Genomic DNA, 144,179 nt, shown 5'->3' on the forward strand with positions numbered 1-144,179 from the left:
TCATATTTCTTGAGAAGTACTTACTGGATGAATCTTTCCTGAATTTCATCTATGTGTTTCTATTGGCACCTCATTGCCCTAGTCTGATTGTGCGAATAATCCGAAAAATAAAATTTCCGACAGGCTTCTGCCATTTTTGATTTGGCAGTTAAAGATTATCATCGCTATTTCCTCAGAGGAATTTACAAAGTTTTTTATGATAATACAAAAAAGAAGGGAAAAGATCCAAGTTTTATAGAAATCACAAAGACCAAGCAATGGTGGACACAAAGATCCCTCTTTGATCTCTTGTTTGTAATTCCAGACTTACTGGAATCAGTATGACAGTAACTATCTGCAATGATTCTAAATCAGGAATCAGGCAAAGTACTTTAGGTATTATAATTTTTCTTTTCTCTATTTCTTTAATACGGAAATCTTCTACGTCTTTCTGTTTTTGTCATGTTGTACGCCGAGTCGCTCTAACTAAGGCTACTCCACTGCATTGGTTGATTGGTAGGAACAAATTGTTAATGGAGGCACATATATAAGTTTGTCAGCAATATTATTATTGTCATTTACTTAACCAAACGCTACAAAGTTTGGAAATCTTAGCTTTAAAAATTCTCTAAGGAAATTTGCTTATGACATTGGTAGCTGCGAGAAAATTCGGTCCCATAGAAAACATTGTACTGGTAGTAAAGTGGGTATCGTTATTATCGGAGGTAAACATAAAATAACTTTGTGTAAGTTGGACAAATATGCTGTATACATTTCTTGATAATTTGGACCAAGTGGCGTTATGTCATAGGTAATCATCATTACAGCTAACAAGTAAATAGCTGGTATATATTATGATCATTTCATGGACTAATGCACATCGCAAAGTGTGGAATTAGTAAATGCGCCAATTTGATTTACAATATGCCCTGGGTCGTTCATACTGGCAGATGATGAAGTCGTCAAGATAAGCTGATAAAACAAGAGAAAAGACGTATAATTTCCTTACCACACCAAGCGAAAATTGAAAATATAACGATGGCGCCTAGTTGGGATGATGACTATAAAGAAATGATATGATAATGATTTTCTGATAAGCGGTTATTTGCCTGTCTTGGCGGAGTTGCACGGCCCGTCTCCGACAATCATATTACATTATACCGGGGTCCCACAATCTTCCATGGCTTACCTGCAAAAAACACCACTTCTATACGTAACGAGCAATCTCAGGGGAGTAATTACAGACTAGACATGCTAATAGAAGTCATCGTCAAAATGTCCTACCCCGTATCGTGAACAATTTACTGCCAAAGCGATTAGCGCCCTTCCTCACTAGGTGTCGCTCGGTAATTACGTCACTTCCAGATTAGGGGATAACGAGGCAATTTACACTGAAACAACAGGAGAAGAACGAGTTATAGAATATAACGATTATTGTTTTTTTTATATAACATGTATTTATTTGTCGCAGGAGGAGATCAACATATCCTACGGTAATAGAATTAAAACAGCAGGTAGAGCTCAAGGTATACATACTCACTAAATTACTTACCTTCTACATTTTACATTCTAATCGTTTCGTCTGGTTTTAAACACATTTTAAACTTTAAAATCCCATTCTATTTGTGTCAAGTGTTCTGTTATGTATTCAAAGTGCACAATATATTTGAAATTTAAGACAACGCGCGTTCTTTCCATGGTTTCCATGGTAAGTGCCTCCTTGTATAGTTCTGGATGCCCCTGTTGTCACCTGCTCCTAAATCTATACATGCAACTACAAACTTTAATCAAAATAACGATTCTGTCAAATTTTCATTTGCTTCCATGTACTTTTAAAACCTCGGTATATTATCCGTCTTTACAAACGTGTATAATTTCTACGTGATGCGTGGACTTCACTTCACCAACAAATCACGTGTTACTCGGGTACAATAAATAATCATCACCTACATGTCCTTGTGAATATATCTATTTTCGTGTGTCCAGCGTCTTCTTTTGAAAATCCTAATTATACACGATATTAATGCTGTTTGCTGTGAACAAAGATATATACAGCGATGTGATAGCTGTAAACTTCAAGGAAGTCAAGCTAGTTTTAACAACAACCAGGGAGTTGTGACTGTGTTGTAGACGTTGGGTTAGGAGTCGGTAAATTTCCACCAACAACCAGGGAGTTGTGACTGTGTTGTAGATGTAGACGTTGGGTTAGGAGTCGGTAAATTTCCACCAACAACCAGGGAGTTGTGACTGTGTTGTAGATGTAGACGTTGGGTTAGGAGTAGGTAAATTTCCATCAACAATCAGGGAGTTGTGACTGTATTGTAGATGTAGACGTTGGGTTAGGAGTAGGTAAATTTCCATCAACAACCAGGGAGTTGTGACTGTGTTGTAGATGTAGACGTTGGGTTAGGAGTCGGTAAATTTCCATCAACAATCAGGGAGTTGTGACTGTGTTGTAGATGTAGACGTTGGGTTAGGAGTCGGTAAATTTCCATCAACAACCAGGGCGTTGTGACTGTGTTGTAGATGTAGACGTTGGGTTAGGAGTCGGTAAATTTCCATCAACAACCAGGGAGTTGTGACTGTGTTGTAGATGTAGACGTTGGGTTAGGAGTCGGTAAATTTCCATCAACAACCAGGGAGTTGTGACTGTGTTGTAGATGTAGACGTTGGGTTAGGAGTCGGTAAATTTCCATCAACAACCAGGGAGTTGTGACTGTGTTGTAGATGTAGACGTTGTGTTAGGAGTCGGTAATTTTCCATCAACAACCAGGGAGTTGTGACTGTGTTGTAGATGTAGACGTTGGGTTAGGAGTCGGTAAATTTCCATCAACAATCAGGGAGTTGTGACTGTGTTGTAGATGTAGACGTTGGGTTAGGAGTCGGTAAATTTCCATCAACAACCAGGGAGTTGTGACTGTGTTGTAGATGTAGACGTTGGGTTAGGAGTAGGTAAATTTCCATCAACAACCAGGGAGTTGTGACTGTGTTGTAGATGTAGACGTTGGGTTAGGAGTAGGTAAATGTCCACCAACAACCAGGGAGTTGCGACTGTGTTGTAGACGTTGGGTTAGGAGTCGGTAAATTTCCATCAACAACCAGGGAGTTGTGACTGTGTTGTAGATGTAGACGTTGGGTTAGGAGTAGGTAAATTTCCACCAACAACCAGGGAGTTGTGACTGTGTTGTAGATGTAGACGTTGGGTTAGGAGTCGGTAAATTTCCATCAACAATCAGGGAGTTGTGACTGTATTGTAGATGTAGACGTTGGGTTAGGAGTAGGTAAATTTCCATCAACAACGGAGTTGTGACAGGGAGTTGTGACTGTGTTGTAGATGTAGACGTTGGGTTAGGAGTCGGTAAATTTCCATCAACAACCAGGGAGTTGTGACTGTGTTGTAGATGTAGACGTTGGGTTAGGAGTCGGTAAATTTCCATCAACAACCAGGGAGTTGTGACTGTGTTGTAGATGTAGACGTTGGGTTAGGAGTCGGTAAATTTCCATCAACAACCAGGGAGTTGTGACTGTGTTGTAGATGTAGACGTTGGGTTAGGAGTCGGTAAATTTCCATCAACAACCAGGGCGTTGTGACTGTGTTGTAGATGTAGACGTTGGGTTAGGAGTCGGTAAATTTCCATCAACAACCAGGGAGTTGTGACTGTGTTGTAGATGTAGACGTTGGGTTAGGAGTCGGTAAATTTCCATCAACAACCAGGGAGTTGTGACTGTGTTGTAGATGTAGACGTTGGGTTAGGAGTAGGTAAATTTCCACCAACAACCAGGGAGTTGTGACTGTGTTGTAGACGTTGGGTTAGGAGTAGGTAAATTTCCATCAACAATCAGGGAGTTGTGACTGTGTTGTAGATGTAGACGTTGGGTTAGGGAGTTGTGACTGTGTAAATTTCCATCAACAACCAGGGAGTTGTGACTGTGTTGTAGATGTAGACGTTGGGTTAGGAGTCGGTAAATTTCCATCAACAACCAGGGAGTTGTGACTGTGTTGTAGATGTAGACGTTGGGTTAGGAGTCGGTAAATTTCCATCAACAACCAGGGAGTTGTGACTGTGTTGTAGATGTAGACGTTGGGTTAGGAGTCGGTAAATTTCCATCAACAACCAGGGAGTTGTGACTGTGTTGTAGATGTAGACGTTGGGTTAGGAGTCGGTAAATTTCCATCAACAACCAGGGAGTTGTGACTGTGTTGTAGATGTAGACGTTGGGTTAGGAGTCGGTAAATTTCCATCAACAACCAGGGAGTTGTGACTGTGTTGTAGATGTAGACGTTGGGTTAGGAGTAGGTAAATTTCCATCAACAATCAGGGAGTTGTGACTGTGTTGTAGATGTAGACGTTGGGTTAGGAGTCGGTAAATTTCCATCAACAACCAGGGAGTTGTGACTGTGTTGTAGATGTAGACGTTGGGTTAGGAGTAGGTAAATTTCCATCAACAACCAGGGAGTTGTGACTGTGTTGTAGATGTAGACGTTGGGTTAGGATTAGGTAAATTACCACCAACAACCAGGGAGTTGCGACTGTGTTGTAGACGTTGGGTTAGGAGTCGGTAAATTTCCATCAACAACCAGGGAGTTGTGACTGTGTTGTAGATGTAGACGTTGGGTTAGGAGTCGGTAAATTTCCACCAACAACCAGGGAGTTGTGACTGTGTTGTAGATGTAGACGTTGGGTTAGGAGTAGGTAAATTTCCATCAACAATCAGGGAGTTGTGACTGTGTTGTAGATGTAGACGTTGGGTTAGGAGTAGGTAAATTTCCATCAACAACCAGGGAGTTGTGACTGTGTTGTAGATGTAGACGTTGGGTTAGGAGTCGGTAAATTTCCATCAACAATCAGGGAGTTGTGACTGTGTTGTAGATGTAGACGTTGGGTTAGGAGTCGGTAAATTTCCATCAACAACCAGGGCGTTGTGACTGTGTTGTAGATGTAGACGTTGGGTTAGGAGTAGGTAAATTTCCATCAACAACCAGGGAGTTGTGACTGTGTTGTAGATGTAGACGTTGGGTTAGGAGTAGGTAAATTTCCATCAACAACCAGGGAGTTGTGACTGTATTGTAGATGTAGACGTTGGGTTAGGAGTAGGTAAATTTCCACCAACAACCAGGGAGTTGTGACTGTGTTGTAGATGTAGACGTTGGGTTAGGAGTCGGTAAATTTCCATCAACAACCAGGGAGTTGTGACTGTGTTGTAGACGTTGGGTTAGGAGTCGGTAAATTTCCATCAACAATCAGGGAGTTGCGACTGTGTTGTAGACGTTGGGTTAGGAGTCGGTAAATTTCCATCAACAACCAGGGAGTTGTGACTGTGTTGTAGATGTAGACGTTGGGTTAGGAGTAGGTAAATTTCCACCAACAACCAGGGAGTTGTGACTGTGTTGTAGATGTAGACGTTGGGTTAGGAGTAGGTAAATTTCCATCAACAACCAGGGAGTTGTGACTGTGTTGTAGATGTAGACGTTGGGTTAGGAGTAGGTAAATTTCCATCAACAACCAGGGAGTTGTGACTGTGTTGTAGATGTAGACGTTGGGTTAGGAGTAGGTAAATTTCCATCAACAACCAGGGAGTTGTGACTGTGTTGTAGATGTAGACGTTGTGTTAGGAGTAGGTAAATTTCCATCAACAACCAGGGAGTTGTGGCTGTGTTGTAGATGTAGACGTTGGGTTAGGAGTAGGTAAATTTCCATCAACAATCAGGGAGTTGTGACTGTGTTGTAGATGTAGACGTTGGGTTAGGAGTCGGTAAATTTCCATCAACAACCAGGGAGTTGTGACTGTGTTGCAGATGTAGCCATTGTGTTAGGAGTAGGTAAATTTCCATCAACCACCAGGGAGTTGTGACTGTGTTGTAGATGTAGACGTTGGGTTAGGAGTAGGTAAATTTCCATCAACAACCAGGGAGTTGTGACTGTGTTGTAGATGTAGACGTTGTGTTAGGAGTAGGTAAATGTCCACCAACAACCAGGGAGTTGCGACTGTGTTGTAGATGTAGACGTTGTGTTAGGAGTAGGTAAATGTCCACCAACAACCAGGGAGTTGCGACTGTGTTGTAGATGTAGACGTTGTGTTAGCAGTAGATAACTTTCCATCAACAATCAGGGAGTTGTGACTGTGTTGTAGATGTAGACGTTGGGTTAGGAGTAGGTAAATTTCCATCAACAACCAGGGAGTTGTGACTGTGTTGCAGATGTAGCCGTTGTGTTAGCAGTAGGTAAATTTCCACCAACAATCAGGGAGTTGTGACTGTGTTGTAGATGTAGACGTTGTGCTAGGAGTAGGTAAATGTCCACCAACAACCAGGGAGTTTTGACTGTGTTGTAGATGTAGATGTTATGTTAGGAGTAGGTAAATTTCCATCAAGACTAGATTAAAGTTACATACCATTTTACTTGGAATACTGAATACAAGGGTTAAGAGTATATTGTGATGTCACAACTTTATGACGTAACATGCATTGTAGAGTCAATGATAAAGAGATATTCAGTGATGACAGAGGTCAGTATCAGAAACTTCTCGCCAATGTTTTGTCAATCGATCTAGGTTTATAAGGTATCTTTCCATTTCATATGAAACTGACGAAGGTTTTTTTATTATTATTGATGTTTAAAACAAAAATCCCAGATTCGTAAGCATCTCATTAAGGAGAATTAAATACTGTATGTACAGTATGGAGACTGTTATTCCAACTGCCTATACACGTTACATAAACAGGTATACAGTATTTACATACAATGTAATTGTGTATATACCAACCCTAGTCTAAACATGTATACAAGGCCATCTTAAGTTACTTTTCAGCATTTACTGTTAATGTATTTCCTGTAAACATATCAGTTTAAAGTTATCCAACTTTCATTTTAGATTACATGGTCCGTCCACAGATGTCACTGGAGGGTCTGTCTCACTCAAGTCACGTTTTCATCATGTTTAGTCAAATTGTTCAAACACGTACTTAAACACTCCACCACTTGTTGAATTGGCCAGCAAAGGGTGCCTACGCAGTTAACGACATATTATCGTCATTTGTTGGAATATAAATAAGATAAAAAGATTACAGATTATTCTTTACATTGGTACAATGGAACTTGAAAGACAAAACATATAAAGAGGTATGGCGCGTAACAGCTTGATTCGACAGAATTATACCAACAATTCAAAAACTATTCTCTAGTTCGACAAATTTAATAACTTAATTTCAATGAATTATACCTTACTGAGATCTACCAGAAAAACATTTTGTACGCAGATTGTCAAAGTTCTGCACTCAAAGTTCTAAATTTTAGGCAGTTTAACCTTATCCACTTTGATTAGCTAAAACTTAAAAAATTAAACCTTAGTAAAGTGTTTTAGATCAACGAAGACAATGGACTGGGATAGGTGCTCAACGTCATTCCTCTCATATTTTCGCTTCATAGTGTTGATGAAAACCAAAGCCAATGCTTTCATTTATCGATCCTTTAGTGAATCAGTTTCGAGCGAGAATACACGGTATTGTTTCACTGTGAGTGCGATGTTTGTTTACGTCTATATAAATAAGTATGGTTTAACAACAGACATGTCAGACGTCTAGTTACACGATATATTTGTTTGTTTGAAGTAAATCAAAACACTGATTTAGTTTAATTTACTCTTTGAGAGATGTTGCTGTTGAAGACATTGTTATCTCATTAGTACTACATACTGTTTCCGGTACAATTACTGTTTCCGGTAAATTACTGTTTGCGGTACAATTACTGTTTCCGGTAAAATTATTGTTCCTGTACAATTATTGTTTCCGGTACAATTACTGTTTCCGGTACAATTACTATTTTTGGTACAGATCTGGTTTTTCAATTGGAATTGCCTCGATCTGAATGCCTTAGGTAAGGTTAATTTTAATGATTTAGGAAAATCCTGTTTCAAGGTTAAATGAAAACATAAATGTAAAGGTAAGTACACCAATCGGAAAAGCCATCTTTGGTTTTGCATTGACTTGTAAATATCTGAACATAATCGGTACTAATTTTAAGTCCGGAAGGAAATCTTATTTAAAAACTTCCCGATCGACCAAGTCGGTCATCTGGTCATTGTTTTTATCATAACCCCATGAAAAAAATCAATATCTTGTGATCACATTCGCATCAATCTTTGATGGAAAGAAACACTAAAGGAAAAGACCTTCTCTCCCTTGTTACACTGAGTCAAGCTAAAAAGAGTCTTGGTTTGCTCTTCAGCTCACGCTCACTTCAGCGATATCCGGACTTCGTAAATTAAACTAACTGAGTCATGCAGTAACAAAGTACACCGCCAATAAACCAGTGATCTACCTTATCCAACACTATTATTAGTATGATATAGTATCAACAGAGAAAACTAGTCCGTCAAATCATATCTATACAGAAATCTTCCTCTTTCGTGTATAACGACTTCATCAAATAGGTCGGGGTTCTATTCTTGTATCGCGTAATTCAACTGACCTACACCACGTTTTCTGAAGATATTCTGTTTTCCTTCAAGATCAATTAGGCTCTCCGTGCATGTCAATTAAGGGTCTAAACGTTGTCAAATCAAACCGATGTTTTAACACAAGTTTGATGTTTTGACAGTAGTTTGATGTTTTGACAGAAGTTGGATGTTTGATGTTTTGACAGAAGTTTGATGTTTTGACAGTGGTTTGATGCTTTGACAGAAATTTGGTGTTTTGACAGAAGTTTGATGTTTGATGTTTTGACAGTAGTTTGATTTTTTGACAGAAGTTTGGTGTTTTGACAGAAGTTTGATGTTTGATATTTTGACGGTAGTTTGATGTTTTGACAGTAGTTTGATGTTTTGACAGTAGTTTGATGTTTTGACAGTAGTTTAATGTTATGACAGTAGTTTGATGTTTTGACAGTAGTTTAATGTTATGACAGTAGTTTGATGTTTTGACAGTAGTTTGATGTTTTGACAGAAGTTTGATGTTTTGACAGTAGTTTGATGTTTTGACAGTAGTTTGATGTTTTGACAGAAATTTGATGTTTTGACAGTAGTTTGATGTTATGACAGTAGTTTGATGTTTTGACAGACGTTTGATGTTTGATGTTTTGACAGAAGTTTGATGTTTGATATTTTGACAGTAGTTTGTTGTTTTGAGAGTAGTTTGATGTTTTGACAGAAGTTTGATGTTTTGACAGTAGTTTGATGTTTTGACAGTAGTTTGATGTTTTGACAGAAGTTTTATGTTTGATTTTTTGACAGAAATTTGATTTATAATGAAAACATGAATGTTTAGGTAGGTTTATTACAATTTAAGATAATATCATTATCAGTCAAACGTATGCAATCCATAAATCGAACAACGTAACATCGATCATTCGCATGCACGCAGTAGTTCGTGTCAAATTTGGAGAGTTTGTAAATACTAGGAAGATAGTAGAGTCTCGGCGCCGAGCCTGGCTACAACATACGGACAACACTCTTCACTTTTAAGTAGTCTCAATGAGGTTTATATTCTTAAACAAAATCTTCATTTATGGCAGTATTCAACGGTTATCGTAGGAGAAAAACTTCCGTGGCGGAAGGTCTTCCGTTCAGATCAATACGCCAATGGCGAATCACCATCTGCCTACTACAACAAGTATAATGTATGTATATATGGAAGCCCAATCACGTCACAGGGATGCGACACTGTCATTGAAAGATTGACAACGCTAAATATATCGCTAGATTTCCCGGTCATGTCGCCGGCTAGGCCATTTAAACAAGCGGCGATGTGAGTGTGGACGTCTAAGAGAAAAACCACCTTGTCTAACAAGTAAAGCTATGGCACGAGACTTTCGCTAGTGAAACTGATAAGCTATAATAATAGATTAACAAAGAAATACTAACAAATACTAGATGTATATTATATGCTCGATACTATTGTTCAATATCGTAAATGTTGCCGACAATTTTTTGTGACTTTTTACAAACGTTATCGCATATGTCTGGGATAAAGTTTTGCGATAGAACGGCAACAAGTAACTGTACATGCTATTGATGTATACACCAAGTAAACAACGTCTTAATGTCGACTTGTATCGCTACATACAACAAACTGTATCATATTGACGATTTTATTGGCATGTAACCAAGGGAGATAACTCCTGTAATATTGTATTGTTGTATACCTTACATGGATTGACATGCACATATGTTATAAGTGAAATAAAGTATGACAGTATATATACACATGAACCATTCGCCTTTTCACAAATTGGTCTTGAAGAATGGATGCCTTGACGATACGATACCGATGTGAGCGCAGACGAAGGACATTTGATGATGTGATACCGATATGAGAGCGGATGATAGATATTTGACGATACTGTACCGATGTGAGCGCGGATGATAGACATTGCCGATACTGTACCGATGTGAGCACGGATGATAGACATTTGACGATACGATAACGATGTGAGCACGGATGATAGACATTTGACGATACTGTACCGATGTGAGCGCGGATGATAGATATTTGACGATACTGTACCGATGTGAGCGCGGATGATAGACATTTGACGATACTGTACCGATGTGAGATAGACATTTGACGATACTGTACCGATGTGAGCACGGATGATAGACATTTGACGATACTGTACCGATGTGAGTGCGGATGATAGACATTTGACGATACTGTACCGATGTGAGATAGACATTTGACGATACTGTACCGATGTGAGTGCGGATGATAGACATTTGACGATACTGTACCGATGTGAGCGCGGATGATAGACATTTGACGATACTGTACCGATGTGAGTGCGGATGATAGACATTTGACGATACTGTACCGATGTGAGCACGGATGGTAGATATTTGACGATACTGTACCGATGTGAGTGCGGATGATAGACATTTGACGATACTGTACCGATGTGAGCGCGGATGATAGACATTTGACGATACTGTACCGATGTGAGCACGGATGTCAGACATTTGACGATACTGTACCGATGTGAGCGCGGATAATAGACATTTGACGATACTGTACCGATGTGAGCGCGGATGATAGACATTTGACGATACTGTACCGATGTGAGCGCGGATGATAGCATTTGACGATACTGTGATGTGAGTGCGGATGATAGACATTTGACGATACTGTACCGATGTGAGTGCGGATGATGACGATACTGTACCGATGTGAGCGCGGATGATAGACATTTGACGATACTGTACCGATGTGAGTGCGGATGATAGACATTTGACGATACTGTACCGATGTGAGCGCGGATGATAGACATTTGACGATACTGTACCGATGTGAGCGCGGATGATAGACATTTGACGATACTGTACCGATGTGAGCGCTGATGATAGATATTTGACGATACTATACCTATGTGAGCACGGATGGTACATATTTGACGATACTGTACCGATGTGAGCACGGATGGTACATATTTGACGATACTGTACCGATGTGAGCACGGATGATAGATATTTGACGATACTGTACCGATTGTGAGCACGGATGATAGATATTTGACGATACTATACCTATGTGAGCGCGGATGTCAGACATTTGACGATAAGATACTGATACGCGAGTAGTTGATAGATATTTTACACGGACGATGTACAATTCGCCAATAGGATACCAATGAAAGCAAGGACAAAATGCCAAATTTTTGATAAAAAAGTGAATTACAAGGTGTAATATTTCATCTTAAACATCTGTCCGAATTTTTGTTAAATTCAAGGAAACACTCGGTAATTGTTCACGTATACATAAAGTTCATGTCGCGAATGTACAGTTGTCATTGATTCGTTAGGCACGATTTGACGCGACTTTATACCTCATAACAATTGAAGTCGGAGAATTTCTCCCCATGTTTAGAAAGTTGATAATTATTAAATATAACTGACGCAGTTTTGAATGTCTCTAGCACGTTTCCGTACTATGTAGATATCATTTCCTTTCAAGTGTAGTAGTGGACGATTTAAGACCACGATGGCCCCCGTCTGTCTGAGAAGAGGTAGATTTGGTTATTGCCCTAGACTTAACTGTCGATGTGTATATGTTTGTTGGAGTCCTATAGCACAGACGCTTAATTCAATAAAATTATCTCATGACGTCATCTGTGACAAGTACTTCGCCTTTCCAATGTAATATATGACCGTATATACCACGTGTGTCAAACTAAAATCACCAGATGATTGAGAGAAGTAATGTTGGTGTACACAACCTGTCAAATAGAATTTGTCAAATCATACACAGACACTGTTTCGTATCTTAACTGTTGAAACAACTCGTCTATGTTTATACTTGAGCATTCGTGATCCTTTTACATAAAAAACAAACAAAACAAACAAACAATCAGACATAACAAGAACGACATCATACTTCGACAAGTCCGTCAATGTTTTAAATAACACAGTAAAATCAACTATGTATACTATACATTGACCATAATTAACACAAAAATCTGAGCAGCTTATAACAGAATAAGAGGAAACACACCAATCATAGTCATCATTAGTTACTGTAAATCACTTGGATTTCTCGAGGTCTTTATTTCGCGGACTTATCGCTTCTGAAATATTCGCAAGTACATGATTTCGCGAACGCTGATCTAGAAATGACACTAAAATTGAGAATGATGAACAATGAAATACATGGACTCTGCGAGACTCATTCATCGGTCACCGAAACCTAATGGATGTCATCCACAGTTATTTTCGTATAAATAATTGCAAGTCGTGATCGAGTCTCTTTGCGTGTTAACGCGAAAATAAATGACACGCGAAACCATATATTATTTATGTCTTACTGCGTACACCTTCCAGCCAATCAAAGGACAGGTAATAGAAAATGCCTGAAAATACTTACCTTTTCACATGACCTAATTTTACTGAAACAGATGTCATTCTTTACAAACAGACAGACAGACAGACATTCTTTATTTCCTCCTTGCAGAGATTTCATATCTTGTCAAAACATTTTACAAAATAAGTCGTATTTTATATGTAAATACATTTGAAAGTATATATACAATGTTTTTGATATTCTTATGATTACTTTTTACATGTACAATTCATAATTTTATAATTTTCATAATTTGGACACAATTTATATCAAGTCAATTAGTCCTCTCCATAAGTAATACATAAGTAACATTTCACATATAAATCACATGCAAATAACAAAATGTTTTACAGATTTTTTTTGTATAACATATATTCAGTGATTTAACTTAAACAGGTGAGTGTTCTAATAGAGTTTTGTATATCAAAGCCGCTAAACGACAAGTAACTCGGTAGAGAGTTTTCAATATACAAAGCACTACTAGGAAAGTTTCAATGTTTCTAAAGTCATCAGTCACTTATATTTTTGCCATGTAAAGAGATGTGCATACTCGGCAGTACTGAAGCACATTCCTGTTAGCGTTTTGTTCTTTTCCTTATGAAACTACGAGAGATTGGGAGCTCCTTTATCAAGTTAAAACTTTTTGAAAGTATTATTCAAGTAATCAATCAAATAAACATCACAAGATATTTAACTAAAGAATGAGAAATCGATCAGGCATGAAAATCACGCCTAGGTAGAAATTTGATATACAGGTATAATGACGAACATAGTGCCCACTGTATCACTGACACACGAAACAATATCCCGCGCCAGAATCAAGTGTAATATGCCAATGTATCACTTGTGATGTTTATTATGGAGTCGATAATTTGACGTAATCAGGATCCGAACCGTGTTTTTTTTTTTTTTTTTCATTTTTGTTTTCACCCTTTTTCTTTTTGTGGTGTTGAGCAAAAAATAAACATAAATAAAACACGACATAAAATAGTAAATAAAAGTGAGAAAGTAAAGGATAAAAAATAAATGGCGTGGAATAAGTCAAAACTAAACCTACGATTTTTCTTCACCGGAAACAGAACTCTTCAGAGGGTTTGAAAAAATGCCTACATTTGCTAAATAATTCCAACATATGTGATGTTTCGATTTATAACCTATTACAATCGGTGAAACCTGACACGGTTTGACCTTGGTGTAATGTTTCTGCCCATCATACGCCTAATTGTCTGTTTAAAACACAGACAGGTGACGTCCCTAGAAACCTGCAACACAGTTGTTATCGTATATTTTCATTTTTCTACAAAACACACCTATCTACTTCCTCCCCCGAGATATCAAACGAACCCAGTCCCAGACGATCGAGAACATAACTGGAGGTCGAAGTTATCAGGGGCACGGGGGATGGCTTGTATCAAAGTTGCTATAACGAATCTGTAAAAACGAATGCCGAACGGTCGAGAATACAGAGAATAATAATCTTCTGAAACAGCACATAGTGGACATATTTTTGTTCTTTTATCTGTTCACGACTTATCTTAACTCAAGCACTGTTATGTTAATTAATAAGAATTGAAAAACAGTCATACCACCTTTAGATAACTTATGGTGTGTAGAAAGTCAAAGTGTTTGAAAATATACCCCACCAAAAACCAACAATATGTAAAGTTGATCAGTATCGGACAACTGATATGTTGGAAAACGGACTTCCGATCTAACGAAAGTTTAAAACTAAAAGGTAAAATGTCATACACAATATTTCTTCAAATATAAACGTGAAAATGAACCATTACGGTCATTGCTAAAGCAAGACAGGTCCTCTACCGGACCTCACAAGTAATAACACTGTATTATTTATAAACAAAGTGCTGTTTCGACAATAACATTTCATCACCAATGTGTTCGAATGTGTTATGGACATTTGTAAGTTTGTGAGGGAGATTTGATCAAAATCCTGTTATGAATGAACCGTTTGAGGGCTGGTAGCGATTTTCAAGGAATGGTGACCTTGACCTTGATACAACAACCCTGAAACTTGAACTTGTGCACGATATTTAAGTGTTCTAAAACTTGGTGTAAATCTATCAACGCATGAATACTGAGTGACCCTGACTTTGACCCTATGCTTTGAAACCCAAACTTGACAAAAATATTTTATGCTTAATAAGTTTGTGAATTCTGATGATAATCCCTCGAGGAGTAAACCCGGTAACTGCTGACGATGATTTTCTAAATATAGTAAAAACGATCTCGACCCTGACTCAACAACCCATAAACTCGAACTTTCCATGATATATGAATACTAATAAGTGTAAGAGTGTACAAAATTGAGAAAAATAGATTTCAAAGAATGTGGATCAAATCAAGTTCGATTTTCCTGTTGATCTAACTCCCGGTATAAAACGCGGGAATACGGATCGTTACGACACGGAATAAAAATTATGCTTATGTGCAGAACTCTATGGCCAAGACAGTTATTCGAAGCCATAGAGCTCTGTATTAAAGTGTTACTTGCACCTCGTAGCCTGTTATCAAATGTGTCTTGTTTTCAATGTGATGTTAAATTGACATAAATATGTGAAGAGTATAGAAAGAAATTGACACACACATCGCTTTAACTCCATTTTCATGGAGCTCTTGTGTTGGTTCAGATCGGGATGTTGCTATACCGATGCAAGGGGAGTAACTTTTTGTAGAAACTCTGACAGGCAGTGAGAAATTGCTTGACGTTACTTTCGATGTCCACGGTGTCTTATTCGTCAGGTGAATGACCAGTGCGAAGGGTATTTACACTAACATCTACAGTACACAGGATGGTAATGAATCTTACTGGTTGTGATATCAGAGCCAATATTCTACAATATATGTGGGTGTCAGACGTTCCCTCAATTGTTTCATAACGCCTCAAAAACCCAGTATTCTCCCAATAATCGTTCCAAAATTTATAGTGGTTAAAGGGGAATAACTCGAATAACAACGGAGGAATACTAAGGTAACGCCAGCATGTGTATTTTTCAGTTCTAAATAAAGTTTAAGGTAAGTGGAGCTGTTGTATGTTTACTAGACATAAGATACTGCATTGCAAAAGTTAAATTTGTGTCTATGTCATAACATCTTTTGAGTGTCACGATCTATTTTTCCGTACAAACATGGTCTGTTATAAATAACATAAACAAACAAACCATGATTCGTCATGGGCTAGCTACCATAAAATGCGTCTTCTGTTGAGGTCAACGTGTCTTTTGTTTTAATATAAGATTCGTTGTTTCTATCCAAGTAAACTGTGAAACCATGTGTGGACATGATGTAGGTATAAGGCCAATTACGTGAATGTCGCGTACCTATTGTGCCGATGTTTGTTTCAGCCACTAGAAAAACAATGGATAAGGATGTTTCTACAAAATGTCGTAAATTATATCATTCTCAACACAAGTTGTATTTTGTACATTTGATTGCAGCATTCACAACAAAAACAAAAATAAAAAAAGGAGAGAAACTTCCCGTAGGTCATTACAATTAACCAATAAACGGGTATGATATATATAAAGTTGCATGTTCGTTAGAGAGTCACAAGCGATTTAAATTCTTGGGGAAACGTCGGATATCTCTTCTAATTGTGGATATTGTAATAGTGTAGTGAGACCTAAGCGGGAGGCTCTGCAGTGCGACATCTGCGCATGTTGGCAGCACAGGAAATGGCAAGTCATTCCAAATAGACCGTAACGAAACAAAAACAAAAAGAGTAGAAAAAAGTTACTTATTATTTTTTCATAGTGATCCACAAAGGAAGGTCGTTGTCAAACTGATCATCAAACATTTACATGTGATTATGATTCTTGCCAAAATTTACAGTATAACATGTGTGACACCGCAGTGACGAACCGATCAGAAATCAGTCGAACTCCTCAACTATGTAGAGGGGTATATACACTAGGACTTGACAGTCTTTTGCATTTGCGAATTTGCGCTAGGCTGAAAATATCTCAAGTTTGATGAAAAAGCTCAGCGAGTATAAAATCTTCTTGTGTAAATATGTATTTTACATATGTCTATAAGATATATATATATTGGATCTGATAGCGAGGGATGGCTCAGACGCCTGAGCCATGAAGCCCGCGACTCAACACCTCCTTTCTATGTGTAAGTCCGTCTTCTACATCAGGAGACAGCCAAGCTTTCTACAGCGATAAACGGCGGGAACAATGAAACGACTCAAACTCCGGTCGACTAAAGAAATTCAGGGGAAGATTTTCCGTGTCTATTCATTATAGTCTTTATTTACAAAAATTAAATTAAATTTTCAAGATTTAACGAAGTCATAACACCAAATGAGTCTTGAGGAAAATCGAACTGAATAACCCTGGCAAAACAAAGAAGAGCTAGCTCCACTGTGTCGTTTTTATACTAATTGTACTTAAATTTAATAGGAATTTATTCGAAGTCTGATAATATTCATTGCCATAACTATTGAACTGGGCATGTCACCATGAGCGTACAAGTGTGCATCATTTAAACAATTTGTGATTTTTTTTCTTCTCGCACGAGTAAACTTTTGGGACGATGTAGCTTTTTGGGGGCCAAATGGTTTTACTTTTGAGGGACGGGGTGGTGAAGGGATGAAAGAAGTTATTCGAAACATATATCAATATTGACACTTGTGTGCATTTAGTGTAAGTTGGATTTCTTTAATAACAATTGTAAAACAACTTATTTCAATCACTCTTGTTGGTCCGAATGGGAGACTGCAGGGGTATGGTCCGAATGGGTGCCTGCAAGGGTATGGTCCGAATGGGAGACTGCAAGGGTATGGTCCGAATGGGAGACTGCAGGGGTATGGTCCGAATGGGAGACTGCAAGGGTATGGTCCGAAAGGGAGACTGCAAGGGTATGGTCCGAATGGGAGACTGCAAGGGTATGGTCCTAATGGGAGACTGCAAGGGTATGGTCCGAATGGGAGACTGTAAGGGTATGGTCCGAATGGGAGGCTGTAAGGGTATGGTCCGAATGGGAGACTGCAGGGGTATGGTCCGAATGGGTGCCTGCAAGGGTATGGTCCGAATGGGAGACTGCAAGGGTATGGTCCGAATGGGAGACTGCAAGGGTATGGTCCTAATGGGAGACTGCAAGGGTATGGTCCGAATGGGAGACTGCAAGGGTATGGTCCTAATGGGAGACTACAGGGGTATGGTCCGAATGGGTGCCAGCAAGGGTATGGTCCAAGGGTATGGTCCTAATGGGAGACTGCAGGGGTATGGTCCGAATGGGTGCCTGCAAGGGTATGGTCCGAATGGGAGACTGCAAGGGTATGGTCCGAATGGGTGCCTGCAAGAGTATAGTTCGAATGGGAGACTGCAAGGGTATGGTCCGAATGGGAGACTGCAAGGGTATGGTCCGAATGGGTGCCTGCAAGGGTATGGTCCGAATTGGAGACTGAAAGGGTATGGTCCGAATGGGTGCCTGCAGGGGTATGGTCCGAATGGGTGCCAGCAAGGGTATGGTCCGAATGGGAGACTGCAAGGGTATGGTCCTAATGGGAGACTGCAGGGGTATGGTCCGAATGGGTGCCTGCAAGGGTATGGTCCGAATGGGAGACTGCAAGGGTATGGTCCGAATGGGAGACTGCAGCGGTATGGTCCGAATGGGTGCCTGCAAGGGTATGGTCCGAATGGGTGCCTGCAAGGGTATGGTCCGAATGGGAGACTGCAAGGGTATGGTCCTAACGGGAGACTGCAAGGGTATGGTCCTAATGGGAGACTGCAAGGGTATGGTCCGAATGGGAGACTGCAAAGGGTATGGTCCTAATGGGAGACTGCAAGGGTATGGTCCGAATGGGTGCCTGGAAGGGTATGGTCCGAATGGGAGACTGCAAGGGTATGGTCCTAACGGGAGACTGCAAGGGTATGGTCCTAATAGGAGACTGCAAGGGTATGGTCCGAATGGGAGACTGCAAAGGGTATGGTCCTAATGGGAGACTGGAAGGGTATGGTCCGAATGGGAGACTGCAAGGGTATGGTCCTAACGGGAGACTGCAAGGGTATGGTCCTAATGGGAGACTGCAAGGGTATGGTCCGAATGGGAGACTGCAAAGGGTATGGTCCGAATGGGAGACTGCAAGGGTATGGTCCGAATGGGTGCCTGGAAGGGTATGGTCCGAATGGGAGACTGCAAGGGTATGGTCCTAACGGGAGACTGCAAGGGTATGGTCCTAATGGGAGACTGCAAGGGTATGGTCCGAATGAGAGACTGCAAAGGGTATGATCCGAATGGGAGACTGCAAAGGTATGGTCCTAATGGGAGACTGCAAGGGTATGGTCCGAAAGGGAGACTGCAAGGGTATGGTCCGAATGGGAGACTGCAAGGGTATGGTCCTAATGGGAGACTGCAAGGGTATGGTCCGAATGGGAGACTGTAAGGGTATGGTCCGAATGGGAGGCTGTAAGGGTATGGTCCGAATGGGAGACTGCAGGGGTATGGTCCGAATGGGTGCCTGCAAGGGTATGGTCCGAATGGGAGACTGCAAGGGTATGGTCCGAATGGGAGTCTGCAAGGGTAGGGTCCGAATGGGAGACTGCAAGGGTAGGGTCCGAATGGGAGACTGCAAGGGTATGGTCCTAATGGGAGACTACAGGGGTATGGTCCGAATGGGTGCCAGCAAGGGTATGGTCCGAATGGGAGACTGCAAGGGTATGGTCCTAATGGGAGACTGCAGGGGTATGGTCCGAATGGGTGCCTGCAAGGGTATGGTCCGAATGGGAGACTGCAAGGGTATGGTCCGAATGGGTGCCTGCAAGAGTATAGTTCGAATGGGAGACTGCAAGGGTATGGTCCGAATGGGAGACTGCAAGGGTATGGTCCGAATGGGTGCCTGCAAGGGTATGGTCCGAATTGGAGACTGAAAGGGTATGGTCCGAATGGGTGCCTGCAGGGGTATGGTCCGAATGGGTGCCAGCAAGGGTATGGTCCGAATGGGAGACTGCAAGGGTATGGTCCTAATGGGAGACTGCAGGGGTATGGTCCGAATGGGTGCCTGCAAGGGTATGGTCCGAATGGGAGACTGCAAGGGTATGGTCCGAATGGGAGACTGCAGCGGTATGGTCCGAATGGGTGCCTGCAAGGGTATGGTCCGAATGGGTGCCTGCAAGGGTATGGTCCGAATGGGAGACTGCAAGGGTATGGTCCTAACGGGAGACTGCAAGGGTATGGTCCTAATGGGAGACTGCAAGGGTATGGTCCGAATGGGAGACTGCAAAGGGTATGGTCCTAATGGGAGACTGCAAGGGTATGGTCCAAATGGGTGCCTGGAAGGGTATGGTCCGAATGGGAGACTGCAAGGGTATGGTCCTAACGGGAGACTGCAAGGGTATGGTCCTAATAGGAGACTGCAAGGGTATGGTCCGAATGGGAGACTGCAAAGGGTATGGTCCTAATGGGAGACTGGAAGGGTATGGTCCGAATGGGAGACTGCAAGGGTATGGTCCTAACGGGAGACTGCAAGGGTATGGTCCTAATGGGAGACTGCAAGGGTATGGTCCGAATGGGAGACTGCAAAGGGTATGGTCCGAATGGGAGACTGCAAGGGTATGGTCCGAATGGGTGCCTGGAAGGGTATGGTCCGAATGGGAGACTGCAAGGGTATGGTCCTAACGGGAGACTGCAAGGGTATGGTCCTAATGGGAGACTGCAAGGGTATGGTCCGAATGAGAGACTGCAAAGGGTATGATCCGAATGGGAGACTGCAAAGGTATGGTCCTAATGGGAGACTGCAAGGGTATGGTCCTAATGGGAGACTGCAAGGGTATGGTCCGAATGGGAGACTGCAAAGGGTATGGTCCTAATGGGAGACTGCAAGGGTATGGTCCGAATGGGTGCCTGGAAGGGTATGGTCCGAATGGGAGACTGCAAGGGTATGGTCCTAACGGGAGACTGCAAGGGTATGGTCCTAATGGGAGACTGCAAGGGTATGGTCCGAATGGGAGACTGCAAAGGGTATGGTCCTAATGGGAGACTGGAAGGGTATGGTCCGAATGGGAGACTGCAAGGGTATGGTCCTAACGGGAGACTGCAAGGGTATGGTCCTAATGGGAGACTGCAAGGGTATGGTCCGAATGGGAGACTGCAAAGGGTATGGTCCGAATGGGAGACTGCAAGGGTATGGTCCGAATGGGTGCCTGGAAGGGTATGGTCCGAATGGGAGACTGCAAGGGTATGGTCCTAATGGGAGACTGCAAGGGTATGATCCGAATGGGAGACTGCAAAGGTATGGTCCTAATGGGAGACTGCAAGGGTATGGTCCGAATGGGAGACTGCAAAGGTATGGTCCTAATGGGAGACTGCAAAGGTATGGTCCTAATGGGAGACTGCAAAGGTATGGTCCTAATGGGAGACTGCAAAGGGTGGCCAGACTTGTGACCCCATACCTTTTCACGTCAGATTTGGGAATCGAACCCCGGACGTCAAAGTGAAAGGCGAGTGTTAACACTGCGGTACCCGACCATTGTTATGCCTTTAATGTCAACACTATAATCGCTTCCACTATTTGGTTTGCTACTCTGAATCCTCAGTGACTTGTGATTAACTTCACTACATCTAGTGTTCATCGGCTGCTAAACATATTTGTGGATTAGAACAGCTCTAAACAGCTTGCGAAACAGTAAAATGTTTTCCATGTAACGAAAATGTTGAATGATCCTAACAAACGTTAATGTTCATATATCTTAGTTATCAGGTATCCTGTAGGTGCAGGTTTGAACATATTTCAATGATTTATTTCCTACTTTAACTTTGTCTGTCCTGTGTGCAGTATATTATAGCCGACTAATTAATCAATAATAATAGCACCTCGCGAGAAGCTTTTAGGAATATAACAAAATGCTCCGTCCGCTAGCTTTTCCTTGTTTTCAAGAGACAACAGTTTCTGGTCTTCACCTCCCAAATCACCAAATAATAATGCAGTCGTTTCTTGTTAAAGTGGCTTTTTTCCACTTTTAAGACTTTTTTCAACAAGCGTAGAAAAGAGGTCTCATTATTGAGAACGTGATAATAGTGAGATATCAGAAGCGGACTTGCCAATGAGTCTATATTCTTCTCACTATTGAGAACGTGATAATAGTGAGATATCAGAAGCGGACTTGCCAATGAGTCTATATTCTTCTCACTATTGAGAACGTGATAATAGTGAGATATCAGAAGCGGACTTGCCAATGAGTCTATATTCTTCTCACTATTGAGAACGTGATAATAGTGAGATATCAGAAGAAGCGGACTTGCCAATGAGTCTATATTCTTCTCACTATTGAGAACGTGATAATAGTGAGATATCAGAAGAAGCGGACTTGCCAATGAGTCTATATTCTTCTCACTATTGAGAACGTGATAATAGTGAGATATCAGAAGCGGACTTGCCAATGAGTCTATATTCTTCTCACTATTGAGAACGTGATAATAGTGAGATATCAGAAGCGGACTTGCCAATGAGTCTATATTCTTCTCACTATTGAGAACGTGATAATAGTGAGATATCAGAAGCGGACTTGCCAATGAGTCTATATTCTTCTCACTATTGAGAACGTGATAATAGTGAGATATCAGAAGCGGACTTGCCAATGAGTCTATATTCTTCTCACTATTGAGAACGTGATAATAGTGAGATATCAGAAGCGGACTTGCCAATGAGTCTATATTCTTCTCACTATTGAGAACGTGATAATAGTGAGATATCAGAAGAAGCGGACTTGCCAATGAGTCTATATTCTTCTCACTATTGAGAACGTGATAATAGTGAGATATCAGAAGAAGCGGACTTGCCAATGAGTCTATATTCTTCTCACTATTGAGAACGTGATAATAGTGAGATATCAGAAGAAGCGGACTTGCCAATGAGTCTATATTCTTCTCACTATTGAGAACGTGATAATAGTGAGATATCAGAAGAAGCGGACTTGCCAATGAGTCTGTATTCTTCTCACTATTGAGAACGTGATAATAGTGAGATATCAGAAGAAGCGGACTTGCCAATGAGTCTATATTCTTCTCACTATTGAGAACGTGATAATAGTGAGATATCAGAAGAAGCGGACTTGCCAATGAGCCTATATTCTTCTCACTATTGAGAACTTGATAATAGTGAGTTATCAGGAGAAGCGGACTTGCCAATGAGTCTATATTCTTCTCACTATTGAGAACGTGATAATAGTGAGATATCAGAAGAAGCGGACTTGCCTGATGTAATTTTAGAATATCTATATATATCCCAGCACTTAAGGTTCTAAGTAGGTCAATCAACCACTACAATTTTTGCTTGACCTCCATAATTTCATAAGCTTAGTCTTTGTTTTCATCTTCACCCATGTAGTTTAACCCATCACAATGTTTTTCTTGATTTCTATAATTTATAAGGTAATTCTATGTTTTTGTCTTTTATTTGAGGTCGTAACACTTAAACAATTTTCTGTAACAGTCAGCGACTAAAAAATGATAAATAATTGAGTTATTTGTAATGTTGAGCTATAGAATAACTGATATCCAAATTTAGGTTAAACATAATAAAAAATGAAATTTGATCACGTGATGTTTATTCTTTCTTTACAATTTCACTTTCTTACAAAACAAGAGATCCCAGAGGGATCTTGGCGCCCACCATTTGAGGATCAATTTTCAGTTCTTGAAGATTTTTTTTTTGTTTGTTACAGGTGTTGTAAATGTTCATGAACTGGTCTTCATTGAATGTACTCAATGATGGCACAAGATATTTTTATTAAGCACCTATTAGCAAATATCATTTGAAAAAGATCCCAAAGTATTATTAGATAGCAGTCAGTTACAGGTGGATAATGGACAATATGCTTGTGCTGTATTACTGTCGACATCCAAGATGGCTGCCTGTGGGCCACCTTGATTTCAAATCAGTCCAATAAAGGTACAATGCACAACTAGGGACCAAGGAAAACAAATATCTATGAAATATCAGAAGGATCCATCCTGGACTTCCTCAGATATAGCAGTAACAAGATTTTACTCTCAAAATCCGAGATGGCTGCCTGTCAACCATCTTGATTTCGGATCAGTCCAAAAAGGTATAATGCACAACTTGGAACCAAAAGGAACCTGCATATAAAATTTGAGAAAGATCCATCCAGTACTTTCCAAGAAATAGCAGTAACAAACTTTTACATTCAAAATCCAAGATGGCCACCTGTCCGCCATCTTGAATTCGAATCAGTCCAAAAAAGGTACAATGCACAACTAGGGACCAAGGGGAAACTGCATATGGAATTTGAGAAAGATCCATCCAGTACTTTCCAAGAAATAGCAGTAATAAACTTTTACTTCCAAAATCCAAGATGGCCACCTGTCGGCCATCTTGAATTCGAATCAGTCCAAAAAACGTACAATGCACAACTAGGGACCAAGGGGAAACTGCATATGAAATTTGAGAAAGATCCATCCTGTACTTTTCCAGAAATAGCGGTAACAAGAATTGTTTACGGACGGACGGACGGACGACGGACCAGGGACGCAGGGCGATTTGAATAACCCACCATCTATTTGAATAGATGGTGGGCTAACAAAAAATATAAACGGTTTGATAACTGAGTTGGCCCTCCCAGACAACCTGTGTTTTCTCTAGGACCAAAACATCTTATACATAATGTTAAACACTATGGTAGTGATATCATTTAACATGACAAAAGAGAGGGTACCAATGAATAAAATTCTTAATCATGAAACAAGAAATCTCAGTCTAACAATCGTGTGAGAATCTTCTACACCAACTACACACGGTGAATTCTCTTACCTTTCTTTTTTTCAGGTTATTGGTTTTCTAAGACTGTATGGACATTTGATAAATTCAAATTCTATTTAATATATGATAAAATAAAAAGCAGATAAAATGTACAAGAAAATCAGACTTAATTTGTCAATGTGCAAATACAATACATTATAATATATCCTGCACGACCATTTAATTTTCCAAGCATTCACACTGGCTGTATAATATACATCATAATCCCTTACATCAGTCATTCTCACATAAATCTGAGTGCTCTACATTTTGATGTCGGACTGATCACATTGGTCCTTTATAATCATGGAATGAGGAACATCTTCTAAAAGATGAACATTGAATTTGGAAAGTGAAACCACCAATTTTAATATCAAATCTTTATTTATTGTTCAGGATTTATTTTGTATAGCAATATTTCATTAAACATTTCATTAAACTAGTTACAATGCCATGGTGATACTGAAATATGAAGCATTTTTATCTGGTGTAAGGAAGAAAGCATGAATACAGATATACTGGTTCTGCATGATGAGTTATAAATAAACTGGAAATCAGACAGGTTCCATTGATATTTGGTTTACAGCAGGAAACCTCTTCATATTCCTTACCATGCCAACATATCAAGGCAGACACCCACTAGCTCATATATAATATTACCACCATTCACCACAACATGACAACAATGACAGCACAGGATTTCAATTATAATATATACACAAGATAGAAAGCTGTGTTCATTACAAAAATCTGACACAGAAAAGACCTAGGCATTGGACATATCTCCAAGCCACATCATCTCGGACATACAGGAAACAGAAAAATCTCATAACGTCATACTTGTTCATTAGTAACTATCCTGGCATTTGAAAAGACACTAGGTGTTTGTTGAAGGCAACTAAAATACATAAAGCTCATGTTTTAAACCCAAATAAAAAATCTGAAATCTTAACATATTAATAGCAGCATTTTTTACACGATTTGTTCTTCCAAAAAATTTCTTTCATCTTTTGCAACATCAAAATTCATATTATGGTGTGAAAAACAACATTCCTCTAGCCAAAAATAGTATTTTTCATCCTCAAATTCTAGAAATTAAGTAAAGAAATTGTGAGACTTTTCAGTCGCTGTAGAAAGTCATTCAATAGAACAGCTTTCCCAATTGTATAACACATTCTAACAAAATTGTGTTACACATCCCTGCCAAAGTTTATCTTTTATCACTTGGCAGACTTGAGCTGATTGGATAACCAGTCAAGTCCTTCATAAAGACCATCACCACTTGTTGCACACGTTGCTTGAATGTACCAGTTCCTGTTCCTTAGGCTGTGGAGTCCAAGCTTGTCAGTGATTTCTGCTGCATTCATGGCGTTTGGCAGATCCTGTTAAGAATTCAAAATTTCTCAGAATCTTTCCTTATACAGACAACACTATTATGAGGTGGTTCAACATTAGAAATTTAATGAAAAAACACATATTGTGCAGCTGTCAAAGTTTCCTTGTTGGAACTAGGCCACTGTATATGAACTTTGCAGAACAAACAAGTCAGTCTATAACCATGTAGTGTCTATGTAAGTATATCTCCAAGCAAAGACATTGTCTATTACTATATAGTGTCTATGTAAGTATATCTCCAAGCAAAGACATTGTCTATATCTTAGTGTCTATGTAAGTATATCTCCAAGCAAAGACATCGTCTATTAATATATCTATAGTGTCTATGTAAGTATATCTCCAAGCAAAGACATCGTCTATTACTATATCTATAGTGTCTATGTAAGTATATCTCCAAGCAAAGACATCATCTATTACTATATCTATAGTGTCTATGTAAGTATATCTCCAAGCAAAGACATCGTCTATTACTATATCTATAGTGTCTATGTAAGTATATCTCCAAGCAAAGACATCGTCTATTACTATATAGTGTCTATGTAAGTATATCTCCAAGCAAAGACATCGTCTATTACTATATCTATAGTGTCTATGTAAGTATATCTCCAAGCAAAGACATTGTCTATTACTATATAGTGTCTATGTAAGTATATCTCCAAGCAAAGACATCGTCTATTACTATATCTATAGTGTCTATGTAAGTATATCTCCAAGCAAAGACATCGTCTATTACTATATCTATAGTGTCTATGTAAGTATATCTCCAAGCAAAGACATCATCTATTACTATATCTATAGTGTCTATGTAAGTATATCTCCAAGCAAAGACATTGTCTATTACTATATAGTGTCTATGTAAGTATATCTCCAAGCAAAGACATCGTCTATTACAATATCTATAGTGTCTATGTAAGTATATCTCCAAGCAAAGACATTGTCTATTACTATATAGTGTCTATGTAAGTATATCTCCAAGCAAAGACATTGTCTATTACTATATAGTGTCTATGTAAGTATATCTCCAAGCAAAGACATTGTCTATTACTATATATTGTCTATGTAAGTATATCTCCAAGCAAAACAGACATCCAAGCAAAGACATCGTCTATTACTATATAGTGTCTATGTAAGTATATCTCCAAGCAAAGACATTGTCTATTACTATATAGTGTCTATGTAAGTATATCTCCAAGCAAAGACATCGTCTATTACTATATCTATAGTGTCTATGTAAGTATATCTCCAAGCAAAGACATCGTCTATATCTATATCTACTGTGATTTTCTAATCATGGCTGCCGGAAACCAAAGGAAAAAATGGTAACAAGCCTGCTCATGCTGATTGATAAAAATTCTAGTTTGTCAGAGACACATTTGTTTATTTACTGATATACATGTATTTTTACCATCAAGTTTGATTTGATTCTATTTTACAGTTACACACTTAAGGAGCTGTACATGAAAAGTTATGCTCAGTGACGTTGCTGCAGCCTTCACCTTTGCTCAACACACCTCAGTGGTGTCAATGTTATATCAATGTAGAATGTTCACGAGAACGTATTTATTGGGTTTTATTTTGAAATATTATTCACGGGACTTGTTACTCTTAGGGATATAAATGTGAGTACAATATTTGTATTACTTTAGGTAATTCACTAAGTTATGTGTGTGAGAGTGGGTGTGTACCCAAATGTGTGCTGCAGTTCAATGACGAGTGTTTTACATTACATTTTTTTGTTTTATATTCATACTTATCACTGTTTATTTAAATGAAAGACACTGTCAGTTTATAAATTTACAAAATATTTTCTTATTACTTATTCATTCATGTTGAATATTTCATTTGGTCCTGTTGACTCTGACTTAACCGTGTTATACTGTAATTCATATTTCATTGCTATTGTTTTGCAATTGACTGAAAATTTACTAAAACTGCAGACATATTTGAACGCTGATGGAAATTTGTGGACTATCATGCCCTTCTCAGATTGAACTATACCTCTTCTAGAAATGCAGAAACACAAGGTTACATGAAAAAAGCAAAGCATTGGGACAGACAAAACTTCAAAATGTCCAGACATTTAGAGCTAACATCATATGGCAGGTTTGGAATGTCTCGATGAAGGAAATATCAGTTTTATATCAATACCAGAAAAAATAAGACATATGATTACAACAAATCAGGATGAGTCATTGTTCAGGGGAGAGAAATGATGACAAGTTTTGTGAATGCCAAATCAAATCATTCATAAAATTTGTGGCATTTCATACAACAAATAGTTTGGACTAACCTGTTTGTTAGCAAATACTAACAGAACTGCATCCCTGAGTTCATCCTCATTTAACATCCTCGTCAACTCCTCTCTAGCTTCCCCTACCCTTTCCCTGTCGTTGCTGTCCACCACAAATATCAAACCTGATGACAAAACAATTGATACATTTTGTTAAATCTTGTTTCTTATATAGGATCATTATTTTCAATTTTTCTGTTTAATTCATATTTTAACTTAATATGTGTGTAAAGTTGTTTTCAATATGCAAAATGTAAATGTTATTCATATAGTATTCAGGTTTAAAATATACAAAGAATAAAATATTCATTGATACTTGATGTGAAGTTGTAGGTTTTTAATGAGTATATGAAGTGTCTTACCTTGAGTATGTGAAGTGTCTTACTTTATTGTGAAGTGTTTTACCTGGAGTATGTGAAGTGTCTTACCTTGAGTATGTGAAGTGTCTTACTTTATTGTGAAGTGTTTTACCTTGAGTATGTGAAGTGTTTTACCTTGAGTATGTGAAGTGTCTTACCTTGAGTATGTGAAGTGTTTTACCTTTTTGTCAAGTGTTTTACCTGGAGTATGTGAAGTGTTTTACCTTGAGTATGTGAAGTGTTTTACCTTATTGTGAAGTGTTTTACCTTGAGTATGTGAAGTGTTTTACCTTGAGTATGTGAAGTGTCTTACCTTGAGTATGTGAAGTGTTTTACCTTATTGTGAAGTATTTTACCTTATTGTGAAGTGTTTTACCTGGAGTATGTGAAGTGTTTTACCTTATTGTGAAGTGTCTTACCTTGAGTATGCGAAGTGTCTTACCTTATTGTGAAGTATTTTACCTGAGTATGTGAAGTGTCTTACCTTGAGTATGTGAATTCTTTTTACCTTGAGTATGTGAAGTGTTTTACCTTGAGTATGTGAAGTGTCTTACCTTGAGTATGTGAAGTGTCTTACCTTGTGTATTTTGGAAGTAATGTCTCCACAATGGCCGAATCTTGTCCTGACCACCAACGTCCCACACTGTGAAGCTGATGTTTTTGTATTCTACAGTCTCAACATTGAAACCTGGAGATGAAATAAAAAGATATTATTGTCTGAAACAAGAGATCCCAGAGGGATCTTGGCGCCCACCATTTGAGGATCTGTTTTCAGTTCTTGAAGATTTTTTTTTGTTTGTTACAGGTGTTGTAAATGTTCATGAACTGGTCTTCATTGAATGTACTAAATGATGGCACAAGATATTTTTATTAAGCACCTATTAGCAAATATCATTTGAAAAAGATCCCAAAGTATTATTAGACAGCAGTCAGTTACAGGTGGATAATGGATAATATGCTTGTGCTGTATTACTATCGACATCCAAGATGGCTGCCTGTGGGCCATCTTGAATTCGAATCAGTCCAAAAACGGTACAATGCACAACTAGGGACCAAGGGAAACCAATATCTATGAAATATCAGAAGGACCCATCCTGGACTTCCTCAGATATAGCAGTAACAAGATTTTACTCTCAAAATCCAAGATGGCCACCTGTCCGCCATCTTGAATTCGAATCTGTCCAAAAAAGGTACAATGCACAACTTGGAACCAAAGGGAACCTGCATATGAAATTTGAGAAAGATCCATCAAGTACTTTCCAAGAAATAGCAGTAACAAACTTTTACATCCAAAATCCAAGATGGCCACCTGTCCGCCATCTTGAATTCGAATCTGTCCAAAAAAGGTACAATGCACAACTAGGGACCAAGGGGAAACTGCATATGAAATTTGAGAAAGATCCATCCAGCACTTTCCAAGAAATAGCAGTAACAAACTTTTACATCCAAAATCAAAGATGGTCACCTGTCGGCCATCTTGAATTCGAATCAGTCCAAAAAAGGTACAATGCACAACTAGGGACTAAGGGGAAACTGCATATGAAATTTGAGAAAGATCCATCCAGTACTTTCCAAGAAATAGCGGTAACAAACTTTTACTTCCAAAATCCAAGATGGCCACCTGTCCGCCATCTTGAATTCGAATCAGTCCAAAAAAGGTACAATGCACAATCTAGGGACCAAGGGGAACCTGCATATGAAATTTGAGAAATATCCATCCAGTACTTTTCCAGAAATAGCGGTAACAAACTTTTACTTCCAAAATCCAAGATGGTCACCTGTCGGCCATCTTGAATGCGAATCAGTTCAAAAAAGGTACAATGCACAACTAGGGACCAAGGGGAACCTGCATATGAAATTTGAGAAAGATCCATACAGTACTTTTCCAGAAATAGCGGTAACAAGAATTGTTTGCACAACGGACGGAACCTGCGGTACTTTTCCAGAAATAGCGGTAACAAACTTTTACGGACCACGGACACAAGGCGATTTGAATAACCCACCATCTATTTGAATAGATGGTGGGCTAAAAAGAATATTCCTAATGATATTTATTATTACTGGGTACGTGCTACGCTTGAAAATACTCTTGTCTCCTACTTTTTACTGTATATCTCCTTAAAAATACAGGTACAACTACTTAGTTATCTATTCCACAATATCAATGGCAATAATGTTAAATGCTTTACATAGTTAATTTTATACAAGAGTACAAACTTTGTACATGGGTATGAATCAAGAGCAATAACTCTACACATTGAGCAAAGACAATGGTACTAAGTCTGCCAATTGTAGGTATGTGAGAGCACTGTCCACTCATCACTAGGCTAGACAACTTAATTATTCATTGTCAAAAGTAAAACTTAATGAGCAGACCCAAACTTTCTTTCCAAAAACCTAGGAATGACGTAACTTTTCAGCTGATGTCTTACAAAATAATTCACTAACAGCATAAATAGTTAACATAAGAAATTACAGAGTATCCTACTGTTAGATGTCAACTTCCTTCTTGTTACAGTTTTAAGAATCTTCCTTAACCAAGGAAAACTGCTATAGAAAAGCATTACGAATTTGGAAAAAACTTATATTGATCGAAATTTCCTGAACATATTCAATGATTTCCTGCAAGCAATTGTAAGTGAAGGAAAATGCCATAAGTTAAGGAAGATTTGTGTGACTGGGGCCTGCTATTTCAGATTGACTATTGCGTCCATCTATCTTTCCAGGGGAGAAAAGACTGATTTGTTACAAATAACTTACCTATAGTTGGAATTGTTGTAACTATTTCTCCAAGCTTCAGTTTATACAGGATTGTAGTTTTACCAGCCGCATCCAAACCAACCATTAATATCCTCATCTCTTTTTTGCCAAACAGGCCTTTAAAAAGGTTTGTAAACATATTCCCCATGATTGCTTCTTAGTAGATGTACTTGGTTCCTAAAAGTCTTGGTTACAATCTGAAACACACAAAACAATACATACCCTATTAATTGTTCTAGTATTCTGCTGTGTAAAGTTTCGTAGGATTTCACATTTGGCTTTTGGGCTTAAAGGCACTGTAAACACAAGAGGCCCAGAGGGCCTGTATCGCTCACCTATATCTTTATGACCAACAGTATTATATCTCTGCATATGTTTCACATTTGACCCCTATGACCTGGGTCAAGGTCATTTCTTTTTGCAAACTTTCTTGGACTTCACAAAAGGAACATGCTTGCCAAATAAAATGATTCTAGGCTTTTCAATATTTCAGAAGAAATTATTAAAATGTCACCTGTGACCTTGCAGATTGGTCAAGGTAATTTCTTTTAGCAAACTTTATAGGACACCATAAGAGGAACATAGTAGCCTAATATAATGATTCTAGGCCTTCCTGTATTTGGGGAGAAGTTGTTTAAAGGTTTTAACAAATTTGACTTCTGCGACCTTGACTATGGGTCAAGGTCATTTCTTTTCGCAAACTTTGTTGGGTTTTATCAGAAGAACCTTCCAGCCTAATATAATGATTGTAAGCCTTCCAGTATTTTGGAAGAAGTCATTTAAATGTTTTAACACATTTGACCTCTGTGACCTTGAATATGGGTCAAGGTTATTTTTTTTGCAAACTTTGTTGGGCTTCAACAAAGTAACCTCTTAGCAATATATAATGATTCTAGGCATTCTGGTATTTTGGAAAAAGTTGTTTAAAGGTTTTAACACATTTGACCTATGTGACCTTGAATATGGGTCAAGGCCATTTCTTTTTGCAAACATTGTTGGGCTTCATCAAACCAACCTTCCAGCCAAATACGATAACTCTATGCCTTTCGGTATTTCAGATGAAGTTGTTTAAATGAAAAGTTGACGGACGGACGGATGGATTAAGCGATATGGCATAACCTGACTTGGCCCTTTGGGTCTGGTGAGCTAAAAATGAGCAAGGACTCACATAACTTTACCTCTGGGCTCACCTTTGATGATTTATTTTCCTTTCAAATCAGTTGAGGTTTTAAGTTAAGATAAGATATGATGAGACACCTTAAACAAACTCATTTCAAAAGTAGTATAAATGTTTTGACTAATGACAACCAAAATTAGGTGTAGAAATTACAGGAACAAAATGAAATCTGTATACAATTTTGTATATAAATAGGGGTGTTTTTCATTTTTCTTACATATTTTTCACCATAAGACCTTTATTTCACTTGAAAATATCATACTCCAATCCCAGACAAAGTTCATTTTGCTGTGTTTAGGGATAGTTAATTCCCTTCTATAAAGACTGACAAAAACTCCTCACTTCCTCATAGATAAATTTTTAACACTGCTGATGAGGATGTTATTTTTCTTATTCCAATTCTTAAATTTCATGCTCACATTGTCATGCTAATGCATGTAATACCCCAAACCAAATACTTTGAAAACATACCATTTTGTACCTTTTTCCGAAAAACTTACCATTTGGTAACTTTTTCTATAACACATACCGTTTGGTACCTTTTTCTATAACACATACCGTTTTGTACCTTTTTCTATAACACATACCGTTTTGTACCTTTTTTCTATAACACATACCATTTTGTACCTTTTCTATAACACATACCATTTTGTACCTTTTTCTACATAAAAAAGTCATTGGTGTTTGCCCTCTACCGGAACTTCCCCTAGCAGTCTCTGTTCACTTTGGCTCTGATTGTCGCATACATTTCTGCAGGAGGGTCCTTCCTGATAGAGCTACATTAATCCCTGCTAACAGGGAGATGATTACACACAAAATAAACACTTCTCACTTATATTACATCTACATATTTATTTCTGTCACAAACTACATTTTTAAAACTCTTTACACCTCTAGCTTAATAATCACAAACTCATTATGCACTTATAAAATGTAAGATTGGATTAACTTATAGAAACAAAATATGTAAACTGTAAAGACAAAACTTGATACAAAATTCTAACTTAATTGGGTCAGAGGTCATCTTTTAAAGGGATGACCTTTTACACAGCTACTCCTCCTAATCACTAATAGTGTAAATATTGGGTATATTACACGGGATCCCAGAGGGATCTTGACACCCAATGATGTTTGAACTTTTTTGTTCTTTGAAAATAGGATCTTTTCCCTTCTTTTGTCTGTTTTTCTCTTAATCATGAAATTCATAAAGTCCTCTTAAAAAATAATGAAAATATTGATTACAAAACTGATAAATCTAAAATGGTCACGTGTCAGCAATATTTGTCTGTCTGATCAGTCAAAAAATGAAAAGGGACCAAGACTATAGGTATCTACATGTGAAATTTATGAATGATCCATGCTGTATTTCAGAAATAGCTCTAATGAACTTTCATTGTCAAAATCCAAGAAGACTGCCGGTCATTTTGTTTTCCTAGTCCTAAAATAGTAAAGGCACAATTAGGGACCAAAGGAAACCTACATACAGAATTTGAGGAAGATCCATTCAGTGCTTCTGAAAAAATGGTGATAACAACTTTCTAGAGCAAGTCTCAAGAAGGCCACCTGTCAACCATTTTGTTTTTCTGCTCTTCAAATATTCAAATGAAACTTGAGAGAGATCCATTCCATACTTCTTAAGAAATAGCAATAACATAATCTTACAGATTGGTGACAGACCTGGAATGTAGAGCAATATGAATAGCCTCCAATCTGATAATGGTGTGCCATTAATAAGAAAGGTTAATGCACAATCTCTTGATACTGAAGATGTGAAGTAATTTCTCATAGAAGGTACATGACTTAAAGGATAGCATAGAATGAACTTAACACTTCCATCACAAAATCCAGGTTCCATTTTGTTTGGTAAACATTAAAATTCACATACACAAGGAACTGAATTACATTAAACTACATTTTGATTTTCTATTCAAAATGGACAGCTTCAAAATATTTGAATGTGTTATTGGGAATGTTAAAAAGTTAAACAACTTTAGCTTTTATCAGTGTATTCATATATACAATAAGCTTTCATGTGAGAACTTTTAACAATAAATTCAATTACTTTGTCAACAAGTGTTTCTCACAGTTGAAGATTTCTTAAACTCACTCTCAAGTAAATTTCATTATACATTGATTTTTTTTCGAGCTGAACCAAATTTAATTTCCTTGTTGTACATACAGGGAGGGGATGGGGGTGGGGGTGGGGCATCAGATATCAATGGCATGGTATTTAACCTGTAACAATTTCAAAGGGACAATATACAAATTCAGACATAAAATCAGGGGGTGGGCTTATTACAGGACTCAGGGGGTAGTTAAGTATTTGCTGGTATTTCTTCCAAACCTGCAATAAACATTAGTGGACTAATCCAGGAAAAGGAATAATTCATAGATATGGCAATAGGTATTGAACGAAAAACACCATGAAAAGATACCTAAATATTAATCATATTCACAGTTATCTCCCTTTAATACAACTTTGATATACAATTCACTGATCATATTGAAGTGTATCATATGTTATGTATTGTCTTTGTAGCTGAGATAACTTCAACCTTATTTTTATACAAGAAAAGGCCCAATGAACCTGTATCATTTACCTGCTGTATAGTGTGTTGCTATGTTAGATTAATTCTGACAAACTTGAAAGCCTGCTGTACAGTGTGTTGCAATGCTAGATTAATTCTGACAAACTTGAAAGCCTGCTGTATAGTGTGTTGCTATGCTAGATTAATTCTGACAAACTTGAAAGCCTGCTGTATAGTGTGTTGCTATGCTAGATTAATTGACAAACTTGAAAGCCTGCTGTACAGTGTGTTGCTATGCTAGATTAATTGACAAACTTGAAAGTCTGCTGTATAGTGTGTTGCTATGCTAGATTAATTCTGACAGACTTGAAAGACTGCTGTACAGTTTGTTGCTATGCTAGATTAATTCTGACAAACTTGAAAGCCTGCTGTATAGTGTGTTGCTATACTAGATTAATTCTGACAAACTTGAAAGCTTGCTGTATAGTGTGTTGCTATGCTAGATTAATCATGACAGACTTGAAAGCCTGCTGTATAGCGTGTTAATCTGCTAGATTAATTATGACAGACTTGAAAGCTTGCTGTATAGTGTGTTGCTATGCTAGATTAATTCTGACAAACTTGAAAGCTTACTGTATAGTTTGTTGCAATGCTAGATTAATTATGACAGACTTGAAAGCCTGCTGTATAGCGTGTTGCTATGCTAGATTAATTATGACAGACTTGAAAGCCTGTCACCTTAAAATCCTATATCGAGATACAGATCAAGATCATTTTATAACCATTTTTACCGTGAATAAACATTAAAAAATAAAAAAAATACACACTTCTACTTTGCTGAAGGAGGAGGTGGGTTACTAAACGTTTTTGTCCTGATACAATGTAACAGTTCTTTCAAAAAAATTACAACCTTGGTTCCATCAATGTTTCAGACAAGCAGGGTTCCATCATTGATAATTCCTACTTCTTATAACAAATACTCAATTTTACATGGACATCAATGAGAACATCAAATATACTATGTTCTGTTCTCTTTTTGTCTTTCTATTTAATTTCAAGTTTAACAAACTTGCTCTGTAGTTGAACTTACAATACCGTCCTGCACTAGATCAATGCTCACCACCACTCTTTAGTATTAAAAGTCCTCAGGATGTGGCAATTTACACACTCATCCCGACTGTTTCTTTTTTTTTCTTTAATTTTTCTAAGCATCTTTTTTAAAATATGTCTATTAAGTCTTAAGTTTAATCTTTCTTTATTCCATCCTAAATTAATAATAGTGTAAATGTAACCAATATCCTGAGTTGTACTCAAATCCAATTGTTAGTACTATAGATCTTATTAAAAGCACAGAAATAGGGCATACCAGTTATCTCTAACATTCATACTCATACTACACAATCCAACAATATAATCCATTCATACACAGTCAAATCTCTGTATAAATTACACCATGACTAAACACTCATTTTCACATTACAAGAGACTTAACATACAAATTCAGTTTTGTTTTTATTTGCCAGCATTCTTAAGCTGATTGGATAACCAGTCAAGTCCTTCATAAAGACCATCACCGCTTGTTGCACACGTTGATTGAATGTACCAGTTCCTGTTACGAAGCGTTGACAGACCTAGATTTTCTGTGATATTGTTTGCCGCCATAGCATTTGGTAAGTCCTGAAGAAAGAATAATTAACAAAACTGTATTCAATTGAAAAAATAAGGTTTGTATATTTAATTGATAATTTACACTGATTACATTCGCTAAAATAATCACTACTGTTGGCAGTGATGGAAGCAAGCTGGTGGCTTACTGTGGAAGAAAACAGAGTATCTGGGAAAAAAAAAACATGTGGTCTGGAAGGTGACCCCATATATTTGTACATCCTTTTCAGGGATCAAACCCTACACAGCGAGATGAAAGGCAAGTGAGTTACCTGTGTGCCGCCCGACCACTTTATTGAAATAAGGTCTGTATCTATTGATCTTGCTGTGCTTTCTTTAATGCCTTGACAAAGCTTTTTATGGAGTCATTTTATTATATACATGCTTGTCTAGATTTATGCCTGAAATGTTACTTTGAAAGTGCTTACAAACTGTCTGAATATATAGGGTTCTTGTATCTGAAGTGATGGGACTTGAATCAGTAATATATATTACAAACCTGTTTATTGGCAAACACCAGAAGTACTGCATCTCTCAATTCATCCTCGTGAATCATCCTCATCAACTCTTCTCTAGCTTCACCAATTCGCTCTCTATCATTGCTATCCACCACAAATATCAGCCCTATCAACATAAGAATCATGAGGTACAGCTTTTCTGTAATTTGCATCGCAAGTCAACAAATGACTTCTAATTCAACGTAAGTGGGTGGGCTTATTATGGGTCAACCAAACAATATTTGTTTAGGCAGGACAATTGACAGGTGTGCACTATTTGCTAAATCAATATGTTGTCACATTTTTGTTTTAATCCCCTTTTTCCTACAATGTACACTGATCTAGCATTAATGTAATATCAATTTGTATAGCAAGTTAACTGCCTGTAGACATTTGTATTTTTTTCAATAAATTGTGACATTATTACTAAACAGTTGGTGATATTACTTGGGAATTTCCATATATTCAGTCAGTATACAAAATGTCTTGCTTTATGTATGTAAGGAGTCCTCCCTTGTGTACTGTGAAGTGTCTTACCTTGTGTACTGTGAAGTGTCTTACCCTGTGTACTGTGAAGTGTCTTACCCTGTGTACTGTGAAGTGTCTTACCTTGTGTAATGTGAAGTGTCTTACCTTGTGTACTGTGAAGTGTCTTACCCTGTGTATTGTGAAGTGTCTTACCTTGTGTACTGTGAAGTGTCTTACCCTGTGTACTGTGAAGTGTCTTACCTTGTGTAATGTGAAGTGTCTTACCTTGTGTACTGTGAAGTGTCTTACCCTGTGTATTGTGAAGTGTCTTACCTTGTGTACTGTGAAGTGTCTTACCCTGTGTACTGTGAAGTGTCTTACCCTGTGTACAGTGAAGTGTCTTACCCTGTGTACTGTGAAGTGTCTTACCCCGTGTATTGTGAAGTGTCTTACCTTGAGTATTTTGGAAGTAATGTCTCCACAATGGCCGAATCTTGTCCTGACCACCAACGTCCCACACTGTGAAGCTGATGTTTTTGTATTCTACAGTCTCAACATTGAAACCTGCAAAATCATGAATCAAAAATACTGATCATAAAATCTTTAAAACAACTCCAAAATTTTATATAATGATAAAGGCAGTTTCAAGTAGCAAAAAAGGACAATGAAATTGATTCAAATTTCCATCTTTCTACAAGATATATTTTCCCAATGACAATAGAGGTAAAGACTGGTCAGGTGATTTGTCTGACATAGTGGTTTGATTTATTCCATCTGGGACAGAACTTACCTATAGTTGGAATTGTTGTAACTATTTCTCCAAGCTTCAGTTTATACAGGATTGTAGTTTTACCAGCCGCATCCAAACCAACCATTAATATCCTCATCTCTTTTTTGCCAAAGAGTGAGCTAAACAGCTTTCCAAACATATTCCCCATCTTTAATATTTAGCAATGCTTCACTTTGTTTGGAAGATGATAACCTGTAATATGAGAGAATCAAACTTGGATTATGTTTATTAATTACATCAGTGCAGATATATATATAATTCCACAAAATATTGTAAGATCAGAGAGAAAAACATCTCTACTTTCAATAAAGTTTCAGGCCCAATAGACAAATCAGGAACTGATGTTACAGCCCTTCTAATGAAAAACTCTCACAACAAAAATATCCTATGATGCAGATGAGGACAAGAGGTTATATTTAGTACAGTTAGGTCAATGAAATGATTCCTGGTTTATGAAAGTATTTCCATAAAACAACAGTACACACTGACCATGAATTAAGTAATTTCTTAATGTGACGTTTTCCTTCTCTAATAACCAAACTTTTAATAAGCCATATTAAGCTAAAGACGTTTTAAGATATGATGGCTCACACCTAGATCATATTCATCTGATAATGTTTACAATCATAACACTGTTATTACAGGTCATGTTAGGAGGGATTAGATATTTTCAAGACCAGGTCAATCTCAAACTGATATCGTCAACTAAAAAAAGGCTTCCGTTTTCTGTGTTTTGTTTTTCTTCCTATTTTTCTTCCTTTCTTTTATCATAACAAGTTTTTTTACATTCTGCTTCTTATACTTTGAAGTATGGATAATTTGTGTTTTTCCTCCTCCTTGAGTTTCAAAACAGACAATTTTGAAGTTTGATCTGTTTGATTTCTCAAAGAGAATTATGCATTTTCATATCTATGTCCAAATTCAAAACTGTTAATATCACAACTAATAGGAAAGAACACAAATATAACAATGAAAACAAACTAGGTAAAAAAGCTTATAAATATTAATACATATGCAATAATACAACCATGGTTTAAGAACATAGGAAAGCATGCTGCACAAGTGACTATCAACATATTAGGCATTTTCACCAAGCGATAATGCATACATTTAGCCAAGAAACATCATGTTTCAGGCTTTTTGACAATCAGTTTTTTTAAACTCCAGCCAATTTAACATCTATGTTCAGAATTTTTCTAGAGGCAAAATGTGCTATAAAACCAGTTGAATAAGTGCTAAATAATTTTGATACAAATATCTATCTGTTGTAGGGACTTAACAATATTTTCTGTTGATATCTTTCATGTAACCAAGTACTGGTAAAGCCTTCACAACTAATTCAATAACCTTTCCATTTGGTAAATTGAACATCATAATTATGTTGCATAAGATAGGTTTTTGAATACAGTATTTTACGAGATAAATGTATTTAACTTAATTTATCATAATCATTTAAATTTCTGAAAACCACAGCAAAATTCAGCTTATTAAAATAAAATGAAAATTGTACACATTATGATTAACCTATATTCATACCAGAAAGTTTAACAATTGAAACAACCCTGATATATAGTTCAAGGGTATATAACTTTAATAGGGATTCAAGCACTACTAACCTGATCAAGATGTGAGGGAAAGTATCGGATCTTCTCCACAATGCGATGATAATCTTTCGCGAGTTTTCAGCATCACTCCTCTCAAAAGAAAACTGGTTGTCGATTTTTCTGCTTGAAAATGTCTTATTGTTAAATGCTCTCGAATTAGATATTTGGTTTACTGGTGAAAATGCCTCAAAAACCAAACTCTTGCACAAAAGCATTGTGGAATAGGTGTGAAACCATAACTCAAAATAAAGACAGCACATTGGAAAATAAAATACAGCAAAGTGCAACGACATAAATATGTATGAAAACTATACAGTAAATACAGCTTAAACTACAATGTGTATCAGTTATTTAGCACAAACAATGTATATCATCTTTGGTATCACAGACTATATGATTCCATCAGTAGAACAGCCTTGTGATACTGGTTTTCATCATTTTGAAAATAAAATCACTGGTCACACACATATAAAAAACGTAAAAAAGAAGGGTCTATTATACAACCCTAAATCAAATGTACAGTGTATGATACTGAATCAAAGAAATGATAAATGAGAGAATTTCCACATCGGTGCAATCTCCATGCACTAGTGACAACCTTTAAAATACTCAAGTATATGAGCACATTTTTTACTTCTGACTAAAGTCCGATTTTATACAGTTAGAGAGATATGGTGATTTAATGTCTTCCCACCCCATCCAGATTGTTACTTTCTACTGCATTTGTAATATTGCCTCAATTTTAGATTTAATCTTACACTGGAAATGCAAGTTCTTGAAACATCTAGTAATCCTATCATAACAACCTGCATATATATTTTCACTAGAACTGTATTGTTATGTATTAGAAACTAGGGGTGGGGACAGAGATAAGTTGTTAATCTCTTGATATCTAGCAAAACTATTAAGTTATGAGATGGTGATCTCAATGGCTTCAAAGATGTAATCTGTTCTGGGGTGGGATCAGACCCCAGGACAAATTACTATTTATGATTGTGTTTATCTCCTGATGCTCAGTAATGCTATAGTTATTCAGTGGGGATCACAACTGTTTCAAAGAACCAAAGATCCGAATGAATTGTTGATGTACAATGCAATGATATGAAAATGAACTAAATCTACTTAGAGGGTTAGATTTTCCCTGTTGAACCCTGCTATCTGGCCACAGAGGGCAGAATCTGACGCTTTATACAAAACTCATTTCCTTTTACCCAAGCATGCTCCAGACCAATTTTGGATGATATCCTGCAACACCTGAAGAACAAGATAGATTTTAAAGAAATTGATTGATTTTCTCTACTGCCCCTCTGACCCCAGGTGCACCAGATGCACCATTTACATAAAATTAGTTCCCCTTTCTCCAACGATGCTTTTCACCAAATTTGATTGAAACATCCACTCAGTGGTTCATGAAAAGTTGCAATATATAGTGAAAGTTGACCGACACTGTAGTATCTCTATAGCTCAACTGGCCCAAAGGCAAACAAAAACAAAAAAATCAAACAACAGTATTACTGAAATGAGTTTATTTTTCACTATTCACATTATCATATACAATCATATGTATCACATAAAAACACTGTGTGTCCAACAGTGTATCTGTTGTCTCACATCTTGAATGACTTTTTCTGTTAAACAGCACTACTTGCAGAATGGGATATGAAAAATCTTAACTTAACCTATGGAAGAACCAGCTTCTCCAATTTCCATGTCTAGTTGCATATGCACATCAAAATGAAATGCTATGTTCATTTTTCCTAATAAAGCTTTACCAATATAGACCAAACACAGGCAACTGCATGCGAACACTTTTGGCAGGCAAATGAATATTGAAATACATTTGAAGCAGCAATCTGATGTTCAGTTCAATATCTTAAAATTAAAATGTTAACTGACAGTGCACACTGATAAATGACAGTGAATATGTGTTTGAAACCTATGTGTACTCTACTAGTCTGCATGTGTGATTTACAATTAAAACCAAGAAAACATACTATCAATTCATATCCATATATTACAACAATAGGACCAGAAATTAAAGCATGTATCAATTGGTTTTTTGTAAGTGTTTATAAAACTGGCATTGAATCAGTAGTGTTACAATAAAGCTTTCAACCATTTTAGAGTTTCACATCAAGAAATCAACTAGATTAGCAAAGACATTATCATGATGGTTGGATTTGAGCAGGAACTCAGTCTTGTATCTGGGTACTGAATTTATTGATCTAATGGGTAGTTAATGAAATATGGGAACTGCCATACCTCCACACAATTTAGTTCTGAAGCAGTCATAAATGATGACTTTTGACTATGTTACCAGAAATATAATACTAAAATAGAATTTTCGATACTTTTGTGAATGAAAAAGCATTTTTGAACAACCATTAGAATTTCAAGGTCTGGATAAATTACAACACTGAAAAACTTTTCATTTGAAGTCACCATAAACATTAACAGCCTATCATAACAAACCCTTCGTCTTTACAACTTGCATGGGTTAGCAATCAATTCTTCATTGTCTATTCAATATCATTCACAATGTAAAGTTGACTTTTTCAAACATAATACTATCACTACAAAATAATGTACCCAAAAACTCAATACATACCACCATATATATAACATTAAAGATGATAAAATTTGCAATGTATATAAAATAGTGGTAAGCTGTTTTCTAAATCAAAGAGATGCCTACCAATTTTGATACAAGAATATTGTAAACTGCTTTCAGAGTCTTTCTTTCCAGTTGTTACTTAGTGAAACAATGCTCAAATATGAGTAACATCCAACAGACTTTTATTACAACATGAAGCATACATTTATATACTTAAAAAACCCAGTGATTATTATCATCCATGACAGATTAACCTTACTACCCCAACATAAATACCCTCTAATCAACATCAGTGGTGAAACTGTTACTTCTGCACATCATACATGTAAACAACACTTTAATGATACCAATAACAAAAGCTAACCAAAATGTAGTTATTTTCAGGAAAGACTCGTTTTATATGTCCGATTATCAATTTTAATTCTAATTGACTTAAATTGTTAACATCTGATTGGAAATATTTGATTTGTTGTAAATTCAGTTTACAGCAGCAGCAGCAACAATAACAACACAAGAAAGCATTAAAATATTGGAATGTCATCAACATACCATCTGAAAATTGTTTGCTTACATGGTATACTTATTATCTATGATTTGGCAAAAACATTCCATTTTTTTAAAAACAGATACTGATACTGAAGATGTTACTATGTGTTAGTTTCTTCTAGCAGAATAAATTTGGCCCAATTAAGGTCCAGTGTGTAGAAGATAACCACTTCAAAAGTAATACAACACATGCAGGAGAGGTACAGTATGCGCATGGAAAAATCTCTCCTTTGAGTCCTCCTCATGATAAACATCTCCAATTAATTGACCAGACAATGGCCCCATCTCTAAATGAACCTTTGTTCAGAACACAAATGAACGTCTGTCCTGAACATATCTGAACTAACAATTTGAAATGTCTTAAAAAGGATTCTTCTACGAATTATTTTTCTTTAGTTCATTAGCCACCCAGTCAAGTCCTTCATAAAGACCATCGCCGCTGGTGGCACATGTTGATTGAATGTACCATCTACGTCCTCGTAGATTTTGCAGTCCAAGCTTGTCTGTCAGCTCTGTGGCCGTCATAGCATTGGGCAGATCCTTGGTAGAGGAAAGATAAAAATTTCTTTGATCATCATTGTTGATGGGACAGATAATAAAAATGGGGCAAGGCCACAATTGGCCGAGTTGAGGGATGCGTGCAATGTTATATGGTATTTATAAGACAGTTAAGGGTGTTTCATTTGTTGAGTATGTAGGATACTTGTTATAAGAGAGAAAGTTTGGTTGTATTTTATGAATTGGTGCAGAAGAAGGGCATTTGAAGAAAGAAGTATCATCCATTTTTGATTCGGAGATATTAAAAAGATAGACAATGGACATCTTGGGCCCCAAGGTGATTTGTATGTGGAATTTCATAAAGATTCTTGTAGTAGTTTCTGAGAAACTGTTATAACAAGAGAAAATTCAGAAATGGACAACAGATGATGGACCACGGACGACTGGTGATTTGATCAGCCCACTATGGATGGTGGGCTAGGAACAGCTTCTTTCTTATCTCTGTACTGTAAAGTGTTTTTATTTGGCGGGGGTTATATTTTGCTATATTCGCAATTTGCTTTCAAAGCACGGATTTAAAACTTCTGTTAAAATTATGATAATAGGTCAGTTGTAATTGCTGTCAATTATTATATATGTTGTATAATGCAAATTTTCGATTCCGCAAATAAGCTCCAGAAAGAAAAGCATGAAATTTTGACACCGCAATATTAACTCACTTTACAGTATTTTGACGTCATAACCTGATATTGAATTTGAGTACCATGAAACTATTATAGAAAATAATTCAGTGAAACATTGCTGTACACAATTTAATATTGGTATTGTAATACTACTCCCTGCCAAACTGTGGAAAATGACTATGTTCCAATGCCCAGAAAATCCAGAAAAATGTCTGGAATGAATCCATAATAGGAGGTGCACATCTTCCAACATATATTTAAACATCCTACAAAGTTTCAAGCTTCTCCATCAAAAACTCTAGGAGTTGATTCTACAAAACTGGTACACCTTTTCCCCGCCCGCCCGACATTCACCATACTATAACCCGGCCAAAAATAAGGTACATATTTCTGGTTTAATTCATTTAGTAATGCAAATTTTACACAAAGTTGAGGGTTTAACATTTTTGTAAATTGAGAAGTTTTTAATGTATAAAAATATAGGTATTTTTCTGTTAAAAGCTGTGGATTACCTGTTTATTTGCAAATACTAATAAGACTGCATCCCTGAGTTCGTCTTCATTAAGCATACGATTGAGTTCTTCCCTTGCTTCTCCTACTCGTTCTCTATCGTTACTGTCCACAACAAATATCAAACCTGTCAAAAATAAAAGATATATACAATCACTACACAACTTTCATGTAATCCTAGGAATACCTAATAACAGATCAAGAATGTATATTTTTAGTGAAATTGAGGCACATCTTTTGTCCAGTCATAAATAAAACAAATTCTCACAATTTTTTATGAATCCTATAATTACATGTATTTTTGGACTTCCAATGATGGAAAAGTACGACTGTATCTTGATATAAAGAAGTCTTTATGTAATAAATGCCCTGTTTCACTAACTTGGATATTAGTCACTTAACCCCTTAGATAGCAAAGGTGAATGGGCAGGTTCTTACATCACTACTGCCTTTCTCTATTGATGCCCATTAAGAGTTAAAATGGTTATATTAATATAGTTATAGGTTATCCAGAAATTAAGCCCAGAGGGGCGGGGACACCGCCAAGGATCAGTTCTTGCATTATAAATATGTTAATCTCTTGATGCCCAGTATTGCTATATATGGTTTAGGGTTGGAGATCTCCACTGTTCAAAAACTATTACCCAGAAACTAAGTCCCTTGATGAAGGCACACCCCAGAGCCAATTTTTTACATCACAATTGAATTATCTCTTATTGCCTATAATGCTACATATGGTTATGGGGTGGGGATCTCAACGGTTTCAAAGATATAACCCAGAAATTAAGTCCAGAGCCCCACCCAATGGCCAGTTCTTACATCATGAATATGTTTTTCTCTTGATGCCCATCTTTGCTATATATAGTTATGGGGTGGGGATCTCAGCTGTTTCAATAATAACACATTTCCCCTATTGAGCCCCTCTCCTCCTGCCCTAGGGGCCCAAAGACCCATCATTTTTACAAAATTGGATCCCCTTCACCCAAACATGCTACAGACAAAATTTGGACAAAATCATTCATAAAGGAAGAGAATGATTTAAAAGAATTTGCTCTATTTCCCTTATTGGGACCTGTTCCTCCTACCCAAGGACCCCCACCCCCACCCCAAAACCCATCATTTATACAAAATTGATTTCCTTTTACCAAAACATCCTTCAAACCACGAGAAACAGGGTTATAAAGAATTTGCTCTATTTTTTCTATTGAGCCATGCTCCTTCCCCACCCACTTAAAAATCATCAATGCACTAATGAACTCAAACTTTCATGAAAGAGCAAAATCATGTTGATCATGAGCTATCCCTGGAAACTGGGATTTGGAAAATTTAACAATATAAATAGTGATATTAGCACAATCAATGAGGGCCCAGATAAATGTGCATTAAGTCCGTGCCTTCTAAGTTCTTCCCCAGGTTGTGAAATTCTCTAATTCTTAAAGTCTCTAAAAAATTGAAAAAAGAGCATCAACACATCTTCCAGCAGATGCTGAAGGTTGCCAATAGCCATTAGATAAGATCCTCTAAACATCATGCAATTAATCATCTCTGTAAATTGTAGAGTAATAAGTTTGTTTTTTATCATATAGTGTTACATTTCCTCTATTTCCTGTTATTATCATGTGTATCACAAAGCATCTTATATCCAGTATAGAGAAGTGTCTTACATTGTGTATTATGAACTGTCTTACCCTATGTATTATGAAGTGTCTTACCTTGTGTACAGTGAAGTGTCTTACCCTGTGTATTGTGAAGTGTCTTACCTTGTGTATTTTGGAAGTAATGTCTCCACAATGGCCGAATCTTGTCCTGACCACCAACGTCCCACACTGTGAAGCTGATGTTTTTGTATTCTACAGTCTCAACATTGAAACCTGGAGATGGAATAAAAAGATATTGTTGTCTGAAAAAAGAATATTCCTAATGATACTTATTATTACTGGGTACGTGCTACGCTTGAAAATACTCTTGTCTCCTTAAAAATACAGGTACAACTACGTAGTTATCTATTCCACAATATCAATGGCAATAATGTTAAATGCTTTACATAGTTAATTTTATACAAGAGTACAAACTTTGTACATGGGTATGAATCAAGAGCAATAACTCTACACATTGAGCAAAGAAAATGGTACTACATCTGCCAATTGTAGGTATGTGAGAGCACTGTCCACTCATCACTAGGCTAGACAACTTAATTATTCATTGTCAAAAGTAAAACTTAATGAGCAGACCCAAACTTTCTTTCCAAAAACCTAGGAATGACGTATCTTTTCAGCTGATGTCTTACAAAATAATTCACTAACAGCATAAATAGTTAACATAAGAAATTACAGAGTATCCTACTGTTAGATGTCAACTTCCTTCTTGTTACAGTTTTAAGAATCTTCCTTAACCAAGGAAAACTGCTATAGAAAAGCATTACGAATTTGGAAAAAACTTATATTGATCGAAATTTCCTGAACATATTCAATGATTTCCTGCAAGCAATTGTAAATGAAGGAAAATGCCATAAGTTAAGGAAGATTCGTGTGACTGGGGCCTGCTATTTCAGATTGACTATTGCGTCCATCTATCTTTCCAGGGGAGAAAAGACTGATTTGTTACAAATAACTTACCTATAGTTGGAATTGTTGTAACTATTTCTCCAAGCTTCAGTTTATACAGGATTGTAGTTTTACCAGCCGCATCCAAACCAACCATTAATATCCTCATCTCTTTTTTGCCAAACAGGCCTTTCAAAACGTTTGCAAACATATTCCCCATGATTGCTTCTTAGTAGATATATTCAACAGATGAAGGCCTTATTTATGATCTGGAAAATTAAGAAAATCAAAACACATGTAGCTACGTACTATATGCATTATTTCCTTTTACATTAGTAATTATATATTGAAGTCACCAAAAATCATAAAAAGTCTCTTTCCCACATTTGATTGCTTAAAACCTGTTACCTATATTTAACACTTTGCATGTAAATATATTATCACTTTTGATAACTTAAAACCTATATCAAAATAACTGTGAGTGATATCAAATGTTAAGAAATCATGAACATGACATGTACAACAAAATTTAGCTCAATTTTAGCAAACAAACATTTTTTAAAAGAAATTATCTAAAGAAAACCAAAACAAACCACAACCACATAAAGGAAGCAACATACATTTTATACAAGCTCTAGAATAAAATACCAGAGATTTCATCTTCAAAAATTTCTTATACTATTATATCACATTTGCAAGTAGCATTGAAAGAAAATAGATTTAGAAAAGACACCAAAGTACCCAGAACCCTTATTCAGTTGTAGGAATCTTTTCATACATGCTTTTGTAAACCATTGTCAGAATGTGGATTTACCTCCTCTCTTGCCTCAGACAACTGAATATTACATGTACAATATATATATTAGTTTGCTACCAGTCTAAAAGCCAACAAAATGCAGCACAATATTCTTTAGATCACTTATACTAGTGAAACTGCCCTTATCAAAATGTACTTTTTTCTCCAGAACAGCCATCAAACATTTCAGTAAACCATATTGGAAGCTGTGTTAATTATGGAAAAGTTTTAAGTAATTTAAGATTAGTTTTCTTCTACATTGATTAATTTGTTTTCCAGGGATTAATGTAGGTTTAATCAGGTTGAAGGAGTTACTTCCCTTTTTAAATATGGAATTGTAGAGAAAGGCACTTAAGTTAAATGCAGGGTATAAAATATGTACAATAATTTAGGAGGGAAAAGTAATACCTTCATTCCTAGATGTATTAATTGTGATGAAAAAAAAAATTTTTGTTGAACATAATGTAAATAGATAACACCAACTAATTACATTCGAACACAAATGTGTCATTTCTTTCGAAAGAACTTAAAAGATTACAAGAAAAATCTTTACTGGATTTATCTTGTAAAATGTGGTTTGAGAATTAGTATCATTTCTTAATAGCCTAGATTAATCCCTTTTGAAACACAGGTACTTACCAAAATTAACAATAAGTCCAGAAAACGGCAGCTTAGGCTTGTTGTCAACGATTCTGAGAAGTTATGTCTTCTATAAATACATCAACTGTAAATTACGTATTCGGATGTAGCGTAAACGTTTCTCAGCTAGATCAAGCGAACTTGGCCAGGCACATGCGTGCAAATACAGAAAACCGTGCAATAATCTCGACTTTTTTGTTTCGCAGGAATGGGCACTGTATATATAGATAACAATTTCATTCAAATATTTCAGAAGACGTAAACACATAACAATAATATATATAAATAGCAACACAATATTTATCAAAAGCACAAGAGGGTCAAATTTTGTGAGACATGTATTAGCCTTTGTCAAAGCTATTTTGAATCCTTTAAGTTGCTGCCACAGTGACCAATGTTAAAACACCCAATATTCAGTTATCTGAGGCAAAGTGTAAAATCCAAGACCTTATCATAATACAGGTCCTTCAGAAGCAAATAAAAAACATCAGGACCATAACGTTTTTTTGGAGAGGACACCACATGGAATTTGGATGATTAGTAATCTATTGACAATCAATTAGATAAGCAATGAAAGGGAGAAAACTCAATTAAACAGCCTTAATACCAAGGAACTTGACAGATGAATTAAAGAATTCATACATGTAATTTCACATTTTAATACAAATTTATAAGCCCAAACTCAGTATGCCTATGTACAGTAACTAGCTTTCATTATTTCAGCTGACAAAAAATGACGTTGCAAGTAGTTTTGTTTCCTTCGATTAATTGCGAGGATAACATTTTAAAACCATTTTTCTGGGACTGTTCACAAATCAGACATCATAGACAAATTTATCAATTTAAAAAGCTATGTACTGTATTCATATGTTCACTATAATACCTCAAAGCCATGTACATATAACATGGTTTACATTATTGGTCAAATATTTTTTTACAGGATATAAATCAAATGCAGCAAAGTTTAATATATAGTTTACCATATGACTTTAATCAGGCTGACAGGTCTTATTATATAAAAAGAATTCAGATAAGAAAAATTGTCTTGTATATTCCATTCAGGAACTGTAAGGGGTGAAACTCCAGATATGCATCTACATCAGAAGCAAATATGGTCGACTACATTGAAATCAAAAATAAAATAAAATGGCTCCCTTGTATCTGTAGTACATGAAGGAGGCCGAAATAATTGTATTGGGCAGTTTTTCCTTAGCACCCCCCCCCCCCCCCCCCCATTTTTTTCAAGGAACATAACATGTCATTACATGCTTTTCACATGGTAGTTGATTTTGTATATATTTTTTCATTTATCTTAATTTGGCTCTCTCTGAATTTAAAGTTAACATATTAATGAAATATTTCATACCATTCAGGTAGAATTCAACGCGTAAATGCGTCTACAGTCCTGTACACAGAAAGCCCACATATTTGATTCAACACATCATCCAATATTACTCCCACATTTACTTACACTGCTTCCATTCCATAACGCCATGATTGATATTTTAATCAGTATTTGATATTTTGATCAGTTAAATGTCCGTGTACATGACATGTTTTGGATAAAGACGCTTAAAAATAAGTGTTGATTCATGGTTTACAAAACCACCTTTTCATATTCTGCATTGTCACAAAATATTTCGTCCTCAAGGCCTAAAGTAAACTGAAAATCAGACCACTGAATAGGTTTCAATTGCGTGATTAAAGTTCTGGATAAGAAATACATATCATATTAATTTCACTGACATAAATCCAATATCATCATGCGGTATAACAACACCCTACAACAATCATTCCTGTCTCCCAGTTTTGTCATTTGAAAATCATTACGCCGGTTTTTGTCCAGCACTTTATTCATGTCCGCCAATAAGCCAGACGCAGACGTATTTCACTCCTGTTTGAGTAATTATATAAAGGTTCAATATAATTCATACCAAATTTCACACGATAATTACTAGGCCTAAACATTTTACCTTAACTGAAGACAAAAGGATAAATTTCCACACCCTCGATTGTCGAAATAGCACAAAACCGGAAGCTATGCCAAATTAAACGATATTACTGTGATAATTTCATCATTTCAAAGTCATTTTACCTGTTCCTAAAAGAGTTTCAACTCCCTCTGAATGTCCGTGTCTTAAAGGCGTTCATACAGACATGAACAATATAATGTCGCCCAGTCGCGTGGTTTGACAGTACTGAGACAACACAAAATGGCGGACGTGGAAAGAGAGTTCGTTGCATGCCACGTCAATTCCTAGGCAATAGGGGTCAACGTAATGAAACCGCGTTGTACCCTATCTGTAACAGTAGAGGGGAAAATGGCGGTTAATTTGAAACTGCACTGGTAGCTCTTTTTATTACTGTTGTACCAAAAACTATATGAACTAGGTAAACATGTTTTATTTAAATGATGCAATGCATTTTTAACAGCAACTTTAACGCGACAAAACATGTTACTAGGTTTTGTTTTCGAGTCACTGAAGTTTTATAAGGCAATATATATATATCGGGTCGTTAGGAAGGGATTTTAAAGAAATTAATGTTTGTCTGTTTTTGATACTGACTTCTTCGAGTACCGTACAATGATTAGTGTATTTCTCATAACCATGTGTCCGGTTTATGTTATAGATAAGTGTCTCATGTATGTGTATAGTGAGATGTTTACCATCACAATATGTCGCTGAAACCATTGTCAAAATGTTATGAAAATGATAGGCCTAGCCTAGCCTAAGCCGTACTATGTGCCGAGTCTCTTCCTGACACGTGGTTAGGCAAACAAAGTGATTCCTATATAACCTTCCCCTAAATTGTTTGTGAGGACATATATATATAATTTTCACGATAATAAAAACTTGCCATTGTGGTCTCTACATTTTATGCTTTTCTGGGGAACAAATAATCGCAGCCTTGTCCTTCCATCCATCCGTCCTTTCGTGTCCGGAACATAAATTGCCCACAGTTTAGCAAGGTCGGTCATGAAACTTGATGTATACATTGATCAAACCAAGACGATGCGCAGTGTAGCAATGTTAGGGCCCGTTAGCCCTAAGTAATAGTGTTATTGCCCCTTGTGTCCAGAGCATGATTTAAATTACTTGCATATTAATTAGGATAATGAAAATTTGTGGATAAATTGATCATACCAAAGAGAATGTATAATGTACCAAATTCAGGGCTTTTGACCCCGCAATTACAGAGTTATTGCCCTTCGTTAAAATGTTGCGTCAAAGTCTTTTTCGGGTGCATTCGTCAATATCACTGATACTCTTATTTTCATGTGAGTTTCAACATGAAATATTTACGAGGAATTAGAATCAGACTCAAGTCATGCATTGAAAAATGTTGACAACTTCCAAAATCCATTATTTTTTTTTCGTCACCCAATTGTTATTTTCGATGTTTGATATCGGCCTATAACAAATAAGATATGTCACTGGAGTATTTGTGTAAATTGACCTCATTGCACTAGTACTTCTGGGGATCGCCAGCAAACAGAACATGAACAAAATCAACTCGGAAATTTTAGAGAGGTTTTTTTAGTATCTGTCAAAATATTGGGAAAAAACAGTGTCGGTAACGAAAAATAGGGATGGTCGGGAAACCAGAAACACGGATATTTTCAGTGGTCAAAATAAGCATTAGCCACGTTAAATATAAGTATCCAGTGAACTCTCCCATGTACTATTTTTGCGAGTCACTAAGTTAATTTATTCTGAATCAGGATCCATTATCTGACCGTAGATTCAGATGCAAAATAGACCTGTTCTTCAAAATACATAATAGAGAAGTAACTCTTGACTATAGACGCTTCCTATCAACTAACATTTCTTTCTTCTCATCTACTATAATACATTGTAACCGGTTACATGTTGACATCAGACAGACATTAAGACTTACGCCACATTTAAAGATACGCTGCATAAAAAGGGCGTTTCTAATCGACCACATTATTTCTGCTTGGTGACAGAAAAAAGACATCTTGCATCACAGATTAAGAAACGAATCTAGTTCTCGTAAACATGACTTTTGATAACCAACAACATCTTGCGTCACGGATTAAGAAACGAATCTAGTTCTCGTAAACATGACTTTTGATAACCAACAACATTTTGCATCACAGATTAAGAAACGAATCTAGTTCTCGTAAACTGACTTTTGATAACCAACAACGTGTTGGTAACTTCACTTTTAAAGATGCTTTCCATTATATTTTTATCGTAACTTGTAAACTTGTATGCAGAACAATCTGGTATGTCAGATCTAACTGACAAATATAACGAAATTATACTTACTCATCTAGAAAAAAACATTCTTCACACGCCGTGACACAAAAAGATTCTAATTCTTTGTCTCTCTCGGATTATTATTATATTCACCATTTAACATATGACTGTAGCATATAAATATATATAAGTTTTCCATGTATTAACATCACTGATGTCACTTAATGTCTGTTATTCTTTAACTGGCTACATCTAGTCCTTTTTTTGTTTGTAACACGAGAATCGCCAAGTTATAATCAGACATAACGGCCACGAGACCATACTTATAAAGCTCAGTTATTAACAGAAATAAATACAAATGTATTTGAATATTCTACATGCGAGGTCCAGTCTCTGGTTTATCACAGGTACCAGGCTCGTCTGTTAACACACTCATTAACTAATACGTATCTATTTGGTATGTCAACGATTTAGAGTTATTTCCCTTGCATTACGGCGAGGACAAAGAGCAGCCTACCACGTCACATCGCTGTCGCATACATCGTTTCAAAATATCCTGACAGTCCTCATAGCACACATCGGATGATACAACATGGTAGATGCCAGGTAAGTAAGTTTGGTGTACCATTAAGTTAACAAAAAGTAAAGGACATTGTTGATGGTGGATGATGCTGGATACAGCTAATTTGCCAAGAGGGGGCGTAACGAGCAACATGATGCATACTTTGAAGCATGGGCAACTTAATACGTCAAAATTGTTTTATAGATACTTTCTTATTTTAAGTCTTTGGCATACAGCATTGTTTCAGCAAGAAAGCCATGATTTAGAGTCAAAGGTGTCGTAAATACTGGATTTGATTGAAAACGAACTTTGTATAAGCATTTTTTTCCACATATATATATACACATCAATCTATATACGCATTTTTCATATATATTTATATACACCATTCTGGACTTAGCTTGTGTTGCCTTGTCACTGTGAGATACATATTTTTATCGTGTGATGTCCGTGGCTATATGCATCACTGCGGCTGTTCTGCCACACCGAGTATACATTAATAAGGCCACGTTACTTACATCTTTTCGTTTACCCGATTAAGAAAATGTGTATGTTCGCTGGTGTGATTTTTAAAAAATGTAAATTAGCTTCCTACATTTAAAAACAGCCTCGTGCACTCTCTCTGAGCACGTTGAGTTTTACATTAGATTAAAAATAATATTGAAACATTTATCATCTATTCATAAATGTATTGCTATAGTTAACAAAGTTAGGCATATTCTACTGATATTTTTATATCGGTCTTAAGTCGTCTCACTAGAACGACATAATATAGACGATAAAACGCCCGGATAATTCGAACCGTACCTAACCCAACATTCCTGAAGTGTCAAGCTGTAAAAGGCGACCGCGTGCCATTCACATGGTATACTGTCGTTAGTTTAGTTCATTGATGTCGCCGACGAATCATATTCCACATATATTTATTAAATCCTAATTTATTTCTTTGTTATTCCTAAGTATTATTGAATACTGAAAATTTGTTTCATGTTAGTTTAACCAAAATTTGATCGAAGCCACTTTGATAACGAACATTGGAAATTTTTCCTACATCAACAAAACAGAAGAGGTTGTATTTGCCGATTTTGGCTGCATTTTTGCATTTCGACATGTTATCCAGTAGAATCGGCACTTCCAGTGGCACGTGGTTGCGGATACTAAATATATCTCTATAGTTGTACGATATTTCTTAGATTTCCCTGTGTGTATCGAGCTTGTTTTTAATCCATTCACTCTTTTATCTGATATCACGTCTTCAGAGACTGTTCAATATTTTCAGTGATCTTACCACAGACACCCGCCTCAATAATAACGGATAACATTACATATAACCTGTGTTTGTAGGGGTTTACACCTCATGAAAAAGCCAGGGTAATTTTAAGGCGGGGTCGCCTCTTAGTTGTTGGTGGTTACCTCACTGAACAACATATGGGAGACCCATCGCATGTCATACAGAGCAATTAAGGTAAAGTTTCTTGCCCAAGGACAGACCAACATCAGCACAGGCCGTATTGTAATGAAAGGTAAAGAAGTAGGAACATATTAAAGTGCTACTAATTTCCTAATAGTATTAATAACTTTAAATCTATTCATGGTATTGTGCCTGTTGAAAAATCCATAGAAAGAAGAATATCTTTCAAGTAAGGCATGACAAGTGTATATTCGTTCTCTTTTTGCCATAAACGATTTAAGCAGACTCGTTTCTGACAGCGTTCACGTTCCAACAACATAGCTTCCAGATTATCGAAATCCTTCTTTGGTAATCAAATAAGGTACTTATGACATGGAAATATTGCTCCCGGAACTTTCTTTTCTTCTCGAACTTTTTCTCCTTTCACTTCTTCCTTTGCCTTGATACACAACATTGCTTCTTTACCTTCAAGTGTTTGTATTTTATCTCTCCTGGAGGTGGCTCGACTCTTATAGCTAGTTAAACCGACGTTCATGACAAAGGTCTTATGCGATGACGTCACATCACGTGCGATTGACGTGATATACATGGCAGTATATTGTGAAATAATCATATATTTGTTAGTTCTAACCTTCCCGTGACCTATGTGGACGGTTTCCATGATAAAGATGCTGTCCTGAAGATGACGTACAACCCATTGGGTAACACTGGAATGAAGCCTTCCGTCATCAGTTTTGGTGAGTCTTGTATCAGAATTATCGATTATCGGTTTTAAATCAGATAAATATTCATATCGGACGTTCTGCCAGGCGTAATAGTAGGAAATAACATTGTGAGAATTAAGTCTAGCTGTGGTCTTTGTTATAACCATGGATTTTTCTCCATTTGTTTTTGAAGAGGGAAAACTCCTTTACGTTATGAGCAGGCGAGACTATGGCACGCTTGTGAAAGCCCAATACTTTTGACATATATGGCTTGAATATAAGAGAACACAATTCGAGTGATGGTTTGATAATGAGGATAAGTTATAATGAGTTAGGTCGCCAAATCTAGGATCATTTATTAGTGTAATATAATGTTTCCAGGAAACAAAACTACTGAAGGTCACGTATACCAAATATGGTGTACAAAACTACCGAAGGTCACGTATACCAAATCTGGTGGTGTACAAAACTACCGAAGGTCACGTATACCAAATCTGGTGTACAAAACTACCGAAGGTCACGTATACAAAATCTGGTGGTGTACAAAACTACCGAAGGTCACGTATACCAAATCTGGTGTACAAAACTACCGAAGGTCACGTATACCAAATATGGTGTACAAAACTACCGAAGGTCACGTATACCAAATATGGTGTACAAAACTACCGAAGGTCACGTATACCAAATCTGGTGTACAAAACTACCGAAGGTCACGTATACCAAATCTGGTGTACAAAACTACCGAAGGTCACGTATACCAAATCTGGTGTACAAAACTGGTGTACAAAACTACCGAAGGTCACGTATACCAAATCTGGTGTACAAAACTACCGAAGGTCACGTATACCAAATCTGGTGTACAAAACTACCGAAGGTCACGTATACCAAATCTGGTGTACAAAACTACCGAAGGTCACGTATACCAAATCTGGTGTACAAAACTACCGAAGGTCACGTATACCAAATCTGGTGTACAAAACTACCGAAGGTCACGTATACCAAATCTGGTGTACAAAACTACCGAAGGTCACGTATACCAAATCTGGTGTACAAAACTACCGAAGGTCACGTATACCAAATCTGGTGTACAAAACTACCGAAGGTCACGTATACCAAATCTGGTGTACAAAACTACCGAAGGTCACGTATACCAAATCTGGTGGTGTACAAAACTACCGAAGGTCACGTATACCAAATCTGGTGTACAAAACTACCGAAGGTCACGTATACCAAATCTGGTGGTGTACAAAACTACCGAAGGTCACGTATACCAAATCTGGTGGTGTACAAAACTACCAATACCAAATCTGGTGTACAAAACTACCGAAGGTCACGTATACCAAAATGGTGGTGTGGTGTACAAAATCTGGTGTACAAAACTACCGAAGGTCACGTATACCAAACGTATACCAAATCTGGTGTACAAAACTACCGAAGGTCACGTATACCAAATCTGGTGTACAAAACTACCGAAGGTCACGTATACCAAATCTGGTGTACAAAACTACCGAAGGTCACGTATACCAAATCTGGTGTACAAAACTACCGAAGGTCACGTATACCAAATCTGGTGTACAAAACTACCGAAGGTCACGTATACCAAATCTGGTGTACAAAACTACCGAAGGTCACGTATACAAAATCTGGTGTACAAAACTACCGAAGGTCACGTATACCAAATCTGGTGGTGTACAAAACTACCGAAGGTCACGTATACCAAATCTGGTGTACAAAACTACCGAAGGTCACGTATACAAAATCTGCTAATGTACAAAACTACTGAAGGTCACGTATACCAAATCTGGTGTACAAAACTACTGAAGGTCACGTATACCAAATCTGGTGTACAAAACTACCGAAGGTCACGTATACAAAATCTGGTGGTGTACAAAACTACCGAAGGTCACGTATACCAAATCTGGTGGTGTACAAAACTACCGAAGGTCACGTATACCAAATCTGGTGTACAAAACTACCGAAGGTCACGTATACCAAATATGGTGTACAAAACTACCGAAGGTCACGTATACCAAATCTGGTGTACAAAACTACCGAAGGTCACGTATACCAAATCTGGTGTACAAAACTACCGAAGGTCACGTATACCAAATATGGTGTACCAATGTACAAAACTACCGAAGGTCACGTATACTAAATCTGGTGGTGTACAAAACTACCGAAGGTCACGTATACCAAATCTGGTGTACAAAACTACCGAAGGTCACGTATACCAAATCTGGTGTACAAAACTACCGAAGGTCACGTATACCAAATCTGGTGGTGTACAAAACTACCGAAGGTCACGTATACTAAATCTGGTGGTGTACAAAACTACTGAAGGTCACGTATACCAAATCTGGTGGTGTACAAAACTACCGAAGGTCTCGTATACTAAATCTGGTGTACAAAACTACCGAAGGTCACGTATACCAAATATGGTGTACAAAACTACCGAAGGTCACGTATACCAAATCTGGTGTACAAAACTACCGAAGGTCACGTATACCAAATATGGTGTACAAAACTACCGAAGGTCACGTATACCAAATCTGGTGGTGTACAAAACTACCGAAGGTCACGTATACCAAATCTGGTGTACAAAACTACCGAAGGTCACGTATACCAAATCTGGTGGTGTACAAAACTACCGAAGGTCACGTATACCAAATATGGTGTACAAAACTACCGAAGGTCACGTATACCAAATCTGGTGTACAAAACTACCGAAGGTCACGTATACCAAATCTGGTGGTGTACAAAACTACCGAAGGTCACGTATACCAAATCTGGTGGTGTACAAAACTACCGAAGGTCACGTATACCAAATCTGGTGTACAAAACTACCGAAGGTCACGTATACCAAATATGGTGTACAAGTATACCAAATATGGTGTACAAAACTACCGAAGGTCACGTATACAAAATCTGGTGTACAAAACTACCGAAGGTCACGTATACCAAATCTGGTGGTGTACAAAACTACCGAAGGTCACGCATACCAAATCTGGTGCATACCAAATCTGGTGTACAAAACTACCGAAGGTCACGTATACCAAATCTGGTGTACAAAACTACCGAAGGTCACGTATACCAAATCTGATGGTGTACAAAACTACCGAAGGTCACGTAATGATGGTGTACAAAACTACAGAAGGTCACGTATACCAAATCTGGTGGTGTACAAAACTACCGAAGGTCACGTATACCAAATCTGGTGTACAAAACTACCGAAGGTCACGTATACCAAATCTGGTGGTGTACAAAACTACCGAAGGTCACGTATACCAAATCTGGTTGTACAAAACTACCGAAGGTCACGTATACCAAATCTGGTGTACAAAACTACCGTATACCAAAGGTACAAAACTACCGAAGGTCACGTATACCAAATCTGGTGTACAAAACTACCGAAGGTCACGTATACCAAATCTGGTGTACAAAACTACCGAAGGTCACGTATACCAAATCTGGTGTACAAAACTACCGAAGGTCACGTATACCAAATCTGGTGTACAAAACTACCGAAGGTCACGTATACCAAATCTGGTGTACAAAACTACCGAAGGTCACGTATACCAAATCTGGTGGTGTACAAAACTACCGAAGGTCACGTATACCAAATCTGGTGTACAAAACTACCGAAGGTCACGTATACCAAATCTGGTGTACAAAACTACCGAAGGTCACGTATACCAAATCTGGTGTACAAAACTACCGAAGGTCACGTATACCAAATCTGGTGTACAAAACTACCGAAGGTCACGTATTCAAAATCTGGTGGTGTACAAAACTACCGAAGGTCACGTATACCAAATCTGGTGTACAAAATTACCGAAGGTCACGTATATCAAATCTGCTGGTGTACAAAACTACTGAAGGTCACGTATACGAAATCTGGCGGTGTACAAAACTACCGAAGGTCACGTATACCAAATCTGGTGTACAAAACTACCGAAGGTCACGTATACCAAATCTGGTGGTGTACAAAACTACCGAAGGTCACGTATACCAAATCTGGTGTACAAAACTACCGAAGGTCACGTATACCAAATCTGGTGTACAAAACTACCGAAGGTCAAGTATACCAAATATGGTGTACAAAACTACCGAAGGTCACGTATACCAAATCTGGTGTACAAAACTACCGAAGGTCACGTATAACAAATCTGGTGGTGTACAAAACTACCGAAGGTCACGTATACCAAATCTGGTGTACAAAACTACCGAAGGTCACGTATACCAAATCTGGTGGTGTACAAAACTACCGAAGGTCACGTATACCAAATCTGGTGTACAAAACTCACGTATACCAAATCTGGTGTTCAAAACTACCGAAGGTCACGTATACCAAATCTGGTGGTGTACAAAACTACCGAAGTTCACGTATAACAAATCTGCTGGTGTACAAAACTACCGAACGTGACGTATACCAAATCTGCTGGTGTACAAAACTACCGAAGGTCACGTATACCAAATCTGCTGGTGTACAAAACTACCGAAGGTCACGTATACAAAATCTGGCGGTGTACAAAACTACTGAAGGTCACGTATACGAAATCTGGTGGTGTACAAAACTACCGAAGGTCACGTATACCAAATCTGGTGTACAAAACTACCGAAGGTCACGTATACGAAATCTGGTGGTGTACAAAACTACCGAAGGTCACGTATACAAAATCTGGTGGTGTACAAAACTACTGAAGGTCACGTATACCAAATCTGGTGTACAAAACTACCGAAGGTCACGTATACCAAATCTGGTGTACAAAACTACCGAAGGTCACGTATACCAAATCTGGTGGTGTACAAAACTACCGAAGGTCACGTATACCAAATCTGGTGGTGTACAAAACTACCGAAGGTCACGTATACAAAATCTGGTGTACAAAACTACAGAAGGTGACGTATACCAAATCTGCTGGTGTACAAAACTACCGAAGGTCACGTATACCAAATCTGCTGGTGTACAAAACTACCGAAGGTCACGTATACAAAATCTGGTGGTGTACAAAACTACCGAAGGTCACGTATACCAAATCTGGTGGTGTACAAAACTACCGAAGGTCACGTATACCAAATCTGGTGTACAAAACTACCGAAGGTCACGTATACCAAATCTGGTGTACAAAACTACCGAAGGTCACGTATACCAAATCTGGTGGTGTACAAAACTACTGAAGGTCACGTATACGAAATCTGGTGGTGTACAAAACTACTGAAGGTCACGTATACAAAATCTGGTGGTGTACAAAACTACTGAAGGTCACGTATACGAAATCTGGTGGTGTACAAAACTACCGAAGGTCACATATAAGATGTAAGATGAACAATTCCGAACATAGAAGGACTATTTGTGCCAGAAACTTGGTTACATATTGTTTGTTTAGTGTTTTAAGCGATCGTGTTTGACATACTGTTTTCCAAATTCTTTTAAAGTGCATGTCATGGGAGCGGATGTGTGGCGCTGTTTTCTGTCTCTGAATAAACCAAAACGTGTCAGTAATTATGTATGTCATCAGGGACGTATAATACGGTATAATACGTCCCTGCTGTCATGAATGGAATTAATAAACATTCTATCACCTAAACACGATATTCATAAGAATTTTACATACAAGATATATTCTAGGTTTTCTGTGCTAACCTTCTGCGGTTATATTTGATTATCATACAAAACTGGTTGCCCCCTCTCCCTTCCTCCGTTTTGACAACGGACTAGAACATTGGGGGTGTTGTAGAGACAGTAGAAATAAAACATGAACGAGAGAAATAGAGACATAGCAGCTGCTGTGATGAATATAACAACACAAACAGATGATACAAGGATTATTAGTCGGTGTAGAATCATAAAAAGATTCCACTTAAAGGAGCTTTATCTAAACAAAGAATATTTGGATCATATCTGTACTTCGTCTGCCAAGGCCTCACGTGTTTCCTTAACTTTACACAAATCCTTTCTTTTTTTCAATTTTAGCGAAATGTCATAGTGCGATGTAGTACACATATCTGATTATACAGCTATAACTCTATACGAACAGGTGCTTCAGCTCTCGGCAGTGTCTTTCGTCAGACGGATAATTCCGAATCGTACCAGGTCGTCAAATACGTGATAAAAAATGGCATCAATTATATAGACGTAGCTCCTTGGTATGGCCATGGTAAAGCAGAGACAGTGCTTGGTCAGGTAAGTACTAAGTTTATGATAAAAAGTCCTAACCCAGGTGGCGATAATAAAAATAATAATATTGATAATAAAAAAAGGTGGGAATGCTAAATATATTCACGTTCATATACAATTGATTTTCTTTGGGATGGCAAATTTTTGCAGCGAAAATGTTTGATAATGTAAACTTCGTTGTATAGTTTTCGCTAATTTTGTAGACAAATGAAATACTTAACGAATTAATATCTATTTTTACGAAGATATTCGTTACCAAAAGTGATACCATTGTGTACAGGGCCTACAAGGTGTTCCAAGAGATGCGTATTACATCACGACAAAAGTTGGAAGGTACTTACCAGAAGCGGAGAAGATGTTTGACTTCCGGGCGGAGAGGACCATACAAAGTGTAGACGAAAGCTTACAGCGGCTGGGTTTGGATTACGTGGATGTTATTCAGGTATATATACATAAGACAATTCAATGAGGAACGGATAGAGAACTTCTGACACGAGTTTCAGACCAGATATGTAAGTAAGTTGTTTTTTATGCGAAAGATGTTACGAATTTGGGGATATTACCTGACTTTCAAGAAATTGTGCGATTAAGATAACTCTTTGTTATATGCATACCTTTACTGTCCTCAGGGACATCACATATATACGTCCCTGCTGTCCTTAATGATATGGCCCAACTTCACTCCCAGTGAATTTGTTAATGGTTTGAAACGCATATAACAAACATCTCATTGAAAATTACGATTTGAACCATTCAAGATTAGAGCACGTTTGTTCTCCGATGTACGTGATTTCCGGTTTAAGCTTCGGGAACTGTTGTCACTTTCCGTGAACGAGAAATACATCGTCTCTTCCGCGACCACAGCCGAAGGGTCTCGATTTGGTGTAATATCTGCTCCTCTCCTAACTACATTAAAACTGCAACACTTGGATTTTCTTTCGATAACTGTTTAAAATTCATTATGATTTCAATGTTTTGACATTTTCCGGCAAACACTTAAAAGGCACAATGATAAGATACTTTTTAGCGGTTATAATATTTCTATGTAGAGAAAGGCAGTTTATGTAATATTGGTGACTTTAATAAGATATTTTCATGACAAATTCATTTAAATATAAATATTTATATTGATTTTCTGAACAGAATAGTCTCCGCAGTGTTTACCCTTTTTTCTACCAAGGCAAGTCAACATTGCTTAAAAAAAGTGAAGGTTCTAAATCATTTATGTTAAACAGAACGAAAATTCTCAATAGCAAAGAGAAAAGAAAACAGTGGGTGAGAACATTCTGATTTTATTAATGAAACTGGTTAGACATATATGCACCAGCTTTACAAATCCGACTAAAACGACATAGTCTTTCACCTTATAAGGTAAAGATGATAGATGGGCCTCTCAGCAATTTCTGTAACTCTGAAAGGAAAACTTTTATTTATTTTTGAAGATTTTTTATCAATGTTTATAGCCTATATATTTTGTTAAAGACTTTATTCATACATTCTTTTTATTAGATAAGCATTTCCCTTTTCCGTAAAATCAGTAATAACAAAAATTAACATTCCAATACATATGCAAAGCTGACAGCTTTATGTCCGATATTACGGAATACGAGCCAAGGTTGTCAATCAGGTTATTATACATATAAAACAGTGTTTAAACACAACTTACACAAGTTACTAACTATCAGTTCATTAAGAGCTAGACATCTACACCACAGCACATATAGACATATATCTCCTATAAATGGTACATATCAATACTTTTTCTTCCCACATACAGTCACACAATGAAACCTCCTCCCTGTTCCAACAGTACAATCACACAATGACACCTCCTCCCTGTAACAACAGTACAATCACACAATGACACCTCCTCCCTGTAACAACAGTACAATCACACAATGACACCTCCTCCCTGTAACAACAGTACAATCACACAATGACACCTCCTCCCTGTAACAACAATCACACAATGAAACCTCCTCCCTGTAACAACAGTACAATCACACAATGAAACCTCCTCCCTGTAACAACAGTACAATCACACAATGACACCTCCTCCCTGTAACAACAGTACAATCACACAATGACACCTCCTCCCTGTAACAGCTGTACAATCACACAATGACACCTCCTCCCTGTAACAACAGTACAATCACACAATGACACCTCCTCCCTGTAACAGCTGTACAATCACACAATGAAACCTCCTCCCTGTAACAACAGTACAATCACACAATGAAACCTCCTCCCTGTAACAACAGTACAATCACACAATGAAACCTCCTCCCTGTAACAACAGTACAATCACACAATGACACCTCCTCCCTGTAACAGCTGTACAATCACACAATGACACCTCCTCCCTGTAACAGCTGTACAATCACACAATGACACCTCCTCCCTGTAACAGCTGTACAATCACACAATGACACCTCCTCCCTGTAACAACAGTACAATCACACAATGACACCTCCTCCCTGTAACAACAGTACAATCACACAATGAAACCTCCTCCCTGTAACAACAGTACAATCACACAATGACACCTCCTCCCTGTAACAACAGTACAATCACACAATGACACCTCCTCCCTGTAACAGCTGTACAATCACACAATGACACCTCCTCCCTGTAACAGCTGTACAATCACACAATGACACCTCCTCCCTGTAACAGCTGTACAATCACACAATGGCACCTCCTCCCTGTAACAGCTGTACAATCACACAATGACACCTCCTCCCTGTAACAGCTGTACAATCACACAATGACACCTCCTCCCTGTAACAACAGTACAATCACACAATGACACCTCCTCCCTGTAACAGCTGTACAATCACACAATGACACCTCCTCCCTGTAACAGCTGTACAATCACACAATGACACCTCCTCCCTGTAACAGCTGTACAATCACACAATGACACCTCCTCCCTGTAACAGCTGTACAATCACACAATGACACCTCCTCCCTGTAACAACAGTACAATCACACAATGACACCTCCTCCCTGTAACAACAGTACAATCACACAATGACACCTCCTCCCTGTTCCAACAGTACAATCACACAATGACACCTCCTCCCTGTAACAACAGTACAATCACACAATGGCACCTCCTCCCTGTAACAACAGTACAATCACACAATGAAACCTCCTCCCTGTAACAACAGTACAATCACACAATGACACCTCCTCCCTGTAACAACAGTACAATCACACAATGACACCTCCTCCCTGTAACAGCTGTACAATCACACAATGAAACCTCCTCCCTGTAACAACAGTACAATCACACAAACCTCCTCCCTGTAACAACAGTACAAACCTCCTCCCTGTAACAACAGTACAATCACACAATGAAACCTCCTCCCTGTAACAACAGTACAATCACACAATGACACCTCCTCCCTGTAACAGCAGTACAATCACACAATGAAACCTCCTCCCTGTAACAACAGTACAATCACACAATGACACCTCCTCCCTGTAACAACAGTACAATCACACAATGAAACCTCCTCCCTGTAACAACAGTACAATCACACAATGACACCTCCTCCCTGTAACAGCTGTACAATCACACAATGACACCTCCTCCCTGTAGCAGCTGTACAATCACACAATGACACCTCCTCCCTGTAACAACAGTACAATCACACAATGAAACCTCCTCCCTGTAACAACAGTACAATCACACAATGAAACCTCCTCCCTGTAACAACAGTACAATCACACAATGAAACCTCCTCCCTGTAACAACAGTACAATCACACAATGAAACCTCCTCCCTGTAACAGCTGTACAATCACACAATGAAACCTCCTCCCTGTAACAACAGTACAATCACACCATGAAACCTCCTCCCTGTAACAGCTGTACAATCACACAATGACACCTCCTCCCTGTAACAGCTGTACAATCACACAATGAAACCTCCTCCCTGTAACAGCTGTACAATCACACAATGACACCTCCTCCCTGTAACAACAGTACAATCACACAATGACACCTCCTCCCTGTAACAGCTGTACAATTACACAATGAAACCTCCTCCCTGTAACAACAGTACAATCACACAATGACACCTCCTCCCTGTAACAACAGTACAATCACACAATGAAACCTCCTCCCTGTAACAACAGTACAATCACACAATGACACCTCCTCCCTGTAACAACAGTACAATCACACAATGAAACCTCCTCCCTGTAACAACAGTACAATCACACAATGACACCTCCTCCCTGTAACAACAGTACAATCACACAATGACATGACAATGAAACCTCCTCCCTGTAACAACAGTACAATCACACAATGACACCTCCTCCCTGTAACAACAGTACAATCACACAATGACACCTCCTCCCTGTAACAACAGTACAATCACACAATGACATCAGTACAATCACACAATGAAACCTCCTCCCTGTAACAACAGTACAATCACACAATGAAACCTCCTCCCTGTAACAGCTGTACAATTACACAATGAAACCTCCCTGTAACAACAGTACAATCACACAATGACACCTCCTCCCTGTAACAACAGTACAATCACACAATGACACCTCCTCCCTGTAACAACAGTACAATCACACAGTACAATTACACAATGACACCTCCTCCCTGTAACAACAGTACAATCACACAATGACACCTCCTCCCTGTAACAACAGTACAATCACACAATGACACCTCCTCCATGTAACAGCTGTACAATTACACAATGAAACCTCCTCCCTGTAACAACAGTACAATCACACAATGACACATCCTCACTGTATCACATTTACAATCACACAATTACACCTCCTCCCTGTAACACCTGTACAATCACACAATGACACCTCCTCCCTGTAACAGCTGTACAATCACACAATGACACCTCCTCCCTGTAACAGCTGTACAATCACACAATGAAACCTCCTCCCTGTAACAACAGTACAATCACACAATGAAACCTCCTCCCTGTAACAGCTGTACAATCACACAATGAAACCTCCCTGTAACAACAGTACAATTACACAATGAAACCTCCTCCCTGTAACAACAGTACAATCACACAATGAAACCTCCTCCCTGTAACAACAGTAAAAACCTCCTCCCTGTAACAACAATACAAACCTCCTCCCTGTAACAGCTGTACAATCACACCATGAAACCTCCTCCCTGTAACAACAGTACAATCACACAATGACACCTCCTCCCTGTAACAACAGTACAATCACACAATGACACCTCCTCCCTGTAACAACAGTACAATCACACAATGACACCTCCTCCCTGTAACAACAGTACAATCACACAATGACACCTCCTCCCTGTAACAGCTGTACAATCACACAATGACACCTCCTCCCTGTAACAGCTGTACAATCACACAATGAAACCTCCTGCCTGTAGCAGCTGTTCAATCCACTACACTAGATAACTTTAAGACATATATCCTTTACGCCCTTAAAGATTTCACAAACTGAAACTCCTCAACAGTTTTTATTTTCTTTTTTTTTCATCTTACAAATTACTTTAAAAAGAACACTGTAAATAACCTCTTTCCTTTCGCCGCTGTGTGATCGTCAACATTGACCAAACTTAGAAGAAGCATTCTTGTTCATTACAAAGTCCAATAAACTTGTACATGTTATAAATGGGAACAGGTAAATTTATGTACGAGGTGAAAAATTGAAAAAAACAATAACAATAAGAGAGTAATGTATTATATCAATAAATACATTATATAAATATTACTCGCAGTCTGCAATCATAAAGACAGCAGACTTTATTTAAAAGTTGTAATTGTCATTACATCTGTTTCCCGTCTCTAACATAGTCGTTGTGCATGAGCGCACCTTTTTTTCTAATATTGCAGCTAAAAGCGATCTTCTCTCCTCTTCTCAAAATCACTTTTTATTTTTTACTTGCTCTGCATCTCTCTCTCTCCTTCTCTCTATCTATGTGCGTACGTCTGTCCGTCCGTCCGTACATCCTTTCGTGCATCTGAGGGCATTTCCAGGCTACAACTTCAAAACCGTTCCACTCAACTTAACAAAACTTGCTGTATGTGTTAAGTTAGTGCCCTAGTTGTGCCTTTTGCTATTGAGGACATTTCATTTTTTATATTTTTGTTTTGCTGTTACCATAGAAACATAGTCAAAAAACACAAAAAATTAGTGATAACTTTCCTTTCTGGACTACAACTTCGAAACCGTTACACTTAACCTAACAAAACCTTCCGTATATATTAAGTTAGTGCCCTTGTTATTTTTATCTGTTACCATGGCAACATATATCCCTCATCACAAATTTCATTTTTTTTCTGACTGTGTGCTCTGAAAGTGTTCAAGATAATGGCCCAAAACGTTTTTACATTTATTAAGCTAGTTGTGTCTTTCGTTATGGGGGAGTTGTCCTTTTAAATACTTTTCTGTTACCACGGAAACAGATCGGCCAAACCATAAAATCGAGTTTTTAGACCTTGTCTTAAACTATTCAAGGTAATTACCCGGTACTCAAAACTGTCTACAGGCGTCAAGTAGAAGTTCTCTATTTCAATACTTTGTATGGAACAATTAAACTTGTTGTAATATTAACATATATATAGATGTGTGTCTTTAAATAGCGGGGCCCAGGGGATAATTTGTCTGCCTTCATGTTGTATGATTGTATGTGCATGACTTATTTACGTATGAAAACTTCATCTTTTTCAACTTATAAAAATCACACTTGTTGTAAGCAAGGAGTCTATCTGTGGGAGGAAACCGTATCCCTTCAGGGAATCGAACCCCGAACGGCTGGGTGAAAGACAAGTGTCATACAACTTTGCCTCCAAACCACCACCTGATCATGATGATGAATTGTTTTCTACAAGAAGAAGAAGAAGAAGAAGAAGATGATGATGATGATGATGATGATGATGATGATGATGATGATGATGATGATCGGTACATGTGTATGTGCCGATGTGTTGATAAAACCTTGTGAAATATAAAACAATTTTTAAAACACGCTTCAGTGCCGACACGGATCATGCAGTTCGAAATTCAAATCTTACTAACCAGCTTGCGCTCGCTTTAAGGCAGTGCCTATATCATATAAATACCAGACTTACACTATCATTATAATCGGGAATTGTCTCGGTCCAGCTTTTTTAAATGCTTATACTCTCCCAAAGTTATCAGTGTTAAAATGAGGATCGAAGTCAATGATTTTCCTGTACAATGACAGGTTCACGACATGGAGTTTGCCCCTAACCTAGATATTATCGTCAACGAGACATTACCCGCCTTACAGAAAGTCAAAGAAAGTGGTAAAGCTAAATTCATTGGAATCACAGGATATCCCATGGACAACTTCCGGTACGTATTGGGGTTATATACAACTCTTTCCGGTTCATACTGTTGTTTCTACTACAATACTTTGTGTTATCCCTTTCTGACGATTGTGTAAGCATATTGACTGTTAGATAAATATATGAGATATATCACAAATGGTATATATCCTTTCGGGAACATATAACTACTGTAGATTCCTGGATGAACTATCCGGTAGGTTGGTTGCCTTACGTTTAATCTAAGAACATTCTCAAGCTAGGCACACTTCGTCTAAGAACATTCTCAGGCTAGGCACACTTCGTCTAAGAACATTCTCAAGCTAGGCACACTTCGTCTAAGAACATTCACAGGCTAGGCACACTTCATCTAAGAACATTCTCAGGCTAGGCACACTTCATCTAAGAACATTCTCAAGCTAGCCACACTTCGTCTAAGAACATTCTCTGGTAGGGCTGGCTTCAAGTTTAATCTAACAACGTTCTCAGACTGGGCATGCTTAATCTAACAACGTTCTCGGACTGGGCATGTTTAATCATCTAACAACGTTCTCAGACTGGGCATGTTTAATCATCTAAGAACGTTCTCAGACTGGGCATGTTTAATCATCTAAGAACGTTCTCGGACTGGGCATGCTTAATCTAACAACGTTCTCGGACTGGGCATGCTTAATCTAACAACGTTCTCGGACTGGGCATGTTTAATCATCTAAGAACGTTCTCGGACTGGGCATGCTTAATCTAACAACGTTCTCGGACTGGGCATGCTTAACTTAACAACGTTCTCGGACTGGGCATGCTTAATCTAACAACGTTCTCGGACTGGGCATGCTTAATCTAACAACGTTCTCGGACTGGGCATGCTTAATCTAACAACGTTCTCGGACTGGGCATGCTTAATCTAAGAACGTTCTCAGACTGGGCATGCTTAATCATCTAACAACGTTCTCAGACTGGGCATGCTTAATCTAACAACGTTCTCGGACTGGGCATGTTTCAGACTGGGCATGCTTAATCTAACAACGTTCTCAGACTGGGCATGCTTAATCTAACAACGTTCTCGGACTGGGCATGCTTAATCTAACAACGTTCTCGGACTGGGCATGCTTAATCTAACAACGTTCTCGGACTGGGCATGCTTAATCTAACAACGTTCTCGGACTGGGCATGTTTAATCATCTAAGAACGTTCTCGGAATGTTTAATGGGCATGCTTAATCTAACAACGTTCTCAGACTGGGCATGCTTAATCTAACAACGTTCTCGGACTGGGCATGTTTAATCATCTAAGAACGTTCTCGGACTGGGCATGCTTAATCTAACAACGTTCTCGGACTGGGCATGCTTAATCTAACAACGTTCTCGGACTGGGCATGCTTAATCTAACAACGTTCTCGGACTGGGCATGCTTAATTTAACAACGTTCTCAGGCTGGGCATGTTTAATCATCTAAGAACGTTCTCGGACTGGGCATGCTTAATCTAACAACGTTCTCGGACTGGGCATGTTTAATCATCTAAGAACGTTCTCTGACTGGGCATGCTTAATCTAACAACGTTCTCGGACTGGGCATGCTTAATCTAACAACGTTCTCGGACTGGGCATGCTTAACTTAACAACGTTCTCGGGCTGGGCATGTTTAATCATCTAAGAACGTTCTCGGACTGGGCATGCTTAATCTAACAACGTTCTCGGACTGGGCATGCTTAATCTAGGTACTGTTTGGTCCCTAGGTGTGGCCTATCTGGTGCCCGATCAGTTGCTGACACTTGTCTCCAAATCATCATTCGGACCTGATATAGGAGTTTGTTCTATAACAAAGCACTTCACATATCATTTGCAAATTATTACTGAGAAACGCAATCCTCTGAGTGCTTAAAAAGTTGGTTACAGGTGATGTCATGTTTTTAAATGAGAACAAGGTAAAAAAACAACTTAACCAAGGAAAGATTAGGGAAAACTAATTTTACAACGTTTAAAGAAGAAATAATAACCAAACAATGGTGAGCGCCATGGTCTCTCTGCGTTATTTTGCAAAAATAACTACTCAATACAATACGTAATCTGGACTGAGCCAGCGTGATATCCATGCTGCCCAGTGGCGCCGTGTAAATGTCAGTTTGTATCACTGATGAAATCTCACTATTTATTGCCAATCCTATGCTGTATTAACAGAACGGTGCTGGAACGAAGTAGGGTAAAGATCGACACCATACTTACCTACTGTCACGCGTGTATGAATGACAACTCTCTGGCCGATTATCTTCCCTATTTCAAGGTAAATATCCGTCTGATTTATTTCACTGCTTACATGTTTTCTCGTCGATTTCATTCCTTTTTTTAATCAAAATGTTCCATCTGCCCCCAAACTTCGCTTTGCTTGATACGAGTCTATATCTACAACTCTCCTTTTTAACAAACAGTATATTCTTATCCTTTATTAGTACTATCAGATAGACACTGAAACGACGTTCTAAAGTCTTTGCTACTTTGTATTTTTCACGAAATCGTTTTTACAGTACATACGACTGGTAAACAGATGAACATTCGACCCTACAATTTTGTGATGTACAGTAGAACCTGATATGGTGATACTTATCTGCAATCCATAAAGTGATAGCTACTTAAAAATGAGAAATTTATATTTTAAATAGGAAAAGGGAGTGGGTGTGGTGAACGCCTCCCCAATCGGTATGGGACTGTTGACTGACCGCGGACCCGCCTCCTGGCATCCTGCCCAACCTGACATTAAGGACACGTGTGCAAAAGCTGCCGCCTATTGTCGGGTATGTTGTTATGACAACGGTGATTGTTCCACACCAGTTCTGAGGGGTTTCAATACTTTAGCACTCTTCTTTTTCTGAATATTTTCCTTCATGATAGAAAAATGTTGTGTTTTTTCGATTGTTTGAAGTTTAAGGGATACAGTCCATCACGTGATCACGGATTTAGAATCTATTGTAAGTCTGCGATGTGATGTGCCGTTAATGTGACTGACAACCAGTAGTTTATCTTGGCACATGATTATCATCCCAGTTGTCATATTTTCCAACAAATAATAATCACTCCTGTTGGGACGGATGAAATCGCGCAAGGGGTTTTACTGTAGGAGGCAACCGTAGCACCCGGGGAAACCCACGTGGTCGTGCATGTGACCCTATTCCTTTTCACGCCCGTTCAGGGAATCAAACCCTGGACGCCTTTATGAAAGGCGAGTGCGTCATCACTGTGCCACCCGACCACAATAAATACATCAAGCATAAAAAGTTCACAGAGGAAGATTCTTTTGTGTCAGTATATATGGTAGTCATGGTGACGGTTTATGCCCAGTAGGGTCCCTTTCTTTGGACCACACAATCGCAGTATTCCGAGATGCTTTATGTGCAATAGGTCAAATTTCGTGGTCACTGCGCAATACCCGGACGTCATACACTAATTCCGTCAGTGCTGAATAGTCACAGACACATTAGGGAAGGTAACATGGGCTGTGTACTTTCTGTGTCCTAGAGTTACATACGCACTATTTACATATTTGCTAGAATATGATATATATAATTACTTATCATGAAAAGTCCACGTTACTATTTATAGAAATTCAAGGTTGCTACAAATCTGTCAACAATCTTTTAGACCTTTCTAATTTTTTCTTGACATACATTTCGATGCATTGCAAACCTTGAAATATGGGAGGAATTCAGCATTAGTTTATCATTGATTGTTGGGTGATTTTGTAACTCTACACTATTCAATCCACACAGGACAAAGGTGTCGACATTTCTCGCCTGGCATTGGCCTTCACCTTCCAGCAGCCCATACCTACCACACTATTTAGTACAGCCAGGTAAGCCGTTTTTATGACCCCTGTGATCTCCGGTAATGACCATTAATTAAGACTAATTAATATCAATCAACAGATGTGTATGGGTTGTTTAGCACCGAACGGGAAAGAGAGGACGTGTGTCAAAGTAGGGACAGTACTCCTTTGTGGGGAATGGGGTGGGGAGGAGGAGGGGGTGGATCTAAGATCTTCCGTTATCAACCCTGTCTATCTACTGTTTTTTACATTTACTTGTGGCATGAGTGAATGAACAACAGCCCTTTTTAGTTTAAATCCATATTTTTCAGCCTTGTGAATGCTAAGAAGAACTTTGATTGTGTGTATACACCACTCACTGCCTTGGAGGAGCAGACAAGCCAAGAGGTCATGGAGAGGTAAGTGTAAGACATACCATTATATGTCATTATGACCAAACCCGTGAAATGTTGCATGCAATTTTCTTGTATCAAGGAAAACAGAATAGAAGTACTTATAACACAACCAGTAGAAGATTAGAGTGTGACGTTTCGATAACTTCACGGTCAACTTCATCTTATAACACAACCAGTAGAAGATTGGAGTGTAACATTTCGATAACTACACGGTCAACTTCATCTTATAACACAACCAGTAGAAGATTAGAGTGTGACGTTTTGATGACTTCACGGTCACCTTCATCTTATAACACAACCATTAGAAGATTAGAGTGTGACGTTTCGATGACTACACGGTCACCTTCATCTTATAACACAACCAGTAGAAGATTAGAGTGTGACGTTTCGATAGCTTCACGGTCACCTTCATCTTATAACACAACCAGTAAAAGATTAGAGTGTGACGTTTCGATGACTACACGGTCACCTTCATCTTATAACACAACCAGTAAAAGATTGGAGTGTAACATTTCGATGACTACACGGTCACCTTCATCTTATAACACAACCAGTAGAAGATTAGAGTGTGACGTTTCGATAACTACACGGTCACCTTCATCTTATAACACAACCAGTAGAAGATTAGAGTGTGAAGTTTCGATGACTACACGGTCACCTTCATCTTATAACACAACCAGTAGAAGATTAGAGTGTGAAGTTTCGATGACTACACGGTCACCTTCCTCAGATAAACGCCAGGTGTGGAGCGTACTAGAACAGACATACGTAAAGTACGAGATTGTACGGAATCGACCAAGTGTGATGGAAGTGACATGTCATCGAAACGTCACACTCTAACCTTCTACTGGTTGTGTTATAAGAACTTCTATTCTATTGACATTACCAACCCGAAAAAAATGTTCCAAAATATAGAAATATTTATTGTGGAACATAAACTTCTTTTCCGAAGAATCTCAGATTTGCGATTTTCTTGTGGAGTCCTTTTCCTAAGTCGTTGACTAGAGGGAAATGAATGTGTAAGATGTGTGCTCGGCACTACCGAATGTATTATCAGAAATGGTTTTCATGGAATTATTCATAAAATACTGAAGGCAATAGAAATGGTGAACACAATTTGTTTATTTTAGATGGAAAGTGAATTTTTTACCAATGTATAACTGAGATATACTTTGTCAGGTTTACCAATGTATAACTGAGATATATACTGGACAAAATAAGTTAAGGATCATAAATTGTGACCATAATATCTTTAAAAATTCAAATCATGTATTGCCGGTAATTGCACTCGTAGTTTCTCCAATATGTACCTAAAGTCATGTCAAAGGTGAAAGCACGTGCATCTGAACGCTCTAGTTAACTATGGTGGTGTGAAAAACCGACTGGTCTATTACTACAGAGGAATCTTGCAGGTTTTGATTCTGTTACTTCTAAGCTAAAAAAAGTTGAATTTGGAAACATTTAATCAATTTGTAACGAAAACTTGAAAAACTAATCATGCGAAGACATTTAAATGATATGGAAGCCGCGCGAGCTATAGGGCTCCTTCAAGCTGGTTTCAACGAAATGTGGCGGCACAGCTTCATGTTTCTCAGAGCGTGATTAGTAGGCTATGGAATCGCTATCAACAGACAAATAACGTCCGTCAACGCCCCAGATCTGGACGACCACGCTGTACGACAGCCCGACAGGACAGATTCATTTGCATCACGGCACGACGTCAGCGGTTTTTGAGTGCTCCTGTCTTGAATCTTCAGTTTCAGCGTGAGATATACTTTGCCTCTAATTTAGGTAGAAGACCAGCAGTCCGACCAATTTTATCCAGAGGTCATCGACAATCCAGACATCATTTGAATTGGCAATTACGTCATTGGAGAAATGTTATGTTCACAGATGAGTCTAGGTTTTGTGTTGACTTCCATGACGGTAGGAGGAGGGTATGGAGAAGCCAAGGAGAGCGCTATGCAGACTGCTGTGTTGTCCAGCATGATCGCTTTGGTGGTGAGTCAGTGATGGTTTGGGCAGGGATCAGTGTTGACTTCCATACAGACCTCTACATCATAGACAATGGATCTTTAACAGCTGTTCGATACAGGGACGAGATTCTACACCCTATAGTAAGGCCCATTGCAGGAGTTGTTGGCCATGATTTTATTCTGATGGATGATAATGCTCGTCCTCACCGTGCTCGTGTGGTCAACGACTATCTTCAACGTGAAGCAATCGTTCGCATGGACTGGCCAAGGTTTCGAGCATGCTTGGGACACTTGCAACGCCGGGTTTCAGCTGACCTAATCCGCCACAGAACCGCCAACAGCTTATGATTGCTCTGCAAGAGGAATGGCAGCGCATATACTAATAAGGAGCATGTGCAGACGTTGCAGGGCAGTTATTGATGTCAACGGAGGTCATACTGCCTATTAAACTGCCAATTGCAGTTTGATGACTTTTCCTTGTCTACATGATTAACTTGCTCTACTTCCTCTTACACTTTGATTTCAAGGGTGCTGTTACTCAGAGTTATCTGCTCTTGGTAGCAATTACCACAAATGAATTTGTTTTGTGTAATTAAAGACTAAAATGAATGTTCTGTCATTAAAATTTAAAATATAATCATATTATTATTTGTATGTAAAACTGCACTGTTTCAAGTTTATGATCCTTAACTTATTTTGTTCAGTATACTTTGTCAGGTTTACCAATGTATAACTGAGATATACTTTGTCAGGTTTACCAATGTATAACTGAGATATACTTTGTCAGGTTTACCAATGTATAACTGAGATATACTTTGTCAGGTTTACCAATGTATAACTGAGATATACTTTGTCAGGTTTACCAATGTATAACTGAGATATACTTTGTCAGGTTTACCAATGTATAACTGAGATATACTTTGTCAGGTTTTCCAATGTATAACTGAGATATACTTTGTCAGATTTTCCAATGTATAACTGAGATATACTTTGTCAGGTTTACCAATGTATAACTGAGATATACTTTGTCAGGTTTACCAATGTATAACTGAGATATACTTTGTCAGGTTTACCAATGTATAACTGAGATATACTTTGTCAGGTTTACCAATGTATAACTGAGATATACTTTGTCAGGTTTACCAATGTATAACTGAGATATACTTTGTCAGGTTTACCAATGTTTGATTGAGATATACTTTGTCAGTCTTGCTAACGTTACTCTGCCTTTTTACAGAGAAATTCATAGTTCTGAAACTCATCCATGTTTAGTGCAGGATACCAATTTCTTCCACAGATACATGAAACCATTAAACAACAAGAACTGGGAAGGTGTGGAGGTCAAAGGTTACTGGGACGCTCTTAGAGGTCAATCCGATAGCTTCAAGACTTCCAAGGTTGACTAATTGAACGATGACATTGATGCCAACTGTACATAACTCTTGTCCTGTTGGGTCGAGAAGGGAACGAAATGTTTCCTTTTTCTATACCCGATACTGAACTTTTTGAACGCTAAAGTATTTTTATAACATTACTTTAACAAAGTATGTGACCGAATGGCACTATTACCTTTGTCTCGGCCTTGTGTGTGTATGAAAACGGTTGAAATACATACATTTGTAAATATTAGATTAGTTTAAAGAATTACAGTATAATAAATTATGATATATAGTGATGTTAATGCATCTTTTAAATTGTTTTATTTCGAATCTTTTATATGCGTGACAATTTATTTTGTTATATACATATCAAACAATTATAATGTTGACATTCAGGGTAAATGAAATGTTTTTGACATGCAGGAGTTTTCTCGCATTGTTCCCAGATTTCAATGAAAAAGATGTCAATTTTTTATCATGTGTAATCAGATTTATAATATTGTTTATCATTTTATGTCGTAAGATGATAATAAAATTTGTTAGAGTGTAATTATAGAATTATTGAAATAATGTGACATTATTGGCTTTGTTTATCATAATAGATGGTATGATATTGGCCTCACGACGCTGTCGTTATTGTTTGATCCCACATGACACTATCGTTACCGCTACATCGTAAAACTGTTTACAATCTCATACCAGATATATTTTGTTTTCGTTTGTAATTTCTTTCAGTTTGCTTTACAAACTAGTTTCTTTTTCACCGATTGTCAGAGGGCAGAGAGCAGGAGGGGGGGCTGTCTGGAAAAGCCGTAGTTAAGGGGACATATATCCGATTATTTTCCACGTTGTGGAGACACTCATACGACTGTGGCGACATGCACAGGTACGGTCACTTAAATTGCACGAAATGTCAAGAAAACTGACTTCTTTAACATCTCCCCACAAAACTTTTAACATTTCAATAGTGCTCGCAAAATGATATTTTACTTTCTCATAATCATCCACAAATAATATACTTTTCTACGAAATACGTGTACTACGAGGTGCGGGTCCAACGGAATGTAATCATTTAGCTCACGATACAATTTTAAGCGTTGATCAGCGTAATTATTTAATAGAAAAAAAGAAATAAAAAACGTATTAAACAGGAAACCAACATGGACGATTTCTATAATTAATCAGGTTAAATTTGATGGTGAGTACTGATTTTTTTTAATTACCTGGCAGGCATGCATGTTTTATGTCACCAATTACATAGCAGAAAGGAATTTGTACATTTTTGTATATCTCATGTGTAACATGTTGATAACAATGTAACTCCACTCATTGACCGTATCCAAAATCAAGCATCAGAATTGAACTTACTAAAATCCAAGATAGGAGAACTCGAAATGGAACTAGAAGACCAACAGCAGTACTCTAGACGTACCGCCCTGAAATTTCACAATGTCCCTGTCCCATATCGTCATTTGATACTCATGATGCAGTTATAAACATTGCCCGAGAAATCAAAGTAAACCTTACTCGAGATGATTTATCCAGGTCTCATACTCTTGTAGGTATAAGGAATGGCACAACAACGATAATTGCGCGGTTTGTAAGATACTCTGACCGACACAAGGTCTTCCAGAACAAAAAACTTTGTAAAAATCTCAAAGACAAAATATTGATAACGGAAAGTGTAACTAAGATCTGCCCTTGTCGGTTAGATAAACTGCGACAAGACAACCACATTCATTCACTATGGACAATGGACGGACGAATATTTTACAAAACCGGGGAAAATACAGGTAAAATTCTTGTCAAGGCGGAGGCATGTGTGAGTGCACTCGAGGCCAAGTATCGCCCACGTTCTACTGAAAACACATCATATCCTATGGCGTCGACTTCCTCCACAGCTTCCTAGATCCACGACTTACAACAAAAATGATGATTATATAAACACGGACATAAACTTTGAACTTTGTAAAATATGAAATCTATCTTGTCTGTAATAATAATTTAATTATGTGATTAACCCACGTTATCTTTTCCGTGTTGATTCTCGGACAGGATGCTAAAATTGTACAGATAAAATGTCAGTATATCTGCTACTGCATATTGTACTTTAGCTTTGTTCAGTGGCTGATTAGTTTTTCGTAAATTATTTAAAACGGTAAATTTTTAACCACTTTCTAATGGCGACCAATAAAACATTGCATAAAAAAATCGTCACCTTATAAAACACGCATGTGATACGTGTACACATGTGTTATAGCCTATATTGTATATATTACAAACGGATGTTTTTATTATGTTACATTACAAATTAAGTATCAGTCTGAAGTAATATTACAAAAAATCGTCGAGCTCTGCTACCTACATATATACCAGCCAAAATTCTACAGGTAAAATGTTGGTATAACACTGCATGTTGTTGTACTTTATTTTTGATACGTGTACACCTTCCATAATGTGTTATAGCACGTGTGTTGTATATTGTTATATATTACAAAAGGATGTTTTTTAAAATCAAATTAAGTATTTGTCTGAAGTTATATTACAAAAGGATGTTTTTTAAAATCGTCGTTTTCATAGGCGTGTATAGTATACACGTGTGTTATTGTATACATTTCAATAGTGTTGGTTATATGAAAAAGGGGTGACTTTATGATGTTATATTACAAAGTCAGTATCAGAAATTACTATTACAAATTTGGTCGATGTCTGATGTTAAATCAATAATTAAGTATTCGTCTGAAGATTAGTATTAGTTTGGTGCTATATTACGAATTTAGTATTTGTCTTAAGTTATATTACAAATTTGGAATCCGTATGTTTGTTTCAACAAATTTGGTATATGTATAGATCTGTTCTCCACCACACTACCTGATACTCATATCATATCCATGTGTTCTCTTTACTTTGATGCAGGTCTAGCTTGATGCTTATCATTAATACATTATTATTAGCCATTTATGTTACTCTGTCTTCTATTACTAACAATTCTTGCTTTTTACTTATATTACAGCTGCTCATTTCCAACCAAAAAACTGACATTTCTATCTTCCAGTTAAACATTCGTAGTCTGAAAAACAAACTATCATTTCTAGAAAATACAGTTTCAGATTACGATGTTGTCTGTGTCACGGAGACTCACCTTGATACCTCTACTGTAGATACTGATATACTGCTAAGTGGTTATAATTTATACCGTAAGGACCGTGGAACACCGGGAGGGGGCTTAGTTGTTTATATTTCCAGTCTCTTGTGCACCCGACGTAGAGCTGATCTAGAATTTCGGGATGGTGAGATGATTTGGACAGAACTCCAGTTTTCAGAGCAGAATTATCTTCTCTGTACTGTGTATAGACCTCCACATTGTGTTAATCCCTTTTGGAATTTTTTCCGACACCCAATTGAAAATGCTCTTAATGAAACTTCACATGTAGTAATTGTTGGCGACATAAACGTTGACCTTTTAACTGCTAGTTGTAATCACGTACTTAATGATATCCTCGACTCATTTCATCTATCGAATATCATCCACAGACCAACACGTGTAGGACGTACTAGCTCGACCTTACTTGACCCAATTATACTGTCCGACACGTGCACTTTTACATATTCTGATGTAATTGAAGTAGACAGTGACATTTCTGACCATAAGGCGACAACCGTTGAATTAACTGTTAGGACGAATTTTAGAAGGACATACGAAAGGAAGATAAGATGCTATAAAGATGCAAATTACGAATTATTCAATTATAAATTAGACGAAACAGACTGGGTGGACTTATACGCGACTGCTAACTCACCTGATGATATGTGTGACATATTTACAACACGATACCTCGACATAGCTAGTGAATGTATACCGACCCGGACGGTGACGATTAGACCTAATGACAAACCCTGGTTTGACTCAAACTTACGACGGGAAATTCGGAAAAGAAATCGACTACTGAAATCATATAAATCTAACCGTTCAGATATAAATTTAGCAAATTTCAGGAAACAACGTAATCGTGTGAATAATCTTAAGAAATGAACAAAAGAACTTTTCTATGCTGATATAAATGGTATTTTAGACAGATATTCCAACTCAAATCCTAGAAATTTTTGGAAAATAGTCCGTAGATTAATAAAAACTTCCGATGTTTCTAACATTATACCTGCTATTAGAGATATACACGGCAATATTGAAATGGCCGATGATAGTAAGGCTAATATTCCAAATGATTACTTTGTTTCCATTTCTACTATTGACGACAATAACATTGAAGTACCGACAGTAGAACTACGGACAGACTCCACTATCTCTAACATTCAGTTTGAATTGAATGACATAATTGACATACTGAAATCATTAAATATAAACAAAGCTGTTGGTATAGATACAATTAGCCATAATATGCTTAAAAATACAGCAAATTCAGTAGCTATACCATTGTGTCTTATATTCAGATCTTCTCTGGAAACTTGGGGTTTTCCTAAATTGTGGAAACACGCATTAGTTATGCCATTATTTAAAACTGGAGATAAACACAGTTTTACTAACTATAGACCAATTTCACTACTTAGTACTGTAATAACTATCTATTAGAAAATTCATTAATATACAAGTTTCAGTCTGGTTTTCAGCCTGGTCACTCGACGGCTCATCAGCTTATTGAAATTTATCACACTTTATGTGAAAATCTAGAAAAAAATGCATCCTACGTGTTTAGTTTTTTGTGATATATCGAAAGCGTTCGATCGTGTGTGGCACAAGGGACTGGAGGTGAAACTAGCAAATTATGGTATAAGTGGTAAACTTTTAATTTGGCTTGTAAATTATATAAGTGACAGAAAACAGCAGGTTTGCGTGGGCAACTCTAAATCTTCTATCGAATGACTAAATCTGGTGTTCCACAAGGTTCTGTACTTGGTCCTTTATTATTTATTTTATATATTAATGATATATATGATAATCTTCAAAGTCTATCAAAGTTGTTTGCAGATGATACATCGTTATTATATTCTAATCCATCCCCTTACAATGTTGAAACTGTAATCAACAATGATTTAGAGTATATTCAAAATTGGGCGAGAAAATGGCTTGTAAAGTTTAATCCTTCAAAAACAGAGGCATTACTTATTCATAACTCTGAACTAGATTATGCTATTGATATTAAATTTGATGATGTTAGTGTGAATTTTGTAGATAAACATAAGCACTTGGGAGTTATATTGGACGGAAATTGTAAATGGACTAGCCATATTGATGACATCTGTAAAAAAGTATCAAAGCAGATTAGTGTTTTGCGTAAACTAAAATTTATGTTAAGTCGGCAAACTTTGTATAGAATATATACTTCTTATATTATACCATTGTTAGAATATTGTTGTGAGGTGTGGGATGGGTGCACTCTCGGTGATACAGACAAATTAGAAAAACTCCAATTAGAAGCTGCTCGTGTAATCACGGGATTACCGTCGTACACGAGCAGAGAGTCTCTATATTCCGAAAGTGGTTTAGAACCACTTACCATTAGACGATCTAGACGACAATTGCAGCTTTTCTAAAAAATTAAACACAATATAGCACCCAATTACCTAACATCTCTCCTTCCACCCCTAGTCTCAGAAAACTCTCAATATAACCTTCGGAATGCTAATAATTACTCTATACCCAATTACCGTTTACAGCTTACAAATTCCTCCTTCTTTCCCTCTACAATCCAACTATGGAATCAGTTAGATAATGAAACCCGACAAAGTGTAACATATTCGTCTTTTCAACATTCTCTTCGTAGTGTTAGAGATACTCAAATTCCCTTCTATTATCTAATTGGTGACAGAAAAAATTCTAGATTAAGAAACAGATCAAGCGCTCTAAATAATGATTTATTTCATGCTAATTTGGTTAATTTTAAACATTGTCAATGTGGAAATTCTATTGAAGATGCACATCATTTCTTTTTGAATGCATTAATTATGCCGATCAACGTTTACAGTTGTATCGTGAGCTAAATGATTTCATCCCACTGGACCTGCACCTTCTTTTATTTGGAAATTCTCAGTTGTCTAAACAGGAAAATGAAACTATTTGTCAATCAACCCAACTGTATATTAAAAATACTAATAGATTTAATTAGACATTATTTCATAGTAATTTTATATTTGGTCTTTCCTGACTCGGGTGACGTATGTTTGAGAAAAGTTATTCCAGAAGGACCAGCAAGTGTCAAGGAGAAAGACATCGGTGGCACGGGATGTGATAGACAATAGATTAGTTTGAACGACAAGAGCAGTGGATCAGTATTTATAATGATGATTGTCACCCGAGTCGGGTTAGACAACATTACTTATTGTTCTTAGTAAGAATTATATGTATATGTTGTTTTTGTAACTCTCATTCTCTCTGTGTTTATGATCGTATATATATGTATATATAACAATAGGCCATCATCAACATTTATATCAAATACTAATTACTTGGAACGGGCTTAGTATAAGTTGGAAAACTTGTGCCCAATCCTTTATGTATATTTATACGCAATAAAATATGTTTAAATCAAAAAATGTATATCTCTAAAGTTACCGCATGCCGAATATGATACACAATTTTCCTCTGGCACATCTATTTGAAAGCGGTTCTAATCCTATTTGGATTATGAAGAATCTTTGGTCGTGTGAGACCCGTGCTAGTTCCGTAATTACACCAGCAGTCTCTACTTGTCAATTCTCTAGTTTGTCTGCGCATCAACGAAAGAACACCCGTCCCTTAACTCACAACTATAGAAACCCTTTATGTCATGCACGCGAATTACGCGAGTTATTTTTAAATATTGGTTGAAAATAAAGAGTTCCGATAATTGCATCTTGAAAGCATGTTATGACGAATGTGTGAGTGGAAATGATGTATGGATGAGTAATATAAAACAAGAGTTGTCAATATTAGGTCTTGAGTATTTATTTGAAAATGATCTTCCTGCTAGTGCTGCGTATAATAGAATAAAACAGAGGTTATTAGATGTAAATAAACAAGAAATTTTAAGTAGAATTAAAGACTCTTCTAAAGGATATTTGTACCAATATCTTACTGATAACTTTAATTTGCAATATTATTTATGTAAACCAATTGAAACGAAATACACACGTTTAATTACAAAGTTTAGACTATCTGCACATAATCTTAATATAGAAACTGGGCGTCGTAGAAATATTGGAAGAAGAAATAGAGTGTGCATCAGATGTAATGGAAAAGATATTGAAGATGAATTTCATTTTATTTTAAAATGCCCATTTTAAGAGGAATTAAGGAGAAAATATATAAAAAAAGTTTTACCACAGACGTCCAAGTGTTTTCAAATTAATCAAACTTTTGAGTGTAAACAATGTAAAGGAACTTTGTAATTTGGGAAAATATTTGTTTTATGCTACCGAAAAACGTGAAAATCTCTAATAATGCCAACTCTTTTTGCTAGGATCATGTATACAGCTATATATATGTGTATGTTATGTGTTCAGCTCTCCCGATATGTCAGCGTGTGTGTGTGTGTGTGGGTGTGAGGTGGTGTGTGTGTGAGGGATGGTGTGTGAGGTGGTGTGTGTGAGCGTAAGCTACATGCATGTATTATATATTATTATATATTTATATGTAAATGTATCACTTTTGTGCCTATGAGCCGTAAAGCTCCTGGCTAATAAAGAATCTAATCTAATCTATCATCTATTGACCACGAGGTATTATCTCGTGAGCACGAGTTAATTATCTTGTCCGCACAAGTTATTATTTTGTGGGCATGTGTTAATTATCTCGGGCACACGATGACAATGGTATTAATGTCGCGGTGTGCACGAATTGTCATATAAATACGCAAATGACAGAATGAAGGCATTTATGAAGGAATATTTCATGATGGGGATATCATACTTTGAAATAAAACAACAAAACGTGATCTAATTATTGTCACAATCCGACTCTTTCCGGACAATTGGGTAAGTATTTTGGTAATAGTACGTGTGCTTACGGTGGGATGTTTTGGGCTACCGTAGGAGAGCGTCCACCCGGAATGGTATGGTGTAGACGTGGCATGGAAATACAGATGCCAGTTTAACGGTTAGAAGCGTGAAATATCAGTCACGGTGAGTATATAAACTATGTTTTCCCCTTTCTATGTGTGTATATAACTTCTGAGCTGAATGTGTTCACGGAAGGTTGATTTTGAGCGTGTATTGGATTGTTTGTTATTGTATCTACCTGTACGCCCGTGCGCGCTCGTGAGTAGTGTTTATACAGTAAACTACACGTAAACATCTTATAACAGCCAAATAATGGCGTGGATAGCTTTTATAGGCAATGGAAACTAATGTTAGGTATAATTATCATAATTAAGGTAATTCTATATATTTTGTAGCTTCTGAGGTGGAGACTGTTGGGACACTATTGTCCAGGTGGGAAAAGTACGGCAGCTGGAAGGTGCCAAGGTAATGTACTTGGGTTGCTGAATGAGCATATTTGGTACCGCGGTATACAGTGTCGTGTCCGCGGGAGATGGAGACTATATATATGGTGACACTAACCATATGTTCTCCTATGGTATCACTATGACGGGAGTGTCGGCGTCGTATGGAGACCCGTAGGGGTCAGTCAAACTCCACTAAGTTGTTTTACCGAAGCCATCAGCAAAGGAAACCAGCGGATCTTTTGAGGCAACCGTCGGTTTGGCGAAGTGGTTAGATTATGGACATTCGCATAATTATTTCGTACCTGTTTATGGAACTTCTCTGTTGACGTCCATCTGTGATATTACTGAGATAGTGCCTAGTGAAGCTACAGAGACTTTAGGGTGTTGTATATATTATGATTAGTGGTGTTAGGAATTGTCAATGTGATCCTGTGAAGTCTGAGAGTTGGACATAGTACCTTGTTGAATGGATAGAATGTGAGTTGATTTTATAGAAAATAAAATGCAAAAAAATATGAATTGTAAATGATGTAGTGTAATTTATCTTGTAATATACATGTAAATAGATATCTTTGTTCTTGTTGTTTGTGGCAATCGCTCGGTTAGGTTACAATTATGTCGATGTGACATTTGAAAAGGGACTACATAGATGTAAACGATATTCGGACATAACTGAGGTAGTTTCATTTCTTAATAATAAGTTGAATACGTGGAGCCAGTTACATGGTTATAGATGGATGCGTCTGAAATTTATTCTCGTCAATGGCTATGTCGATTGGGTGTTCTCGTCAATGGCTGTGTCGATGGGTGTTCTCGTCAATGGCAGTGTGGATGGGTATTCTCGACAATGGTTTTGTCGATTGGGTGTTCTCGTCAATGGCTGTGTCGATGGGTGTTCTCGTCAATGGCAGTGTGGATGGGTATTCTCGACAATGGCTGTGTCAATGGGTATTCTCGTCAATGGCTGTGTTAATGGGTATTCTCGTCAATGGCTGTGTCAATGGGTATTCTCGTCAACGGCTATGTCGACGGCTATTCTTGTCAATGGCTGTGTGGATGGGTATTCTCGACAATGGTTGTGTCGATTGGGTGTTATAGTCTATGGCTGTGTGGATGGGTATTCTCGTCAATGGCTGTGTCAATGGGTATTCTCGTCAAAGGCTGTGTCGATGGGTATTCTCGTCAATGGCTGTGTCGATGGCTATACTTGTCAATGGCTGTGTGGATGGGTATTCTCGACAATGGTTGTGTCGATTGGGTGTTATAGTCTATGGCTGTGTCGATGGGTATTCTCGTCAATGGCTGTGTCAATGGGTATTCTCGTCAAAGGCTGTGTCGATGGGTATTCTCGTCAATGGCTGTGTTGATGAGTATTCCCGTCAATGGCTGTGTCGATGGGTATTCTCGTCAATGGCTGTGTCGATGGGTATTCTCGACAATGGCTGTGTCGATGGGTATTCTCGTCAATGGCTGTGTGGATGGGTATTCTCGTCAATGGCTGTGTGGATGGGTATTCTCGACAATGGCTGTGTTGATGGGTATTCTCGACAATGGCTGTGTCGATGGGTGTTCTCGTCAATGGCAGTGTGGATGGGTATTCTCGACAATGGCTGTGTCGATTGGGTGTTATAGTCTATGGCTGTGTCGATGGCTATTCTTGTCAATGGCTGTGTCGATGGGTATTCTCGACAATGGTTGTGTCGATTGGTGTTCTCGTCAATGGCAGTGTGGATGGGTATTCTCGACAATGGCTGTGTCAATGGGTATTCTCGTCAATGGCTGTGTTAATGGGTATTCTCGTCAATGGCTGTGTCAATGGGTATTCTCGTCAACGGCTATGTCGATGGCTATTCTTGTCAATGGCTGTGTGGATGGGTATTCTCGACAATGGTTGTGTCGATTGGGTGTTATAGTCTATGGCTGTGTTGATGAGTATTCCCGTCAATGGCTGTGTGGATGGGTATTCTCGTCAATGGCTGTGTCGATGGGTATTCTCGACAATGGCTGTGTCGATGCGTATTCTCGTCAATGGCTGTGTTGATGGGTATTCCCGTCAATGGCTGTGTGGATGGATATTCTCGACAATGGCTATGTTGATGGGTATTCTCGTCAATGGCTGTGTTAATGGGTATTCCCGTCAATGGCTGTGTGGATGGATATTCTCGACAATGGCTATGTTGATGGGTATTCCCGTCAATGGCTGTGTGGATGGATATTCTCGACAATGGCTATGTTGATGGGTATTCTCGTCAAAAATTTGTAGACAAACTTACTTTAAATAAGAGATGTGTTGACAGTTAGGCTTGTGTTTCCTTTTTATATCGCTTATTGTATACGTTGTCTGTTTTTGTTTTTTTTTCGTCTGCTTAATTTCCTTCATCAGAGAGAGAGAGAGAGAGAGAGAGAGAGAGAGAGAGATTCTGGTGGATGTGTGGAATACACACAGAATCCGTATAAATGGTGGTAGCAGAGGATGTGTAGAGCATCCTGTAACGATTTATAACCTACCACAATAGTTTAGAACAGCCGACTTCAAGTACCCGATTGACGCTGAGTACTCCGACGTAAATCATGAAATGCGACAAAGACAAATATTAGCTGGTGACAATAGACATGGAGGAAACTAATTCGAAACGAATTTTGTGTGAAAAACACAGGAAGCAACAAGTTCTGATCTGGTAGTGATCCATGATAATAGTTACTTGGATTGATTTTAGAAATAAAATTTCATGACCAAAATTGAACCTTTTCTGACTTTACATGAAAAGATAACGGTGAAAGAATTCACTAACAGTCTGTAGAAACATGGCTAGAGAAATCAGTTAATATCTTGTAGCTGCGCAATATACAGTTCCAGTCTTGTTTTGTATTACATAAGTATTTCTCTTCTCACTTAACATGTCCCTTTTCCTTTTTGAAATATTTCTGCACTTTACAATATCTCTTTATCATGGATTCTGCAAACATTACTGTAACATTATTCCTTTAGATTGTGTAGGTAGATGTCATATTTCCTTTCAGCATTTAACTGTTGTAAAATTATGCATCGTTTTATAAATTCAACATATACATAAATCAGATTCCAACAAGTCATCGCTAACAGTTTTGCTTTCATCATCATTTTTATAACTACGTTTTGGCGACACCTGAGATGGAAAGCAGCTGATATGATGATGTAAAAGCATGTGAATGTGAACTAAACCTGCTGGGGAGTTAATGCCATATTTTACACAAGTTTCAGCTGCGGACGTACAGACTGACATACGTACGTCTTGGTGAATATAAACTAAATCTGCTGGGGAGTTAATGCCAAGTTTTACACAAGTTTCAGCTGCGGACGTACAGACTGACATACGTACGTCTTGGTGTAATAATTCACACCCGCCTCTTGTAGTTATGGTGCTTACTTGTGCTCCAGATTTTCATTAAATTGCAATAGAACAAGAGTGCAAAATTCACGGTACGTCTGTCCAGTTCACGTATGTGTTATACCAAGTAAAGTGAGGCGGAACAATGTTCATGCCATAAGCAAAACATGTATCTATTGAGAAAGCACATCATAACAGCAAATGTTGAATAAAACATTCTGGAAAATCACGAGTAACACGTCATCGTAATGAAACATACTAAGTTTCAAAGAAATTGATCAAAACTGTTGGAGAAGATATCCGGAAAAAGATGAGAACGTTTAACGCACCAAAGGACGATAACTTCTCCAACAAGACAACCTCAAGTTAGAACAATACACACCAGACCGCGCTATGATTTTCTCGTGCAAAATTATTTAACTCGTTCGCACAAGAAAATAGCTCGTGCCCACGTTATATTTACGCGTGCTCACCAAATGATAACTTGTGCTCACGAGAAAATTATCTCTAATATAATAATATGAAATGAACATCTATATTCAATCAATCACTAGGACTTTATGACCCTGTGTTCAATGCAGGAAAATTTCTCTGTATGAATCAGAATGGTTACTTTCGCGTTACTGTGGAAAAAGACAAGATCGGATCGGGACCTGGGCCAGTCCAATGGAATAGTTGGTATGTGCACAAACCATAAAATTTTCAAGAAGTTCCAAATCAATGAAAATCGTTGCATTCAAATTTATTAGATAAAAATTTCTTTAAGGGTAAAAGTCATCCATGATTTGTCTTTGAGATTATTCATTAGAAGGTGAAGCATCCAGTGGTATTAGCCTCTCGGTTCCATGTAGCAAACAGAGAACACATCACTCGTCCACATCCGGGTCTTTATAAATATATATATTATGTTCGTAATGAAACTAATTTAAAAAAACAACAAAAGGCAAAAATGTATAAAATATATGTATTAAAAGTAACAAAATAGTAATTGTTTTATATCATTCTTGATACAAATATCTACTCATTGACATAATGTTAACAGGTCTATATTACCTTAACAAAATAAACAAGACAAAAACAACATCCCTACATCAGATTGAAACAAGAGAGAAAACTTTCAAGCCTGTAATTTCTAATAAAAGATAAAAATGTAATAAGGTTAGTGAAATATCTACTGGGTTTATTGGTATAATACCGTGTTACGTAACAAACAATTGTGTCTCCCTGTATTAACTCATGAGGCGACTGATGTGGACCTCAACACAATATCGAAATGGTTGGGTTGGGAGCAGTAGTTCTTCGGTGTCTTTTATATTGGAAAGTATATCAGAATACGATAGGAAACATTTGACAATTCTCCTCAGAGTTGTCGTTCCTTACACTTAACGCGAGAGCAATTGTTGTCCTGTTCACTGTCGTCTGATTCTTCAGGGCATGGTGAATGTGCCGTTTAGATCAAAATGTGGGTTGGCCATAATTTGAAATCAGATGAGAATTGGCTTTGTAATAGCCATAATTTCTTGGAAACAACAGATATCGATAAACCATTGAAAACTATTTTACTTAAGACCTATCACTCGTCATTTTCATTCATCCATAATTATGAAATGGCTAGAATAGAGGTTCAAGACTGAATGACGTCATAGTAACAAGACTATTAGCCCATCAGTTATAAGTACAGTTTATAAAACTGTAAACTCGCAAACGAGGTCAGTTAGTGACTCGATGATTTGACTTTGTACAGAGTGTAATCAGAGACATGCTATATACGTCTCTGATGCAGACGAACATTTAAACTATCTACTTAAGTCTCTGATGCTGACGAACATTTAAACTATCTACTTAAGTCTCTGATGCTGACGAACATTTAAACTATCTACTTAAGTCTCTGATGCTGACGAACATTTAAACTATCTACTTAAGTCTCTGATGCTGACGAACATTTAAACTATCTACTTAAGTCTCTGATGCAGACGAACATTTAAACTATCTACTTAAGAAGCACTAAATGAGCAATTATCAGTAGAGTATTTCCATTCTATTTATATTTCAATTAGTTGATATAAAGTCGAACTTCGTTATTTCGAAGTCGACATGGCCGTTGGGAAAGTTTGATATATCCGGTTATTCGATTTAAGTGAGATCGAATTAACTAGAGTCTTCGAGTTATACGAGTTCGAGATAACGAGGTTCGGATGTATTTTTCTGATCTCATTATTACATTATGAAAGCATATGACGTGCCATAAGTAAATGATTAAAACTCTGTTACGGGAACGCAAACGCGGATATGGAGGACATGTTCCGAGCACTCCTTTACAGAGAGGGAGGAAAGGGTCTAGATAGTTTGAAAGGTCATTGGGAGAGTTTATTCCGACAGGACGGATCAAAAGAATATTCTTAACACGATGTATCAACATTCGTTAATGCCCTAATATGATGAACATCATCGTTAATATTTTGAAATCATTAATTTTTTCTATATTGAATCTTTACTTATTTTCCGTCAATTCTTCGTTTAGAATGTTAATAGAATTTAATAACCACGTTTTTATGATATAAGTATCACCTACCCGGAACATTTTCTAACGGTATTGAGATTTCTTAATACATAATTAAGTCAGGAAAAAATTAATAACGAGAAATGTATCACTTTCAATATCACAGATGATTTTTACCCGAATAGCAAATGCACAACATACTGAAGGAAAAAGATACAAAATGAACACATTACATATAACATTGAAGGAAAACAATTGTGAAACTTCAGCACTTATCATAGCGAGTGTGATTATCTACAATGTATACAGTATGGTTAATAAATAAATACATGTATTATCATACATTCGTTTCTCTCTCTCAGATTGTTTTTAACAACAGATATGATACGATGCTTTGTAATACTACTCAACATTAAAGGTCATAGGTCAATTCTGAATCTTACACTGATACATAGATACCTGTATATACTTATATGTCAACAGATTTCTGTTTTTAAGAAGAGAAAATGGCAGAGACGTCTGTTACCCATCGTAGTAATTACAAGCAATCGGCAAGCACCGGTAGCGTTATTGGTATCGGGACATTTCCGGTAAATCTATAGTCTATTTCGGAAAAGCCCGAAAACATGCGATTCGGATGAGTTGACAAGAGGTCGAATTTGAAAGCGTATATTATAACACCACGGGAAGAAACTTGTCCTTATGCCACACGAGAGGAGAAATTACCTATGAAATATTACAGTTTTGCCTATAAACAGTTTCCTCAACTTTGCACTTGTTCTAATGCTTGGTCTAATCGTTCTTTAGCCCAGTTCATGTCCAGTGTTCGTGTTACACGCTCCATAAACGCACTGCGAGCTGGTCTGAATCGTAAACGATGACGCTGAAAATAAAAAGTTCATCTTTCAATGGATAATTTTTAATTTTTAGAATATTTTAGAATATAAAAAAAATCTGACTTATCACATTGGATTACTGCTGAAACATTGAGAATCATTTTTAGAAAATAACTTACGTTGAATTCGCCCGGCTTTGTCGGGTATGGTTCTTTGTCCAAGATTAGCTCTCTTTCCCATCTTGGCAGCATATGTACAGGGGGCGCCATCTGCAGACCTTTGATGTCCCGGTCCACTGCTCTCTCAAGAGGTTCACCATGAACTGAGAAGATGCAAAAGGACATGACTAGACACGTCAAACAACAGTACATGTCAAAGGTTAGGTTCAACCTAGTCCTTGAAATAGGAGTAGGCGGGTCGTTATCGATGGCTACTCAATATGCAGATAAGGTAAATTATTCTCCCCAGCATAACCCAAATTTTGCAGATCGAATACAACCAGTACTTACTGATATTCAGTCGCTCAGTGTTGAAGTAGATATCGAATGGATCCGGTTCGTCGTACGTCGTAAACTCCGGTAATCCGAACTTCTTAATCGGTGGATACTGAAACCCGGAAACAAGATACAATCTAGATATTGAAGGAAACATTTGAAAAAAGTTTCTGATTGCACGTAATATTTTGATTTAGATTGACCTAACCTGTAAATAAAACCGGTTTCTTAACAAGGATCGTCTCTTAACCAATAAGTTAAACGAAGGATTAATTAACAATATACTCTTGACGGGAAATACCAAATGTGGTCGTTGAAGAGAGATGATTCCTTAAAAGTGATCATTTACTATCACAGTGGTCTCTTTAGAGGGATATCTTAAAAAGATCGTCTCTAACAAATCTTATGATACATAATGTCTCCTTTTATAGAAATGGTTCCTTAACAGAGGTATTTCATATCACACTGGTCTCTCGATAAAGGTAATTTTACTTTTTCTGTCTATCAACCGTTCACTGCTCTTCAACACTGTATTGTCATGCGATTGAAAATAAGCTTTAAACAACTAACCAAACCACAAAATATCCATTTAGGGTATCGCCATCAAAATGAAACTTAGGCTCAAATGAACGAATTATCTCGATCGGAAGAAACGTAGAATAGATGTTCGTATTTCTGATTAAGATATTTAACAATACTGAAACAAAAATAAAGAGAAAACAAAACTCAATGAAATCGTAACATACATACCCCTCTGAAATCGTGCTCTGTCGGATTGACATACATTTCTGGTTTAAACATTCCCTCCCTTACGAATTTCTTCTTTGCCGTAAATGGCCGATCTATATGAAATTGAGTAATTATACGCCCTTCTGGTGTTTTCTTGGGCATTAAAATTTTAGGAATCACTTTCGTCGTAGGCTTCTTTACAAACACGTGTTCCCCAGGAATTGTACCATATCGCCACGGTTGCATGGATTCTCTGGAGTTTCGTTTTGGCGGATGTGGCGCAAATTTCTGAGGACGGAAGTCAGGGGGTGGGCGTTTCCAAATGTCATCATCTTTTTCGAACTCCTTTCTAGTGAAATTGGCACTTCGTATCGCAATGAGAGATTCATTTGCGTCGTATTGCGTCTTAGAATCAAATCCAAACGGAAAAATGGACAGACTGCTAGCAGAGCTGTCCGACCGTCCGACCTGGTACCTAGGTACGTCAGACATCACAGAGGACGTCCCGCTCATCATCAAACCTTTGTTAGAACTCAATATGAGTTAAGAAATGGAAGTTAATTCATTGTCCAGCTGAAAGAGAAAAAAATTGTACAAAACCAAATACATTGAATGAAGAGCTGGGAAAATATTCGCACTTCACTTTCTATACAGTGGTACCTAGGTCAGATGGTACTCAGAATTAGACTATTTATTGTCAGAGGATATTCCAAGTGACATCTTCTATGTACACTCGGATGAAATATAGGGTCATAAGGTTATTGGAGTAAATATTTTTATGTACAGTGCCATAAAATGACTTAGGAGTCAACAGATACTCGGAGTAAACATTGTTATGTATAGTAGCTATAAACAAGGGCCAAAAAGAAACATGGAGTAAAAACATCATTGGACAGTGGCTTAAATTATGTAGGGGTCAGAGGTCAGATAATACTTGAACAAACAGATATTTACGTACAGTATCATATAGATGTGGGAGGCTAAAATGAAAAAAAATGAGTAAAAATGAAATAAATCACCCTAATCCTGTAATGCCTATTTGGAATAGTCGGTATGTACAATATTATTGACTTTAGTGTTTAAAAATCAGTTTGATTGCACAGAAGGTATTGTATAGGAGTTAGAGCCGAGACCAATACTGATTCACCATGTCTGTGGGAGGGAGAACGAGAAAAGATTAGCTTGTCAGCTCGCTCTAAGCTTCGATTTCTTACAGGGACCAATGTTTGCGTAAAAAGTTAAACAAAATTCTAAAAGCACCTGGAAACCTCCTGTCAGCTCAGAAATTGGATATGTGTGCAAATAAAGTGAATGCTAATCAATGAAGTAAATGGAATTACCTGTCACGTCTGGCCACGACCACTTTAAATGCCTACCTGCTGTGAAAGCTACCGTACTTTTCTAGTCTGTATTATATGTAATATAAATAAAATAAAGTAATTCAATACCTTGTTTTAAAGGGACTAATTCTAATAATTTCGTCCGTCTCACCAACATCAAGTACCAAGGGACAAAATCAAGACAAAATTTAAAGTGATTAGGAACATGTGTATCAATTTTACTGTATCAATTAACACATTTTCAAATCTTTGTTGATATTTTTATGGAAATTTGAAATATATACAGAACTGCATTGAATATCTTTTTATTGACAAGTAATGCATCATTTAATTGTCATTTCCGAGAAGACACGTAATGTTGGTCATGTTGGAAACTTACTAATTATGTATAGACTTTGTTCATCAGATTTGAATAAAACATCACTGCTGAAGGTTAATAAAACAATATGAAAAAATCGGAAATCAACGATTGGACAAGTCCAGACTATACATTTCTGTGAGTCTCTGTGTCTTCCTACATAAGGGTTTGCAAAGGTGACAGTAAAGTGGTGGGGGGGGGGGGGGAGTCAGGAGGCGTTGTATCAAGAGCTTTTTAGAGATAACCCGAGTATGAAGACAAGATTTTATCTGTTTTACAATTTTACAGTATGCTTAGGTTGTACTCCGTTAGTGCTATATCTAAACACTGATACAATCACGGTCTGACACGAAATATAATACTACAGGTACAAAAGGCACAGGTAGATCACCAAGTCAGCACAGGTATGTGATACTAGATATAAGTAAATGAGTATCATTTCACAAATCCCTACGGTGCTAATTATAGTACTGCTGATTAATAGTGTTGATTACCAACACCTAATAGATACTTGGGAATATGGACACTGACGGAATACTCAACCTCTGTCATAAATAACGGCAATCTTCTATTTTTTGTGGATCAAATATTATGTAGGAGTATAGAACTATCATATTTTTCTTAGTTTGGGTAGAAATTATGAGTAACACCATGGTGAGGGTAGAAATTATGAGTAACACCATGGTGATTCATCTCCTTTACAACACTGGATTATAAACGTTTGTAGACAAACATACTTACTATGATAGATACGGATTGAGTGGGGATGAGGTGTGAAGTGTTTATAGGAGCCAATTTACATTGGGGGTGGGTGAGAGGGGCTGCGTCGCGGAGTCAATGTTTAGGGGGTAGAGGTGAAATGGGGGAGGATTATGTCCAAATGGAAAAAAAAATAATTGAATGTTAATGACATAAACACCAGTTTGTCGTCCCGATATTGATAATAGTTCCTAGTTGTCGTTTGAGAAATCCAATATTTACTTTTGAATTCCATTATGGACGTGTTTATATAAGAACGACTTGAGAATTTGTGTACATATATTTAAAAATTTCCGATATCCGTATGCCTTCCTGTCACAGGTGAAACTGCCTATCTACAGAACACGTACATGTAAATAGTACTGGTGTGCTATATATATATATATTAGTGTAGGTAAGAAGCGGAATTAAAAGTTCTCTTACCTGTAGAAAATTCTCTCGTGTACATATGTAATAACCAGAATCAGGGTAATTCCATTGATATAGCAGTAAATATTTCCAAATGTGAGTTTATGTTAAAGCTCGTCGGTTTTCACGATCGAAATCAACTTCCGAAGTCATTGAGCTATAGTCTTACGGAGGCAGACATGTTTCAGGTTGTCAGGGGTAAGTTGACAGAAGTTGAAAAGCGTCAAACGGACATGCGCAATGGGTATAAAAAGATTAAGCAACCGTGGCATTGATAATGGCATGCGCTTTATGTGGGACTAATTCAAGGGTATTATAGACGTCCGATATACACTGGGTGTTGGACGGGGTTCATTGAAAGCCGATTTAAAAGATCGATCTTCAGCGACGTACGTGGAATGTATTTTAGTATATATACACATGCGATACGAATCCGGCGACAGAACGATCGAAGGTAGCACTGTACGGTTGACAGCACTAGGATAATAGGACATCTTTTTATTAAACACTTATTTCTAGTCTATATACTCAGAGGAGTAAAATATGTATGGTGCTGATACGTACGTATTGAATTCAGATAGGTCTGTCAGTATATATGTAAATACTGAAAACACACCACGTTTGGAATATGTTATATATGGCTACAACTATGCATTGGTAACGACAGTTACATATATATAATGCATAGCATCGAGGACAGTGAGAGCTTTATAGCATTGTACATGGAAATACAAAGAGGTAATACATACCCAACCATACACACCATATCTGTTACCAGCGTTTTGTAGAACGGATTATGAAATTCTGACCTATCAATTGACTAGTACAACTATCCTGACCAGTAATATCAATTACAAGTCACATGGAGATAAAAAAAAACATACAAGAAAGTTAAAGACATTATACTCCTGGTGTAAGGGCAGCGTGTTTATATCAGAAATAGTAGAAGATATGTAAGACTTGTATATAACATAGTAATATTATAGTCAACATTTCCCAGAATCTTTTGATTTTCCTGTAAAAAATATGTTGTTGCTGACGACTCGTCTATTTTACTTTGCAATGTTGAGTCACATTTTACTTCAATTTGATTGGACTGCTGTTTCAGTCGGTGTTGTGTTATCTAAGTAGATAAATTAAAACAATAAATGTACACGCTAATTTTATCTTCTCTGAACTTTTTCAGTTGAAACATATCTCATTGTTTAATATGAGCTTTATTTAATTCATATATCTATATACATATATATTACAACATGAAAACATTCGTTTATGAACCGGATATAGAAATACGTTATTAGCTGTTGTAGATCCGTCTCCGTTTATTATTAAAGACACATTGATTGAACAGGTCCTGAATCAAGCTGGAAAATGAAACAGGATATCGATTTTTTTGCTTGTAAAGATATTCTTTGTAAGGTGTGGTACAGAAACAGACATAAAACTGCTATCATACCCAGCCAGTATATACATTGTAGGACCACGTGGGCGGTTCCCTTAGACTCATTTCGGTTCCCTACACGTGTCGAGGTATGACAGGGGAAGACACACATTGTAGGACCACGTGAGCGGTTCCCTTAGACCCCATTCTGTTCCCGGCCTACATGTCGAGGTATAACAAGGGAAGACACACATTGTAGGACCACGTGGGCGTTTCCCTTAGACCCCATTATGTTCCCTACCAACGTGTCGAGGTATGACAGGGGAAGACACACATTGCAGGACCACGTGAGCGGTTCCCTTAGACCCCATTCTGTTCCCGGCCTACATGTCGAGATATAACAAGGGAAGACACACATTGTAGGACCACGTGGGCGTTTCCCTTAGACCCCATTATGTTCCCTACCAACGTGTCGATGTATGACAGCGGAAGACACACATTGTAGGACCAATGCGCGATTTTCGTGGACCCCATTCTGTTCCCTACCTACGCAAGGTATGACAGGGGAAGACACACAGTGTAGAACCACGTGGCAGAAAACGCTTACTATTCCGGAACACCTGATCTGGTCTTATTCTCCTTGAAATTTCAGGAGTTTTTGTGTAGATCTTTCTTGTGTTTACATATTTGCCTAGTTTTATTTCAGTTTGGATTAGGATTTTGTCAACATGTTGGAACTCTCTTTGTTGTTTTGTGAAGTGTGATTGACATAGACGTAGTGAGAGGTGATGATTTCATTGGATACACGTGGAACTGCTTTATTAAATATTGAACAAAATACACAAAAGTGAATGACAACTTTTAATTTATATTCAAATCTTCTTTTTGAAGACAAAGACGTGTATAACATTACAAAACATGTCCTAACATAGAGGGTTCTTATTATCAACGCAAATCTTTCCCATTTAAACAAATCATGTATATACATTTATACTGTTTACAATTGCATTAACGACCAAGACACGAAATTTACTCGCCCTCCTCTCACAATGCAAAAACACCACAGTTTGATAAATAACCTATAGAATCTAAACTGTTATTTGCTTACATCGTAATAGTTTATTTTTAAAATGTCTTACATCAGAATGTAGTTTTAAAAACCTGTAGATTTATAAGGATAATAAGACCAGATGTTCTGGAAGAGTACGCGTCTTCTTCACCGACGACACCCGTCATGTAAACATTGGTCAACCCATGTTAAGTAATGACACATTCTTAAATTAGAACAAGGTATACAACAACGGGCCCAACAGACACACTAACGAGCATCAAATACATCCAGGAATGGATAATTCTCAACAGAGAAATTGAAATCATCACGCTGTCATATAGCTGGTCAGAAAGATGCACATGCTGGCTTCGTTGTAAGAAAAGACAGAGACAAGTGGCTAATGTAGAAGAGGCTGTCGTGTTACCCGTATATTTCTTCTTTGATTTGGAAGGACGTACTTCTAAAACAAAAAAAATGTTTCTTTGTAATTTACAACCATATATTGGCACCACTTTTCACCTAGCAGTAGAAGAACAAACAATACAACGATTGTGTTCTCCCAGTTTATAATGCGGTATAGTGGTGTACACAGAATAAAAATCAAATGTTCTGACAGAAGAAATGTTTTATTTTTGAAGGGGTTGTTGAAGATTAGCCAAAACTTCTTTGGAGTTCTTGAATAAACAGTATCACAAGAACGTAACAGCTATACGATGCAGTTCAATTCATTGTCTCTACTGTATTTTATTCTAAATTCATATTAAGAATTGTCACTCACGACGAAAAAGTTAAAGCAAATGTAGACATGTCTAAGTATTTTCTGACAATCAAATATGTCAACACCACAAGATTCGACCGGAGAGAAACGTTGTTTATACTTGTGTTTTATCAGCACCGGATGACCTTGTGTGCCATATTCATGTTAGGCAGGTTACTTTGATAATTTATCTGTTACACTATTTCTAGTGTAACCGGACAGGTTTTCTACAAACGCTGTTACCGGACAGGTTTTCTACATACAGTGTTATAGGACAGGTTTTCTACAAACAGTGTAACCGGACAGGTTTTCTACAAACACAGTTACCGGACAGGTTTTCTACATACAGTGTTATAGGACAGGTTTTCTACAAACAGTGTAACCGGACAGGTCTTCTACAAACACTGTTACCGGACAGGTTTTCTACAAACGCTGTTACCGGACAGGTTTTCTACAAACAGTGTTATAGGACAGGTTTTCTACACACAGTGTAACCGGACAGGTTTTCTACAAACACTGTTACCGGACAGGTTTTCTACAAACAGTGTTACCGGACAGGTTTTCTACAAACACTGTTACCGGACAGGTTTTCTACAAACAGTGTTATAGGACAGGTTTTCTACATACACTGTCATAGGACAGGTTTTCTACAAACAGTGTTACCGGACAGGTTTTCTACATACACTGTCATAGGACAGGTTTTCTACAAACACTGTTACCGGACAGGTTTTCTACAAACAGTGTTATAGGACAGGTTTTCAACTAACACTGTTACCGGACAGATTTTCTACATACACTGTCATAGGACAGGTTTTCTACAAACAATGTAACCGGACAGGTTTTCTACAAACACTGTTACCGGACAGGTTTTCAACTAACACTGTTACCGGACAGGTTTTCTACTAACACTGTTATAGGACAGGTTTTCTACAAACATTGTTATAAGTCTGGTTTTCTACATACATTGCTTCCGGACAGGTTTTCTACAAACAGTGTTATAGGATAGGTTTTCTACAAACACTGTTATAGGACAGGTTTTCTACAAACACTGTTACCGGACAGGTTTTCTACAAACACTGTTACCGGACAGGTTTTCTACAAACACTGTTATAGGACAGGATTTCTACAAACAGTGTTACCGCAAAGGTTTTCTACAAACACTGTTACCGGATTGTTTGGAACGATTTGGATATATATGACTGAAGCTTATGAAAATACCTTGTTGAAACAAAATGATTGGAGGTTGTGGGGATGGCGGTATCGATTTTTTCCCTTGCAATGCTTTTTTCAGGCCGAGCCTATTTACTAGATAGTGTCCCCTTAAAGGAATTTACGAGTTATTTTTTCGTGGCTTATTTCAACTTTGGCCTATGATTAACCTAGATTTATTGATATCCTGGCTTATTTTTAACTTTTGATTATTTTTCTTCTGGTTTATTTTCATCCTGATTTATTCTTAACCTAGGATTATTTCTACCCTGGCTTACTTTAACCTATGATTATTTCTACCCTGGCTTACTTTAACCTAGGATTATTTCTACCCTGGCTTACTTTAACCTATGATTATTTCTACCCTGGCTTACTTTAACCTATGATTATTTCTACCCTGGCGTACTTTAATCTACAATTATTTCTACCCTGGCTTACTTTAACCTACGATTATTTCTACCCTGGCTTACTTTAACCTATGATTATTTCTACCCTGGCTTATTTATAACATAGGGTTATTTCTATCCTGGCTTATTTTTAACCTATGATTATTTCTATTATAAGTAATTGGATTAATTGTCGTTAAATTGTCAATTTCGTTTTTAAATTGTGATAGATAGAAAATATGACATGTTCCTTTATGAGGACCTCATATTTTACCCTTTACTGTAAAAAGGTGACTTTTATCCGTCTGGTAGATATTTCGGAATGAATTCGTTTCATGACAGACTTTTTTGTCCATCGGAAATAATGTACGTTAGAAGATATCACACGTCTTCAATGGGTTACAAATGTCATAACAGAATACGTCACAAACACCATATGTCTCAGAAAATCTGAAATAATTCCTAGAATGTAGGACATTAATTCTGCCCAGTACTGTCAACAAGTGTGTAGTACAACCCTGCATGCCAAGAAGCTTCCTCTTAGCAAATTTACCAACCAGACATTAAAAAACAAAGTAAATATTAGATGACTTATGAAATGACATAAAATGAAGATCATTATCCTTCTTATTCTTTGACTTTATTCCTCCAGAAATGAAGAGTACATTACAAGACAAAGAATCTCTAGCCTAATGATTCGGCGACTAAGATTAGGTCACCATTACCCCGCTAGCATGATTGGTTTTCTTCTTTGTCTTCTGTTAAAACCCAACTGATAGGACCAACTTTTGTTGAACTTTCATTGAGAATTTATTGACGTATGGGGCTAGAACACCTTCCCTTCTGTATTTTGACAATTCTTTCTGTCATTTTGGATTTTCATTGGTCACCTCATAGCCTTCAAATTCCAACTGTAGGCCCTTTGCATCACCGACGAGTCCTAGAAGGACGAAATAGCGATATGGTACTGTTTTATTCATTGCATGAGTCCATCGTAGCTAACACTTAATGAAAAGGTTCTGTTCATATGTATGCCTTTTGTACAATTTTAGATTTTCTTTTCTAACCTCTCTAGTATTTATTAATAAATGTCATCACTGTCTTTGTATCTTTGCCATCCCTGTAGACACACGTTCTCACTTTTCACTGTACATTTCATAATGATTTTTGTTTTGCTACAACCTATTTTGAAATGTTTCATTTATCTTGAGAAATATATACTGTTAAAGGGCCGGTTTCAGTGGTAATTCTAACGCTTTTCGTGCCGACCGTATTGCGCTGAAATATGCTTTCAATAAGTGTACTTTCTGTTCTTGTAACTAGCTAACAATTACTGTGTATGAGCGATGTATGTTTACAGTATACCATATTTTCGAAAGACATGCAATGGTATGAAAAACTCTTGACAGGTAGAATATGTAAAATGTTATTGTTCTCTGTTGTTATTTAAAGCATAACTATATGAAAAAAAAATTAATTTGCTACAAATTCAACAGAGATTAACTACAACCGAAATAAATCAATGACATTGCATAATTTACAATTGTTAGTAAAGTAAGGAACAAAAATTGTGTAAATGGCGAGACAAGGAAATGATAATACCAATAACCAATAGATAAATAGGTTCACTAACCATAGTGCAGCGGCAGTGGTCACGTGGTTAAGGCCTCTGAACGTCTTTATCACTTACCCTCCACCTCTGGGCCGCGGGTGCGAGGACTACGTGGGGCAGTCGTGAAGAATTCGCCAAGGACTGGCCGCTGGTCGGCGGTTTTTCTCCGGGAACTCATGGTTCCTTAACCATCCAAACACGACACGTCCTTAAATGACCCTGGTTGTTAACAGGACGTAAAACAGTAATAAATTAAACCAAACCTGGCACGCCCTTAAATGACACTTGTTGTCAATAGGACGTAAAGCAGTAATAAATTAAACCAAACCTAGCACGTCCTTAAATGACACAGGTTGTTAATAGGACGTAAAGCAGTAATAAATTAAACCAAACCTGACACGCCCTTAAATGACACTGGTTGTTAATAGGACGTAAAGCAGTAATAAATTAAACCAAACCTAACACGTCCTTAAATGACACAGGTTGTTCATAGGACGTAAAGCAGTAATAAATTAAGCCAAACCTGACACGCCCTTAAACGACATTGGTTGTTCATAGGACGTAAAGCAGTAATAAATTAATTATTGTCTTTAAGAGATTTTTTTACATGTTGGACTTGCACTTTTACGCAAAACAACAGCCATTTGTCTGACTTTTAATGGTTTATATTTTGAAACAAGTATTAATTCTGGCTAGGGAAACCATATTTGAGCTGGACAAATTTCAAGATATCTGAAATATGTTGAAAAGATTTCATGCCGAAGAAGGTAAGTAGTTCCTTCAGTGTCTATAAGAATGTCTTCACCACCAAAAACAGTACGTAAAATTAGGACAATTTTATTTATTCTTTAACCTCCTTTTCCAGTTAAATTGCTTAAGATTAGAAGGTGCGTTTGCTTTCATGAATTCTCAAAAGAACTGTTTGAATGATGTGACGTTTAAACTTAGCAGCATTTGATTATAACGCCAGATATTTACTCGTCATGCAACAGCCGTTTAACAGATTGTCAAATTCCTTTGTAAGTATTTCTCTGGTCAGTGTTAGCGCCCGTACAACAAGTGCGCAAGGATCCTTGATTCTCAGTTATATCAACATGTATAATAAGAAACCGAAACAGATTCCAACTACGATCAGACAGCACACCAACAGACGATCAGACAGCACACCAACAGACGATCAGACAGCACACCAACAGCGAGGGTTTTAAAGAACGGTTAATTGACCATCAAGTGATACCATATAACTTTGTAAATTGGTTGATCAGTGTTTGTAAATCAGACATCAACTGCAGTTTTCATTTTTAGCAATATATCAAGTTTTTGTAGCTTTGGATAGTCTGTGTCGGTACAATGTAAAGTCATTTAACTGTGATTGAATTTCGTATTTTCCTGGCGCAATATTACTACATACAATACTGAAGTACCATGTAAACCTAATCATAATCCAAACTAAAAAAAGATAGATAAAATTACGGCAAAGTATGAACAAAAGAAGATTTTCCCGGAGATTTCTGAAAAAAAAGAAGAAAAAGTAAGTAATTTCAGGTTCTCAAATGAGAGTATACAACAACGGAACCAATAACGAGCATCACAAATCCTGTTTCAAATTGTACAAATGATCAAACAAAACTCTCACTGAGATCACTATGACGACCGTAAATGACCCGTAAATGACGACCGTAAAACCATCATTTTCGCCAATTTGTATTTGTTTAAACCATGGTTAAGAGTTTGTCAATTGACGAGTTTTTACAAACTGAGACAACGGGAACAGGCCCTTTAATACTGAATCGACTGCTACACATATCCACCATAAGTTGTGTCTATCCATCGGTAGTTAAAATCACGCTCATCATACAACTTGGTGGAAAGCTATCCATATTGGTTTTGTTGTAAGATCAGCGACTGATGTAGAAGAGTGTGTCCTTGTTTTCCAATGTACGATTGACATGGTCAATAAATTTCTTGTAAAGACATCAATATTATTATAAAGTTTTCGGACCTGTTTCATAAGCTCTTCTATAAAATTTAAAATCTGAGTTTGAAATGATCAATTTTAATTATTTTGATGCAAAAGTATTTTCTTCTGTAAACGGTAGGACTTGTTCGCCGCGAACATGAAAATTGGAATTGAGCAACAAATTACTTTTTGTCCAAAACCATGACAATGACATACACCTTTAAATGACAACTCTTCACTAATTATTCTACTTATTAATGTCAAGTATTTGATGGTTTAATTGTCCATAAAATGTAAATAAAATGCATGGATGCTGACATTGATAATTCTTCCTATATGTGTGAAGACGGATTTAGGCAGACAAGTGATTCATTTTGTATCAATAAAACAACGACATTGTAGCATTCTATCATTGATACGCTTGAGCGGGTTGTATAAGTAGTTATATTATAATAACGTACCAGAAAACACACTAATATGTATAATTTATTATCAATACCAATGATGTTGATTGACACATTGAGATCAATGTTTGCAGGGAACAGAGATACACGGATGTCATGGCTGACTAATTGTCTTCTACATAAGTAAATATGATACAGGTATGAATTGCTAGTTAGGTGTTTACATGCCATTCCACCTTGGCAACCTGTGTGTTTGATCTCGTTTTGATATTACTCATTTCATACATCATTTGTCCAGGTAAGTGGAAACGTATATATTCATTTTGACCAGCGCAACTTAATTATCCTATTTGTATTGTTAACAGTTTCATAACACTTTCCTTGTCGTGTATTGCAGAATTTTGAATAATTGAAAGATGAAGGCAGTCCCATGACAGGACTGACGCAACAATATGCTCTATAGGTACAGTTGGAGTTAAAGATGTTGACATAAAATAAACTATTCTCCAAACTCTGGAACTCGTGGTGCAGGGAACGTTAATTTCATAACTTGAACAATCCCCCTAAAATATAAACATTTTTATGAATTTCTAAATGTATTGATTTTTGTAGCGAATGAATAAATCATATAGAAAATAATTATATTGATTATTTCATGTGTGCAGTTTACAGTATGACAACACCCTTACCTGTGCGTGTCAGGCAGAAACAGACTGGAGATAGGCCAGTGATGATGTAGGCCCTCAATCGTACCTACCGCGACAGTCACATTCATGTGCTTCTTTGGTAAGGTTTGTACTTTCAATTTTAATGATATATTATGTTTCAGAAATTAGATATATAATAACACATCGTTATTTTAAACTATTTGTTTCGGAGAGTCATTACATTTTATTTTAATATCAACTGAAGCTGAAATTCTGATGATAGAATTATACTGTAGATCGATATTTTCATTAAATTTTGTCATGCGTGACGGTCTCTAATCACCAAAGAGCCAGGAAGTGTTTTCTCTCCGTGTATGCCAACTAGATATAACACTTAGCATACAAATGTGAGAAATATTGGTTTTTAGTTACCATGTACGTCATGTAGGCAGATGCAATTATGATGCAAGGCATGCTAAGTCAAAACGTCACCTCAGCGTCAAGAATCAATTTTTCACTATCAGTGGTCATTACTGAAAACGTCAATTACAGATTAATTGATACGGGTCGTTTAATATTTAACCTTAATACGTGTGTGTATTTTGTGATGATCCCGAATTCAAACCAAGAGAAACAGAAAAAACACGCTACATGTCCGACAATGATCAAATCAACGTGTGTTAATTACCGACAATGATACAGTGAATTATATAATACAGTTATTATATACGTGTCATGTTAATTACCGACAATGATAGAGTGAAAAATACCAAGATCTGTGCTAAATATCCCAACAATGCTATAGGTAGGCACTGCGGAAAAATACCAAGATCTGTGCTCGCAGATTTATCGCTCGCTACAAATTTATCGCTCACTACAAATTTATCGCTCATTACAAATTTATCGCTCGTATTGCTCGCTACAAATTTATCGCTCGTATCGCTCGCAGATTTATCGCTCGCTACAAATTTATCGCTCGTATCGCTCGCAGATTTATCGCTCGCTACAAATTTATCGCTCACTACAAATTTATCGCTCGTATCGCTCGCAAATTTATCGCTCGCTACAAATTTATCGCTCACTACAAATGTATCGCTCATTACAAATTTATCGCTCGTATCGCTTGCAAATTTATCGCTCACTACAAATTTATCGCTCATTACAAATTTATCGCTCGTATCGCTCGCAAATTTATCGCTCATTACAAATTTATCGCTCGTATCGCTCGCAAATTTATCGCTCGCTACAAATTTATCGCTCGTATCGCTCGCAGATTTATCGCTCGCTACAAATTTATCGCTCACTACAAATTTATCGCTCACTACAAATTACTTATTCAGACTGTCAGAGACATAATTAAGACCGAACACTACATGCATTGTAATAAGAAGCTTGTCGCCTGTTCGCTTTAGATAACAGCAGATGTAATTATGCGACAATTGTGAAAAAAACACAATCTTTCGAAAAGCACACGTTTCTACGATCTAGTTTTTCCCTTTGTCAGAATGACTAGTAACATCATAGGATCGAAATCCGGATAGTATGATCAACTTTAGAATCTATAGCATATAACCTCAAAAACACCTTTCCCTACGCTTCACAAATACTTTTTCTGTTGTTTGCGATATCAGCTGCAAATAATATTTTAAGTAGATGTAATTAAAACCAACAGAAAGCAACGTAACAATTGTTTTGTTTTGTTTTTAGGTATGTCGCACCCAGATGCTCCGCCATACTCCCAGTATCCACCTTCATACTCCATTTATCAAGTTCCGGAGGAACGTTTACATCACACCGGAAACAAATGGCGACAACCACAAATGATACATCATACGACTGGAGACACGAGTTACACGCGTCCTCAGCAGGCAATATATCCAAGCAATCGTACAATGTTTCCGGGTTACCAAAACGGGAACCAGCTACTACCGGGACAAGCCCCAAGCTATCCTCCGCAGATAAGACGTGAACCGATCGCTAGGAGAACGTAAGAAGATATACCTTGATTTTTCTATTTCATTTTGTTTAAATGTGTGACAAAAATCACTTGAAAATATCATTTCATTGCTGATCAGTATTGGAAAATTGTGAAAATTATATGCAATGTGGAAACGATCATTCTTGACCTCAGTTAAACACTTTTATATGAAATATATCTCAAATTTATTTAGAGGGCGTATCTGCTTGTCATGACGATGTCATTTTATTTTCGCGTTGAATTACAAACCCCTAGATTGGTTACTCTACAGAGAAATGGCTATAAAACCGAAATAATGAAAAACCTAAAAAAAAAAAAATATATATATATAAAACGACACATTTCTTGGCTTTGAAAATAATATCTTCCTTTTCATTTATCACAGTACCATAGAAAAAGAGGATCCAAAAGGTGCCGACAACATGGACACGTGTTTATTGGCCGCAGTAGCCGCCCTTTGTTGCTGTTTCCTTTGTTCAGAAATAGAGAATTAAGATCCTGTAGACATCCCTAGTGCTAGTGTTAATCAACTTAATAGACATCCCTAGTGCTAGTGTTTATCGACTTAATAGACATCCCTAGTGCTAGTGTTTATCGACTTAATAGACATTCCTAGTGCTCGTGTTTATCGACTTAATAGACATCCCTAGTGCTAGTGTTTATCTACTTAATAGGCATCCCTAGGGCTCGTGTTTATCGACTTAATAGACATCCCTAGTGCTCGTGTTTATCGACTTAATAGACATCCCTAGTGCTAGTGTTTATCGACTTAATAGACATCCCTAGTGCTAGTGTTTATCGACTTAATAGACATCCCTAGTGCTAGTGTTAATCAACTTAATAGACATCCCAAGTGCTCGTGTTTATCGACTTAATAGGCATCCCTAGTGCTAGTGTTTATCTACTTAATAGACATCCCTAGTGCTCGTGTTTATCTACTTAATAGACATCCCTAGGGCTAGTGTTAATCAACTTAATAGACATCCCTAGGGCTAGTGTTTATCGACTTAATAGACATCCCTAATGCTAGTGTTTATCGACTTAATAGACATCCCTAGTGCTAGTGTTTATCGACTTAATAGGCATCCTTAGTGCTAGTGTTTATCGACTTAATAGACATCCCTAGTGCTAGTGTTTATCTACTTAATAGACATCCCTAGTGCTAGTGTTTATCGACTTAATAGACATCCCTAGTGCTAGTGTTTATCGACTTAATAGACATCCCTAGTGCTAGTGTTAATCAACTTAATAGACATCCCAAGTGCTCGTGTTTATCGACTTAATAGGCATCCCTAGTGCTAGTGTTTATCTACTTAATAGACATCCCTAGTGCTCGTGTTTATCTACTTAATAGACATCCCTAGGGCTAGTGTTAATCAACTTAATAGACATCCCTAGGGCTAGTGTTTATCGACTTAATAGACATCCCTAATGCTAGTGTTTATCGACTTAATAGACATCCCTAGTGCTAGTGTTTATCGACTTAATAGGCATCCTTAGTGCTAGTGTTTATCGACTTAATAGACATCCCTAGTGCTAGTGTTTATCGACTTAATAGACATCCCTAATGCTAGTGTTTATCGACTTAATAGACATCCTTAGTGCTAGTGTTTATCGACTTAATAGACATCCCTAGTGCTAGTGTTTATCGACTTAATAGGCATCCTTAGTGCTAGTGTTTATCGACTTAATAGACATCCCTAGTGCTAGTGTTTATCTACTTAATAGACATCCCTAGTGCTAGTGTTTATCTACTTAATAGACATCCCTAGTGCTAGTGTTTATCGACTTAATAGACATCCCTAGTGCTAGTGTTTATCGACTTAATAGACATCCCTAGGGCTAGTGTTAATCAACTTAATAGACATCCCTAGTGCTAGTGTTTATCTACTTAATAGACATCCCTAGTGCTAGTGTTAATCGACTTAATAGACATCCCTAGTGCTAGTGTTTATCGACTTAATAGACATCCCTAGTGCTAGTGTTTCTCTACTTAGTAGACATCCCTAGTGCTAGTGTTTATCGACTTAATAGATACCATAGTATTGGTGTTTATCAACCTATTTACTTCTACTTCATCAACGACACCCGCCATGTTAATCTTGGACAATCCAAGAAAGTAATTTACCTTTCGACGTGAGAACAAGGTAAAACATTACGGTATGCTGTCATACAATACGATAGAGATGTCTCTGGAAGGGAGATAATGCATACAATACGATAGACAGGTTTCTGCAAGGGAAATAATGCAGTCATGCAATTATTTGATAAACAATGAGCACAGATTGAAAATAACGTTCCGTGTTTCAACATTCAGGAACAGCTGACTAAGCCAATATAAGGTAGACCTAGGAACGAGATATTTGTATACCCTATAAATACTCATGTAATTATCTACAGAGCAATTTATAGTTATTATATAATTGAATCTTGAATCATGATTATTAACATTAAATATATGTTTGTAACTTGTTTATATACTATTTAGTTTTCTTAGATAATTTATAAGTTGTTAAGGTTGTATATGGTTTTGATGTATACAACAGAAAAGTTCAATACAGAATGAAGAAGAGGAAAAACTGTATCAGTTTTAAAGTTTGGTGCGAACAACAAGTGAATTTAAGTAAGAAAATGAAGACACAAATGTTTTACAACTTTGTTGAATAAACTAAAATTGTATCCATGTACTTCGTTTTGCCTTGACTGCTTACGATTAGGACTTATAACAAACAAAAACGTTAAACATTAAAAAAAAATGTGAAAAAAATATACATAATTAATCGTTATATTATGAGTTAGGCATTGATTCCTTGGACCTAGAATGTCTGAACTCTGCTTTAGCAAGTTCCATAAGTCAGCGAAGTTCGCTGCAAGTTATGTTTCTACATATCAGGTTGGTTATACCTGGTTATATAGTAGGTAGAATATTCTCATTCCATGGATCAACTTGAAAATGTAATATCACAACTATACAAAATCATATCACATGGCATTGTCTCCTAACTGTACTGGATAATTCTACACAGAATGATACTTGATATTAGGAGTTTCTGTGTATTAGACGAAATATCCTGATATAGGGAAGGTCAACAGTATGCATGTTCTTGAACCTATTCGCCCCTGTTAAACCAACATTGTTATGAGTATGAAAGGTACAACGAACTGAAAAGTTGGTTTGTGTAGAATAGTTGATGAGTCCAATTTACTTATATACACGTCAAACTGCAAACTTGATAAACCATGTTATCCGTAATAGTCTTGTCCATTCTGGATAGCAACATACCTGCATACCCAACCTATAGTGTTAATATGTGGATTCGATATTCAAGGACATGTCCTCGTAACACAGAGTTTTAACATATTGATTTTTGCCACTATCCAGACCAAGCTAAGTTAGTTAAAGCAGAGTTTGTAATTCGTTGAACTGATTTAGAATTTAGATTTACAATATGTGTTTAGATTACAATATTTACTGGTTGAGTTCATTATCCTAAACCCAAATTCTAACTAAAACTTTGTAAGTGAAATTAATATAATATAGGAAGACATGTTCGGATATTTTATTCCAGTTAGCCGACTGTTGTTTGACAGTTATCTTCAATGCGCCTTGTCGTTGTACAGCTATTGTTAAATTACTTGTGTAGTTCAGTCAAAAATCCTTTTGTCACTCCTTACCGTTGAAGTTAATGTTGTTTACTGGATCAGTTGTATTTAGATCAGTTTAAATTTAACGATATCAAAATAGAAACAAATTATTCATTGTAGATATCAATTCAAACGAAGGGAAGTAAATCCTATACACTTGGAATAAGAATATCTCCCCCAAAACATACAATTTGGAAATCTGGCAACACCCACACAATCGACTTATGCAACACAAATTTGTTTTCTGGAAGTTTGTGACGTAAGTTTTCTCTGGAATACGTATTGATCATCCGATAAACCCCGAATAATGAATGGATACTTACCATACTTCTATTCCAGGACTTGTCAAGCCAAGGACTACAATTTTGAATGCATGAATGCGACAATGGAATTCACAACTGTTTGGAAGAAATGTCAAAGATTTGGTGGTGGTGTTGGTGGTGGTGAGGATGGGGTGGTTGATCTCGCGACATCTTTAGTGATTAGTGATAGAATCCGCGTTTTTCCACATCTATTCATAATGTAATTTGTTGTGACGTTATCGAATTTTGACATGCTTGCAGATTTGATCGATGGAAAAGTTTTCACCTCTATCCTTATCATAGCATTATATACATTTATATGTTTAAGAGAAACACAACAGGAAAATAAACATTTCAGCACAATCATAACCAATTCCAAGTGAGAAATGTTACGTTTTTCAAATGAGATCAAGGTAACAACAACGGAACACACAGGCAAACTAACGAGCATTATACACGTCCAGTTTCGTATCGCACAAATGACATATTTCTCAATAAGACCACAATAACGATCGTAAAACTTCCTATGAATTTTCACCAACCTGCTCCTTTTGAAACCTGCGATACAAGGGTGTCGTAAGAATACGACTTCTTGCACAAACACCGTGATAAACAGAGCAGGCCCTTGAATATCGTATCAACTGCAACATGTAAACACCATAGGTTGGGGTGCAATGATGTTGCTATCAAGAAATGGAAAATTAGCAATAGGGAAATTGAAATCATCAATCTTGGCGTACAGGAAAAGATCGAGATAAAAGGCTGATGTAGAACAGTCTGTCGTGTCATTGATTGCCAATTCTGGTCGGTAGCTAATGCACACAAAAGCTTACGTAAAATTCGTTCTCGAATAACTTTGAACGAAATCAAACTTGTACAGGTTGTTGAAGAGCATAGTTAATGTGCGAAAAAGTCATTTAAATAATTAATGAATTCATTGTTGTAAGTAATCGGTAAATGAAGTTCCCCACAAAAAACCTTTCCTTAGTCAGAAGGTCAAATTCTATATAATGCAAGGCTTTGTTTGAAAACTATAAATAATATCCTTCTTTCCTTTACAATTGATTGCTGTATTATGAGGGTGAAGTAAAAATACCAATGTTTGAAACTGAAGTACAACACAGCGCTCAAGAACAATCGCACTTCAAGCAAAATCAATACTTTGTCAGTCAGGTTATATAGTGTACCGATTATATTAGTGCAACTGTCCTTATAATCCCAGCTACTTTAATGGGATCGTCTAGTGGTGTGATGAAGATTCGGATAGCTTCAGTGTAACATCTTGAGACTTTGCAGTGTAAATAGTTAGGCCTTGTTATTTTGAACTCGGTGGGACTTCGAAATAACAGAGTATTAAATTTATGTAAACTCGAATGTTTTGTGTAAAGTTCGGCAGTGATTGACAAAATACTACGAATTAAACGGTCTTCGAGTTGAACGAGTTCGAGATAACGAGGTTCGACTGTACTATATCTGGAATCAAACACCATTCTGGCTTATTTATATGGCGGCATTCTCGTGTTAATGAAAACTGTGTATCGTGTAACCTAAACCATTCCTAAAAACACTAACAGTAACGAGGGCAGTCAGAGATGGGATATGCTCCCCTAATGGAACAAAAGTGAAGTGTGAAAAGTAACAAAGGGCAATAAAAGCGTACAGATTCTTATAGTTTTTAGTGTTATGCTCCAGACAAAACTATGACGGTCGGACTACGGACGTAGAGCGATTTAAATGGTCCACCATCTGGTGATGATGGGCTATTCAAATCGCCCTACGTTCGTTAACAATTTTTGTTATCACTATGCCTTGATAAGTACTGGATGGATCTCTCTCAAATTTCCTATTTGTCTTACCTTTGATCCCTAGTTGTGCCAGTTTAATTTTTTGTCTGACCGGAAAAACAAACTGGCCGACAGGAAGCCATCTTGGATTTAACTTTGAAAGTTTGTTATCGCTATTTCTTGAGAACTACAACATAGATCTTTCTCAAATTTTATGTGTATGTTTCCAAATTGTGCTTGTTTGATTTTAGTACTGATCAGAAACAGAAACTGGCCAACAGACGGTCATCTTGGATTTAACTTTGAAAGTTTGTTATCACTGTTGCTTGAGAACTGCTACATTGATCTTTCTCAAATTTCATGTATAGATTCCTCTTTGTCCTTAGTTGTGCTTGTTCTAGTTTCGGACTGATCAGAAAAACAAAATGGCCGACAGACAGCCTATTACTTCATTTTCATATTCTATTATACTAAAGTGTATTTTTCTCACAAACTATACATATATCAGTTTCCCTACCTAGAAATATTTGGTAATATGTTTCTCTATGGCTTCGTTTTCACCACCCACCCCCACCTTGTTTTTTGCTACCAAAAACAAACAGACAGGGCAGTGTATGTAACCATGATGAAGAGTTCCATACACTTGTAAAGTCATTATAAGGATATGAACTTCTAAACATAACATTGATTATCCTCATACAATATGAGACAAGACAAAGTCTGTTATTGACAGATAAGGAGGCTACAGTAGTAACAATACCCCTAACATCAATTTACACTGTATTCTCTAATGCACAAAACAACCACTTGTATTTTTGTAATGGTTTATTTGATATGCACAGCATATTCCTTTGTCAAAAATTCAAATATGGTAGTACATGTACAATATTTCATATACATATTCACTTTTGTTTTTTTTAATCTAGTAGATTTCTTCAATATGATATCGATTTGTGAAATACTCAATAAACAATGCTTTCTGATGTTTAGAAGGACTTGCCCTTATCTCCAACTTGCCTGGCACTTAAAACAAAACTTTCTCTGATGTAAGAAAGAAAACATTGACAAAACTTACGATTTTCTTCCCAAAGATATCTATTGTGACATCATAGAACTTGTCACCTGGTAGTTATACATGTAAAATCTAAGATTACTTTAAAAACATGTCCCATTTTAGTTCCAGAACTATTGACTATTAGATATTTGTTCTAGAATTTCCCAATCTCTCAAGAAGTATACTTCATATTGCCATGCTATGGATGATACTTGAATGTCTCTAAAAGTTGTTCTCCAGAAATAGGGAGATGTCTTTATCTACAAGGCTGGAAACTTCTCCAGAAATAGGGAGATATCTTTATCTACAAGGCTGGAAACTTCTCCAGAAATAGGGAAATATCTTTATCTACAAGGCTGGAAACTTCTCCAGAAATAGGGAGATATCTTTATCTACAAGGCTGGAAACTTCTCCAGAAATAGGGAGATATCTTTATCTACAAGGCTGGAAACTTCTCCAGAAATAGGGAGATGTCTTTATCTACAAGGCTGGAAACTTCTCTAGAAATAGGGAGATATATTTATCTACATATGTATAGCCTTCTTTGCTTTATCAACTTCAGCTACCTCTCAAGTGAAATTTAATTTCACCATTCAAATTTGATGAACCAACAAACAAACAACAGTTTTGTCTTTTGCTCCATATATCCTCAGCTTTCTCCGTCTTTAGGGGTGGACCTCTCCTAAAAACATATCCTTCAAAACTTTCTTCCTCTGTAGATCAGTCTTAAAATCCTCAGAACGTGACTTTGGTGTGAACCTTTTTGAAGGCGCGTGAAATTCTCCATGAGTTAGCCTCCTCGTACTTGTTGTACAGTGGTTCAATCTTCTGCTGTTTCTTATGCTTGCTCAATCTTGTTGGGTCAGAGAATCGGAAGAATTTGGGAGCAAATTCCACCAACCATTTAGGATCAATGGTTGTGACTTCACGCATATATTCCTTTGTCGTCAGCACCAGTTCATGGTATATCACCCTTGGAACAATAAAACAGCTAAATTACTAAATACTGACAATTAATCATATTGTTTTATACAGAATTTCTTATCTTGATTTCCTCATCAATGAAATGATCGTTCCACCCACTAACCAGCAAGGATTTCTCAAATCAAAGCACTGATTCAGATTTAAACACTAAATCAAAATTGAAAGAAATGTTTTGAATCTTAAATTCTAATATATAAGAACATGAGTGTCGATGCTAGAGGAAATAGATTACAAACAAATGAAGAATATCTATCAATGTAATTATGACATCAAAATCATTTATCAAGAAACGATATTAACAGGTCAACAAAATCATCATTCACCATAAATATTTATGAAATAAGGGGGAAGTAGGTACAAAAAAGGGATTTTCATGCTCAAAAAGACCAGCTTACAATACTCACCAGTCAGGTTGTCTGTTAAACAGAGCACTAGATGGGTGTTTGTAGACCACCAGCTTACAATACTCACCAGTCAGGTTGTCTGTTAAACAGAGCACTAGATGGGTGTATGTAGACCACCAGCTTACAATACTCACCAGTCAGGTTGTCTGATAAACAGAGCACTAGATGGGTGTATGTAGACCACCAGCTTACAATACTCACCAGTCAGGTTGTCTGTTAAACAGAGCACTAGATGGGTGTATGTAGCTTACAATACTCACCAGTCAGGTTGTCTGTTAAACAGAGCACTAGATGGGTGTATGTAGACCACCAGCTTACAATACTCACCAGTCAGGTTGTCTGTTAAACAGAGCACTAGATGGGTGTATGTAAACAGAGCACTAGATGGGTGTATGTAGACCACCAGCTTACAATACTCACCAGTCAGGTTGTCTGATAAACAGAGCACTAGATGGGTGTATGTAGACCACCAGCTTACAATACTCACCAGTCAGGTTGTCTGTTAAACAGAGCACTAGATGGGTGTATGTAGACCACTAGATGGGTGTATGTAGACCACCAGCTTACAATACTCACCAGACAGGTTGTCTGATAAACAGAGCACTAGATGGGTGTATGTAGACCACCAGCTTACATGTCATACTCACCAGTCTAAACAGAGCACTAGATGGGTGTATGTAGACCACCAGCTTACAATACTCACCAGTCAGGTTGTCTGTTAAACAGAGCACTAGATGGGTGTATGTAGACCACCAGCTTACAATACTCACCAGTCAGGTTGTCTGTTAAACAGAGCACTAGATGGGTGTATGTAGACCACCAGCTTACAATACTCACCAGTCAGGTTGTCTGTTAAACAGAGCACTAGATGGGTGTATGTAGACCACCTGACTATCAACCAGGGTCCTGTAGCCTTCCTGAGGGTCTTTCTTTGCAGCATTCCTGAAGAACCCACTGCAGATTGCCTTCTGTACTCGAGCTGTGTTCTTCCCGCAGCTGACCACATCAAGCTTATGTCTGGTGGAGCATTAAAATATGTTTACGTTATATAAATGAAGCAACAAAAAGAATGTAATTCCTGTGATCAAAAGAAAACAAAAAACAAAAAAAAAAACAAAAAAAAAAAAAACAAAACAAAATTCTGACCAAATTAGGACAAAATCCAACAATATACATCCCCTTCCTAAGGGAACCCAAAACCCATGATTTACAAAATATTTATTTCCCTCTTTGCAAGAATAACTTGGTCCAGATTGGGTAAAATCCAATCATTGTTACTGAAGTAGAATTTTAAAGAATTTGTTTTATTTTCCCTTTTGAGCCCCGTCCAAGGGGGCCGAGATCCACCATTTCAGAGTTCCCAATGAGATTAATCAAACAAATCTAAGAACTTCTAATTTCATCAAACCTTGTGTCATTTTAGAAGTCACTTCGGCTCTAGTTTCAATTCTAGTGACTTGATAACATGTTTGACAAATTACCAAAGTCATACCACTGTCATCCCCAGGTGTCACAATTCTAGGGACTTCATAATCACAAGTGGCATACACAAAAATAACATGGGTCCATGCACCGAATAACATGACAATCATGTGTTAAGGCATTATTGTTACATACATCTCATTTGTAATACAATAACTATATTAAGAATTTTACTGTGGAATCAATACTTTCCTAAGAAACAAATTTTATGATTTTCAAACCAAATTCAATTTGACACTTGATTTTGTGAGTAAATTTCATAAAATCCACTTATACTAAAATGAATTCCTATTCTGAATACCTTCTCATTCATTGGATATAAGAATGCATTTAACACGACTGATGACACTAAGGGAGTAGTATATGACTGGGTAGATGGAAACAATTTGAAATGTTTAAATTTTACTGACATTGAAAAGGGAGGTAATGCATATTCAACCTCTTCTTACACATCAAAATTCTCAAAAAAGATTCAACAACTTTGACACCGTATAAAGCAAACAATCAAATGATAAATAGCACATACCTGTCCATGATGCCAAGCATCTGTTTGCGGACGTCCTGTGCCCGCTTAAGCGTACGAATCTGGACAAAGTTGTCATAACACCACGGACTAGAGAAGCGGTTGTTTTTCCATGAGTTGTAGACAGACAGAAGAGTCAGATGGTCGCCTTCTGACTGGTGAAACTTGGCCTTTTTCTGATCAGCTATTGCCTGCTTGTCCTGTAAATTACAATATTGTAACAAAAAAAACATTACCAGGTATTTGTTTTCTCCTTCAAACAACGCTTGAAAAAAAAAATACTTACAAGCAGTTATAACAATGTTATAGTTGGTGTTACTCACATCTGGTATCCACATCACTAATGGCCTGGTCCTTTACAAAGACATACTGACTTATTGGCATTTTATATGTAGCATTTCTGGTATTTGTGACAAATCTTTGAATAAATACAGCCTGAAAAGGCTTTATCCATACCACAAAAAGAAAATTAATGAAACAAGGCCAAAATATGAACAACAGAAAGATTCACACAGAGACTTCAAAAAAAGTGTCAGAGAATATAAAACAACAGGGTCCAAAAGGCTTAATCAACGACATCCATCTTGTAAATCTTGGTCCATCGAAGTATGTAGTGTCACATCTCCAAATATGATTACGGTAACAACGACAGAACCAGCAGGACAAAAAGTAAAACAGCCCATTTGATCTTTCCTTATTTCATCAATATGTGAATGAGTCCTGCACTAAAGTTACCCAATACTGGGTTTGTATATTTCTGCAAATTGGATCATCACAGAGTAAACATGATGTGCTGATTTGTCTCTTAACTTTCACTCTCTCTCAGAACTGACACTTTTTTCCTTACCACCGCATGCTCTTACACAATGGTACACAATCACGTTACTAGACTGCCTTTTAATCCATAAACAGTATAACTGTGCTGATAAGATAAAATTCCCGCAAAGAGTTATAAAGCACATGTGTTATCTTCTATCAGCTAGAATTTATCTGAAAGCTGCTTCGGCATTGATGTTTGAATAATTTTCAGAGTACAACAAATCATTTAATGCCACTGTATTTGTATTTGGGAAGAGTAACCCAATGGATATACAGTATATTCATATTCTATGACTGTGATGTAGCCTTAAACAAGTACATCTTTTATCAAATAACAATTTAATGCCACCTTGACGAATTTGTCATATGAAAGCTCTTTAACTAGATGTCTGAGAGAATCACTAACCTTTGGTCTGTAGAAGACATTTTGTACAGACAGCATGGACACTACAGTGAGAATTTCATCACTACATCCAAGATGGACAGACATAATCAACATCTTGGACAACATCGGCTCCAGGGGAAACTCAGCCATCTGGTTTACAAAAAATATCTTTGATTCAGTGTTCAGATTCACAATTACACCATTTTACTTCTAATCAAAAGGTTTTTTATATTTATACAAAAAAATTTTTTTAAAGCATGCAAAATTGTGAATACCTGGTAATTCTGTTAAGTAAAAAAATATTGTTCAAATTTAATTAAAAGAATAATAATTAATATTTTCATGGTTATTACATTAACAGAAGTATAAAGTTACCAACATGCTACTAGATATTGTCTTATTACGGGTAAGATATCAAAACAGACAATAAAAGCTGACACCTTATAAAGGATGTAAAATCAGTTAACTTACTCTACGCCCAAGCCTGGTCAGCAGGCCTTCGTCGTCTAAAGCAGTCAGGGCATGCAGTTGTTCCATAGCTGAGATCAAGGTCTGCATTGGAGGAGCGTCCATGAAGTCAAAGGCCAGAAGGTCATTGATACCCATCGCCTTCAGGGACAACACAGTGCTCGCCAAGTTAGTTCTCTGAATTTCTGGCACATTTGTTGCCAGCATTTCATCACGGTAGGCTCTCTCTGTGTACAGTCTGTAACACTTACCAGGACCAGTTCGTCCTGCTCTACCAGCTCTCTGTTTTGCCTGAGCCTGGGTTGTAAACAAATCAATACTGTATCAGATATAGGTTTTTAGTACTAAGTTCTTTCAAATGACAGGAATATATAACCATCAAATAATGTAAAGGTTATATCTTTAATGGTGAATATTTTCCCATGGTTTAATATCAATTACAAAAGCTTCATGCAAACAGATCACTTTCACTCGGAAGTCATCAACTGTTTTCTCTTTTAATCCTGTCTGAAGACAAGGTAAAAATAATTTTTGTAGGGCTTTACTTTGTTTTCAAGTTAATCTATAATCCACGTGAATTCTTTGTAAAGGAAAGTTATAAATGTCCCAAAACTTTTAGGATAGGGGTGATTCATTTGAAATGAAATTTTACAAAAATTATGGCAGACATCAATTGTCAAATCTTTCTCATTAAATATGACAATGGGACATGGAACCACTAAAGTCTCCTAAACTTCTCTATCTTATCCTTACCTGTGATATTGGGGTAACAATCAGCTGATCCATCCCAGTTTTTGAATTGTACACATTCTGTTTCACAAATCCAGGATCTACCACATAATATATTCCATTAATTGTAAGTGAGGTTTCTGCTATATTGGTTGCAATAACGACTTTCCTAGATCCAGGAGGTGCAGGTTCAAAAATTCGGGTCTGCATCTCGCTGGGAAGGGCACTATATACCGGAAGGATAATGAGTTCTGGGACCTCTGGACCGAGGGCCTTCATTCGTTCATAAAGGATCTCACAGGCTGTGTCGATCTCCTCCTGCCCCGTGAGGAAGAGCAAAATGTCCCCTGTACAGAAAGAGAAGACGACCTCAATACTCCATCACATGGAACCATTCCTGACACAATCAGTAGCACACCAAAATAAACAATCCAAAACAAAGACAATTAATCAATCTTGTATATAAAAGACGTTTAACAGATATCTCAATTGGTAAAATTCAGACCCCACTCCCTGAAGATCTCTGAAACATGTAAACTTCTTCAAATACTGATTTAGAATCTTTTAGATTGAACAATATGATCAATCAAATCATCAGTACAAAGAAAATGTATAGAAGAGCTATGTACAATCCAAATGTAGCCTTCACTGGGATTCTATAAATCTAGATATATGCCACGCCTACACCAGTACTTACCTGGTGGTTCCATTAGATGTATCTGCATTACTGTGATCATGGAAGCATCCAGGTAGTCTGTTTCTGCCTCTTTGGTGTACAACACCTCCACTGGGTATGTACGTCCAGGGATGGTAAAAATTGGCTGGAAGTAGAAATTGTAATAGACATCAAAATATCATTTTAACCTGCAGATTGAGAGCAGTGTTTTTTCAAACATAGATATAACTGTAGTAATATTATAATGAGATTCTGATAAATACAAGAGGCCCACAGGCCTTAAGGGTCATCTGACTATAAAGACCTATATATGAAAGAGGCCAATTAGGCCTAAAATCAATTTCTCAACCACTCTATAACTTACATAGAAGACATTAGTTGGTTTAAAAAGACATTTTCTGCAAATTTGAAATCATATTATTCATACAAGCACTACACAAATACCATTACTCCTGACATATTGCTTGTTGAAAAAAGCATGCTAAAGACCCTTGGTATTTTGGTTATTGAAAAGAAGTTGCTTACATATTTCAACACATTTGACCCCTGTGACCTTGAAAGTAAGTCAAGGTCATTCATATTAACAAAGGTGGTAGCTCTAACTACAAGCATGCCACAGGCCTAATATCAGCACCCTGTGCCTTTTGAAGAAGAAGTTGTTTAAAGACTTCTTTAAAATTCTTTCATTTTCATTTCAAACAGCACATTAACAAAAAACATACTTACAGCTTCAAAGAAATACTGTGAAAATTTGACAGAATCCAGCGTGGCAGAAGTTACAATAAGTTTCAGATCTTTACGTTTCTTCACTGCCTATAATTGAAAATCATGAAGTCATATTGTATAGAACATAACTGTTTACAAGTCACAGCAAAAGTTTTTTAAAACTTAATATTGAATGAATATTAAATATGTAAACATACATTGGTTGATTATAATCACTAACTCTACTAAACAGGCACAAAGATCTTAATTCTTTTGGAACTATTCACATAATCAGTTAATGATATACATTCTTTAAATCTATACTAAACTTCAGGCAGTAGACTATACTATTTGTACTTATATGTTTTAATCTGTTAATCATGACACAAAATTTTAGTACAAAATACAAATAATGATTATTATTGAACTAGCATATATCTAATGTTGAATAATAATTATATAAAAGTTAGGAATAAGTTTTTCACAGTTGAATTTACATTAGAAACTATTAAAGATGGTCTCATATAGTGATTAACTGACATGGATTCCTTTCAGTATTCAACAAAGATCCTTCTTATGATGTGAACATAATATCAGAAAATTTCTCAAAATCTTCTTCATTGTAAAGTCTTTACTTCCACACATTACAGTTAAATTAAGTCACAGTAACTATAATGACCTAATCTGTCTCTAAAGAAACAAAGAAAGTTGACATCACTGACAATGTATTCTGGTTTCTAATTTATAGACAAAGGTGCAGTTCGAGTCCTTGGACAACCATGTACCTCCTTGAGCAGCCCAAACAGGACATCTGTGTGTATGGTACGTTCGTGTGCTTCGTCCAACATGATGATGGCGTACTGCTTGAGGTCTGGGTCTATCAGGCACTCCCTTAGTAACATACCATCTGTCATGTACTTTATCTTAGTCTCCGGACTCGTACAGTCCTCAAAACGCATTGTGTAACCAACCTAAAGCACCAAGGGAAGAAAAAGTTGTAAACAAGTCTTTTCTTAAAAACATGTCTTTAAAATAAGAACACATTGATACATGTGTTCAGTTTTGTTCCTCTTTGGTAAGTTATCAACAACTTTTTCATTAGTTTCTTTCTCAAAAAAAGTGAGAAGAATTTGCTAACTAAAATAATGATGCAATTTTCAAATCTGAAATATTGGAAAACTCTTATTGCTTCTTTTTCTTACTATTTGAAATAGCTTCTCTGTAAAATTATGTTGTATATATTAAATTGTGTACAACCTCCTGACCAAGACGGCAACCAAACTCCTCAGAGACCCTCTTGGCAACAGACATAGCAGCTACACGACGGGGTTGGGTACAGCCTATCTTGCCGTGAGTTGTGTATCCAGCTTCAGCTAAGTATTGTGTGATCTGAGTTGTCTTCCCTGATCCAGTTTCTCCAATAACAATCAATACCTGGTTATCGTTCACAGCCTGCAATCAAGTTAGTACAGATTTTCAAGACAAATGTATTTCAAACAAACCACTGAACTGTTACTACTAATACCTCCAATCAAAAACATGTTCCCCTTAATGCTATTGTTTATTTACCATCAAAATATATTTTACTGTTGACTTTACTAAGTATCTGTTGCAATGCCTCAAGACATTTGTCAACATATATCTGGTATATAATATAATGATTTTCATTTTTCACAATTATAATCTTATATTCACAATCATTAAAAAGTATAAAAAGTGAAACAGACTAGTAATAAAGACATTTTTCTCTGTGACCTTTGACCCTATTTTACTGACCTTGATTAGTTCTTCCTTGAGTTTATAGATAGGCAGACCCTGCCTTTGCTCCAGTAACGATTTTTTCTCCTTTTTGCCATAAGAGGCTTTCTGACCCCCCGTGATATGCTTCTTCCAGTCAGGGATGTCGTTGGGAGTCATTCCTATTCCTCTCATGTTTGCAGCTAGTTGGCGTCCTTCAGCTGATAATAAAATTTCCATTCACTTAAATTAATGAATTGATTTAATGTTAATCATTTAGATTTCACAAATACTTTATTTCGCCAATTGACCTTTCCACACATATTCATGAGTACATGATTTCCCAAACACTAATCTAGAAATGGCTTTAAATTTGAGAATGATGAGCCATTAGACAATGACTTTTCAAGGCACAGATATCGGTAACCAAATCAACATGAATGCTGTCCCGGTTATTTTTTTTGTACAAATAATTTGTAAAAGGATTTGAATTTGCAATTGACTCTCCTTACATAGTAACATGAAAATAAATCCCATGCAAAATATAAGTGATTTACAGAATGCAGGAGCATTTTCTGTTAATTTTTTTCAAAAAACCTTTGAGTAAATTATTGTTTCAGGTAATAAAAGAAAAACTGATAACATAAAATTGTCTAATAAGGCTAATTTACTAACATTAAATTTTAGTCAGGATGAAATACCAATTCATAGTTTTTTTTCTCACCTTCAGGCATGGGATCTATCCAGTGGTTGTTGAGACCTGCGGGAACACTGCCCATTTCTGCTTCTCTCTGAACCTGTTTCAGTTCCCTCCGCTCTTTCTGTAAGGCATTCTGCATCATGGCTGATTGGGACAGGGAACCATCAGGATTCTAGAACAGGAAAATGTTATTATTTTCAATGAAAATAAACCCATTTGTTAGTTATAATTGGGTGTAAATTTGGAGAAAACAATTTCTAAATTGTTCTTCAGAATAATGTAACTTTGTGAAAACTCAGGTTTAAAACAAAATCTATCTTCACTTTTTAATTGATGTAGAAAAGTTTTAATTTCATGGCCTATTGAGTCAACTGAGTCAATTTCAAATTCCAATCAAGAAACATATCCAGTTTAAAAGGGAAAAAATGACAATTCTGCTATAAATACTGACCTTCACAATTTTGACAGGACTTAAGTCAATCCCTGCACGTCCATGACCAGCTAAGAAAGGAGCTTCTTCTTCTAACAGTTCAATCTCCACATCCTCATCTGTGTAATACATGAAGTGTTAATCAAATAGGTCAAACATTAAGTTACATTGACCTTAATTAAATAGGTCGAACAGAATATTACATGGACATTAATTAAATAGGTGAGATATAAATTTACAAGGACTATGAAAAGTTGGATATGATGACAACTGCATTATGCTGGCTGGATATTTGGGACAGCCATCATTCTTCAATATTTTTTTTGTAAATGCCGGTAGGTGAACTTGGATATATTGCCCTGTTTCTATAAGTGACAATTAAGTTGGTATGAACTAAAAGCACAACAGAATGGAAAGATCTGTGACTCAACATACCAGAATCTTCTTCTTTAGGAAGCAGACCAGTTTCTTCGTCAAAGTCAGGCAACTCTGACTTATCAATAACATTAGCAGCAATCATTTGTTTGATTTCCCACTTTTCGGGTGAAGAGATTCGCTGGACCCGTTTCTTGTCTTGTGTTTCGTCTGTGTCTGGGAGATCCATCATCGGAAGAGTTGAGGGACGATCAGGGTTACGAGCAGTCTCACTGTCATCCTTTATTTCTCCACCCATCAAAGATCTTGTCCTCTCCTGGTTCAAATCCTCGCCAGTGTCCTGGTCTACATCCTACAAAAGATTCCTTTCCTGTTATAAAATGTAATAACTACCACTATTGTTTATAAAATGTAATAACTACCACTATTGTTTATAAAATGTAATAACTACCACTATTGTTTATAAAATGTAATAACTACCACTATTGTTTATAAAATGTAATAACTACCACTATTGTTTATAAAATGTAATAACTACCACTATTGTTTATAAAATGTAATAACTACCACTATTGTTTATAAAATGTAATAACTACCACTATTGTTTATAAAATGTAATAACTACCACTATTGTTTATAAAATGTAATAACTACCACTATTGTTTATACTTCTATCATGTATCAAAATATGCCAAAACTGCAATACAAGATATTTTTGGAAATTTCATACATTTTTTTGGGCCAGCTAGACTTTCTCATCTCACTGAAAAGTGTTCATCAGCCTTAACGATCTCAGAGAGTTTCCTTACAAGAAGTATATCCTCTGGTATAAAATCTGAAAAGTATACATAACAAGAGGCCAATAGGGCCTGTATTGCTCACATAATTCTTAAAGCCGAGCAATGTTTATACATGCCTACAGTTTGGGTATTTCAAATATTTCCAAATTAAAGCTCAGTCACTTACCCTCTTTGATGGGGCACGACCAATGGTTAAATTCTTATATCATTATTGTTTTTCTCTTTTGATTCCCAGTAAGAATATATATGGCTATTGGGTTGGTATCTCAACTGTTTCAAAAGATATTACCATGAAACTGAGTCCCTAGGATTGGAGATTTTAAAGAATTTGCTCACTCAGCCCTTCGGGCCAGGTGAGCTAAAAATATATAAACAACTGATATTCTTATATGATATGCTTGGGTGTAGGTAGATACCACTGACTCCAGCTCCTGAATGGTCCTATACAATTATTTACTATACATACCTCAGATATCACGACAGGTTTACTTACCTTCATAGAAAGACTTGTCTTGTTACCGGTAAATGACAGCACTTTGACCTTGACCTTCTGACCTCGTTGAACCACGTCGCTGACCTTTGTCACTCGGCCCTCTCTCCTCAGCTGTATCAATGGCAGATAAATTTTACACATTATCAAAACAATGAGAAACTTTTGTAAGAAATAAAACTTAAACATAAATGTGGTAAACAAAACAGAAATCAAACATCAGTAACCAAAGGCATATATTTATCTAGTATATAAGGAAATTTGGCTTGTACAAGAGTACACAGTCCTGCCAATACTATCAGTATCTAACATTGGCCTTCAACTCAGTGACCTTGACCCTGGACAAACTTCTCATTAATCATTGGGCGGGGGATAATCACAAATATTTGAACCTCTAAATAAAGGTCACCTTTCTTTGCTCCACTAGGTGACCTTTATAGTCAGGTTTACTTCAATATTAACAGTTTTTAATTTTCACAATTTTAGTTCATATCTTAACAGTCATACAAAACTTCACATTTTCAAAATGTTTACCTGTGATATATGAACAAGTCCCTCACATTTCTTCCTCAGACCCTCCAGCTGTACAAAGCAACCAAACTGCATAATGGTGGTCACCCTTCCCTTAAATATCTGAAAGCATAAAACAAGAAATTAATTGTTATAAAATAAGCAGCCCATTTCTAGATGTTATGTAATGGAAATGTTATTTTCAACATCGACATTAGCAGAATAATATCTTTGATATTTCATTAAATGTGGATAGAGATCTTGAACAGAGAGATCAGTTTAGACAGGTTAAATAGGAAGAGAGATCCTGAACAGAGAGGGATCAGTTTAGGCAGGTTAAATACAGAGAGAGATTCTAAACAGAGAGGGGTCAGTTTAGGCAGGTTAAATGTGGAGAGAGATCCTGAACAGGGAGGGGTCAGTTAAGGCAGGTTTAATGAGTAGAGATATCTGGAACAGAGAGGGATTCCTTTAGGCAGGTAAAATATTGAGATAGCCAAGTTGGAGTACAATTTTGTATATTTCTCTTAAATAAGAGGTAGTTTAAATGACAAGTATGTTCCTGATGAGTATTAACATTTGCACAGATAAACAACATAAATCTCTAGAATGCTACATCTCAATAGATTTAATTTGTTATTTGGTTGGTAATGGACTCACCCTGCCGACAACTGGTTCCATTGGAATTTCCTCGTCATCTGATTCCTGCTCTCTCTTACTTTTCCCACCCCTGTATCTGTCCTTTCTATCTTCTTCGTCTCTGTAATATTTACTCTGTCTCTCCCTGCTTCGACTTCGTGAACGTTTCCTGTGTTTTCTGTCCCGATCCTTAGATCTTGACCTGTCTCGTCGTCTCTCACGGCTACGGCTTCGTTTCCTGTCTCTTGGTGAACGACTTCTTGATCGCCGACTGTTTTTGTTTCTGAAAAAACAAGTACACTATTCATGCACTTTGTATAATATTTGTAGTAAAACCATTTTGATTTGATATTTTTTCTTGGCAAATGATGACAGTATGATCAGGGTATAAACATACATGACAAAGAGTGGCTGTATAAAAGTTTTACCTTTTCCTATCACGGTCTCTACTGTGACTACGTTTTCTGTCTCGCTCTTGACTTCTACTGCGGCTCCGCTTATGTTTACTTTTCTTGGATTTGTTGTCACTGTTAAAATAACAATATTAAAATAACTACGTATTATATACCAAACACATATATGTACAAAATGAAACAATATCAAGTAATTTTTCTAAAAATAAAAGAATTTCAGGCGAGTTGAGAATACCATTTCAAAATCTTGATGAAGCCCAACACAAGAGTTATACAGGGGCTTCTCAAAATTTTAATGAATCAGAATCCCACAGGAAAACATGTGTCCTGGACTCAAATTATCTGATTCCCCAAAATCATTAATATCTGACTGATTCCTTGGGAACAGAACAGAACACAGATAATCATCAAACTACACACTTGAGATCTACACTAGAGCCCAATAGTCCAACAACAGAGCTACCTTTGATTTTAATGTTTTGATACTCAGTCAATTTAGAGAGTAACCAAAGAATGAATTACATTATTTTATCTATGAAGATTTATGTACCGTATAAAATAATGATGCAAATTTCATATCAACAGGAACTGAAATAAAATGTCATGAGAAACCAATATAACATAGTCATGAGAACAGCTTGTTATCCTAAACTATATAGTGTCATTTGATTTAAATCTGTACAGAGGATAAATATTGTAAAGTTTTTCTGTTAGTACAAATTTTCAGTTTTACCAAATTCAAGAAGTCATGAGAATTAATAAATGTGCCATATCTTTATCAATATCATTTCTGATATATCTATTTTTCATTTTATCATTTCATTATTGAAAATAGTTAAAATTAGAAACATTGAATGATAACCTTTACTATAGTTATAGAAATAATCTTTTGTAACAGAAATATTCAAACAACATTTTTCAAAATTCAACAAAGGACTTTCGTTCTATATAATGACCTTTTAACAGTACTAGTGCCTTACACAGTTTGATTTAGAAATAAGGTTTAAGATATGGATGTCCTGATGTAGAAATGAAGAGCTTTGTTACCTGTTACTGCCAGGTGGGTTTGCCATCAGAGCCATTAGTTCTCCCATCATATCATCAGCGACCTCTGTATCTTCTTTCTTTATATTACCAGTTTCCTCCATTTCTTCTTCCTTTATTTCCTCTAGCATTTTCTAAAATGACAAAGAAAATTATAATCATGACCAGATTTTTAATTTCAATAATGAAAAAAAACTGCTGGTTTCTCAATTTTCCAGATTGATTTGTTTGTTGACTTTACTGCCCAATAAACAGTCAATGTCATTTTAGGAGGGAGCCTCCTTATGGTACTTGGTCGCTACCTCAGTGAAAAACAAGCAGAAGGCCATTCACATACTAACCAAAGCAGCTGGGGTAAGATGTCTTGCCCATGACAGATCAGACTTGATTACATCAGCAGCATTATTGCTATTAAGGATATTCTCTATATGTTAATTCATATCAGAGCATGGGTATATGGGGAAAATAGAATCCATCAAAAGATGCTTCACTAGAAATCTCCAAAATATAGCATTTAGGGTCAGAGACTTATAGAATTTTTAAAAAATACCTAAGCCCTTACCCTGGAATTTGGATCATTAGCCAAAGCCAGTCCTGGGTAAAGCTTCCTTTTCAGAGTAATCTCATCATCTCTCTGGTTTTCCTTATAACTGTCATTTGTTTTCTCTTTGTCTCGAGATTTTGATTTCATCTTCTGTATCAACCTCAGCAGGTTGGCGATGAGGGAGTCCTGTAAGAAGAAGACAGCGTAGATGTCATACAAGTATACCTGGATTATTGAAAAGTGAATAATCATACAACTAAGACTTTGGAAAAATTCAGATGTTAGTATAATATATACATTACTCTCTCCTTGTATTGGTAGCATTTAGCAGTCAGCTATCACAGAAGGATTGCATTTTGTCATTGTATGTTTACAATGATTTTTCCATAATTGATAAAAATATAAACATATTTAGTTGAAGAAAATATAAGACATTTTGTTCCGTAAGGGTTCAGTTTTAAGAAATATTCAGTTTCAGGCTATATCATCTGTATATTGTTTTTCTAAAACATTCTGATTTATTTTCAAATCACTTTTGATCAGTAAATTCATTGCAATATTTTTTTCAACTCAGTTTTTTTTATCGTTTACTCACTGAAAATTCTGCTCCATTTTCCATTAGGACTTTCTTGAAAGCATCAAAATTGTCATTTTTCTCTGATAAGGAAATGATGAATTCAGCTGCAAGTGAACAAAACAGGTTTGACAAAATAGGCTTATATACATTTGTACATACAAATACACATGAAAAGTCTGTAAAATCATCTTATTTCTATTTCCAACAGATAATTCAATATCACAATACACGAAACTTATGCAGGTTAAAAATCAAACAAAATCATGCCTATATACCGTAAAGAAGAGACTGACAAGATAGTTGATAACTCATTTTCAGATTTTGGTTGATTCTGATTTTTGCAGTTTAACAATAAAAGATAAGGTTGCCATACAGTCAAGCGGCCAATGTAACATGGCAGCTATGTCTGGTGTATTCAGCCTTGTGACCTTAATTATTTTGCCTGGGATAGTATTTTGTATATCCTATGGAAATATACAAACATTTTTATCTTAGTACAAGGGTTCTGACCATGATTATCTATCCCCAATTTAATTTTTGTCTCTTTTGCAACAAAGATGAAAAATGAAAAGTAGTTGGTACATTTCACACTACATGTGAGAGTGTTGATATCAATCTCTACATTTCTAGTTACTCCTTACAATTTTCTTGGTAAAGGACCCTTAATATTTTTACTTCAGAAGGCATAACTTCCAAATTTCTGACAGTTTTGTTCCCACTAAGTTAACTTTTCAAACAAATACATTTTTTCATTAGAATGACCATCATTCCCATTTGATACTATATCATCATATTAGTTCCATCTGATTTTATTCTAAAAAGAAATCATATATATCATTATTACACTATTAGCATAACTTCCCGCTGTCCTAAATACAACTTTCCTAAATATCTGTATATACATGACGACCATTAAAAAATGTGATCTCACTTTACCATTCTATCTAAGCTATATATGTGCCCAGTTGAATTATAAAGCTATTGGCGAGTTACCTAAATCTTTGTCATTCAGTCCCAAGTGATTGTCCAACTCTGTGCAGACTTTTGATACCAAAGATAGGTGCTCGAGCTTCTCCAGTTCATTCATCTTTCTTGTGCCTTGTTTGCCTGGTTCGGATTTATACTTCAGCAATCGTCATAGCGTGGTGATTTCAACGAATGGTCGACCGACCACACACTTACCGTTTCGATATCTGCCTTGGGTTTCATGGAAGGAATGTCATTTAGAAGTATTCGCAGAAAAACAGTTCGAATGTTAATGTTAAGCTTACATTAGTTAAATATCTTATTGTTAAATACTTATGGTGCCGTGAGCATATTCATTTCAATCTGTAAACATCGGAAATACGTTTTCTCAACGAGAAGAGTTCTACTAAGGAAACACAACTCTTGTTTACCTTCATTCTCGGCCCATCGGCTGCCAATCTTACCGCTATATCATCTGTACTGACAGAGTGAAAACGAAGAGCAGTAACTGTGGGAGAACAGATTGGGTTAACCCCTAATTAAGCCACAATTACCACTCCACGCACCATATATCTGTCATGTCCTTGTGCTCTGAGTTAATATCATATAAAGGATTTGTTTGAATTTCCCCCAAATATGTTATATATATGGCAAGCCAAAGTGGAGAGAGGCCACTATATATTACTATGGAATATGATGCATCTGTAACCATTCAAATCATCTTTTGTTTTCATTTATACCTTGTGATAATCATTGGGTTTTTTCTATCGGTTTGAAAGACATCCATGTTTCATGTTAAATAAACTAGTGAGAATTGTCCTAACAGTTAATTGTTACCATACTCCAGATGCTCGTCAACAAAATGCATCGTGTATCAATATCCTCCAGATTTGCATCGATGTTTCTGCATGTACAACAAATGAATCATTTCAAAAATTTACACTGGCTTCTAATTTATCTGTTTTTTGACTGATAAAAATTGTTAAAATTTGCATAAAAAGAATTCTGGAAATCAATTCAAATTTCATTAATTTCTAATCTCGGCATTTCCTGGTGTTTCTCTCTATAACTGACTGTAGTAATTGTTTTGAGATCGATTGCACGCGTTACGTGTTCATAATTAAAAAACAGGACAAATGTTGGGTCACCTCATCTAATTACAATTCGACCAGAAACCGGAGTACAATGAAGATTTTTGTTGCACTTCTGTGTTCTTTTATGGCCCTAAATCAGAATTCTATTTATAGATATTTAAGTACAACTAACGGATATCCATAATTCGATTTACGGATATTCCTAATTTAAATTTATAGATATCCACCTTACCAGTCCACAGACTAATCAGTGTTATGACATGCTTTGATCTCTACATCCCGTTCCTCTCGTGATCGTCACGCTCGAGAATACTCGCTTTCTCAAAAGAATGACTGAGATAATAACAGCCACTCGCCTTTGTGATATATTAATATTTTCTCAAATATTTGTGATTTCATTTTCATTTTTGACTTAAGTATGCAAAATTTTAAAAAAAAGTTGATCGTTATGAAAATCTCAGACCCCATCGTTCGTGCATTTAAGACAGACTTGACATTCCTAATTTCCCTGAAAACAAATGTTAAACGAACAATCTATTTCATAGAAATAAATTATCGCCTAGATATGAATAGCTATGAGTCCCCGATCTGTCTCGTGAAACTTCCGGCGTTTAGTATGTGTAGTGTGAGCGACTGCACATTAAAGGCAAATAGTTATGAAGGATAGAAAAGTTGATATACTGTGTGATGTAGATTTTTCTCTTTTACTATTTCTATTATGTCATTTGACCTGACTATTCGTACTGTAGACAATTTTATTGTTGTTTCTGTTCGTTGAAAACGGCGTTTCAAAGTTTATTTTAATCTAAAAAAAAATATTTGTAAATATACAGTTGAAATCAGAAACAAGTTTTTAAAAAAGGCATCATTCGTCTTCCGGGGGAAAACATGATGCTATGACATGAGAGCGCAAATTAAAACAGAAAAAGGCAATGATGATGAAAAATGACATTACTGAAATTGACGGTAAGACGAAAATTACATTATATATATGTAGTTGTTCTACATATGTCGGTATATCATGTACAATAGAGCGATAAATATATATGTAGTTGTTCTACATATGTCGGTATATCGTGTACAATAGAGCGATAAATATATATGTAGTTGTTCTACATATGTCGGTATATCATGTACAATAGAGCGATAAATATATATGTAGTTGTTCTACATATGTCGGTATATCGTGTACAATAGAGCGATAAATATATATGTAGTTGTTCTACATATGTCGGTATATCGTGTACAATAGAGCGATAAATATATATGTAGTTGTTCTACATATGTCGGTATATCGTGTACAATAGAGCGATAAATATATATGTAGTTGTTCTACATATGTCGGTATATCGTGTACAATAGAGCGATAAATATATATGTAGTTGTTCTACATATGTCGGTATATCGTGTACAATAGAGCGATAAATATATATGTAGTTGTTCTACATATGTCGGTATATCGTGTACAATAGAGCGATAAATATATATGTAGTTGTTCTACATATGTCGGTATATCGTGTACAATAGAGCGATAAATATATATGTAGTTGCTCTACATATGTCGGTTCTACATATGTCGGTATATCATGTACAATAGAGCGATAAATATATATGTAGTTGTTCTACATATGTCGGTATATCAGGTACAATAGAGCGATAAATATGTATGTAGTTGTCCTACATATGTCGGTATATCATGTACAATAGAGCGATAAATATATATGTAGTTGTTCTACATATGTCGGTATATCATGTACAATAGAGCGATAAATATGTAATTATAAACTCGGAAGTAATTTACTGATACAGTGAATGTTGCAATTAAAATATGATTTAATTTATAACATTAAATATGAAGACTTATATAATAACAGAACATACCAACATATTTGCCAGAGTTATGATTACTGGGTGACACAGCTGACCACCATAAGACTAAGTACATCCTGATACACTAACGCAGCACCGTACTACATGATTTTCGTCGAATTTCAAACACACACCAGAACCTTGTTTCCGAGTTTTGGGTGTTTTCTGTTGCGGAGGTGAGCCATTGTGTTACCATAGTACCAAATTGATAAGTATGTATGGTTAATAGTATATTTTTATCTCATTTAAGAAGTATGGAATGTTTGTTAAATACTTGAACTAAAAACTAAATAGACAGCGATTTTTCTCTCTTAGAAAACGTATCAGAAGCAACAACAATAAATCTGCAGATATTTCAATTATTACTGCATTAGAAACAGCAATAATTTGTAAATGTCCAAGCTGTTTGTAAGACCTGAGTGACTGATCACATGATCAATTATTGATGAAAATGGGAAACTTTATTTCACTTCAATTTGTTTTAAATGTTTAATTTATACAAAAGAAAAGGTTCGTCCTTAATGTTTAATTATATACATGTACGTCATAAATGTTTAATTTACAGCACTGTAAGCATTTAAATGTTTAAAGAAATAACGTCAAATGTTTAATTTATACAAACAAGAGAAATGTTTAATTTATACATGTTCGTCCTAAATGTTTAATTTATACATGTACGTCCTAAATGTTTAATTTATACATGTTCGTCCTAAATGTTTAATTTATATATGTATATAAATGTTTAATTTATACATACAAAAATAATGTTTAATTTAAATCTTTTAGTGCGTAAAATGTAATTTTGAACACTTTGAAATCCTTAATGTTTAATTTATCCACTTCAATTTGTTTTAAATGTTTAATTTATACATGTTCGTCCTTAATGTTTAATTTATACATGTACGTCATAAATGTTTAATTTATACATGTACGTCATAAATGTTTAATTTATACATGTTCGTCCTAAATGTTTAATTTATACATGTACGTCCTAAATGTTTAATTTATACATGTTCGTCCCTTAATGTTTAATTTATACATGTTCGTCCTAAATGTTTAATTTATACATGTTCGTCCTTAATGTTTAATTTATATATGTTCGTCATAAATGTTTAATTTATACATGTTCGTCCTTAATGTTTAATTTATATATGTACGTCATAAATGTTTAATTTATATATGTACGTCATAAATGTTTAATTTATACATGTTCGTCCGAGGTTTAGATGATGGTGAAAACTTCCGATCATGACAGTGTTTTCTGTAGTGGCTGTATTACCAGGATACCGATAGTTATATGTATTGTAGTATAACTGGTGGAAAATATCGAAGGAATTCTTGTGTAGTACGAACAGACTAAACTCGTGTATGTGAATGTATCAGATATTACCTTATCTCGATTCATTCGTTACTAGATCCATATTAGACAATTTGTTTTACGTTTACCACACTCTAGAGGTTTAGCACATTCCGAGATATAGATCGTATAGTTTACCTTAATAGATAGCTCTCCTAAATACCGGTAAAGTAGACCCTATTTTGTCTTACTGAGTGGTATCATCAGTTACGATTTGTCCTTATTACAAATAGAGGATTTTTGATTATTTATGTAAATTAGCTTCATATCATTTGTAGTAATTGTATTTCCAGTATCATCAGTATATAGATCAGACAAAACTAAAGAGATTGTATCTTGTGTTTATAGTAAAGGAACCTTTTAACCTATGTAAATGTGCGCGCGCGGACGTGCATTGGTTGCTACGTGCGTGAACGCGTAGCAGTGAGTTTTTAAATAACTGCTTATGTTCATGTTAAAGAACTGTTATGAGAGAGAGAGAGAGAGAGAGAGAGAGAGAGAGAGAGAGAGAGAGAGAGAGAGAGAGAGAGAGAGAGAGAGAGAGAGAGAGAGAGAGAGAGAGAGAGAGAGAGAGAGAGAGAGAGAGAGAGAGAGAGAGAGAGAGAGAGAGAGAGAGAGAGAGCTAAATTCTTTGAATAGTATGCGGCGGGAATTCTTCATGTTGCTCAATGTTGATGTAGCCACAAGGTACCAAGACTATGATTTTTGACGGTGTGACAAACCAAACGACGAAATACAAGTAAACAATTATGACAAACAATGATATCGTTTTTCAGTCATGTTTTATTATTATGGGATATATGTGGATCTGTTCCACGTCGTCATGACAACGGATTTCATACGTCCATATACAACAGATAGAAATATAGATAGATATTTATGTAGCTTCTACATCGATCACTTCGTCAAATACTTACATTGACACAATGAAAGACTAATCGGGAATTACATGATATTTATCGGTGAAATGCGTTGATCGCCAATGACAATGATATATATACTGTACATGTACACAAAAACATAAGAAAATATTTGTGGAATATGTACAAACACTCTACAAGCATCAACTGACTATATTAACATGTATTTAAGTTAGTTTCGTGCTTCGTTTCCAAGAGCACCAGTACAGAGACCCGAAAAATATTATCAAAATACATTAAATGTATGATACAAAACCCCTTTTTGACCCTAATACCCATCCATTTATACGATCCAATATTGACATTTTAATAGCGAGTTATAGTGAAAGGTAAGTTATGGATGTCGTAAAGTGTTAGAGGACGACGTAAATGTGGTAGTTTTGGGGAATACCATGATAGTGACAGCAGTGTTTGAGGTAATAATTATAGTAATGTTGTAATGACGTCACACTGGACAAATGGTTTGGGTGACGTAATATATGAGTTATGTGGGATAACAATAACGTTAATATTTGGATGACGTCATCACATATAGGATATCAGGAACGATAATGCCCCCCACTCCCCATTTTTTTTTATCAATTTCCGTTTCATATCAATATCAATCTGATTCGCTGCCATCAATATTACAAATTTTGAAAAAAACAAATTCCCTTTTTCATCCATTGCTGGTTTCAAGCCGAGGAGGTATCAAAAACACTTCGTGCAGACTGCAAAATTTTAATGATGTAAGGTACTCCGTTTTTGTTTGTTTTTGTTTCTTTTAAATAGCATGATATATATATATAGAAGTGAATTGACTAAAAAATAAAGAAGAAACATAGAATCGCACAACACGTGTACATGTAGTGGTTGTCTCCCTTGTAACACATCTAAGCTACCTTTGTACACGATACTAATTTTGAAGAAAAACATGTACGACTGGGCAAGCTAAGTAAGTTTCTACACATAGTTGTCGTTTTTACACTTACTTACATGGAACCTGTTGGTTTATGCGGACAAACATTTCGAATGGCAATCTGGAGGAGCACTCCGATGTTAAACTCACTTGAAAACAATGTTTAATAACTTAGTCCGTCTTTATATCAATCGGAAACACATCTGGTTCTGGTCGTGTGACTGATCGCTTGGATACCAACTATCGCTTTAGGTTGGAGGTATCCTGTGTTATTCTTTCAATATCACACTTCAAACATCATGGCGAGTCTATCTATATTGGTAAGATAGTTTCTGTGATGGCTCATTAGATCACAGGAGCACTAGGTCCGATGTCATTTCATCAACAAAAAACGGTATCTCCTGACAGCTTTAATTACATGCAAATCAAATGTACATGTTAATTAGTGAAGCGATAGGGAAGGATAGCACGGAGTTTTAAAAAGGTCAGAAAATGAAATCGATAAGTTGATTCTAGGCACATATTCGCAGTTATCCTTCACATATATAAAAGAATATAAAAATAATATTCTCGCCAAAACAACACGATACATATGAAACAAGAGGCCCGAACTAACCTTGATATATATCTTGGGAGACTACTTCAAGGAAAACGACTTGTGTTCTACTCATATCCGCTTTCAGTAGTTGATTGATCAATATACCCATGAAACGTACATGTAAATGTATACCCAATCTTATCAAGTCGAATATTCAGTTTCTCAGGGGAAATACATACTGGTAGGGAAAAACCACAGATCGACCATAACGAGTCGGATATGATGTTTCTCAGTGGAAGATATTTATATGTACATTTTACACATACACTTAACGGTAATGTTAGACATTTACAATTAAGACCTGTCACGTATCTTTTTCAAGTCCACAACTAAGTGTAATCGCCATGATACTGAATGATCCAACCTCCCTCTTTCCAAATGAGGCTTACAAGGAAACCAAGCTGTAAAAAATCAATTCACAGTATTATTAGGTTCTTTGAAAGTCACGTGCCCATTTGTTTTGGTGACGTCACGACTTGTGTCATCGACAGTGTCCAATGGGATGTAGCTCTGATGTTGTTGGGAGTCCTGGAGACGCGGGCTTCTGCGCACCGAGGTCTGCACGTTTGTGTACTGTGTTGTTGAAGTGACACTCGTGAATCTTGGTTCGCTATTCATAAAGCCTGGCCAGCTCTTCCGGATCAGGTTCTTTATGTGAGTGTGGACCTAGAAATATTGATATACAAAAGTGTAAATCGGAGTTATATGTAGGTGTTAGAACAGGCAAAATAATGGTCATTCAGTATTTAGAAGACATGAGCAGACATTCGATATTTATCAACAGTTCCCAAATTCATCCACACTACATCGGAATGATAGCTCTAATTATTATCCTTGCAAAGTTGGCGGTACCATCATGTATACATACACGTGGAGCAAATTTCATCGACGTCTGAATAATAATGGGATTTTTAGCCAATCAGATGACCGCTTTTAGTTTGCAAGACAACTAATCAAAACGAAAAATCATTTGCACTCTGCCATGCAATCATAAATTCCCCAACATTTTTCTTCTAATGATTGTTTGAGCCTTTTAAGTTTTGAGGAAAATGGGGAAAACCTGTGCGCCGGAAGAAAATAGAAGAAATAAGAACAATGGTAAGAAATGGAGTACAATCAAATTTTGTTTCTGAGAAATAATGACGGCAATGATATAGAATTGACTCTGCAGGAAAAAACATGGGGAAGGACATGGGAAGACTTCCACTTTCTCATAGGAGATATTGGCGAGTTGTTCTGTAATTTCAAAAATATGTAGAATAATCAAATGATCTACCTTACCTCCCCATTGAAAACGCAGAAAATGAGAGAAATTATCCCGCCCTGCAAACGAAAGAAAACGTAGTAACAATATGAGTTTATCACAATATCAATAGGAGAGCTATTCAATGTGTTAAGATATGTCAATAAACGATTGAACGCTGTTATTCATCAAATCACATCTTATCTAATTAGGTTTACATAAAATAAACAAAACACAAGTTAACATTTCTATTCGTAAATCTAAATATTTTTCTCTCACCTGAGTATTGATGACAATCGTCTTTGCAACCTCGTACACAAACATGGCTGATCCGGAAGTGTTCGGTCTGTAGATTACAAGGATGGACTGGATACCAAAAAGAGGAACAAGTACAAATGTGGCCCGGAACGCACGTCTGTAAAATTAAAAAAAAAAAGTTTTATGTGAGTCGTAGCAGTAACACACACAGATATTGTAGACCGGAAGTAAATCTCCAAACCCAGTAATAAGATATCAGAAAAAAATATTATATCATCATCTCGATCGATGAAATGTGACAGTACATCCTTGTGATGACTATGGAATACTACAGTACACTGAAAATCAATACAACATTCATCAATTCTTCTAAATATCATCACCAAACACTAACACGTGATTTCACAAAACTTTTACAAATCTATAATCTGATCATTTTTTTTTTATTTTGTAAGTTTTTAAAGTACAATTGCGATTGCTAAGATACCTGATCGCCAGTATTGTGGGGAATGAATTACATTACTAACAGAATCTATCCATATTTGCTTATTTATATTATAGATCAAACCAAGATCCAAGAAGGTGGAGGGGAGATTGGGGTTCATGTCAACACCAAATAACCAGGATCCAAGAAGATGGAGGGGAGATTGGGGTTCACGTCAACACCAAATAACCAGGCTCCAAGAAGGTGGAGGGGAGATTGGGGTTCACGTCAACACCAAATAACCAGGATCCAAGAAGGTGGAGGGGAGATTGGGGTTCACGTCAATACCAAATAGCCAGGATCCAAGAAGGTGGAGGGGAGATTGGGGTTCACGGCAACACCAAATAACCAGGATCCAAGAAGGTGGAGGGGAGATTGGGGTTCACGTCAACACCAAATAGCCAGGATCCAAGAAGGTGGAGGGGAGATTGGGGTTCACGTCAACACCAAATAGCCAGGATCCAAGAAGGTGGAGGGGAGATTGGGGTTCACTTCAACACCAAATAACCAGGATCCAAGAAGGTGGAGGGGAGATTGTGGTTCATGTCAAACAACCATTTTGTAGTCTAATTAGCTTTGTTTGTATACATTAGTATACAATACCTCGAAAGTTCTTGTAACGGAAGGAATAACAAAAATTAAATAAACAAGAGAAAATATCGAGAGCACCTGTAACATCATCTGTTTATGTTATACATATAATTTTGTTATACATATAAACTACATTTCCTCTTTGGTTAAACTTCTGCCATTATCAAAGATCATAAAAGTGATGGCGTATGCTAGACACCATCATAAAAATGGAAGGTAGGAGAAAAAAAAACAAAATGCTGCAATAACGGCTTCTTCAAAATCATTTTAACATTGAGACTGAAGAAAAAGTCCTTGTAAGACCTCTATTTCGTCAGCCAAATACGGTATTAACGTTCAATATAAAGTACACGGAGCAAGCCTATTTTTTCACACCTAACGATTTCAAAAATATACGAGTATATTACATGCACGAGTAGTTCGTAGTATCTTGTCTGGGTTAAGAGTTTCCGAAGATAAAAGTTTATCAATGAACAAAATATCGCTTTTATACACAACTTATGAAATAAACATTTGTTAAAGTAAAACATGTGATAGATCACAGCTTGGTTGACATTTTGACAAGATAAAAACGATACAATCAGCTTCATGCCTCTATACATAAGTGATGGTCCAGAGATCAATTGTCATTTCCACGTCAGTTCTTAAGCAGGCGTAAATCTCGTACACCGTGAATATTTTTAAATAATGAAGTTAAAATCAGGACAGGAAGGGATCTTATCAGTGATTTACTATAAACAGATCGACAGGCTTTGTATAGTTCTCACAAACTCAATACAAATATGCAAAGAGATGCTTCACTGTTACTTCTCTGATGCCATTAATTTTGAAAGGGCAAGTCCATCACAGGTCTTGTCACAAGATTGTAACATATGGTAAAATAATATGGGAAAGCCCGAGATATCGCTGTCACTTCTCCTAACACTTGCCCTTCCCATTTGCAAGGAAAATTTTGAAACGTGCAATTAACTATCAGTTTCCTTGTTTGTGATCGACATGCCGGTGCAGGCGACCAGTTTGCAGATGACTCAACCTGAAGTCTGTTTCAACATGTTATAAATGGAAAACCTTTTATCACGTATAGAAAAACATTTCTGTACAGGTAGTTACATTAGAGGTATATCACTGTACAGGTAGTTACATAGAAACATAGAAACATTTCTGTACAGGTAGTTACATTAGAGGTATCACGTATAGAAACATTTCTGTACAGGTAGTTACATTAGAGGTATCACGTATAGAAACATTTCTGTACAGGTAGTTACATTAGAGGTATCACGTATAGAAACATTTCTGTACAGGTAGTTACATTAAAGGTATCACGTATAGAAACATTTCTGTACAGGTAGTTACATTAGAGGTATCACGTATAGAAACATTTCAGTACAGGTAGTTACATTAGAGGTATCACGTATAGAAACATTTCTGTACAGGTAGTTACATTAGAGGTATCACGTATAGAAACATTTCTGTACAGGTAGTTACATTAGAGGTATCACGTATAGAAACATTTCTGTACAGGTAGTTACATTAGAGGTATCACGTATAGAAACATTTCTGTACAGGTAGTTACATTAGAGGTATCACGTATAGAAACATTTCTGTACAGGTAGTTACATTAGAGGTATCACGTATAGAAACATTTCTGTACAGGTAGTTACATTAGAGGTATCACGTATAGAAACATTTCTGTACAGGTAGTTACATTAGAGGTATCACGTATATCACGTATAGAAACATTTCTGTACAGGTAGTTACATTAAAGGTATCACGTATAGAAACATTTCTGTACAGGTAGTTACATTAGAGGTATCACGTATAGAAACATTTCTGTACAGGTAGTTACATTAGAGGTATAGAAACATTTCTGTACAGGTAGTTACATTAGAGGTATCACGTATAGAAACATTTCTGTACAGGTAGTTACATTAGAGGTATCACGTATAGAAACATTTCTGTACAGGTAGTTACATTAGAGGTATCACGTATAGAAACATTTCTGTACAGGTAGTTACATTAGAGGTATCACGTATAGAAACATTTCTGTACAGGTAGTTACAAACATTTCACGTATAGAAACATTTCTGTACAGGTAGTTACATTAGAGGTATCACGTATAGAAACATTTCTGTACAGGTAGTTACATTAGAGGTATCACGTATAGAAACATTTCTGTACAGGTAGTTACATTAGAGGTATCACGTATAGAAACATTTCTGTACAGGTAGTTACATTAGAGGTATCACGTATAGAAACATTTCTGTACAGGTAGTTACATTAGAGGTATCACGTATAGAAACATTTCTGTACAGGTAGTAGGTAGTTACATTAAAGGTATCACGTATAGAAACATTTCTGTACAGGTAGTTACATTAGAGGTATCACGTATAGAAACATTTCTGTACAGGTAGTTACATTAGAGGTATCACGTATAGAAACATTTCTGTACAGGTAGTTACATTACAGGTATCACGTATAGAAACATTTCTGTACAGGTAGTTACATTAAAGGTATCACGTATAGAAACATTTCTGTACAGGTAGTTACATTAGAGGTATCACGTATAGAAACATTTCTGTACAGGTAGTTACATTAGAGTATTGTCTAATGACCAGGTATTCACACAAAGGTAAACTGTAACACTTGTACAATTGTGAACCCGTGTATTTATCAGTTTATGTGGACTCTGTGAATGCTTTATTTACTCTGTGATTTTCATGTAAATAAGTTGAAGCATCGAATTTTGATTTTGTTGCTATTTACTGACTATGGCGGATGTAAATGTAGCCGCAAGTTGCGACAATACGGATATATCAGTAAGTGTAATTGACGGCAATCACACCCCTCGTTACACAACCCTCACTAACGTGGTGCTACCCGACATGCTAATTAGCCCATGGCAAAATGGACAACGCGAAAACGTCATCTGTGATGCTGATGATAGTGACTGGGATGATACCCAAACCAGCACCTCGACTGAGAACAGTGCTAATACCCATAATACTAGTACAATGAAGTATTATATCACTGAAATTGAAAACATTAAAAATCAACCACGAACAATAGTAATTGACTACATCCGAAAATTAACCAGAGACAATGTCACGGACTTAGAGATGATCAGGAATGAACTTTATCAGAAAGCCGTAGCGCGTGATGATTTCCCCGTGAAAGATGGTTATCTGAGACGACGAATTGAAACGCGAAAATGGGGTCAAACTGTACCTGCGTCCTTGCAGAAAAAATTATCGAAAGACTGCTTTACTTTGTTGCTTGCATGTGACGGTGAATTTTCTGATGATATCGCAGAAGTTGTACCCACAAAGAAAAAGCGAATCGGTAGCGTAAACGCACCTTTTCAAAAATCACAGACACAATCTGACGATGTAGCTGGTGTACATGTGTTGACCGAAACTGTGGTCGCGATACAACGAGAGATCCTCGAATTGAAAACAAACTATAATGAACAGATAGATGAACTGAAAAGCACAATGAAGAAACTTTTGAAAGAAAAAGAAGGTGCCCAAAATAGAGCTAAAAAGTTTCAGGCGGAGATAAAGACATTGAAAAATCAGTTAGAAAATTGTGAGAAAGAGAACGGAACAATTAAAAGTAAATTAGAACAAATAGAAAAGGAGACACAACAGAAAATCGAAACCATAAGACAAGAAAACAACAAGTTGGAGATAAATGTTAACAACAATAAGGAAGACATTAATGAGCAAGACAATTTAATTCAAAAACTTGGTGTAAATATAGAAAAGAAAATTAACATATTGAAATCTGATATTTCTGGAACTAAGGAGAAAATGACAGACTGTCTAAATATCGCACAAAGATATGATAACGAACAACAAAACGGTGTGGCGAGTCTTAAATACCAAATAAGGCTTACAAATCAGAAAATGAAGCAACAAGATACGGAGTACAAAGACTTAGAAGAAGCGATAGAACATTTAAAATTGTCGACATCAACTCTACAAAAACAATTAAACGATCTCAAAAAGAGGGTTTCAAAGGACCACAAAGACGCCCAACGAACAGTTACGACACAAGGCAAGTCGAGGGACAACAAAGCAACACAGCCGACACTTAATCTGTCAAACAGATTTCATGTGTTAGACGACACCAGCAGCAACAAGCAAAG

General features: G+C 36.8%; 7 protein-coding genes across 10 annotated transcripts in view; 2 read left to right on the forward strand and 5 right to left on the reverse strand.

Moving 5' to 3' along the window:
- Positions 1–23,353: 23,353 nt before the first annotated feature.
- LOC132545622 (ADP-ribosylation factor 2-like) lies at positions 23,354–51,178 on the reverse strand. Its single transcript, XM_060209321.1, has 9 exons — positions 51,039–51,178; positions 38,511–38,702; positions 38,174–38,284; positions 37,255–37,379; positions 36,605–36,767; positions 31,386–31,502; positions 29,203–29,322; positions 28,267–28,391; positions 23,354–25,963 (listed from the first exon to the last, which is right to left on the reverse strand). Exons 2-9 carry the CDS (start codon positions 38,656–38,658, stop codon positions 25,802–25,804), a joined length of 1,071 nt encoding a protein of 356 aa, XP_060065304.1. The 5' UTR covers positions 38,659–38,702; positions 51,039–51,178; the 3' UTR covers positions 23,354–25,801.
- LOC132545631 (ADP-ribosylation factor 1) lies at positions 43,650–47,728 on the reverse strand. The gene is made up of 4 exons (XM_060209332.1): positions 47,581–47,728; positions 46,726–46,836; positions 44,968–45,092; positions 43,650–43,814 (listed from the first exon to the last, which is right to left on the reverse strand). The coding sequence occupies exons 1-4, from the start codon at positions 47,726–47,728 to the stop codon at positions 43,650–43,652; spliced, it is 549 nt and encodes a 182-aa protein (XP_060065315.1).
- A 2,509-nt stretch (positions 51,179–53,687) lies between the features above and the next one.
- On the forward strand, positions 53,688–77,448 carry LOC132545707 (uncharacterized). 2 transcript variants are annotated; one of them, XM_060209400.1, is made up of 10 exons: positions 53,688–53,775; positions 55,767–55,879; positions 61,885–62,030; positions 62,305–62,466; positions 69,255–69,385; positions 71,532–71,634; positions 72,011–72,142; positions 73,115–73,197; positions 73,482–73,568; positions 76,839–77,448. In XM_060209400.1, the coding sequence occupies exons 1-10, from the start codon at positions 53,762–53,764 to the stop codon at positions 76,945–76,947; spliced, it is 1,080 nt and encodes a 359-aa protein (XP_060065383.1). In that variant the 5' UTR covers positions 53,688–53,761; the 3' UTR covers positions 76,948–77,448. The 2 variants fall into 2 exon arrangements, with proteins under 2 accessions (XP_060065383.1, XP_060065389.1); XM_060209406.1 differs by lacking the exon at positions 55,767–55,879 and having other exon boundaries at positions 53,747–53,775.
- A 9,180-nt stretch (positions 77,449–86,628) lies between these two features.
- LOC132545643 (uncharacterized) lies at positions 86,629–87,399 on the forward strand. Its single transcript, XM_060209343.1, has one exon. The coding sequence runs from the start codon at positions 86,629–86,631 to the stop codon at positions 87,397–87,399; it is 771 nt and encodes a 256-aa protein (XP_060065326.1).
- Positions 87,400–91,989: 4,590 nt separating this feature from the next.
- Positions 91,990–93,798, reverse strand: LOC132545540 (uncharacterized). The gene is made up of 4 exons (XM_060209228.1): positions 93,307–93,798; positions 92,572–92,668; positions 92,242–92,384; positions 91,990–92,109 (listed from the first exon to the last, which is right to left on the reverse strand). The coding sequence occupies exons 1-4, from the start codon at positions 93,796–93,798 to the stop codon at positions 91,990–91,992; spliced, it is 852 nt and encodes a 283-aa protein (XP_060065211.1).
- A 20,275-nt stretch (positions 93,799–114,073) lies between these two features.
- LOC132545685 (ATP-dependent RNA helicase DHX8-like) lies at positions 114,074–131,068 on the reverse strand. Its single transcript, XM_060209378.1, has 22 exons — positions 130,748–131,068; positions 129,773–129,858; positions 129,196–129,363; positions 128,637–128,767; positions 127,605–127,703; positions 127,198–127,459; positions 126,562–126,660; positions 126,031–126,141; positions 124,798–125,089; positions 124,384–124,481; positions 123,957–124,104; positions 123,272–123,453; positions 122,753–122,947; positions 122,281–122,466; positions 121,517–121,603; positions 120,812–120,935; positions 120,139–120,461; positions 119,389–119,682; positions 118,939–119,067; positions 117,717–117,913; positions 116,546–116,725; positions 114,074–115,293 (listed from the first exon to the last, which is right to left on the reverse strand). Exons 1-22 carry the CDS (start codon positions 130,839–130,841, stop codon positions 115,056–115,058), a joined length of 3,723 nt encoding a protein of 1,240 aa, XP_060065361.1. The 5' UTR covers positions 130,842–131,068; the 3' UTR covers positions 114,074–115,055.
- Positions 131,069–135,805: 4,737 nt separating this feature from the next.
- LOC132545550 (calcitonin gene-related peptide type 1 receptor-like) overlaps positions 135,806–144,179 on the reverse strand; it is a 109,483-nt gene continuing 101,109 nt past the window's right edge. For all 3 annotated transcript variants that reach the window (XM_060209246.1, XM_060209254.1, XM_060209238.1), the window contains 3 exons: positions 138,979–139,114; positions 138,738–138,779; positions 135,806–138,122 (listed from right to left, as the gene is read on the reverse strand). In XM_060209246.1, coding sequence (XP_060065229.1) covers positions 137,868–138,122; positions 138,738–138,779; positions 138,979–139,114 — 433 coding nt within the window. In that variant the 3' untranslated portion in view covers positions 135,806–137,867. The remainder of the gene's footprint in view (positions 138,123–138,737; positions 138,780–138,978; positions 139,115–144,179) is intronic.

The sequence above is a fragment of the Ylistrum balloti genome, unplaced genomic scaffold, assembly GCF_031769215.1.
Source record: "Ylistrum balloti isolate Yb309-2 unplaced genomic scaffold, AGI_CSIRO_Ybal_v1 Utg369598, whole genome shotgun sequence".
NCBI lineage: Eukaryota > Metazoa > Mollusca > Bivalvia > Pectinida > Pectinidae > Ylistrum > Ylistrum balloti.

What these genes read in the sequence shown, in the direction of transcription:
- LOC132545685 (XM_060209378.1), bottom strand. Translation starts at nt 130,841, where the DNA reads ATGAATGAACTGGAGAAGCTCGAGCACCTATCTTTGGTATCAAAAGTC. An exon ending in AGACAAGTCTTTCTATGAAG is followed by an intron (nt 125,090 to 126,030) that starts GTAAGTAAACCT and finishes AATCTTTTGTAG; the next exon opens with GATGTAGACCAGGACACTGG. An exon ending in CACAGTATTTCTTTGAAGCT is followed by an intron (nt 120,936 to 121,516) that starts GTAAGTATGTTT and finishes TTCTACTTCCAG; the next exon opens with CCAATTTTTACCATCCCTGG.
- LOC132545540 (XM_060209228.1), bottom strand. Translation starts at nt 93,798, where the DNA reads ATGAGCGGGACGTCCTCTGTGATGTCTGACGTACCTAGGTACCAGGTC. An exon ending in CAGAGCACGATTTCAGAGGG is followed by an intron (nt 92,669 to 93,306) that starts GTATGTATGTTA and finishes TCCGGGTTTCAG; the next exon opens with TATCCACCGATTAAGAAGTT. An exon ending in CAAAGCCGGGCGAATTCAAC is followed by an intron (nt 92,110 to 92,241) that starts GTAAGTTATTTT and finishes TTTTATTTTCAG; the next exon opens with CGTCATCGTTTACGATTCAG.
- LOC132545707 (XM_060209400.1), top strand. An exon ending in TATCCCATGGACAACTTCCG is followed by an intron (nt 69,386 to 71,531) that starts GTACGTATTGGG and finishes CTGTATTAACAG; the next exon opens with AACGGTGCTGGAACGAAGTA. An exon ending in AGCCAAGAGGTCATGGAGAG is followed by an intron (nt 73,569 to 76,838) that starts GTAAGTGTAAGA and finishes TTTCTTCCACAG; the next exon opens with ATACATGAAACCATTAAACA.
- LOC132545622 (XM_060209321.1), bottom strand. Translation starts at nt 38,658, where the DNA reads ATGGGGAATATGTTTGGAAAGCTGTTTAGCTCACTCTTTGGCAAAAAA. An exon ending in TTACTTCCAAAATACTCAAG is followed by an intron (nt 37,380 to 38,173) that starts GTAAGACACTTC and finishes TTATGTTGATAG; the next exon opens with GGCTGATATTTGTGGTGGAT. An exon ending in TAGTATTTGCTAACAAACAG is followed by an intron (nt 25,964 to 28,266) that starts GTTAGTCCAAAC and finishes AATTCTTAACAG; the next exon opens with GATCTGCCAAACGCCATGAA.
- LOC132545643 (XM_060209343.1), top strand. Translation starts at nt 86,629, where the DNA reads ATGGCTGTGTCGATGGGTATTCTCGTCAATGGCTGTGTCAATGGGTAT.
- LOC132545631 (XM_060209332.1), bottom strand. Translation starts at nt 47,728, where the DNA reads ATGGGGAATATGTTTGCAAACGTTTTGAAAGGCCTGTTTGGCAAAAAA. An exon ending in TACAACAATTCCAACTATAG is followed by an intron (nt 46,837 to 47,580) that starts GTAAGTTATTTG and finishes TTCCATCTCCAG; the next exon opens with GTTTCAATGTTGAGACTGTA. An exon ending in TAGTATTTGCAAATAAACAG is followed by an intron (nt 43,815 to 44,967) that starts GTAATCCACAGC and finishes TCCTCTACCAAG; the next exon opens with GATCTGCCCAATGCTATGAC.